We start from the raw sequence: 144,179 nt of genomic DNA on the forward strand, positions 1-144,179 counted from the left end.
GGAAATTCGAACATCATAGGATGGGGTAAAGAGTAAATATACTAATGGATTGGGGTGGAAGAACAGCGTGCGCAACTGTGCTGGCCTCAGACGGTTTGGTGCTGCAATGAGCTGATAGTAGTAGCAGCAGTAGTATTTCTAAGAAACTTTAGAGGTTTTATGCTCTAAAATTTAATTTAATTTTTTTCGATTATGCTTCAAATAATTTGCTAGAAAATTAACTTTAAAGAATGGAACTCTGCAGACAAAGTTGCGGTTAATGAGTTTACAAAGTAATCTGATAATGCTGAAATTGTTCGACAGGATGGAATTAAGGATAGTGTCAAATTCAGACAGCTTATTGCTGTAACAAGCTTATAGCAAAAATAGTAAATGCCTTGATATGGGTCTAAATACAAAACACTTGAAAAAATTATTTAAAAATTCATTATTCAAAAAAAATTACACGATACAATTGCTACAAAACTACCAAGATCAAAATAGTAAGATTTCAAGTTTCATTTGCCATCTGTGGTCAGAGGCGCCAATTATAAGGGGTAGTTCCTTCCTCTAGATTTCAAACGATACATTTTTTTTTTAAGAAAAAGGTGTTTTCTTTTAAAATTTCTTTCTTTTTTGCTCCCCTTCTCCCATACACTCTGGTACATTAGTTGTCAATTTTTCCAATTAACAAAGTAGCCGCTACATCGTGTTTATGTATATTTATTCAATGTTTTTTTTTGTTTTGTTTTTTTATATCTCCACTTACAATCACAACGAAATGAAAATGTAGAAAAAAGGTATAATTTTTGAATATGACAATTGATAATTAAAAAAAAAATCTCACTGACAATAGCAAGACCAGAATATTTCAGTTTCACGTCCGGAATCCTCTTATCATAACGACAAGCTAATTAGCACAACATATTGTCCTTGCTGGTTTACGTGGTTCTAATAAATAAATACTGAAGTTTTTTTAGATATGAATTTTTCTTTTCTTTTAGTTCTTGAATCTCTTTTATCCTTTTCTTTGTACGTTTCGTTTCATTTAGACTAGTTAGTTTTGTCTCCTTGTCCTTTTTTCCCTGTAATAAAGGCTTCCGGACGTGAAGCCAAAACATTTCTGACTTTTATTATTATTAGTGAAAAAATGTTTTTAGGGCTTTAATTACGCCTTATCTTACAAAAAAAGTATAACAGCTTTTCAAAATTTTCATTGGAAAGACAGTATGGTTAGAGAAATTTTGTATCTTCACTAAAAATTGAAAAAAAATTGTCCCCTCCACCCCTCTATATTTTTGTGAATGGGTACTACTGCCCTCACATTCAAACAAAGGACTGACAAAAAATTGAGGAAGAGTAGGATTAAAGCTTAAACTTTGTCGCATGCTGACCAAGGATCCGCGTAGCGGAGGTACTCATCTCCTGATTCTCAACTTTCGGCCGGGAGTGACATGCGTGGTTGGCGGCATATCATTTGACGCTTCCCGTGTTTTTCCTCCAGGTTTCTGTAGGTACCCATTTGGAGCCGTGTCGACTATGGCTGAGCTTACAGAGACATATCGCTGACCCCAGTTTCAAATCAAATCATCATTGACCAGTGACAACAGGGGTTGAACCTCTACCCTTACTGACAAGCCTGTCTTTGAGGGTTTGTTTCACTAGATCTTTAAACTAGAAAAACTCATTAAAACTAGACCTTCAATTTATTGTTAAAGATACAATGAGGACACAGCGCCACCCATTTGCGAAGATTTTATGTATCTGGATTTTTATTCCAAATAATTAGCTAATCAATGTCAAATCTTCGAGTTTGCTTGATAATAAGCCTTCTTCTTTGGATTGAAAAAAGAACAGATGAACGCCTCGCTACTGTAAGGCACCACTTTACTTACGAAATTTTGTAGCAGCTACATATGTACCGAAGAAATGGAAGATTTCTCTTCAAATTCATGTAGTGAAATGCAAAGAAGCTCTGGTGAAAATAAATAATGACTGGGCGCCAATTTCAATTGAACGTTCAACGGTTTGAACTCAACTTTCTTGGTCTGAATTTGAACTTTGGTTGCAAAAGCTTGAAAGGAGTTGAAAACTCCTGAAAAGGGAGTTTCTTTCAAGTTTGCTCAAAAGTTGATTTTGGATTAACTTTAGATCGACATCGAGTCAGAATGTGTTTTCAATAGATCGCAAACGCACTTCAAATCACAAATATTAAGGGAATGAAAGGAAGACATTCTCATCGTGTTTTTGTATAATTTGAATATAGTCTTAAGCAGCTAAGTGGAAACCCTCGCTAAATGTCTGCTGGCTTTCTTTTCCACAATTTCTTTTTTTGAGTAGCTTATTTAGGACACTGCAGATTAGCACTTTCTAAAAACATTTACAGTATTTATTAAAATATTTACATACTCCATTTCTTTCCTTTTCGTATATTGTCACTTTAGGAAATTACATGGAAAATTTCGGCACGTCTTGAAGACAATAGTTTATATATATATATATATATATATATATATATATATATATATATATATATATATATATATATATATATATATATATATATATATATATATATACAACAACTTTATTGCATAGAATGTTTGTCAAAATCAGTCTTCCAAAAGCACTTGCTTCACAAATAGGTAACAATTTAGCACACCATGACATTGAGCTGCACATACTGCGAAGTATAGTTGAAGCACATAGCAGTGAAGCACACTTCATATGGAACTGTAGTATAGTCTTGATCTTCCGTGATCCCCCATGATCCTTGCATCCCTTATTCGCTTTCTCTTAAGAAAGTCCTGATCATTACAGATGTTCCGCCATTTTCTTATGCTTTTGCAAAATTCACATTTGCATAGAAGTCTTCGTGAATTTGCCCTTAACCCCACCTTCAGCACAAAATTCTTGAAATAAATCACTATACATGACCCTAATTTTTGACATTTTTTAATAATATAAGTTTGTTTTCTGATTAGGTTCAAAAAATCCAGGTATTTTTTCAACAGGGAGTTTGAAATTCCAAGAAAGTATTCTTAATGCCGCAGTTTTTAGACGAGGCACAAAAAAATAATAGGCAAGTTATATGAAAAATATGACGTTTTAACTAAGATTCGAAGGACACATGCCCAAGGAGCTTATCGATGCAACGATATGGCGTCGTATATTATAAATAATTAGTACACCATCACTTCGCATAACACAGCAAAAAAGAGTCTTGATCTCCTGTGAGGTACACCAACAGCTCTAATATACACATATCGCCCTTTTAAAAAATCTCCGCACTCTACGTGCACTTGCGGGTTAAAGAGTACTCCACTGTGGCGACTAATAGTCGCACACTTTGCCTCGGAAAGAAGGGATGCTGAGTCTAGCTTCGGCTTGTTGCTCACATAAATTGTGAGTTTTTCCAGATTGTGCACATAATCACGGTAAGAAGTAATTTTATCTGTAAAGAGAAAAGACAAAAAAATTATTTGAAATGTTATAAAGTTACAGTTAAACTGATCAGTTACAGTTAAACTGGCTATGATTGAACTGACTGCAGATTTTGGGGAATCTCTCCATATGTAATTCAGCAATCTTAATATAATCATTAATGATTTAATACCAAGTGCGGGCAAGTGATCTCACAAATGAGATTTTTAGTAGGGCCCGATCGATATGGATTTTTGGGGTTCGATAGTGATAGCGACACATCGGTATCGTACCGATAATATATAATCTGCCGGTAAATTCCCCTTCGAGGAAAAACCTTACCTAACGATTAAATCCCCCATTCTCTGCCCATATTCATACTTGCATGTTATCCCTGGTCTATTACACACCAAAGAACAGCCTCAATAATTCACTGTGGATTCTATTATTTAGGCCATTTACAAGAATTGTTTGATTTTCTTTACCTTTTCTGATCAACAGCTTCCCAACACAAAAACGAAAAGGTAAATATTTATGAAAGTGACAAATAAGAAAAAAATTAATCGAAGAAGTCGGTATAGTTACATAAACGAAAATACGTAAAAATATGATTGAAAGAAGCTAAATTATTTATTGAAATTGATTATTCAAGACCCAAATTTCAATAACAGGACTATGAATTTTAACTATTCACACATTAATGTGAAAACTTTACTTTATATTTATGATATCCCTTGCGAACGAATCCATACAGAGTAACTAGATAAAGGGATACAGCTATAGTTACAAGTTTGAAGGAGTGATTTAAAGAACGTGTCGACAAAATCGTCCAGAATGCAGACACACAAGCTATTCTAAGGTAAATAGGTAAATTTTCCGAGGTGTTGACATACGGCGGTGACACCTTGGAACTCTCCCCCTCCACCTTACAACACCCCTCTCTGTTATCTGCGCCCCTGACTATATGTCACGGTTTTATCCGACTGGATCTTGGATCTTTCACCCACGCAAGTGAACATTCATTAAACAGAAATGTATGGTTCATACTATTCTTTTCAGTTGTTTTGGTAGAAGATGTACAGACCAAAACAGTTATTTTGGTCTCGAAGTCACCACACATTTAGAACATTGCTCCACCAGATGTATATTGACAAGTAGTGACAACAAAAATACTTTTACTTTATTTGACTCACCTCTACTGCTCTCTCTACTACGTTCAGACTTAGTTGGTGGCTGTGCCACCATAGACAAGACAAGCCAAAATTATCTGAGGAAATCTGGTTCTATCTTCTGGATAGGTTTCAAAAAAATATATATATAAGCCGATAATCGTTATTCTTTCCCTGGTAACCGATAATGACACTAACCCTAATATCGGTCCGATAATATCGGTCGACCGATATATTGGTGGGGCCCTAATTCTCAGCCACAAAATCTTATTTTCTGGTTGAAGCTCTCACTTTTAGCAGAAGAAGATGATTGTTGATATTAAAACATAAGTTTCTAATCTAAAATTATATATCAAAACAATAGAATTAAGTTATATCGAAAGAAGCTTAATGGTTGGTACTGCTAAAAGTACTTATAAATTATCCAGCTAATACGTCACTTTCTATTTCCTGCCGGGAAAGCTTCTAAGTTTTATATTTTTTAATATCCTTCACTCGTTTCTCTCTCTTTCTGTCTCTCCCTCTCTCTCTCTCTAAAATGGTCTGGGCACGTATCCCGGCCCTACCAAAAACAGTCCTCGCAGACATTTTAAACAAAAAATGTATTTCCACGTAAGGCCAGAAAATTGTTACTAACAATTTTTGTGTAATGTTTAAAATATAAGAAATGAGTGGAATTTCTCCATTAATCACTGTTCTTCAGATTATTTTTTATTAGACAATTTTTTTTAATATATCACAATATTCATTAACAGGCAAAATGATTTAGAATTGTTGCGTGGACTAGAAATTCGATTTATTTGTAAATATTTGGATCTCCAAATAAGACCTATTATTTAACCAACAAGCTAAACCGATCTAATAACCAACAAGCTAAACCAAAAATTTGTCTTATTTTAGAAAATATGGGGGAAACCTCCTTAAAAGTCATAGAATCTTAAAGAAAATCATGTCATCAGGTTCAGCGTATCAGAGAACCCTGCTGTAGAAGTTTCAAGCTCCTATCTACAAAAATGTGGAATTTTGTATTTTTTGCCAGAAGCCAGACCACGGATACGTGTTTGTTGTTGTTTTTTTCTTGTTGTATTAACAAGCTATGCCCATTACCGTTTGCGCTTCGACACGCTAACAAAAATAGTTACTAACGACTTGTAGCAATAAAAGGGGAGGTAAAAGTACGCCTCAAGCTGAAATGATTATCTATAATAAATAGCTGGCCATTATCAGCTGGCTGAAACATAAATTCCAAAGCTGTGAGATCGATTCTGGCAATTGATCATCTACAATTGTTTATCGACCTACAATTGCAATCTACATCTACATTTTCATCTACATCAACAATCTACATTTTCAATCTACTATTGTTTATAAAGTTTAAAAAGCAATGACGCATCAGTAGTGGAAAGTAAACAAAGGTAGCGTCATTTTGGTTTCAAAAAAGCAGACATACGTTCTGCTAATCCTAGCATTTGGCTCTTTCTTGTGCAAAAGAGGCAGATTATTCGCAAATGTTTACTTTGAGTATTTAGTTGGCTTCATAAATGCTCTTTAAGTCTATCCACGACTGGCCGCCTCAACTGTTCATCATTTACCTCTGGTAATTTGGAACAATATTCTGATAGGCATTCCAGGGGCCCAGTAGATTGGAAAATATTTAGTGGTTGGCCTCTGTTGAAGGAAAATTTCAAAGAAATAAAAATAGTACCACCAAATTCCTTTCTTTATGCTATCTCAAAAGATATTGGCTGCTTTTCTGACATTGCACGCCCTCCCCCACCTCTGGTGGTCTGTAGATATAGCCCTCAGAATTTGTAAAAAAAAACACGCTAAAACATTGAAATTCATAGTTTATCCTATGCGGCATGTTTCTATTAATCAGAAAATCATGTTTCCTTCCATAGTTGCCCCCTTTTTAAAATTGTTTCAAGCAATATTTATGCTCACAATTCTAATGTTTCCACTCAGGCGAAAATGAATTTCGTCAGAGCCAAGAAAGTAGAAACCCGTTTTTTAATAACGAATGATGTCATGATGAGATTTAACAGAGCAATGAGATATATTCCGTGGCAATATCTGGGACCATCAGAGGGAGAGTGGGATTGTCAGAAGCCACCATGATCTATGGAAAGAGCGAAAAATAGGGAATCTGATGGTACTACTTTTATCTTACTAGCATGTTTCTTCAGAAGGGCCCAACAACTTAATTTCCATCATTAGCTTATTTTAAAACTTTTAAATGAAGAAATGTTCTTTATAACAGTCTTTGATCTTCTTTTTTTTATAAGAAAGGTTCGATGAGGGAAACAATAGCTTTTAATTTATAATAGAAACAATAATAGTTTAAATTTCTTTTTAGATGAGTGAATAATCGGTTGAAATTCAAAGGGCTGCAATATCTTTTTAAAAAAAGTCAGTAAGTACGTAGTAATATATAATAATATCTGAATGTATGTAATAAGGTACAGCTTACCCTGTCCCTTTCCTTGCCAATTAACAAAATATACTCCTTGAATTGTTTTTTTCTTTTTAAGATCTACCATCCACACAGGGTGATCCACATAATAATTATCCAAAATAGCACATGAAGATAAAACGTCAGATTCAATGCCATCAACTGCAAGCGCTGCTCTCCCTGTTTGCCAGTCTCTCCAACCTTGTCGCTTATCATTTACCCATGTATTCCTTCCGTACGCCAGGTTTTCCACTATAAAAAAATACATAATTATAAGGAGCAGGCTAACTATAAAAACATAATAATTAACAGCTTATTGCGAAGGTTCAATTTTAGTCGATTTTTTCTATCGAATTGCAATTCATTATGAACTGAATAGCATGTATTTTTAACGCATGGTTATAAAATAGCTGGAACTATTTTTTCAGCTTGTCAAAACTCAAAGCTCTTGGAATCGATGCATCAAGTGCCTCCCCCAAAGTCTACAGAAACACAAATGAAATCTATTTTTAGGCAATGATGTTCCTGTTCTTCCAAGGACATATGAGCAAAAGTCAGATGAAGTCCTTCCTTCTGTGTCTTGGTACATTTAGTTATATCTCTCTACTTAAATACATAACCAAACTCTGTCATATAGCAAAGGACCTGACAGAATTTTGGGCTGTGTTTGGCCTCAGGTAGCCTTGTGCTTTGAATAGTTGCTACTGCGTAATCTTGTTCTGCTACTGCGTAACATAATAGTTCTACTACTCCGCTGGGAAAGAATACATTAAAATAAAACCCAGGGATTCATCTTTGAAGTTCCTGCATTATTAGTTTTGGTAGCTGAATTTACCTAGGCTCTGAATAGCTAGACTTTACATCAATTCATATATATTTTTACATAAATACATCTACACAAGAAATACTTCTTATTCTTATTCTTCCATGTACTTCTTAATGAAAATCAGAAGGAGTCCTTCCTTCTGTGTCAAGGTATATTTAGTTATATCTCTTTACTTAAACACATAGCCAAACGGTTTCATATGGCAAAGAACCTTACACAATTTCGGCTGTGTTGGCCCCAGGAACCTTTGTGCTCTGAATAGTAGGTACAATAGTGGACCATTAGTTGCTCGTCTTTTTAATTGCTGAGTGATCAGAATAAATTCTTGTAAACTGTCGAAAACTTTCCCCTCTCTCTCTCTCTATCTTCCTAATTCCACCCCTCCCTATCCCTCATTATCTCGCTCTCTCTTATTTTTTTTTGTTTGTTTTTTATTAGTTCTTTCGTTTATTGTTTAAAAGTTATTGTTGACTAGCATTCGTACTTCCTACCCCTTCACAGGCCTTTTTAGTTATCGGCCATAGAGACCACTTTACAGGCCATAGAACCTTTTTGGGTATCAGTACATTATATTCGTTTGATATTTTTGTTGTTGTTGAAAATTTACCAGCATCTAACTATATAAAAAAACTAATGTATTCAAAGTTAGAAAATAGTTTCGATTCAAAGTGTCTAAAGATAAAAAAGAAAATTGAAAACTAAGAAATTAAACAAGGTGCTTACGACATCCAGAAGCATCATTCAATTTAAGAAATCCAGGGCCACACTCCCCTTTCCTTGGACATCCGACTACAGCAGCTCGTAGGCCAATTCCATGATGCCACGTGACTGGATGAATTCGAATATATCTTGCAATAAATGGACTATTTAAATAATGTGTTCGTTCTGTTATCATGTCCATATTTCCGCCAAATATCTACGAAAAAAGAAAACAACAATGATTGTTACTAAAAGGTAATAATAAAAGTATAAGGATCCCAAAAGCTGTTAATGGCGCATAAGGTGTTGGCACGTTATTGTCGCAGTTTCGGTTAATGGGCGTTTTTTATAGGGACAGGTTGCAAGCCTGTCGCCCAATCTTGCAACAGTTGGAATTTAACCACGGGACCCGTCTTACCAAGCAGAACATCAGTCGACTCTGCAACCATAGGTTAAAAATTTCTACTGCTGGTAGATCGAACCCTGAACTTCTGAGTGAAAGCCAGATGTCCTAGCAACTAGACCACATGAGATTACAATAATGATAAAAAATTAGTGTTTGGGAATTCATAGTGATGCATTGCATTGGTTTAGAAGTTACCTTCCTGGAAGATCCATTCGGTTAGCATTAATTGATGCTACTTCACCCTTGTTTCCATTAAAAGAGGGAGTGTCTCAGGGCTCTGTTCTCGGTGCTTTGCTTTATTTGGTATGTTTCAACTCCATAAGATTTTCTCTTTAAGGTGCTATACTGCTTCTGCTACTTTTGATTATTATACTGCTTTTGCTCAAGGCACAGTATTAGCAACGTGTGTGAAGTCTGTTATTTAGCTTCTGCTAAAGGTTAATGTAGTCTTGAGAAGGCGTGAAGATTTTATGAATTTTATTTTACTCGGCATTAACGTGAATAAGACATTCCTCGTGACCATGTGCAGAGTAAAAACGTCTGTTGATGCTAGTGGTCTTGTTATGCTATCTGGTAAGCCTGTGTACCAAGTGAATTGCCCGTGATTTTCATTGTTTCTCTACTGTCATGGAGGCAACATAATGATGCTATTTCTTCCAAAATTAAGAGAGGAGTCGGAATAGTACGAAGACTGCAGCATCCTTGGACTAAGAAAATTTTACAAATGACATATCTTTCAATTATCCGCCCATATACGAGTATATGTTATGAATGTCTCATACGGAGCAGGAGCTTTTACGGTAATTTCCAAAGAGTATCAAGAGTATCAAAGAGTCTTCAAAACCACCCAATAAGAGTAAGAGGTAAGTATAATCCCGACGCATGATGCATATCGATACGGTAAATATGTGAATGATGCATGTGCACGTTTTATGTTTGCTTAACGTTGGTGCACTACGTGATTATCAAGCTGTGATTTTTGGTTTCCAGTGTATAATTTATATAGTTCCAAGTATTTTTTTTTAAATTTTAACCGTGCTAACAATGATATACATGATTATGAGACTAGCTTTAGTAATAGTTTGGTGGTTGGGCATAGGAACAGCACACAGTCTAGATTTACATTGAATTTTTAAGGAGCTTCTGTGTAAAATTCGCTTCTAATAAATATCAGGACGGATGATAAAGGATAGTAGGGAGGATAGTAATTGAAATGGCAGGGAGGTAGGATGGTAAGAGGGTTTAGACAAGGTGGCGTCATGGAAACGATATTTTTGAAAGACTCTGGTTATGCTGTTCCTCCTTTTCGTTTTTACTATTATTGTATTGTATTTATTATGAAGAAATTGGATAGTATTTCATACTACACGCTAGGAAAAACCTTGATTGTTTCGCAAGTGCACTGTTTGTAAATGAAAAAAATTGTTTTTTGTTTATGAAAAAGAAACCTGAACCTATCAACCCGGATTATTCATGATGCCATCTATTTAAAATATCTAACCTGGATATTTCTATATTATGGAATAATTTCCCATTCAGCAGTCCTATACCCCAAACTTCACCGTTTTTACTTTTAATAAAATGGCTTTATTTAAGCCTAAAATATGGATTTACCTTTGCATCCAGATGATTTCCATCTTTATATGTAAACCATAGGATGCTATCATTGCTGTATGTAGCAGTATAACGTGTGACCCATTGACGTCTACGAATATCCCATCTCCCTTTGGTAGAAATAGCTGTGACCATCTTTGGTGGGCCAAGGTCAATTTGTAACCACTGATTGGCTAACAAAAAAAAAAAATTATATACATACAGGACGATAAGATAAATAGATAACTTTTATTTTCACCAAAATTTTCATGGCATTGCCAAATTTCTTTCGTAAAGTCACATTAATAAGCGGCACAAAAGAAAGAAAAAAGAAAACAAAACACTAATCAATCCCCCTGGCTTTCGTTATACATTTTTACAAAACTAGGTATAAAGTTCTTCGCTAACCACTGGTGGACACAGCATACCGGCTGAGGTTTCTCAACAGGCACTGCAACCCTGCACGGGAGTCGTTTTGTTATGGATTGAGGGGGGGAAAAGGGTTTTGTGGATTGGGTGGATCAGAAATTTTCTTCGGAAATCCATTCAGAGTTTCTCTCTTCTTTTTTCCAGAGTTTGCAGTTTTAACTTTGTCAGCAGCTCTTCATACGACATTTCTGTCTGCTTCGAAACTATCATTAGAGCTCTTTTCTGAACTCTTGCGGGCCTGGCACTTTGCCCAGCCGTCAGTCCAAAATGCCAACCGGGAGCTGCATATTCCAGAATTGGGCAAATAAAAGATGTAAATATTCAAAGGAGGTGATCTGGAGGGGTGCTATGTTTCGAGATAAGCTTGAGCATCTGCAACCCAGCATCACCCTCTTTTTACTAGACTAGATTGTTCGTGCCTTAAAATATGTAAAACAAAGAAAACAAAGTTATAAGCAAAGATACACGCAAAGAAGAGGTTTGTGTACCCTGGTCAGTCTTCTTTGGGCTCTAAAGTCGAGACAGCAATCCGGTGATTGTGCTACCAAGAAATTAAAAGGTACTTAAAAACGAAGATGCCGATTACTAATTTTGTGACTGATGCAGATGGCAGAATAGTAATTATAGGGTACGAAAGTGGGAATATTAATTTCTAAAATCACAATACTAAGAAAATAGGAGTAAGCTGAAAGCAAGTGGAAAAAGTCAATTGAAGTGTTACGTTCACATCCCTCCCCGAAGAGCCGAAAATATGAATACATAAGAAATGAGAATCCATTTTTGGCACCAAGTATCTATGGCTCCTCTGCTTTATATACAACAAAACACTATTGTTTCATTAAACGATTTTCAAAGATTACCAGAATTAGCAACCTGCTATTCCGATTTTAGATGCCTATGTATGGGCTTAAAAATTGGCAAGCTACTAACCCGGGTTAGTTCCAAAGAAATCGAACCAATTTTTGGCCCAATTTTAGTAACAACCACGAAGAAGTGCACATAATCACATTTAAGATCATCAATGAAGTATCTTTTTGCCGTTGGGAGTTTAATTTGTCAGGTTGGGTATACGACAAATCCATAAAAAGGCTGGGAATTATTTTACATAGTTTAGGAGAGTTATGGTATCAGATTTTTTTTTCTTGAGTTTCATCTGTGTTTCCTTACTCAAGATTCTGCGAACTTTTAAAGAATTCCTAGTAAGTAACCTGTTGAACTAAACAGTAGTTTAAGCGGATTGTAAAGGTAAGCAATGTAAATAAATTATTATTGAAGCCTAGATGCTGAAATAGAAACTTGGGAATGGCATACCCCAGCTCAATAAACTCAGACTTAGACTCCACCTTGCATAAGCATCAAATCAAAAGAATATCTCCAAGCTTTTGAAACTGAACAACTGCAAAGTTACTTATAGGCTAAACAGTTTTTGGCCTGATAAAATTTGCAGAATTTTAGAACTGGAAAAGAGCCCCGTAAAAGTGGTGTGATCTTGATAAAAATAGCATAATCAAGTTCAGCGAGTCCAAGAACCACACTCAAACTCACCCTTGGAAGAAAAAGAAAACAAACAAAAGGAAACAGAAAAAAACACAAGAACTAAGAAGAATAACAATGTGTATATTTTTTTTGACTGCCAGAATTCTAGAAAGCTTGATAAAGTAAACAAATGCAACATAGATTTAAGTAAATATCAAAAGTAATAAAAAATATCAGTGTAAATAGCGATAAATATTTAAAAAGAAAAGATCAAAAAATATTATCTTACGATTGCTTTTCTTGGGGCACCATCCAGCAAAACTGTTGAAATAAGCATTTTCCGGTGCACAGTTCGGTCTTTTTGAAAACGCTGCAACACTACTAGCTGCCATTTTAGTAAAGGGTGGCTCACTGATAATATTGTTACATTCTGAAATAAATAAAGTCTGAAACAGGTAAACATATCTGTTTCTAACACGTTTTAATTAATAGGTTCATAGTTATTCCAAAATCTATAATTTATTTATTAACAAGTGAAAAACCCGCAGATATTGTCCTAAAAGTGAGGAAGAGCTACCGTAACTGTCAATATCCTATCCTTGTTTAAGAAAGCTTGTTTTTAAGAAAAACTTGTTTTTTTTAAGGAAGCTTACTGATGAACAACTTTTGGCAAGAACATTTGATTTTCTGGAAGTTTATTAGAATACAATAAATAGAGATTATTTGTAATTGTTAGTGCTTTACGTATCCAAAGTGGTTTTTTTTTAATTTCAGGCAAAAAATTATTGTTTCCTATGTAACTGAAACCCTAAATCGTAAAGCAAATATACTTGAACAATGGATAGTGCAGAATGTATAGAGTTTACTTTAACGCATAAGTTAAACTAAAGTGCAAAAATCAGGGATTCCAGAGGGCTGCAGCCCAGAAATTGTCCACGTTGGATAATTTCTACTCGCTCTAAATTCCATCGTCAATTCTCGCCTGCAGTTGATTTTTTTTTTTAGATATTTAATTACCACAGAGAAAATAAACATATAAAAATTGAGGAATCTCAAGAGGAAGCATTAATACAATTTTTACGTAATATGTGTGTAAAATGTATTAATTTTTACAAAAACTTTACCATTTTAATATAATATTATGTACAAAAGGATGAAAAAGAAATTTTTGCTATGGAGGGCAAAACAAGGTTAGTTCCCCCTCATCCAAAATAATATTTTGCAATGTTAGAATGATTATCTGACAACGACGTATTTTCGACATTATAGCTTAAATTAGGTATTTTTCCCAAGACCACACTGCTTTTCTAAGACGAACTAATAATTCACTAATAATTTCACTAATAGACAGTGAAAAAATACCTAATTTGAGGTATTACATCAAAGATACGTCGTATACATGGGGAGATGTGACCAATCAACTAAATAACTATAAACTCACCAATATTTCCTTTGCAATTAGAAGACGAAGAAGATTTTTCACCTTCATTAGAAATTCGCATTACATTTAGGCAATATTAAAGAAGAAAATTTACAGCTCAAGACTTTGGAGGGGCCCAGGTATTAAACTTTCTTAGACAAATCGAGTGAATGAACCGAACGTATTTTTAATGAAATATTATTTAAGTTATATATTCTAATATTTCAAATATGTAAATATTTGAAATATTATAAGATATATCATTTATTATTGGTATATCATAATATACGAAAACATTTTAAGTTATTATCTTAGTGCTTTAGTGTATCTGCTGATGACGATCACTGTATATGTGGTCGAAATATCTAGACTTTTGTATCTGTTTTCACTGTCTAATAAATGGGCTTATCCCCCCCCCATTTGAAGGTTTATTTGTTTATCTGACAATCTCATGTTTTTTTAATTGTGTTCTCTTCCTTTAAATACAATATTCGCAAAAACTCCGTGGGCGTATTTGTTACAAAATAAGAGATTGATGATACCTTGGCAGCCAACGAGCTCAAGTTTAAGAGCTGGCCTTCCTTCCCAAGTTAAAATGTGAAGACGGATAAAACGGGCCTCGATTGGAGGATCTATGGCTATAAATCGTGTGGAATATGAGTCATTATTCCCTCGGTAGACCTGGAAAAAAAAGTGTTAACATGAAGACCATTTACACAAGGCTCCATATACCTCGGAATTGACGCGATATTTCGGAATTTCAAGCGCCTTCTAATAACTGTGTTGTCTGGTTTGGCAGTTTTGGGAGGTTTTGACGATTTTACCATGAATTACCGAATACAAAAGAGTAGAAATTCTAAAGAATAGCCATGTGAAAATTGTAATGAACAGATATCCATGAAAGAGATTAAGGTTACTGCCTACTTCAACCCCCCTAAAAGCCTAAAATTTTAATTGCGATTCAATGAGAGTGATGTTTTGAGTCATATGCTTTTTTTGACATAGCGGAAAAAAATTTCCCTGGTAAGGCTTGTACGCATGAATTTGTTCTTGGAGGGGGTTTAACAATCAATGTATTTTTTTTACAATTTGAACAAGGAATGAGCTCCCTTGTGTAAGTATGAGCCCCTGGTGGCTATCTTTTGAACTTAATACCTTTATTCGTAAAGTAAGTCTCAAATAATTTTGATTCGATGCTCCAAAAAACTTCGAGGGCGCTGAAGGGGGGAGTAGGGCACGAAAAAGGGCCGGTCATCCTCCTACCTTTTTCATCTTGACTTTCAATCTCTGAAAAGAATGTTAGAATAGTCATTTTTTATTAGGTGTCTCCCCTTTAACTTTTTGATGACCACTCACTCAATACGAAGTGGCAATAAATAAAAACAATGCAATAGAGAAGCATAATTCTTGCGTATGTAAACAATATTGCATTAACTCCAAAAATATGAAATTTGACCTTACTTGAAATCTACTTAAGGGTTATCAAGAATATAATTAGGGTATAACTTTCATTAGAATTAAATCCATAGTCTCCTTTTATATCTTTTTCCTTTTCTTTAAATTACGGCAATTTTCTTAAATAAGTTTTTTTTAAAAAGCCGGTTCAAACCTTATGAAGTTTACATATTTGGAATCAAAATAAACAACAGATTATTCGAATTGTGCAAATATTCTTTTGGGGGTGTTTTGTGGCTTTTAGTTGCATGGTCCATTTTACTAATTGTTTGTTACAACGAACGGTTTTGAAAGACGGTGTCACCTTTCACGAGGAATAAAAGATACAATGAAACCTTATCTATAGAAAACAAAGAACTTCTATGCCAATACTTTTAGAGAAAACCAAAAAGTGAATAATACATATGCACGGGTTTCTCATGAGGATTTTATTCCTATATTTTCTATTCCCAGATTCCCCTGCTGTCTGGAGATTTCAATCAGAGCTAATATGAACTGTTTTGATTAGTATATGTTTATATTATCCTCCATGCAGTGGCAAAAAACCTTCCTCGAATTAAATTTAGATTTATCTTTTCTGATTTATTAAGATATAGGTTTTGGGTAGACCCGTAGTAAAATTTAACATAAGACACATTTCCTCCAGGAACTATGAATCTTTGCTTAGGAAGCCCAGGGCTCCCCAGACATGTTCAAAAATGCCCAGGGAGACCGTTTTTTATATGCCACACTGAAAAAACTTACTTTAACATATCCATGTTTTCACCCACACGCAGCAATGAAGCTCTTGAAAAGAATGAGTTTAAATTCGAAAGTAACTTGCCTTTACAGTAGAGCGAAGCACTGGTAAACGATCAATTTCTGAAAAAGACTTTATTTAATATTTTTTAATTATTAAAACTGTCATAGGTATTTCGGATTACGATATTTGAGCTGATGCCTGAAAGTTTCATTCTCTGGCTCAGCTATTTTCTGCAAAATATCAAAGACTTTTTATGATGATAGCGATTGCATCCCACGCGAGTGGAATTTGTGCATATGTACTAGGTAAGTTTTATCATTTTTATTAATTTTTTTAGTTACTCCAGTGCACTAAGATGTATGTGACATTCGAGCCTTTATCCCCGCCACTATCATTATTAGATTTTACTTATTTACCTTCAGTGAGTGTAATGCATCATGATTCGGTATTAGTGTAAATAGGTGAATATATTTTTGGATTAGTTTTAATTAGTTAATTAAGTTTTTTAATTAGAGAAATCCAATAAGTGACACAAGCAGGAATGACAAAAACCACTAAAAACGTTTTTTTATTTTGTTTACTTTCAACAGGGTAATTCCTAGAGTCAAAAAGATTTACCATTATTTGGGTGTTTGCCATTTTCTGTTCGTTCGACTGTGGTTTTGCTACAAATGTACTAACTTATTTCTATTATAAATCGGAATGAGCTGAAAAACTGAATGGAATAAAACTTAACATAGGACCATTACATGTGCGACAGTGGAAACAAAGCACAAGTTAAAATATTTTTTTCTGCTGTTTATTTTGTCTTTTTTTCCTGTGTCCCTCTACATTTTTTACATGTATAGAGAGTTCCAAGTAAATCGTTGGTATTATTAAAGAGTCTAAAATGTACTAGAGCATTATGACTCAGAAATGCTTTGTTTCTTGCCTTTTAAACTTAGTTATTATAATATGGACAAATTTGATTTTTTAATTATTACAGCACAACGGTTTAGTCCATAAAAACATATCTCAACCAATTGGCGATTTTGGCCATTTGCCCACTTTTTAAAATAGTAGAAATATTTGGTCTACCACTGAAAGGTAAATAGTTGATAGTTATATAATTAAAATTAGATGGAAAAATTGAATTTAAGAGAGAGTTCCCCGGAAAATCTTGTGTTTGAATGTCTTTGGGTAATTTAGCGACCTACCTTCTATATTTTTCTTGAATGTATAACTAATGTATTATATCTAGTGTTTTATTACATTTAATAGTTATGATTTTAAAATAGTTGATTAATATTAATGTTATACTTAATTTTATTAATGTATGTAATGTTTCTAATGTAATTTTCCGATTAAAAATAATTTTCCAATGTTTAAATGATGCTTAATTTAAGGATGACTGGCTGAGTTGTGTGTTCACCCACCAAGACGCATCAAAGGTCAATCACAGGCGCACAGAAGATGACTAAGAGCAAGCTGCACTAAAACGCAGTAAGCATACTGACAACTCAAACTTGACCTGAGATCTGTTGATCAATCACCAAAGCCTAGTGAGCATTCACACGATGGTCATCCGATCAGTGTGAGGTCTTCTCAAATAAAGACCAGAACTAAACAAGCAGCAGCCACTTCCTCTCTGTCAACTAGAAGCCTTTCAGGGAAAAAGCTTCAAATTGAAAATGAAGACGCAATTGCTAGAATGCCTGCCAAGAGTACCTTAGAGTCCTATCGTCGAGAAAGGCGAAAAACGATTATAATCTTCGAGAACTCCCTGCTGATGGCTTTTGAAGTCCCAGATGTGTATCAAGATCTTTTTCACAGATATTTTCCAGCATCTTGAGAGATCAGACCTATTTTTTGGTGATGGAACATTCAAGGTTTTGTTCCAGCTTTTTCCAGCTATACACAATACATGCTAAGGACGGTGGTTCACATCCACCATGCATTTATCTTTTTGTGCTTCATGATACAGAAAAAACATATCGAGGCATACTACAACCGCTTAAAGATTTGAGTCAACAGCCAATCCCACTAGAATTTTGACATATTTCGAAAAGTCTGCTATAAATATTTTTCGAGTTAAATTTCCCAATTCTACGTTATCAGGATCTTTCTCTGTCTAAAACACAGTCTATAAAAAGAAAATTTAAATCGCTGGGCCTCAAGCAAGAGTTGAAAAATAACCCCAATATTAATATCCTCGTCAAAAGAATCTCAGCCGTTTTGCTCAAACAGTATGAAAACTATAGGTCTGCCCGTTCGCCTGCAAGTCAAAGGGAATTGTCAGTCATGTGTCAATCTTAAAACTTGGTCATCCGCCTGAGATTCTAGGCTGTGGGACCTATTAGGCTTAGGTCACTTGTTCACATGTGAGTCTAAGCAACTTCAGTTCCCAATTCTGCATACAAGTTCAGTGGCCGTTGTCTGTCATGAGTCAGCCCAAAAATCTCGGTCATCCCCAATGCAATTCCAGTGGGCTTTCCCAGTAGGCAAAGCTCATATCATGTGAACAATCTCGGTTGCCCTATTGGCTGCAAGTCCGGCGGACATGGCAAATCTTTGAAAACCTTTTATTTGGGGTCTCCTAGTGCCTTCAAATGGCTAAGAGAGCTTATAGACTATTTGAATTGACCTTAATCCATGCCTATGGATTAAGTTCTTATGTTCTAAAGTTCTTTAGTTCTGCCATAGGATGGATGATAGACTATCTATCAACAAGTGAAATGACATCCTTTTATACAATTCTAAAAAAAGGTTATGCCAACTTGTCAAACAGTTGGTGGTAACGAACTGTACTAAGGAGCGACCCGGCTCAATAGTGACCAAAACTCTAAGAAACGGAATTTGATATCAATATTTATATCAAAAGAATTGCATTTTAATGCTGATTTATACTTGCTCAGTGACTTTGAAGACACGTTCAAATATAACCTCAGGAAGAAAACAAAATGAGATAACTGATTTTTGTTGGGGGGAGGGAAGAGGCACTTAAAACAATTTGCCTGTCTTTCCAAGCAAATCAACGGTCTTGTGTCAATGCTAAATTTTTGGTTAAACCTGTCAAAACCATAGGTAGGCATGTCTTGTTTACCTCAAGTTCCAGGCAATCTACCGGTTCTATGTCAATTTTAAGTTCTTGGTCAACTTGCGCGAGACTCTAGGCGGGCGTACCTTTCTAAAAGATAACAAGCAAGTATTGGTCAAGGAGGCACACTCGTGCCTCTATAAAGAGGCGAACCACGACAATGTTAAGCGATCTTCGGTTCCAGTGGTCGCAGAGGGATGGGGAGGGATGCATTTCGTAGTCCGAGCTCCAACTAAGAAACCTGCCAAATTTCATCTCCCTCCAACGTTTCCTTCATGAGGAAAATCTGGCCGAAAGTTTCGACCCGTCAACCCCAACCCCCCTTTAACGTTGTCCGATCGGGCTGAAATTCACAAGTTAAGGTCCTCTAGGGCCCAGCTCGATCCGATAACTCCTTCCCTGTTTTCCAGAAACCACGCATTAGCTACTTAATTAACGCATTTCTCTCCATAAGAGCCCATGTTAATTTGAAATTTTTTAAATTTATTTAGAAGTTATATTTACACACATGCAAGTGGTTAGCTCAGTCGGTAGAGCGTGGTACTTTTAATCCCCGGGTCAAGGGTTCAAGTCCCTTACGGGCGGTTTTTTTCACAACATCAAAATAAAAGTGTAAATTTTGATAACACCTGGACAGCTTGCCATTTGAGAGATAACAGAATATTAGCTTCTTATGAGCAAAAGAAACATTTAAGCCATTCTATCTATTTTTTTTCTATTTTATACAATGATTTAAAAGCGGGGGGTTTAGGGGGCGGCAGCCACCCAACTTCCTCTCCTAATTCCTGTACGAGGAGTACAGGAATTATTAAATTACATCCACCATGGATTGTAGAAAAACGTACAGAAATAATATGAAAAAAACTTCGTTTTCTTAAAAAGTTAAAGAGGCTGCGTCCCAAAGTCGAACCTTAAAACGTACAGGAATTAGAAGAGGCAGTGGGGGGGCAGCCGCCCCCCAAACCCCCCGCTTTTAAAAACTCTTTTGTACAGGTTTTTTGTTTTTTTGCTAACCCCCCGCTCTTGGCTTCGGAAAGGCCTTCTTTTAATTAACAAAAAATTGAAATGAATGAATAATGGAATAACTTCGAAAAATGTTAAACACAAGAGGACAGCAGAACCATTGCGCCGAAACTAGTAATTAGTAACAATGAAGTCCCCCCACAAAAAAAAAACCTGTACAAAAGAGTCTTTAAAAGCGGGGGGTTTGGGGGGCGGTAGCCCCCCAACTGCCTCTTCTAATTCCTGTACGTTTTAAGGTTCGACTTTGGGACGCAGCCTCTTTAACTCTTTAAGAAAACGAAGTTTTTTTTTTCATATTATCCAATAAGAGAGTCATACTTACTCCGGCCGTTTACCCGTGCCATTTTACCAAACACTCGGAAAACTATAGATTCTGTGACTATTTTAGTTCTAGGAATATCTACCTTAGTCCTTCTGGCCTAGGAATGACGTAAGGACGGATAATAGGTAGAATTGTCTATTAACAAATGAACTAACATCATTTTTATACCATCCTAATAAGGGGATTAATGCCAAATTTGCCTCTCACTCAATCGGACTATCTGTCTTGGCTTTTTCTGCAATTAGCAATTGCTTGATGCCCACAATTAATCGATTTTAATTAAAAACTTTAAATAATACATCAAAAAATTTATTTATATACATTTCTGTTATGTTTTACAAGTTGGAAAAATATTTTGGGGGAGGAGAACCAATAGATAACACTTAGATAAGAATTAACCAATGAATAAAGGAAATCTCATCCGAGTCAAATTTATCACTTTCGATAAAACGGGCTGAGTTAATTTTCTAGTATATAGTGTTAATTTAAGGAGGGTTGATTTGAATGGGTGTTGAATAGCAAAGGAATTGAGTGGGGTGGGGGTTGGGTTGAACGGGGGCTGAGTTAGATGGGGTCGAGTTAAATATGGATTAAATTGCACGGGGATTGAGCTGAATGAGGGTTGAGATGCATGGGGTTGAGTTTCATGGAGTTTGTGTTTCATGAAGATTGAGTTAAACAGTTTTTTTCGACGGTTGAGGTAAACAAAGATACAGCTACACAGTATCCGGAACGCAAGTTTAACTCTCCACTGCCCTCACCTACATACTTACAGTTTCATCAATATAAAATATGGCAACGATTAAACGAAATAAAAATCACAAATTAATTTTAAACCTTAGAATAAAGAAACTGAAGAGTAAGTTAACAACATCTTTCTGCATCAGTATTACCACTTAAGAAAAAACCGCAAACAAAATAAGCGCATGACTACATTTAAGCCGCAGCGGAATTATTATTTATATTTTTTTGAATTAGACATGTTAGCTTGATAGCCCAGTCTTAATAAGGCCCGAACTGACGCGATAAGGAATCAAAAATACTAAATACAAGGCAAATCAGAATTGCAAATTATAGCTTGGTTATTATTTTAAAATTTGCATACTAGTATACCTTTTTGTTGTTGCTCAAATCCGTGACATGATTCCAACGAAATGCATCAACACTGAAGGCAAGAGAAAATGAAGAGGTCCATTCAGGGACTTCGCCTCTGCCCTGCATCATGATTCCAGATACCTAAAAAGTGATCTATGGGTTAATCAGAGGGTTGTGTTGTCCTGTCCAAACCAGTGGTTTGGACGGATTTTTCTTGTATTTTCAACGCTATTAACCTGGTAATTACCATACAGATTTTTAGAGGATTTTTTTAAAATTCCTCAATCAAAGGCTTCTAGCCCAATGGCACTATTTTCGTCGCTATTTTTCTGGTAATTAACATACAGATTTTTAGATTTTTTTTTTGATTCCTCAGTCATGGGCTTCTAGCACAACAGCGCTATTTTTAACGCTGTAATCACCATACAGATTTTTAATGATTTTTCTTTTAAATTCCAAAATCAAAGACTTCTAGCACAACGGCGCTCAAGTTTGAATCTAGTATTCTTTTTGAGTTGTATGTCGATTCAATTACATCGAAGGCCAATTTATCAAAGATTAAACTAGGGCTGATTTGACCCAATCAGAATTTTTTTACAGAATTTTGAACCAATCAGAAAATTGTATGGCAAATTTGATTGGACCAAATTAGCACTAGCAAAATCTTGGCATTAGTAAAATCATTTTGTGAATGCATAAGCTTTTTGATTCCATGGCAATTCCAATGGTGTACTTTCTGTTTCTGTCCATTATTTTGTAGGGGCTTCCGGCTACTTTTTGAGGTTCCCATAAATTTGTTTTTGAAATAACAATTTACAGTTAAGACTAATGCAGATAATAGTTACAATTTCTGAATCAGCTACAAATGGCAACTTTTTCTCACCAGACAGTTTTTAATAAGACACGTTTTTTTTCCTATGGGCCGTGGTTCGTTCTTTGCTATGTCGAAGCTACCGCTGCAACCGCAATTTGCAATTTTAAGCATTATATGATGGCACGTCGAACTCTACCTAAAATAATTTTTAGGGGAAATGCTATTTCCTAGGACCAAATATTAAGGCTTATGGCCCCTGCAAAATGTTTTGGTATGTTGTATTTCTTCAATCGTTCAGTAGCTGAGATTCAGGTTCACCGCATTACCGAACTAAATTTTTTTTTAATTTTCTGTGATTTTATTGTCCAAAAATACGTAAATTTCTAACTTCTTTGACTCCAGGTGAGACCATAGAGAAACAGAGAGTTTACTTGTGAAAATGTTATGCCTAAAAAATTCTCTTTTTTTTACTGGCTTAATTTTACTCACAATGCAACCAATCAGGTTTTATAAGGTAGAATTATTTGTCTCTTCACACATTGTGTTTACTCGTCTGTCTAGATGTGCAGTTTAGTATTAATTAGCCCGAAATACTAGTTAGTCGTTCGTGGTAAGGTAGGAGCGACTCGGCCCAATACTAACTGAGTCTAAAAAACAACACTTTGATAATAATAGATACATCTAAAGGATTGGATTTTATATTCATTCCAAGTATAAAAAATTCATTAAGTTTAGTATTACCCATAGAACTACGAGCCTCAAGCTAAAAGCTTGAAGCTCATTTTAAAATAGATATTAAATGTCTCCACTTTTATAACTTTAACATTAAACTTTAATAATAAATCAAAATTATTAAGATTTTAAGGAATGACTATAACCATGTGTATATTAAACTGACAACGCACATTCATTTGTGTTTTCTCAGTAAAGTGGAAGTTATGTCCTTGAGAAGGGGCCTTGAGAAGGGATACGGGTTGTCAGCCCTAATCATATTAATTTTTTCTCTTTTTGATTTTGACTGGGTCGTTTATTGTGTTTTCTTTCCTCTTGGGTTTCATTTGTTTATTGATACCCTTTTGGGGTAATTTTACGCTTGATAGATTATTGGATGCTATTTTTCTCATTTTTAGTTTAATGGAGTCCTTTACTTTTCTTAGAAAAAACTTATTTTCTGGAAAAAGTTGTTTTAATTAATTTCTTTTCGTTTTACAATGACATAATCTCTTTCAAGGAAAAAAGAAAATCATAGTTAAAATCTTTTCGTGTTTTCTTTAAGAAATTATAGTTCGGCCTGCTATTTGTATGCTTGAAAAACTTTTTCAACATTTTTTAACAACATAAACCCTGTTGAAAATTGTGACACAAATAGTAGCATTTAATTTAGTTTTTTACGTCCTCTAGTTGACCTAAAAAACAAACTTAATGCCATTCCCAAAAAGATCTATCTATACTCTCTGACACCATGGACACGCTTAAACTCTTTTGATACAATTAAATTTTAAGAGCAGAAGTAGTCCGAGAAGTTTGAACTTTATACCCTTAGTCGTTCTTGGGATATTGCTGAGATGTCTTATTGGCAACCAGTGCATTTTGATTTAATTTTAAAGCAACATTTAGTTTTCAGGCATAATGAGCAAATTGCACAACTGCTGGGGGTTGACCTACCCAATAACCCTAGAGATATGGTTACCAGACCGTTCAGCTATGCGGAAAAAACGGCTATCTTAAAACAGTGATTGGAAGTGTTTGAAAAATTATGGGCCGAAGAGGAGGGCTGATTGCCCTCCAATTACTTTTGAACAGGAAGTCCGTGAACCAGCGTCAGAATATTAGAAGATACGGTGACGACAGTGGTCAAGTATTGTTCTGAAATGTGGGTGCTTCGGAAAGCAAGGGAAGATATGTTAGATGTTTCCAGAGGCATTGTCTACGGATAGTTTTGGGTATCCCTTTGACTGACTGTATTACAAACACTAAGCTCTATGGAGAAAATGGTTCTATACCGCTATTTAGGGCTATAATGAAAGAGGGGTTGAGTGGCCAGTTTACATTTTGCAAATAAAGGGTGACTGATTGTCATAAATGTTCATTTTTGGCATTCTACCTAAAGCCAAATGTAAACTAGGTCGTCCTCGAATTAGATGGGAAGAGTTCACAAAAAATGTAATGAAAATCGGAGCTTCTTGGAGGGTGAAAAGAGGGAAGTTTTGAACAGTGTGGCATGGAGGAGTGTATGCAGCTTCGTTAGCATCAGGTGGCTAGGTACTAAAGCGAGTCATTAGCAGTAGTAGCAGTGATTTCACTCTTCTGAGGGAGATAACCCTATCACAAGCGTTATTTTCCAGATGCATATACTAAAACTCTTAATCACATTTTTTCCAACAACTTTTTTGAGACCTAAGCTCTCTTCTCCTTCTTTCTGTTAACGACCCAACGAAACAAGAATTAGAGTCAACATCTAAAACCAGAGTATGGCGAAAGAGGATGAATATCTAATATTTAATATTTAATACGTTAACATTAAAAGTTAATTGCGAAAACAAACATAAGGTAATTTTGAAAAAGAGCGTCAAGATCCTCGAAAATGGCGTCAGATCAAAAAAATCGCACCATTGGATTGACTATGATCAAAAAATTGAATAGAATAATTAGAGACCCCCAACTTGAACAACAAGGAAATCACTTTTTTACATGGGTAGCACTGACATACCAGTAGTAGAGGTACAATTAATTAAGCCACTGCCCTCCATAGCAATCAGTTCTAAGGCCCAAGCGACCACCAGATGCTATTGACTATGTACACAAGGCAGTAACGTAATAGTTGATTGTTTACCTATGCAAAATTATTGAGGATGACGTTATTTTGTGTGACTTCTTTTGATAGAGCTTACGGGATGCTGCTCAAGTGTAACCTCTGAATGTAAATGAAGATGATATATTGCGCACACGTGGATGTTACGTAATAGTTTTGAAAATTTAAATGCACGTGTTAGTGTTTTTTCTTCAACGCGTTTTTTTCGAGATATCTTCTTTTTTCAAGATTTTTTTTCGATTTCAAGATTTTTTTCGTCAAAAAATTTTTTTCGAGATATTGTTTTCTTCAAAATTTTTTTTCTACAAGGCTTTTTTTCTTCGAGATGAATTCTCAAAGCATTCCCCAGGCCGCTTACACAAGACATGATTTGATTCAGGGAATCTTTATAATCCCTCATCAAAGGTTTTTGTCTGATGTAGGAATCAAACCTAAGACCAGAGATTTTCCGATGGAGTGACGCCTTAGTCACGTGAACCAACAGGCAATTATTATTATTTCGTTCTTGGGAGTAGATTCTATGCAGTTGACCGGCGCACCTTAGAAAAAAACAACTGCTATTGATTATCGATCTATTGCACACACATGGTTGCTACGTAATAGTTAATTTTTTACCTATGCAAAGCCCTAGCAACCAGTTCCAGCCACAGCACCTTAGAAGCGGACAATCTTATTGATTATTGATCTTTTGTGCGCACATGGTTATTGATCTATTACGCGCACATGCTTGCTATGTAATAGTTTAGGGGATATTATTAATTGCTTATGTAAAGTCCATGCAACCAATTATGTTTTGAGCAAAACCTTTCATAGATTCGCACATTTTTACTGTATTTCCAGCAACAAGGCATATTGAAGGACATTTACATTGTATTTCAAGCAAGAATCCATTTTTTATTACAAACATCTATATTTTAAGCCAACGCAACTCATTTTGAAGCATGTATTTGATTATTTTCATCTCGTTTCGAGCAAAACCACACTTTGAAGCGTTGATTCGTATATTTTTTCGATCTTCGAATATCAACAAGGTTCGTGGCAACATGGCACAATAAGGCTGGTCCGTGGTACCCTGTGGCACACATTATTATTCCTAAAATGTCTTCAGCCCGTTTTCTACATAAATAACTCTATAAACTATAATCGACCGTTGTTTTTACATGATATTGAAAGGCAGTTTACGCCACCGTAAAACTTTGTGGCTTGCTCTTGGCAACCTGTAGCATCCCTTATCATTCCTAGGGCATTTTCCGCTATTTTCCTATAAAAATAATCGTATAAACTAAAATTGACAGATATTTTGATTTGAACAGCGGGATTTCATTGTTAGGTCGTGATGAACCATGGCAATTCAGGCCAGCGTGGCACTATATGACCACCCAGTGGCACCATGTGACCCCTATCATCATAAATTAAGCGTGTTCCGACATTTGAATATCCTAACAGATGTTTTTTAGTTAAAGAGTGGGAAATTACCATTTCATTATTAGATCATACTCCATGGCATTTCTTGGCCTGTGACACTATGTGGCTGACTCATGGCACACTGTGGCGCACAATTCCGTTCCAAGTTCCCCTGGTTCCGGTCCTGCCACTTCTGCCTCCGATTCCACCAAATCCACTCCGAGTTCAGCGGTTCCAGCAATTTTTTTTATGCAGGTGCCCCAGTCGTACTCTGTAGCTGGTCATCGACGCTATTTGATTAATTATATTTCTTTGATCACTATTAATTGTACACCAGAAGGATAAACACTTACATCGTATTTCAAAAGGTAAAGATGAAATATTTCAAGAAAGTGTGTGTTCATGATATACTTATCGCACATTTCTGGTTCAAATTCCACAGTTCTGGTTCCCCAATCCCGCTACGAGTTCCCCTGGTTCCATTTCCACCACTTCTGCCTCCGATTCCACCAAATCCATTCCGAGCTCACTGGTTCCAGCAATTTTTTTCATGCAGCTGCCCCAGTCGTACTCTGTGGCTGGTCATCGACGCTATTTGGTTTATTGTTTTTGATCAATAATAATTGTACATTAGAAGGATAAACACTTACATCTTATTTAAAAGGTAAAGATGAGATATTACAAGAAAGTGTGTGTTCATGATATAGTTATCGCAACATTGAATGCTAACAAAAACATATTTGAACTATGAAGCAAGCCATAGTGGGGATCTTATTGGAAATATGTGTGTGTTTTCATAAAATTGAGGAGTTTCATTCCTTTCGATTACCAAAAAATTCGTCATTTCTGATGGTTGATATGTGAGAGTAGCATTTCCAAAGAAAATAGTGCTCAAAGATACTGCAAACATATAACTTTTAGTTTCGGTGTTGAGTCTCTGTGTCTGTGTATCTTTTAGTCTTTCTGTGTGTCTTTTTGTCTTTCTGTATGCGTCCTTATGTCTTTTTGTCTGTCTCTACGTGTGTGTGTGTTTTGTTCGTCCGTCTGTGTGTCTTTTTGTCAGTGTATATGTGTGTGCTTGCACGTGTGTGTGTCTGTACGTGTGTTTGTTCGTATGTGTCTTTTCGTCTGTCTATGTGTCTGTGCGTGTGCGTCTTTGTATGTGTGTCTTTTTGTCTGTCTATCTGTATCTGAGTATGTGTGTGTGCGTCTTTTTGTCTGTCTGTGTGTCTTTTGTCTGTCTGTCTGCACGTCTTTGAGTCTGTACGTGGGTCTATGTGTGTCTGCAAGTATGCGTCAGTGTGTCTCTACGTGTGTGTCTTTGTGCCATTTTTTCTGTCTTTCTGTGTGTCTCTTCGTCTCTGCATGAGCGTGTGTTGGTATATCTGTTGTTTGTCTCTCTGTGTGTCTGCGTGTCTTATTATCTGTCTGTCCGTCTGTGTGTCCTTTTGTCCGTCTGTATGTATCTTTTCCCGTCTGTCTCTGTTTCTGTGTGTCATTTTGTCTGTTGTCTGTGTGTTTTGTCTGTTTGTCTGTGTGTCTGTATGTTTGTGGCTTTTGTCTGTCTGTGTGTCTTTTTTGCCTTTCTGGTTGTCTGCGTGTCTTTGTGTCTGTATGTGTGTATTTGGTATTTGTACGTGTACGTTTGTGTGTCTTTACGTGTACGTCTGTGTGTCTGTAAGTGTGCGTCTGTATGTCTTTTTGTTTGTGTGTCTGTGTGTGTATGTTTGTCTTTACGCGTGTGTCTGTATATTTTTTTGTCTGTCTCTTTGTCTGTGTGTCTTTTTGTCTGCCTGTATTTTTGTCAGAGTGTCATTTTGTCTGTCTTTTTATTTGTCCGTCTGATGTTTTTGCGTCTGTACGTGTGTATCTGTGCGTTTGTACGTGTGCATCTGTGTGTCTGTGCGTGTGTGTCTGTGTTTCTTTTTGGCTGTCTGTTTGTGTGTATCTGCGTGTATTGTTATCTTTCTGTCGGTCTGGTTATCTTTGTGTCTGTAGGTTTTATTGTGCATGTGTTTTTTTGTCTGTCTGTGTGTCATTTTGTCTGTCTATGTCTGTGTGTCATTTTGTCTGTCTATGTCTGTGTGGCTTTTTGTCAATCTGCCTTTTTGTCTGTCTGTTTGTTTGTCTGTAAGTGCATTTGTCCGTTAGTGCATTTTTGTCTGTATCTGAGTCTGTATGTGTGTGTCTGTGTATGTGTGTCTTTTTGTATGTCTATCTGTATGTGCGTGTCTGAGTGTTTGTACGGGTGCTTCGATGTATCTGTACGTAAGTGTCTGTGTGTCTTTTTGTCTGTCTGTGTTTTGCCTAGGCATGTGCGTGTGCCTGTGTGTCTACGTGCCTTTGTTATCTTTCTGTCTGTCTGTACGCGTGTATCTGTCTTTTTGTCTATTCTGTGTTTCTTTTTGTCTGCCTGGTGTGTAATTTTGCCTCTTTGTGTCTTTTCGTCTGTCTGCCTGTCTTTGTGTATGTATGTGTGTGTCTGTCTATGTGTGCGTTTGTGTGTGTGTGTGTGTGTGTGTGTGTGTTTGTGTGTGTGTCTGTGTCTGTATGTGTGTCTGTGAGTGTGCGTATCTTTTTTTCAGACCGTGTGTGTCTGTGCGTGTGCGTCTGTGTGTCTGTAATTGGGTGTCTGTGCGTTCTTTTATTTGTCTGTGTGTGTTTTTACGTGTGTTTCAGTGTGTCCTTTGTCTGTCTCTAGGTGTTTGGCTGTAGGTGTGGGTCTGTGTGTGTATGTGTGTCTTATTGTCTGTCTGTCTGTGTGTCTGTACGTGTATATCTGAGCGTCTTTTTGTCTGTCTGTTTTTGTTTCCAATCGTCTGCTGTCTGTGTTTCTTTTTTGTCTTTCTGTTTGTGTGTCTTTCTGTCTGTGCATGTTCGTGTTTCTGTGTGTCTTTTGTGTTTCTGTCTGTGTGTCTCTGAAAAATTCTGTTTTGCATGCTTTTTTTAAATTGAAAAAATTAACCCTATCTTATTTTTCTAACTTAAAAAATAAGTTCCATTCATGTGTCTCTGACCATTGAAAAAAATTCTGCCCATCTCTCTCAGACTTTGGTAAAAACTCTTTTAACCTTTTTCAGACTCTAGTAGACTCCCTGTTTGCCCGGTAGTAGTACCTATGTCTCTAAGAATTCCTATTCCTGCAATTCCGAGTTCTGAATAAGCATTCTGAACGTTGAAGCTGCTAGCGTACCCTAAAAATAATGGTAATATAGCAAAGTAATGTGATAAAATATTTTTATTGAAATAATAGCATGTAAGATATCATCATAAAAGAAATGAATGCTTTGTAATCATTCCATGAAATATTTCATCATGTTTTCTCTTGAGATTGCACGTATTCCATTTCGGTGTCATAGACGAATTTTAGCATTATTTCAGCTACAGCATCATCATACATTTCATAATTGGTATTATTGGGTTTATTGACTGTATATGTTGGTAAATTGCCGATGGTAGTAGTATCGTTAGCAGGTGCTTAATTTTTTACCAACTCATCTTTATGTCCTTTTTATTTTTCTTGCGATTCCACTGTCTATTACAACATTACTTTACATAGACTGCAGTTTCGGCGCATAGATGAGATATGGCTTATAATAAAGATGCTGTAGTAGGCTTGTCTTCTTCTTGTCTTCTTTCGAATGCTAATACCAGAAAGATGGTGATAGGATCTATCAAAGAGTAACATATTACCACCGGAAGTAGCAAGCAGTTGGCCTTCGTCATCAACCAAACGTTTGACGTTTGCTTTCTCTTTGAGCACTATCACCCCTGGAAATTTTAATCTCACATATCCACCATATGTAATGATGGATTTTTTCGGTATTACAAAGGAATTTAAATCCTCACTTTTATGACAACGCGTGCATATATTTCCAATAAGACCCCCATTATTGCTTGTTTCATAGTTCAATTTTTTTTTGTCAGCATTTAATGCTACGACAAATTTATCATGAACACACTCTTTCTTGAAACATTTCATCTTTGCCTATTAAAGTAAGATGTAAGTGTTTATCCTTCCAACATACAATTAATATTGATCAAAAACATACAATAAACCAACTAGTATCGATAACCAGCCACAGAGTTCCACGAGGGACGCCACAAAAAAAATGCTAGAACCAGTGGAACTCAGAGTTGAATTGGTGGAATCAGAACTGTGCAATCGGGGGCAGAAGTAGTAGAACCGGAACCAGGGGAACTCTGAGTGGAATTGGTGGAACCGGAACTTTGGATTCGAGAGCAGAAATGACGGGACCAGAACCATGGAAAATCAGAGCGGAATTGGTAGAAACAGAACCGGTTGAAACTGGGGCAGAAGTGGCGGAACTGGAAACAGAGAAACTTTGATCGGAATTGTTGGAACCCGAACCGATGGACACGGGGGCAAAAGTGGCGAAAAAGGCACCAGAACAGGAACCAGAACTGGAACTGAAGGAACCAGGAACAGAATGGAACCTGGGTCAGAGCCGCAGAATTGTAACTGAAACCGCTGTAACCGGGGCCAGAAGCGTGGAGACTGGAATGGGACATTTTATCAAAAAATACGAAAATAGGTAGGGGTAATATGACGTGCTTGTAAAAGCACAAAGCAATGGATTCAAAGCATAATTTCTTTATCAAGAAAATGTCTGAAAATGCTTTTATACTGATAATCTGTGCCACAGGGTACCATGAGCAAGCCACAGAGTTTCAAAGGCTGGAGATTGCCATGGAGTATCACGATCTAATAATGAAATGGTAAGTTCCCACAGTTCAAATGAAAAACATCGGTCAGAATATTTAAACGTCAGAAAACACGTAAGTGATGATGACGGAATTAACAGGATGCGACCGGGCAAATAGTGCCAGGTCGGTGTGAACTGCCATAGCGCATCACGACCTAACACTGAAATGGAAAGTCCCACTGTTCAAATAAAAATATTTGCCAATTTTAGTTAATACGATTTTTTGTATAAAAATGACTGAAAATTCTTAAGGGATGATGAAGGGTGCTACAGGTTGCCAAGGGCCAGCCACAGAGCGTGACTGTGGTGTGAACTGCCTTGAAGTATCACGATCTAACAACGAAATGGAAAGTCCTGTTTTTCAAATAAATACAACGGTCAATTTTAGTTTATACAGTTATTGCTGTAGGAAAATGGCTTTTGGAATGATAATGTGTGGCAAAGGGTGCCAAAGACCAGCCACATATAACCAAGGTGGTGTGAACTGTATTGACGTTCGAAAATTGAAGAAAATATGCAAATCAACGCGTTAAACTGTGGTTTTGCTTGAAACGAGATGGAAATAATTAAATGCATGCTTCAAAATGAGTTGCGTTTGCTTAAAATATGAATATTTGCGATAAAAATGGATTCTTGTTCGAAATGCAATGATCCTTCAATATGTCCTTCAATATACCTTGTTGCTTGAAAAAAGTGAAAATATGTTAGTCTATGCAGGATTTTGGTCAAAAGATAATTAGTTTTAGGGCTTTGCATAAGTAAATACTAACATCCCCTAAACCATTACATAGCGACCATGTGCGCACAAAAGATCAATAATCAATAAGATTGTCCGTTTCTAAGGTGCTGCGGCTGGAACTGGTTGCTAGGGCTTTGCATAGGTAAACAATTAACTATTACGTAGCAACCATGTGTGTGGAATAGATAAATAATCAATAACAGCTGTAGGTTCCCAAAGCTCACCGGCTTATTACATTGAATCTATTCCCAAGAATTTAATAACAACAATTTCTTGTTGGCTAAGGGGACAAAGGTGTCACTTCATTGGAAAACCTCTGGTCTTACATTCCATTCCGACACCAGACAAAAACTTATGATGGCAGATTATAAGGGTTCCCTAGTCAAAGCATGTCTTGCGTATGCAGCTTGGGGAATGCCTCAAGGAATCAAATCGAATAAAAAAACACATTGAAGAAAAAATCTCGAAAAAAAATGTATTGAAGAAAAAAAATCTCGAGGAAAAAAATATCTTGAAAAAAAAAACTTGAGGAAAATATTTGAAACAAAAGAAATCTCGGAAAAAAGCATTGAAGGAAAAAAATATTTCGAAGAAAAAGACTTGAAGAAAAAGAAATCTCGAAGAGAATAAAATGCGTTGAAGAAAAAACAATAAAACGTGCGTTCTTATTTACTACTTCGTGGCACCCCACGCGTCTGTAATATGTCATCCTCATTTATATCCGTGGGTTCTCCACTTGAGTAGTGCCGGTAAGCTCTATCAAAACAAGTCACGAGAAATTACGTCATCGTCAATAAATTTGCATATGTAAACAATCTCTTATTATGTAACGACCCGTTGTGTATAATCAATAATCATTAATACCTGGTGGTTGTTAAGGCTCTAGAACCGGTTGCTAGAGAGGGCAGCAGCTGGACGTAGAGATAGGGGCAGCGGCTTAAGCCACTATGCCTCCACTACTTGTTTCTCCTTTTTTTCTTTTTTTGTACCAGGATAGCGGGTTACCAGAACATCATAAAGAGAAGTTTAATGGCTCATTCGAGCGGAAATTAAGATAATTAGTGCCCCTTTAAAGTGACTAAAGAGATTGGAGGGCAGCTAGCCCGTCGCTCGAGGGCAAAACGCTCCTTCCCCTAAAATCTTCCGATCAAAATTTTGACATAGCCAGTCTTTTCAGCATAATTGAAAGATCCAGTGACTACACTTTTGGTGATGACATAACCCTCCATGTTTCATAGGTAAAAAGGCTGTAAGCTATGCAATTATGATCCTAAGAAAGACAATAGATTAATTTGGATTACCAGAACTCGTAGTTTTGACTCTGAATCAGGATTTCAAGGGTTCATTTCCTTATCAGATATTTTTCTTAAATCATGGCTTTTGTGCCTTCTATATGCTTATGTGGATAACCTGTATTTGTTAAGACTGGTTACGGTAATTCTTAACCGATGCTGATTTTCTTACTTCGCCAAAAAATTACGGCTAACCACCAAAATTTGAGTGATTTTGAGTTTGAAATTTTTTCTGATAATTTCTGGATAAAAAAGAGCTTTACTATAGTTTTAAATTTTCCTTTAGTATTTCGGAAAAAATTAATCAAGTTATTCGAATTTGTCAATTCATTGTTTTTTTTTGGTTCCCATAGTCTCCGAATTAGGTATTCTTTTCTTAGATCAGACTGCCATTCTATGACGAACCAATAAATTTTCAAACGGGATATAGTCTCCAAAGAAAGGGTTTTACATATAGCTTAGTATTTATTATTGGGAAATATTCAGACATTTTTTATAGTAGGATTTTTGCACGGGAGATAGGGTATTTTTAACTGGAAGTTTTGCATGGGTAGAGAGTTTCTGGGGTAAATTTCCAGGAGAAATTTTTTTAAGAAGGGGAGGAGATTTTTCGGTATTATTTGAAAACTGTCAAAATTTAATAAAAAAAAAATCAACCGATGGTGAGGAGTAACATTAAAACTTAAAACGAACAAAAATTATTTTTGTGTATGGGGGGCTACCCCCCCCCCCCCCGAGATAAAAATGATCGTTGCATTATTGTTTTCATGTTACAGTTAAGGTATAAACGGGCAAAGATTAGTTTAAAAAACAAAGTTTTTCCGAGGGAAGTAAAGAGCAAAGTTGAAACTTAAGACGAACAAAAATTATTGCTTCACAGTCTAGCATATCTAACATATATTGATAAAACTATTGCAAATAAAACCAACTGATGATGTTTCCCTATTTTTGTGTGATTATTTTGTATGATTTTTTATGATATTTTGTATGATTAAACTGCAACTGAAAACAGTTAATAGAACTTGATTTTGATGAAAATGTCAAACTCTATAATAATACTACTGTATATTAATGTTCAGGACCACAGAGGGCAAGAGAAAACAATCGCCTAGGATTTTCTTTATTTTGAATGAGTGATTTATGCTTGCCTTACACAGATAAAAAAGGAAGTGAATTACTAAAAAAAATCTGGTTAGTCTAAAATATAAAGGGAACTTTCCATTCCCTGAAATATTTTGGCCACTTGTGTATCTGTCTGAGATACATCTTCTCTGATATCAACTAGCTTGAATTTCCCTATCCGATAAACGACGCTAATTTATGATTTAGATAAAAATTTTTAGTTTTCCTATACTAAGGAATAGGACCCTAGAGCTCAAATGAGAACCTCATTGAGCTCTCTGAGAGCTCAATGAGAAAAATTTCTCATTGGCCCGTCATAAGTGTAATTTTCCATGAGAATACATCTGATCACATTCATATCAAAAAAATTTTCTGCAGCTTCCTTGGTGCTTAAGCCCATTCCTCTAATCTTCCCTCTGTGTACGATTATACTAAACAAAAATTGGATGCAGTAATTAAAACTTGAGTATGATGAAGAATGTCAAATTCTATGTAAAATCAGTTAATAGTAATATCCATCATAAGACGGGACGATCAATCATAAGCGAAGACTAGGATACACCGACCGCAATACGGGAAGATGGAGAAGGACTAATTCATCTATTTCTCACCTTTTTTAAGACAGCACGTACCTAAAATAGAATTTGAAAAACCCACTACTAGAGTTACATTTGTTTAAAAATTATTTGTTCATTTCCATGTTTTTCTTTAAATTTCTTAAGGATTTAATACGGGTCTATTGTCGATAATAAAAAAGCTGGATGTAGAGAGAGAGCAGCGCTGACATAATGCAACATTTTGTGGTTAGAGTTTGAAATGCGTTAAATCTAACTTCATAATTCCTCTTTAAATTTAAGTTACAAAAAAAAAAAACAGGTACTTTGTTTCGTGAACTTTATTAATTACAAAACCATCGAAACAAATATTCTTCAAGAAGCAATAATGAGGAACGGGTACATTTTCCGCACTTTTTTCAAGGCATTAGTGTGAATTTTCGCACGAGATGGTCGCTTTTTTGCTTCATCTTACAATGAAAATCCTCAGAATACAGAATAAATGAAATTCTTGATTATTATTTTTAAATAAGATAATTTTTGAATTTAAATTGTCATTTATTGTTACTTTCTATTATTTATTAATTTTTGTATACATTATTGTAACATGGTATTAATGTTTTATAGGTTTATTATTATTTAATTTATTATTTATGCTTTTACTAAATAATTATTTCATTGTTTTATAACGTTTAATAAAAAGTGGGTTCATGTTTAAGACAGAAAAATTAAGTTGAAAAAACATTATAGCCTTAGTGTATTTCCAAGCTTTTTAAGTTAGGACTCAGTAATATTTAAGAATCTTTGCTAATACTACACAAGTCTACCTGATACATAATAAGTTTCTTTGTTTTACGCACTAAGTCAAAGTTTTTGCTTTTATTTTGTGGTTTCGAAATCCCATCATTATCTTTTTATTTGTTTAGTTATTCTATTATTACCATTGTTCCGAAAAATCTTAGAACCAATCTTCTGAATATTACCTCGACAAAAACGGAGACTAAAAAATAATTAAAGTTCTTAGGAGCATCATTTTTACAACTTATGCGGCTTTTTAGGTGTACTACCACAACTATTATCGCTATGTTATTAGCAAAATTCACAATTCTTACACCAGGTAGATAAAACCTGAAAATATCAAATGCAAAAGAAACAATAATAATCCCAAGTAGGTCCCTGTTGAACCCCACAATTTGATTGGGATTCCACACCAACAGTATCATAAACTAGAGCTAGTTCTTCGTTGACCGGATGGGGCCTCTTTAGATCTAAAGTCAAAGCAGCAGTTTCCTGATGTTGGTACCCAAAGATTAAAATTTATCTATAAACGGGGATGTTGATTGAGAAACGGGATGCCTAGGAAAATTAATAGAGCAATACAGATGGCATGGTAGAACTTCCAAGCATAGAGGGTGCTTATACTCGGTAGAAATTTTACACAAGGAAAACAAAAATCAATGAGATGAACTGAGGGAAATAGGAGGGGGGGCAAATCTTTCTGGATCTATTAACAGATCCTTCACCCCCCAAAAAGAATCAAGACTCAAAAGGTAATTGCAATCAAAGGTAATCATATTTTTACAAGGGGAAATCAAAGCCTGGTCTATATTATATACAGGACTATATTATAAAATCAAATATTATATTTATTGAATTTCAGAGGGTACCGAATTTAGCAAGATGCTATCCTAATTTATAGGCTACTGGGTCTAAAAACTAGTAAGCTGTTATCTCGAATTACATACAAAGGAGCACTGGCTCAGGTGCCATAAATCCCGTTCTAGTGAGAAACCTAATTTTGGTAGCAACAGAAGGGTTCACGGACATGGACCCTTCTGTTTGGTTGACAGTTGGGTTATACTGTTTCGTCCTAGATCATTGAATAGGTGAGTAAGGTCAAGACATTGTTCAAGTACTTAATTGTCTCAATTACTACAGTAGGAAAACAGTTTTTTTCGCTCTCTTCTCACCGAATAACACATTATAATATACATTATTACCTTTAACACATTATAATAGAAATTCGATGCATGCAGGGTTCCAATACTTGCCAATTTTGACGATATGTATTGCCAATTTGCCATTTATATTTGACGATACTTGCCAATCTGTATTGACATTACTTGTAAATATCTTACTCCTCTAGAGAACTCTAAATGTTATAGACCACTAAATCTCTAATATCCCTAAGTAACTCCCTAAGTATGCATAAATGTAATTCAAAATCGACAGTGTCTGACAGCTTCTTAAGATCAATAATAATTATCCTCGGAATCCCCCCCCACTTTCTAGGGCATTTTCAATAATGTCAACTAAGTGATAAAAAGCATGACTTGTTGCGTGGACTTTCCCAGAGCCTTATCTGATTACCCAATAGTGTACCCATGGGTTGAAAGTATCCATGCTGTCTTTTATCCTTGCTGTCATATGTTCTCAAATATTTTTGAAAATAATTGGAGGATTGATGTTGGTCTTCAATTAGTAATTTTTTGCTTATTTCAGCTCTCCGGAAAACTATCCAAAACGTGAGGTGGGGTGCTCCTTTCTGCAGAAGTTTTTAAGGTTAGAATTTGGCGATACCTACTTATCTAAATTGTTTTCATTATTTACCCCTCATATACATTTACATTTAAAATGAGTAATTCAGAATTTTCAACAGAAATTTACTTACTAATGTCACCCCTAAGAAAATTGTACCCCACGAAATTGTGAAGTGGGGAAGAGGGAGCTTGAAAGCCAAAACTTAATTTGAGGTTATAGTTTCCTAATTCTCGAAAATCGATGACTCTTCAGGCATTTTTTTTCTTTGAGGATACCTTCCTCCCTCATCTATATTGATCTGAAGTACCTAATACGAAGAGTATAATTTGCGCACAAAATGTACTTGATGATGCTACAGCCCCCCCCCTCCACCTAGACAGATCAACAGACCTTCACCCTTAACTCTCGGTGTGCAGCGATTCAAAACATACAATGCGTGAAATAAAGTTTCAAGTGAATTTATCTAGTGAAATGAAGGCCAAACTTTACTGATTGTAATAATCCTTTGTTGTTTATGAGCCTTGTGCATGTCTAAGGACTAATTGTGGACTAATTGTGGACTCAATCTACTGTGTGACGACGTGTCAAACCAAACTAAGAGCTTACGAAGACAGAAACTAAAAAAAAATTATGCGTTGTTTTCTAGCAATTATGTTCAGATCTAAGAATTATACAGATCTAAGAAAGAACTATCTAAGAATTACCATTTAATGATATTTTGGCTTTAATTGAGTCAGAATTGTTGTTTTGTGGCATAAAATATCCAAAAACTGGCACTTTATTGCTTCCCTTACAAAGGGCACAAGAACTTCCACCATTACGTGAAACAAGTTCTCTCCCGATATTCTAAGATCACGAGGTTGATGCAGTCATCATCGGAGCTAAATTCTGTATTTTGTCAATAAAGGACTGGCAGCTTAGAATCTCAGTCCTATTGATCTATATCAGTGGTTCCAAGCCGATTTTGCGCCATGTTCCACCTAGGAATTTCTTACATCCTGATGCCCCCTCCTGATGCTTAGGTTTTCTTACCCAAAATTAACCCATATTTACCTGAGGGAGGGTTAAAAGGCCATTAACTTGGTATCCTTTTTCGAATTGTCCTTCGGGTGTATTTTACGCGAGTGAAAAGTTTTTTGTGTGCAACACCTTTGATACAATGCATAGCATCGTTGCAATACTGTCGCGTATCTGTATTGCTCTATAAATGTATGTGAATGTGACGTCATTACAGGAAAATGCTTTTGTTTAAAGTGTGGCTCTAGAGTATTATTAAATAAAAAAACAAGTTTTTTTAAACTGAAAGTAAGGAGCAACATTAAAACTTAAAACGAACAGAAATTCCCCCGTATATGAAAGGGGCTGTTCCCTCTTCAACGCCCTGCTCTTTACGCTAAAGATTTTACTGTTTTAAAAATTAGAGTTGAGAGAAAGAGTACAACTTTAGCGCAAAAAGCAGGGCGTTGAGGAGGGAACAGTCCCTTTTTTTGCCGTAGCAAAAAACAGCAAATTTGCAGTCTCCGGTATTCGTCGTCATTACCTCTAGGGATTCGAATTGGCCAGAGGGGATAGCCCGCAAATTTGGCTAGGAATAAATCACCGATTTTAATGTTCGCAGGATTAATGCCTAGTAAATGAAAGATTATAAAGTGAAAGAAACTTATCTTTCCGTGAGGGCCGAGCCTCACTAATGTATCCAAGTGAACAATCAGTCCAAACTGTGCGAGGTCGGCCCAACTGCTAATCCTTCTCTACACTAAAAAGTGTAATTAACGCGCAGGCAAATTATATCCAATTTTTTCTATACAGCACACTTGGTTATCGTATCTAATTTTCTCAATTCAAAACGCCAAGAATCTGATTGTGTGATAAATTCAAGTATCAGATTCCACAATTTCTGTAGTCACTGAATTAATTCATGGCTAAGGAATCAAGTTCAAACAATTCAAAAGTTCAAACAGGTGTAATCCCTTTGATAGCTAGTTCAATACTGGAGTATATCAGTATACTGCAGGCATCTTCTTTGAATTAAATTCATTTTTTCGGTAATCTCGGTTATAACGTTTTTTTCTGATATTATGAGAAATAGAAATATTCAGATCGAAATAAAGATTTTTAATTTTATGAATGGCTTAAGAATATTAAGTGGAAACTTTCAGGGCATGATGAGGGGGATGTACAACTGACGAAAAGGCAATATGCACATACTTCCTCATATGAAATTACTCCGTAAATGAAAGGGGCTTTTCCTCTTCAACGCACCGCTCTTTACGCTAAAGTTTGACTCTTTCTCTTAACTCTACCTCTTAAAACAGCAAAACCTTTAGTGTAAAGAGCGGGGTGTTGAAGAGGGAAAGCCCCTTAAATATACGGAGTAATTTCATATAAGGAAGTATGCGCATATTGCCTTTTCGTCACTTGTACATCCCTCTCATCATGCCCTGAAAGTTTCTCTGAAAAATTCTAGGACCAATGGGTCGATACGATCACCCCTGGGAAAAAAACAAACAAACAAATTAACACGCATCCGTGATTGGTCTTCTGGCAAAAAATACAAATTTCCACTTGTGGATAGGAGCTTGGAACTTGTACAGTAGGGTTCGCTGATACGCTGAATCTGATGGTGTGATTTTCGTTAAGATTCTATGACTTTTAGGGGGTGTTTCCCCCTATTTTCTAAAATAGGGCAAATTTTCTCAAGCTCGTAACTTCTGATGGGTAGGATTAAACTCGATAAAACTTATATATTTGAAATCAGCTTTAAAATTCTATTCTTTTTATGTAACTATTCGTTTCAAAATTCCGTTTTTTAGAGTTTTGGTTACTATTGAGCCGGGTCGCTCCTTACTACAGTTCGTTACCACGAACCGTTTGATATTATTATGAAAACTTCTTTCCTAACATTTTTGGTTCATATTCCCCTTAATACACTAGGCCTCTTTGAAGACGCAGGATCAAACAAGTCCCTTTGCCCAATAAGAAAGGTTATATGTAAACAATGGGTAACATGCATAACTCCCAGCCCTTACCACAGGGGCTGTGGAGGGTCATGTGATCCCTCAAGGCATAGTTATTTGACCTTTAGACTAATTTGAACATAGTGGCAGTTTCAAAATTTTGATCAGATGTCTTTTGTGACAGGGTAGCTAAAAAAAGGCATGGGAGCGATAATGACTGCCCTCCGACAGCTTTGAACATCCCCCTGAACGTGCCCCGAAAGTATCAACTTAATTTCTGCAGCCGTTCTTTGAATATTGCAAACAAGCCTTTTGATAAACTTGATGCACGAACTGCTTGATCAGTCGAAGGGTGTGCGTCCTGCCTATAACCGACCAAACTATTCCCACACCTTACAGTGGGGCGTGTGCCCCACGTTGGAAATCACGGCTCTAGATGATGAGTCCGTCAATACTTAAGGTCTTATTTCCATTTTTCTATAATTAAGCTAACTCTCGTGTTCTTAAGTTTCATTAGGTATCCTAACCGTAGGTATCCTGGCGTCATTAGGTGTCCTGGCTGTAGGATTCATTATGAATATATATATATATATATATATATATATATATATATATATATATATATATATATATATATATATATATGTATATATATATTTACATATATATAAATATATACATATATGTATATATACACATATATATATATATATATATATATATATATATATATATATATATATATATATATATATATATATATATATATATATATATATATATATATATATATATATATATATATATATATATATATATATATATATATATATATATATATATATATATATATATATATATATATATATATATATATATATATATATATATATATATATATATACTCCTATAATCACTATAGTGCAATTAAGTCAGTTTGTTATAGAAGGAAATACAACAACCATTTCTTATAAGCTGGTTGCCAGTTGTTGGTTTTGTCTAACTTCAATTCACCCTTTGTTAAAACCTAATTTTCGTATCATAATTTGAACATTGATCATACTTTTATCTAGTTGAATATACAAGAGAAGAAATTAATTGAAAAAGATACTATGAGAGATACATCGGGCCATTTTCTGTTTATTAATTCTGATCACGCGGGAAAAAGCATTGAGGATTCTCTGGACTTAAGAATGGGACTTTATCGAATCACATATCAAGAAGAAATAAGCGAAGGAAAAGAAAGGAATACTTGGATTAGTTTTAGTTAGAAAAGGCCTTCTAGGAATATTTATTTATCTATTTTTGTGAAAATGACTTAATAGCATTTCTTGATACAAGAATGGAAGAAAAAAAAATTCTAAGTGATTAGGATATCTAGCAGAATAAATTAAATTTTTTTCTACTAGGAAAACACATGAAGTAACAAAATATGTTAAACAATATGACTTATGTAAGCTCTCGCTAAAATCAATGGCCAAAGAAGACCACCTCTGGTTGAGCCACCAATCCTTGGTTTTTAAGATTGAGATCGCAGTTTACTAGCCTTGGGACCCGAAGGCATCAAAATTCAGGATAAGAGCGTGCTAATCCCAGTACCCTAAGAACCCCAATAAATTGGATTCAAGTTCTGATAATGTTTTTACCTGGGCTCAATTAGGTTAATTTAAGTGGACCTTTCGGGAAACATAAAATAATGTAAGTTTTCGGAATGTACATCATTTCCTGATTAAAAAGAAAATATAAAACCTGATTTTTAAACTAAAATTTATTTAAGAGTATCAAAATGATTTTTATTAAATTAATTTAATATTAATTTAATCTCTAACCAAAGTAATTAGGAATAATTCAATTCAACAGATATATATAAAAAATTAATTTGAAAATTTATATCATCTTTAATAGTTAATATTAGAAATAAAAAAGAGACATACCAACTGAACAGTTTTTTCTGAACTGAACTAAACAGTATTTTTCCAACTGAACAGCATTTCAGGATTCTTATAGATGCAACCTATGCCTTTAATTGAACCATTACGCCCACGCAACTCCAAATTTCAATTCCCCCTTCTTGTTTGGGGTATACAAATAATTAAAACTATGTTAATTTACATAACACATTCGTATTTGTAGGTTGTCCAAGTTCGCTTGGGTTAAGTACAGGTGTAGTCCGGGACTGGTAAATTACAGCCAGCTTGACACATTAGAGTCTTGGAAAACTATGAAAAAAAAAGGGTCAACCTCAAACAAATTGCTGCACAAATGATTCTTTCACTACCTGAAAAAATATTTGCTGATTCTGAATCCAAAAAATGTGTCGCTCTAGCTCTTTCACAAATTTGAGTTTTTGAGGTTGGATTTGAGGTTGAGACAAAAAATGTTGATTGAGCAAATACCAGCAAATGTGATTAGATACGTCATTTACTCACTCTTTTTTTTGCTGAGGAAGATGAAACTAAATGTTTAAATTCAAAAGAATTGTTCGGGGCTTAGAGCTTTGAGAGAGAGAGAGAGAGAGAGAGATTGGGGAAAGGTTCAGCCGACAGGTGTATATTAAACTTGGCCTATGGCAAAACATTTGCTGCCTCAAACCTTGGTAACAACCAAGACTGAGTTCAGGTAAAGTCAAGTATGCCTGAAACCTTAGTTTTGTGAAAGTGAGTAAGAATGATGAGGAAGAGGGAAAGGTAAAACGCATATTTGGCAACAACAAAAAACATTCTGTCAAAGAGCTTTCCTTAGCTGAGATGAAATATGAGTTCCAAATAAGAGATCAATATATCCAGATATGATGAAACACATAGATCAATTACATAAGGCTAAGGAAAATTACAGTAATACAGAGATTCATTGAATAGGGGCACAGCTTTTCAAAAATTTGGTCTGCTTCTTCGCTATCATCGTCTTCAAGGTTTTCGGTATCAACTGTTTCACTTCCTCTCAAGTTCAGGTACATTTTAAGTCATGATTTTCGCAAGAACACCGCAGCGTCGAACGCTCGCTCAAGCAATTACAGTGAAACACTGAGAGAAGGGAAGGCGGTACCCATGATCTATATGAATGCACAGGTCTTAATTCGCCTTTCCGTAAAATTAAGGAAAACTCCAAAGGATCCAGTCAACACTCACTATTTTTCACGCTTGTACTTGGAAGTACGCTCGAAGCGAATGATACTTGCAAACATCACTAGTGTGTAGAATTTTTTGGGCCTGCACACACTTCCCAAACCTCCAACTCCTACTCGAACCTCCAATTTTTGCGAGGAATTTCTCGCAGCAGAACTTGTCAAGACTTATTTCATTTTCTGCAGCCTTAAGTAATATAAGCATGGCCTCCTCTCCAGCTTTTCTAATGTCGTCTTTTGTAGTAGCTGAATCTGGAATAGTCCGGCGATATCCTGGAAGTTTTTCTTCTTTTTTGCGTTGCTCAGTGGTGTTCATTTTTTTTATGCCATTAATTCGCGAAATCAAATCACATCCAAGAAAGGCAAGGAGGAAAAGACTTTGGTCACAAAGGGTGTCACCAAGTTTTAGTTTAGCAGCCAATGTATCCCACAGACTACCTCCATTTTTCCGTGACTCGGAATGGAAAAATATCGGTTTACAATATCGTTTCATGTGGTATAGTAAAAGGACTAGTAAGTTCGTATCTTCTCCTATTAAGACTGTAGGTTGGCGTACTGCCGACTCGATCACAGTCATCACAATTCACAAGGCGCATCGGCTGGTGACTGGTACACTTTATAGCCTGCATCATTAAGGTTGCCGGACAATATGCTGATAATTGTCTGCTTGTTTTCTGCGTTGCTAACGAAATTACCTTTTCGTTTTTTTCACTAAACAAGGCATCAGCAGCTCAATGATGATCTTAGGAAACCCTTAGACTTATTCCTCCTCTCAGTGGTTACGTCTTTGATTGAAGATCCAGATAAATACCCACCAAACGCTATGAAAGCTCATCCATATCCTCGTTTCACATAGTCAACTTATTTGGTGCAGGCATCCGAGTACTGTATTTCTCCGAACGCGAAAGATGTAGAAGGGCCCTGCAATCTCATACAAAATAAAGTTCATCCAAGCTCTTAAGTAAGCAATCTGTCTTTGGTTCAGGCCTTCAATTTCGTGCCAGATCGTATTGGCAAGCACTGGTTTGTCCACCGACCAAAGACAACCATACGGCTCAAATATCGAAGGTGGTGGGAATCAGAGTTCGTATTTGAAAAAGTCTGGAATTCTTCATCTGAACTCTTTGCAACAGTGAACAGCCTTTGAAACATCAAAGCAGGGTCAACAGTTCTGCTGCCGACTTCAGGTTACTTTGCACTCTCATAGTAATAGCAGTTGCTTTCTTCTTGAAAGCGTAAATGTTTGTGTCTTTTCCAGTCGTATCATTCAGGATTTCCCAACCTATTGGTATAGCCTCGTCTACGTCAACCTGCTCACGCGGAATCTCGGCAATTACTATATTCCTGAGAAATGGCTCCTCTGTGAAAGGTGAAGAATCCAGGAGAAACTGGACAACCTTTAGAACATCTTTAAAGTCACGTTTGCTTAACTCATTTTGCCTGGGACTTAACCCGGATGCATGCTTATTTGTTTGTTTTTTGTTTTTATTTTCCAGGGGGTGATCGTTCCGACCAATTGGTCCTAGAACATCGTAAAAAAGGCTCATTCGAACGGAAATTAAAAATTCTAGCACTCTTTCTAAGTAACCAAAAGATTGGAGGGCAGCTAATCCCCCTCCCCCGCCCCCCTTTTCCCCAAATCATCCGATCAAAATTTACAGATAGCAATTTTGTTAATCATAAATGAAAGACCAAATTACTCTTCCGTTGGATATAGCATGACCAGCCCACCTCCCCCCACCCCAGGGAAAAGATCTTTGGTTTATAAAATTAATAGTAAATACAATAAAAATTAATAATATATAATTTATAAAACGCATAGTATTTGTTGATAACTTCGAAGACCACACTGCCTTTCCATGACGAAAGTAAAACAGTTCAAAATAGGGATGATACCTTTTTGTTGACAGTGAAATATAAAATTATTTAACTGGATATTTCGAACACATATACAGTGTTCATCATGGTTTTACTGCTGATGATGAACACTGTATATGTGTTCGAAATATCCAGTTAAATAATTTTATATTTCACTGTCAATAAAAAGGTATCATCCCTATTTTGAACTGTTTTACTATAGTATTTGTTATTGGGAAGTATGCATACAGTTTTGGGCAGGGAGTGGGGACGAATTTTAGGCTGGGGGTTTATCAACGGGAGAATTTTCCATTAGGAGGAAAGTTTCCAGGGGGTGAACTTGTCAAGAGAAATTATACACTGAGGGATTTTGCCAGAATTCTTAGACAAAATTCGTTTTATATGTCTTGCTTTCTCTTTTCCGTATTAATTTTATAAGTGGAGTTGCTAAGGATAATTGTACGGGGTAAATTTTCACCGGGATTGAGCTGTCTAGAGGATATTCCCATGGAAAGGTGGATTCCTCCATGGAGGCGGGGCCATATTTCCTGGCGTTATTTTAAAAACGATCAGAAATTAAATATAAAAATATTTTTATAGCTGAAAGTAAAAAGTAACAGTAAAACTTAAAACAAACAGAAATTATTACGTATATGAAGGGGGTTTTCCCCTCCTCAACAACTCACTCTTTACGCTAAAGTTTGAATTTTGTCCCAGTTTTTTTAGAACGACTCCTGAAACACAAGGGTCGTTTAATTAGAACAATTAAAAGCTTTTTTTTAAAGTGTTAAAAAAATTATTGTAAAGACTGAGGTGTTGAGAAGGGGGCAACCCCCTTCATGTATAATGAAAAGAGAAATCACCAATGCAACAGCACAAACACATAAAAAAGAAGACAGAAGGAGAAAAGGAAGACTGTTTTCCTACATTAGTGATTAATATAGATCAGTACTTGAATGAGGCCTTAACCCTACTCATCCATACAATCACACAGGCCAAACAGCATAGCCATACACAATAAACCATAAAGAATAATCCATGGACAGGCAGTCTGTTCAAACAGAATTGGTTCAGATAGAAGTATAGCTAGTCCTGTAGTAATAACTAAAACATAGAATAATATTTGTTTTTAACGCTTGAAACAATGGTGTTTAGTTATTTGCAGTTCTGGATATTATAATCTTAACAAGTCTTTTTTTTTTACTTATTATGGCAGAAATCCCTGTTATACTAAAATTAAACATAGAATAATAGTAGTTTTCACACTTGGAAGACAATAGCATTTGATTATTTGCATTTCTTAATGTTCAGAGACTTAGGAGCAGCTTTTTTACTCACTATTGCAGGTATTCCAGCAGTGAAAATGATTTGTCGAGGGAGAGGACAAGGATGTATTTGAACCTTACCCTAGATTTTGGTTCCGCCGCCTGGATTTTGACAATTCTATTTTGGGGAATAATCATTCGAAAACGCCTTTTTTCTGAAATTTTCTTTGAAAAATTCAAGAACATGACAAATCCCCCCCCAAAAAGGAATAGAAAAATTGACTCTTCTCCCTATATTTTTGTGAATTGACGCTACTGAGCTAGTCATGTAACAATATTTAGTTACATTAGTATTTATTTAGTTATTATTACTTGATTATATTATTATACTTATTACATTATTGCTTAGTATTTATTTATTTTCATTTCTCCATATTCGAAGACGCAACTAGAGGTTTTTTTTCCTACTTACTATAGCCGGCACACCAAGATCGACCAGAATCCACTCGTTTTGGCTTCTATGTCTGGCACACCATGCTTTACTACCAGGCATGTAGAGCCTTGCCCACTTCGTCGAACAGCCATAACTGTCAGCAGTGTGATGAGTCGAGCTGGCTGCAATTTGCCAGTCTTGGACTGCACCCGTACTTAATCCCAGCAAACCTGGACAACCTACATTAAAAGGAAGTTTTATGAAAATTTTGCAACTTCGATTGCTTTTGTGAACAAATCAAGAAGGATAAACCAGGAAGCTGGAGTTAAATGTTACGTTATAGTTCATTTAAAAACAAAACATAGGCCCCTTTGGATTGGATTTGGCCAGTATTGAAGGTAATGTAAGACCTGACTTTGGCTAAATTTGAATCATGCTTGTAGAAGTGGGCAGCGAGAATTCATCTTATGATACGGATTTAAACACATCTTAGGAGAATTTCGGCTTATTAATGTACTTTTTCTATTTTCAAGTTAAACCCGACTGGAAAAACTCTCTAAAAAATTTAGTCACTGAACCCTAAAGGATTGAGTCTTGGTTAATAAATCTAAGAGAGTGGAGCAAATCATTAAAAAAAACTTATATTACTGTTTTCAGGTTCCCCACGAGGGGTGGGATTCTTCAGATATATCATTGGAATGAAATAGCCAGCCTATCCACTTCTCCGCATAGGCATGACTTCTAGTCCACCTGATTCGAATCTCAAGTAGCCTATTTCTATCATTTTGAAATTCGAGGTATTTAGGCAAGCAGATTAATTGAAAAACCTCTTTAAGGGAATAATTATTACACCGAACTACTAGTTTCTTTTCACTTTATGAAAAAATTGTTGTCACTCCTTAGTTTGTCAAACAATAACCTTCGTGTCGGCCAATGTACATAAGCAATGTTTACATATTGTCGAAGGAGCAATTACTACAAGAAATTACTAAACAGCTTTGTGTTTTCCGCCTACATTAGTTTTTAAAATAACACCTGAAAACTTACCAGTGCATACTGAAACTAAATAGCTAGATTTAAGGTGACAAAATTTTAACTGTTGTATGGTTGCACAGAGACCGTGCCCTAAAAATAGTTCCACTAAACGTCCCAGAAGAGGGTAAGCAAGCCCACAATAAAGTGGAAAAATTCTAAATGAAAACGTAACTATTTGAGTATCTCTTGGAAGATAGCCAATGCAGAAATTTAAATACGGTGGGATAACCAAGAGGAATGTTCATCAGTATATGATCCTCAAGTGATTTAGCGCTTGTTGTGGCATGAGTGGTAGTGATAGAAATGACTTTTGAAAATGCCACCGCCTTTATTTGGAAATTTCTAATTTGAATATCATTCTATTACAATTTGTTTGATACACTACCCTATTTTTAGGGTAGTGTATTAGGGTAGTCGGGAGATAATATTGACCAGAGCTCAAAGTTGTATTTATGTTTGGGAGTTGTGAAGGCAGCAACAAACTAAAAATAGAATGTCACCAGTTAAAATCAGATATGAAAATGAATAGATGCCTACCTTAAAATCACTTAGCCATAAACCGCTCCCAGACAGTGATGTCAATTGAAGGGACAATACCCCCCCCCCCTAGATTTTCCATCTCCCTTAGACTTTGAAAAATATATTTCTTGTGGGTATTTTCAGTGAAAAATTTCTTCCCTTGGTATCTTTATTGAAAATACTGGAAATAGACAAGTTCTCTCCTAGATTCTGAAAAATATATTTTGCCCTCTCTCTCCCTAAGCTTTCCGGAATTGGCGCCACTACTATCAGAACATTTAGATGCTGCTTTTCTCTCCCTTAGATGCTGCTTTTTCTCTTCCTTTAGATGCTGCCCTCTCTCTCCCTAAGCTTTCCGGAATTGGCGCCACTACTATCAGAATATTTAGATGCTGCTTTTGGTCTGACATTAAAATATTTTAAGGTTTGATACTTTCAAATAATTCAAGTTAAAAGTCAATTCCACTATCATAACATAAAGAATGACTCTGTTTATATTTTATACTTCTCCAGTTAACATTTTTAAGCATCACTCTTGTAGCTGACTTCAACCACGAAAATAAACACACAACATTCAAATAACATTCTAAACCTAGAGAGGTGATAATCAAGACCATTAACCAAGGAAAATAATAAAGTAAAAATAGAAGAAAATAATCAAGGAAAATAAGGAAAATAATCAATAATCAGATAACCAAAGAAATAAAGTCTTGTGAATATGTGTCTCAGAAACCAATAAAATTTTGTCTATTTTTTTCTATTTAGAGACCTTAGCTCTAAAATTCTTGATACGCTCTTTAAATACTTTTGCCCACATAGATACTCTCTAAAAACTATATTAAGTGGAATTTTTTTTTTGTATTAAACCCCAAAGAGCTATTTTAGAAGGCGACATGACTTATCCATAGCAACATGCATTTAAAAGCCTTCTTCAAGCTTACAAATATAAGTAAAACATAATAATCCAAGATTATTATAATTCCTGCGTCAAAATTGCAACAGACATGGTATTTTCTTTTTTATTTCTATATTAATATGTTTTGGGTATTCGTTCAATTTTCATTTTGTATTATGAAAGATACTTACAGAGAGCCCCTCGTGCAGCTAAGGCTTTGCATATGTTTACCTCCTTTTTCATAACTATATTTATGCATTTACGATATTTTATTTAAGACAGTTATTGTATATAATATGATCTATAATGATCTATAATAATGCAAAGTTCTCTCAGCTCCTTGCCAAGAACAAAATGGTTCGGCAAAATGAAACATTAAAATATGTATTAGTAAAACGAATCTATAGTTTCTTCCTTTTACGGCTCTTAACACTGGTTTTTTCTACTTTGCCAATTTCTTTGCATTATCTCTTCAATAAATCATAATTTCATTTGTGATCATTTACAATTGCATGTTTCAAAGAACAAGAAGAAGAACTAACCTATAATAAAAATCCATGAGTTCTAACAGTAACAACGACAACGTTTATTTAAATCAAGGAAACAAAAACAATAACTGCCAGAAGTCATGACTTGTTAATGCTACACACCCTTTTGAATTTCATCTTATATTTACATTTATTCTCAGCAAAAAAAGCAAAACATGAAATGCAGAACTTAAGAGATGACCAATAAATAAGTAAACCTAATAATAATTATCATAGTTTCCGCGGTAGCTATCAAAATAAAGAGCAAAAGAAATAGCTGCAAGTAAAGAGCAAACCATGGCCCAGAGTAGCCCAAAGTTTAAAAATTCTTTTTCAAGAAAAACTGATTAATAGGAAAAAAATTCCTAGCAGCTGATTAAGAAATTATTCAGAAACTATCGTTCCGATTAATCTTCATACTGAATGTTATTTTGAAAAAATATTTACAGGAATTTTGATAAAAAGCCGGAAAACCCTTGAAAATGGTATCGGATCGGAACGAAAAGTAAACCACTGGGATCTCAATTGTCTAAAGCCAATACATGATAATTACAGCCCCAATCTTGAAAAATGGCGAAAATCACGTTTTTGCATGGTAGTACTGAGGTGTCATCTTTTTTCTGTTTTTTTTTCCTTCACTGTTAGTGGGCAGGGTTACCACCTGGAGAACGAAAGCGCTATTTTTGCACTATATCATCATGTTTGACACTGTAACACGTGCTATATTGAATGTACCACTTTTTCTCTTATATGACCAAATTGAACATATAAACATGTAAAATGCGATTACATAATGTGTCTCACAACAAAATACACGTAAGAACATTTTTATGCATGACAATAAGCAAAATATATTTAAATAAGGGATATGTGTGCGTGCGTACATTTTCCCGTTCAAAGCTCTGATCGGATCCTTTACATTAAAAAAGAGTAGAAAATTACCTAAGAAATAATCTAAGTACGCATAGACGGACTATGCCTGTGTCACGGCGCAAGCCGCGACACGCACGAATTTTTATTTATTTTTTGATTGTAGCATCGAAAATCGCTGTTTAGCACGCAAATGCGGGAAATTGTAGCACTCTAGGAAATGAATGTGGTGGCAACGCTGTTAGTGGGGTACTGGAACACCATAAAGAGCTGTTTGAGGGCTCATTTAAAAGCTAAACCAAAAACTGATCTTAATATTGGCTTTGATAGAATTGAAATTGTATTTCTCTAAATCACTAAGGAACAAGCTTTTCAAAATTCTACAAAGTTAGGGACAATTACGAGTCACCTTATTTGAACTTCACCTGCCTTTGTAGTATCAAATAATTCGTACTAACGAACTGTAATAAGAAGCGACCCAGCTTAAAAGTAACTGAAACTAAAAAACAGAATTTTGATACCAATAGTTACATCAAAAGAATTGTATTTTAATGCTGATTTTAAATATATAAGTTTCATCAAGTTTAGTCTTACCTATCAAAAGTTACGAGCCTGAGAATATTTGCTTTGTTTCAAAAATAGGGAAAATACTTCCTAAAAGTCAGAGAATTTTAACGAAAATCACACCATCAAATTCAGTGTATCAGAGAGCCCTACTGTAGAAGTTTCAAGCTCCTATCTACAAAAATGTGGAATTTTGTATTTTTTTGTCAGAAGACAGATCATGGATAAGTGTTTATTTGAATTTTTTTCCCACGGGTGATCGTATCGACCCAGCAGTCCTAAAATATCACAATAGGGTTCATTCTAACGGAAATCAAACGTTCTAGTGCCCTTTTAAGTGACCAAAAACTGGAGGGCACCGATGCCACCTCCCACGCTTGTTTTTCTCCAAAGTCACCGGATCAAAATTTTGAGATACCCATTTTTTCAGCATAGTCAAAAAATCTAATAATTACATCTTTGGGGATGACTTTATCCCCTAAAGTCCCCGGGGGAGGGGCTGCAAGTTACAAACTTTGACCATTGTTTACATATAGTAATGGTTATTAGGAGGTATACAGACGTTTTCAGGGGGACTTTTCACTTTTTTTGGGGGGGAGGGAGGTGGGGATGGAGAGAAGGTTACGTGGGAGTATCTTTCCATGGACGAATTTATCATGACGGAAGAGAATTTCCATGAAGGGGGGGGGGGTTACTAGTGTTATTAAAAAAGAGAAAATAAATAAAAAAAGCTTTGTCAACTATAAGTAAGGAGCAGCATTAAAACTGAAAACGAACAGAAATTATTACGTATATAAAGGGGTTCGTCTCTTCCTCAATACCTGACTGTCTACACTAAAGTATCTTTAGTAATGTCAACTATTTATTCTACGGCCTGTGTGGTTCAGGGGTGATTCTTAAGGATTTGGGAAAAAATACAAGCTTTAGTGTAAAGAGCGAGGTATTGAGGAGGGGGTAAACCCCTTCATATACGTAATAAAATATACAAATATAGAAGTTCGTTACGTCAGTTAATTCGTATGTTACGTATATTTATTACTAATAAAAACGTTCGTAAAAAAAAGTTCTAGTCGCCTTTTCAAGTAACAAAAAATTGAAGGGCAACTAGGCCTCCTCCTCCGCCTCTTTTTTCAAAATTGTCCGATCTAAATTACGAGAAATCTATTTAGCAAAAAAAATAATTAATTTGCAAATTTTGTCTTAATTATTCATGCACAGTAAGTCAAAATAAAAAAAAACTGTTTTTTTTCAAGTGAAAGTAAGGAGCGACATTAAAACTTAAAACGAACAGAAATTTTTCTGTATATGAAAGGGGTTGTGCCCTCCTCGACGCCTCTATCTTTACGCCAATGTTTTTATTGTTTTAAAAATTAGAGTTGTGAGAAAGAGTCAAACTTCAGCGTAAAGAGCGGGGTGTCGAGGAGGGGACAGTCCCTTTCATATACGGAATAATTTTGGTTCATTTCGAGTTTTAATGTCGCTCCTTACTTTCAGTTAAATTTTTTTTTTAATTATTAATAAAGATGGTGGGTGCTATAAAGATATTAAAAGTAGAATAGCCATGGCCCACTGTGAGTTTCACAGCTGAAGAATAGGAATGAAAGTCTGTGAACCAAGATTAGACTTAGAAGCTACAGTGATGACAGTGGTAAAAGTAAGGTTTTAAAGCATGGGCACTCAAAAAAAAAAAGAATAAGGATTTGCTAGAGGTTTTCCAGAGAAATTGCTTAAGGACTGTTTTAGGTTCCCGACTGACTGACCGTATTTCAAATAGTAAGGCCTACCTGTTTAATTCTATCCCGTACAATCCCCCTACTTGTAATAATAATTCTAGGCCTACCCGTTTTCTAGGCCCATAATGAGAGAAAGGATGAGATGGCTCAGCAGGACGTTCTCAAATGGGATGGGAAAGCGTCGTGGGCAAACATTTGAAGGAAATGCGAGCTTCATGGGAGGGTGTGAAAACGGAGGCTTTGAATATATTGGGATGGAGGAGGATCGTGCGTAGTTGTGCTGGCCTCAGGCAGCTTGTTGATGAAGTAAGTTGTTAGCAGTAGTAAGTTTACTTGAACCAATATTGCAAATATATGTTGCATAATGTGCGAACCAATAATTTTGGCTCGTTTTAAGTTTCATTTTCGCTCTTTACTTCCACCAGAAGAAATTATTTTATAATTAATTTACATCAAAGAACATAAAATAACCCAACCTCCCCCAAGCTAGCACAAATTAGATAATCTGTGTTTTCTCACCAAAATCGCCGTTCTAAACTGGGGAAACTCTTAGAATTTTGAGTGATTTTTATCATTAACTGGTAAAGAAGTAAACCCTGCATCCCATTATGCAGTCCGAGTGGACCCATTTCCCATTAGCCCGAGACGGCCCATATCCCATCACTTTAACAAAACACATAATCTTATGGGCTACTGGAGACATTGGGTCTGTCGAGCATTTGGTATTACGTAATCATTCCCGATTGATAAGGAAATTTCTGGAAGTATTATTATCTGAGTTTCGTTTGCCAAGTATGTTGTTCAATAACTGAAGTGAGCTTGAAGTGACATGATATCTAATAAACGAAGTTTTGATATGGATTCTAATATACAATTGGAAGAGATCTTTTTGTACTTTAATGGTATCGAGCCGATTATTCATTACTGTTTATTGATAACTGATTATCACTACAATCGGACAGGTATTATTTTTGTAATTTAATCGCGTTAAACACATCTGTTTTCCATTATCAGGGCTTGCTCATGAATTTGGGTCCCCACATTCCCGTCCACGATCCAATGGTGCCTACCAGGGCCCCGAGTCCCCATCCAGGGCTCCATGTCTACCTCTAGGGTTCCAAATCTCCCTCCAAGGCTTCATCTCTCTCTCCAGAGACCCCGAGTCCCCCTCCTTCCCATTTTATTTACTTAGATTTTTTTAACTGAAAATCTTTCAAATGTTTTCCTTTTCTTAGAATCACATTAATTATACTTTTAAGAAAATCACTTGTGATATTTAAAAAAATAAAAATGACGACGATATAACTAATTCAGTCGTAACTTTTCCATCAGAAGAATATTGTCTTTAGTGATTTTTTATATAGGTTTTTTAAGCTTTTTTTCATATCTGAAAATCAAATTAAATATACTATATAAAAATAAGTCACCAGTGGAATGAGTAATTGAATCAATTTGTTCAGTTAAAGCACCAAGAATAATGAAAATGAAATGGAGTTGAAATATATTGTCCGTTTTGATCTGTAAAACCACCAAGAACAGTGAAAATGAAACGGGGTTTGAATTGATTTTATCGGTAAAATTACCAAGAACCCTGAAAATGAAAGTAGATTTTAATCAATTTGATCAGTAAGAGTACCAAGGACCATAATAATAAAATAAGTTTTAATAGTTTGATCTGTACAAGTATCAAGAACAGAGACAATGAAATATGATTTGAATCATTTACATTACTAGAACTGCCAATAGCTGAGACAATGAAATTAATATATAAATCCATTTCATCAGTTAAAGTACTAAGAATAACGAAACTGAATGGGGTTGAAACAGATTGTCGGTTTTGATCAGTAAAAGCACCAAGAACAGTGAAAATCAAACGGTGTTTGAATTGGTTTTATGGGTAAGAGTACCAAGAACTCTGAAAATGAAAGTGGATTTTAATTAATTTTACCAATTTAATCAATTTTGAATCAGATTAATCAGTAAAATATAAAAAACAGAGACAGTGAAATAAGATTTGAATTGGCTTGACCACTAAGAGTACAAACAGCCGAGACAATGAAAAGAGTATATGAATTAATTTGATCAGTTACAGTACCAAGAACAATGAAAAAGAAATGGGGTTAAACAAATCGTCGGTTTTGATCTACAAAAGCACAACGAACATTGAAAATGAAACGGGGTTTGAATTGGATTTATCGGTAAAAGTACCAATAACCCTGAAAAAGAAAAGGGATTTCAATCCATTTGATAAGTAAAAGTGTCAAGAACGAATAATTTAAATCAGGTTGAATCAGTTTATCTGTAAAATTATCAAAAACAGACACAATGAAATACGATTTGAATCGATTTGACCACTAAAAGTTCCGACAGCAGAGTCAATGAAATGAATATTTGAATCAATTTTATCAGTTAAAGTACTAAGAACAATGAAAATGAAATGATTTTGAAATAGATTGATTATTAAAAGAAGCAAGAAGAATGAAAATGAAATGATTTTGCAATAGATTGATTATTAAAAGTAGCAAGAAGAATGAAAATGAAAGAGTGATATGAATCGATTTGTTCAGTAAAAGTACCAAGAGCCATAAAAATGAAAGGGGGTTACAATCTGTTTGATCTTTAAAGGTACCAAAAACAAAACAAGAAAAAATGTAATTTGAATCGATCTGACCACTAAAAATACCAAAAACACAGACAATGAAATGAACCTCAGAATCGATCATTAAAAGAAGCAAGAAGAATTAAAATAAAAGGGTGATTAGAATCGATTTGACCAGTAATCGCACCAAGAACCATGAAAATAAAAGGGAATTTAATCAGTTTAATCTATATAAGCATCAAGAACGGACACAATGAAATGAGATTAGAATCGATTGGACCCCTCCAAGTATAAAAAAATACAATAAAATGATTGTGTTTGACCACTAAAAGTATCAAGAACAGTGAAAAAGAAACAAGATTTGAATTGGTTTTATATATAAAGTGTCAAGAACCATGAAAATGAAATAGAATTTTAATCAATTTGATCTGTAAAAGTACCATGAACCCTGAAAGTGAAAGGGATTATTAATCGATTTGATATGTGGAAGTACCAAGAACAATGAGAACGAAACTGGATCTGAATAGGCCTGACCAGTAAAAGTCTTAAGAACAGAGACAAAGGTACCTAGGTACCTACAGCCAACCGACAACTGTCGTGGGTACCGGCAGCCAGCCTGCCACACTGAAGGTACCTGCAGCCGGCCAAAAGTTATCTGATTTTGAGCTAGGTTCGTTTGGCATTTCAAGTTAGGTTCAAATAGCCTTATTCAAGTTAGGTTCATTTAGGTATCCCGTACAGTTGTAGGTTGGCTGTAGGTACCTAGGCTACAGGTACCTGGGCTATGAAAGGTACTTTTACTGGTCAAATTGATTCAAATACTCGTTTCATTTTCTCGATTGTTGCCACTTTTATTGTTCAAATCAATTCAAAAACTAATTTCATTGTCTCTGTTCTTGAAACTTTTACAGATCAAACTAATTAAAACCCTCTTTTATTTTCTTGATGCATTTACTGGTCAAATCAATTCACTCTTTGATTTTCATTCTTTCTGCAGCCTTTCATTTTCATTCTACTTGCTAATTTTAATGATGACTCTGTTTCAACCCAATTTCACTTTCATTGTTCTTCATACTTTAACTGATGAAATTGATTCAAATATTCCTTTCATTGTCTCTGCTATTGGTACTTTTAGCGGTCAAATCAAATCAAATCTCATAGAAATGTCTGTGTTCTTAATACTTTTACTGGTTGATCCCATTCAAATCCCGTTTCATTTTCATTCTTCTTACTACTTTGAATGATCAATCTGGGCAAAGCCCAAGTAGTTTACATTGGTCATGGTACTTTAACTGATCAAATTGGTGCAAATACACATTTTATTGTCTCTGCTGTCGGTACTTCTAGTGTGTAAATCGATTAAAATCTAATTTAATTGTTTCTGTTCTTGATGCTTTTACTGGTCAAACCGTTTCAAGTCCTGTTTCATTTTTATTGTTTTTGGCACTTTTCCAGATAAAATTGATTAAAATCCTCTTTCATTTTCAAGGCTATGGGCACTTTTCTATATATAACTAATTCAAATTCTGTTTCATTTTTACTATTTGATTAAAACGCCTTTTATTATTAACCGCCTTTTAAATAGATTAAAATGCCTTTTATTTTTATAGTTCTTAGAAATTTTAATAGTCAAATAGATCCAAGTATAAATATCACTGTCTCTGTTGTTGATACTTCTAGTTGGTCAAATCCGTTCAAATACTACTTCAATGTCTCTGTTCCTTATACTTTTACAAATCAAACTGATTAAACCCCCTTTTATTTTCATGGTACCTGATATTTTTACGGGTTAAATCTATTCAAATCACCCTTTCATTTTCATTTTACTTTGCTACTTTTAATGATCGATCTGTTTCAACCCCATTTTATTTTCATTCTTCTTGATACTTTAACTTATCAAACTGATTCAAATACTCATTGTTGGCACTTTTAGTGGTCAAATCTATTCAAATCTCATTTTATTGTCTGTGTTTTCGATAATTTTAAAGATAAACTGATTGAAACCCCCTCTTATTTTGATGTTTCTTGGTACTTTTACTGGTCAAATCGATTCAAACAACCCTTTCATCTTCATTCTTAATTCTACTTTTAATGGTTAATCTGTTTCAGACCCATTTCATTTCCATCGTTCTTGATACATAAACTGATCAAATTGATTCAAATTATTGTCTCAGCTGTTGGTACTTTTAGTGGTAAAATCAATTCATACTTCATTTCATTGTTTCTGTTTTCGATACTTTTCCAAATGAAACTGATTAAAAACTCTTTTAGTAGTAGTGTTCTTGGTACTTTTACTGAACAAATTGATTCATATCAACCTTTCATTTTCATTTACAATCTCATTTCATTGACTCTGTTCTTAATACTTTTACAGGTCAGACTGATTCGAATCCCATTTCATTCTTCTTGTTTTTGATACTTTTACAGATCAAATCGATTAAAACACCTTTTCATTTTCAGGGTTCTTGGTACTTTTACATATAAAACTGATTCAAATCCTTTTACCGATTAAGATCATATCCTATTATGACTCTTTTCGTTTCCACGATTCTTGGTATTTTTACTAGTCAAGTTGATTCAGGTATTCATTTTATTGTCTCTGTTGTTTATACTTTTAGTGGTCAAGTCGACTCAGATCTCATTTCATTGTCACTGTTTCTGATACTTTTACAGTTCGAAAGGATTAAAACTTCGTTCTTGGTACTTTACTGGTCAAATCGATTCCAGTCACCCTTTTATTTTCATTCTTCTTGCTACTTTTAATGATTGATTAAAATACTTTTTTAATTGTCTCGGCTGTTGGTACTTTTAGCGGTCAAACCGATTGAAATTTGATTTCATTGTCTGTGTTCTCGAAACTTTTACAGATCAAACTGATTAAAACTTCTTTTATTTTCATGGTGTTTTACTGATTAAATCAATTAAAACTCCCCTTCATTTTCAGGGTTCTTGGTACTTTTACGGGTAAACCAATTCAAACCCCGTTTCATTTTCGCTGTTCTTGGTGTTTTTACAGATAAAAACTGACAATCTGTTTCAACCCATTTCATTTTCATCGTTCTTGGTACTTTTACTGAAGAAATTTAATATACTCATTTCAATGTCTCGGCTGTTGGTACTTTTAGTGATCAAATCAATTCAAATATCATTTCAAATCGTTTCAAATATCTCTGTGCTTGATACTTTTTAGGATCGAACCGTTAAAAACTTCTTCTAATTTCATGGTTCTTGGTGCTTTTACCGATCAAATTGCTTAACATCCCCCTTTCATTTTCAGAGTTCTTGGTAGTTTTATCCATAAAACTAACTCAAACCCCATTTTATTTTCACTGTTCGTGGTGCTTTTGCAGATCAAAACCGACAATCTGATTCAACTCCATTTCATTTTCATTGTTCTAGGTACTTTAACTGATCAAATTGATTCATATACTAATATCATTGTCTCGGCTGTTGGTACTTCTTGTGTCAGTTCAATTCACATCTCATTTCATTGTCTTCGTTCTTTATACTTTTACAGATCAAACTGATTAAACCTTTTTTCTTTCATGGTTCTAAAAAATTTTTAAGTTAAAAAATAAGAAAAAGCGTCCCAAAAATATTATTTTCTAATAGATAAATAACGACTGAAATATTTATATCATTCTCATTTGATATTCTTTAAAATATCACAAATGATTTTCTTAGAAGTATGTTTTTATGTGATTTTAAGACAAGAAAAAAAATTGAAAGATTTTCAGTTAAAAAAATCTAAGTAAAAAAAGAGGGTGCCAATAGCCCTGGATGGGGAATAGGGGCTCTAGAGGGGGAATAAGGGCCCAAGAGGGTTACTAGGGGCCCTCGAGGAGGCAATGGAGCCCTGGATGGGGAGTTGTGTCCTGGTAGGGAACATTGGATCCTGGATGGGAATGTGGGAACCCAAACTTATCTGCAAGCCCCGTAAAGGAAAACAGATGTGCTCAGGACGATTAAATTACAAAAATTGATACCTGGCCGGTTATAATCATAATTAGTTATCAATAATCAAGTCGATACCATTAAAGTACAAAAAGATCTCTTCCAGTTGTATATTAGATCAATATCAAAACTTCGTTTATTCGACCTCATGTCACTTCAAGCTCACTTCAATTATTGAACAACATACTTGGCAAACAAAACTCAGATAATAATACTTCCAGGAATGTAATTATCAAACGGTAATGATTACGTAATACCAGATGCTCGACAGACCCGATGTCTCCAATAGCTCATTAGGCTATGTGTCGTTAAAGTAATGAGATTTCCACCCGCTCGGACTAATGGGATATGTGCCCGCTTGAACTGCATAATAGGATACTACTCATGTTTAAAAATTGTCTTTCTTTGCTTAAAATAAAATTTCTAGCTACGGCTTTGAATGCTTTAAGCCGAAAAATTCTTTCAGCTGAATTGTTAAGTCAGCTGATATCTAAAGATTGAATAAAAAATTCTTATAGTTTGAATGATCAGCAATTTCCAGAAAAAAAGAGAAGACGAATCTATAAGCCCATTGGAAGTCCAGCGATAAAGTACTTTAATCTTCTCTCTAGCGGTATAATTTCTAATAATGGCAATACTTAATGCAAGCTTAGATTTTGAGCCCTCTTTTCTTTCAAGTAGCCCAAAGAGGAGAGCCAGAGCCATTTGTAATGTTCTGGTATTGCCTGAAGTAAAGAACTATATTCCTGTTATACTTAATTTATTTTATAGACCCCTCCCAAGTCCAATAAATATGGATATATTTGACAATATGACCCCCTCAGTCCCTGGGGCAGAGGCCAGAAATTACACAAATTGCTTATTGTTAATAGTTGTATTTTGTAATAAAAAAAAGTGGCATCCTTGATCATGGGTATGCGACCAGGACAAATAACTACTTGAACGAGACCTTTACCTAACTCCTCTATCCAAACGTGTAGAGCGAAGCAATAGAACCAAACAATCAACCAAAAAAAGGGCCTCTAAATATAGGGCCCAGAAATGGTCCAAAATTATTTTTACGAATCAACTTGAAACTTTTAAGATTCATTGTTTGATTAATGGGACCAAAAATCATCGGCGAAGAAGAAGGGGGTTTGGGCCAGAAAAAGGCCAAAAGTATATGTTGTCTCCAGTCAGTTTGAAACTTACGGCGTAGGTGTCACACCCAACGAGAATATGATGTCAAAGAACATTATGAAGATAAGATCCTTAAAAAAAAGATCGTAGAGTTTTTTTTCCGAGTAGCTAAAAACTCACATCTCCTTGAATCAAGTGGACCCCAATGCATAAGAGAAAAAGAGAAAAACTGATGCCCCACAAGAAAGGGCTACAAACTTCGTCTCCAAAGTGTTTGAAATCTACATTCATAAGCTCCTGGATGCCTCAGTAGTTACAAAACGTATGTTAGGGGCACGAACCCACAAAAATTACATAAGAAAAATAATCTTTTTCGATTGCCATAAAAGTAATATTTGACAATCCACGGGTCAGAAAGAGCCCCGACTTGTAAAAAACGAAATAAAACAATGGCTTGACTGAAAAAGGGGGCCATAAAAAGAAAAACAAACTTCATTTTCTGAACGTTTTAAAACTCAAGACTGCAAGTCCTTGACCAACTGAGCCCTTATTTATGATAATAGTTTGTTTTGAGACAAATAATTTCTGAGACCACACGGGCTAATTATGACAAAACGAAAATGAAAAAACAAAACATGAAAACAAAAAATCACAAAGAAGAGAGAAAGTTCCCCTTTCATCGTTGCTCGAAAATAGTCCTATTTTAGTTTCAGCGTTTGTTTTGAGGTTTGGTTTTTGTATTGTCCTTTACACTTAAAATATTTGCATTTCTTTCTTCGTTTTTTCACTGGCTACTCATCCTAATTTCTCTCTTTATTGTGATTTTTTATTTTGTCATTTTGGGGGCTTGGGCTCCCATCAAAACCGGTGCTAAAAAGCATTTTTTTTTCAAATTGGCTTGAAACTTTTAAAGATCACGGGCTAATGGAAACCCCAAAGTATTGTTTAAAGGGAAGTAAAATTAGGGGCTCCAGTAAAGGGCCTAAAACCTTGTATTGCCCTGATCAGTTTGAAATTTCTAGCCTAAATCCATGAGAAAAGAGGAGCCTAAAATAAAATTAATGGCTCTGGGTATGGTCTGTCAAAGACAGGCCCGAAAAGGACCTTAAAAAATGTCTTAGAATCAAGACACTTCCATTCTTAAGCCCTTTGGCAAAGAGGGCTTAAATGCACAAAAAAGGTATATGAAAGGAATGTTTTTTTTTTACCATATTAGAACTTACAACCGTAGATCATGAACTAAGTCAACCCTAATGCACAAGATAAATTTTAGTTTGAAGGCACAATCCTCACTCAAAAAAGGGACCATAAAAGCGCAACATATATTTTTATCGGCTTGAAAATTTCAAGAATTGCTGCCTCGGCAAAAAGAAGCCTAATATAAAATAAATAGCTTAGGGGCATGGTCTGTAAAATAAATGGGGCAATAATAAGAGTAAGTTGTTGTTTTTCTGAATCTAGGGGGCTACAAATTTGTCATTTAAAAAAAAAATATGGGAAATAAGGTATTTTTTAATGAAAATACCCCAAAAACAGACATTTTTTAAAATCTAGAGCAGGGAAAAATCTAGATGGGCGAATTCCCCGAATTGACGCCATTGTCTATCGTTAGAAAATAATACATGAAAAGAGAGGAAAAGAGAAGGAAAAGAGATGTGCCAAGGACCGGTCTAGAGCAAACCCTTGGGGCTCTAATATGACAAGGGCGCGAATAAGCAAATTCTGGGGGGAGAAATGTGAAAAGGGTGCCAATAATTCACCAAATTGACAAATTTATTTAGGAAAAGAGTGAAAACAGAAAAAAAACAAGGAATGAAGGAACCAGAAGAATTATCGTGGAAGGGAAGGGACGGAGATCTCCAGCGCCCTGGATCCGCCAGTGAGATTTGCCTTCCACGTCCATCGATTAGCTTTTCAGCCAGTGACAATGATGGGTGATAAAGTTTCCTTGGATGATTATCCTTGATTTCGAGAATTTTCTTCCAAAAATTCCAAGCAATCTTCCAGATGATTGGATAAAAATCCAAGCAGCCCGGTAATGTGTATCTTTGGTGGGTTACCAACAACAAAAGACGTGTTTGATAGGTTATTAAAATTTGGCTCTCCAATCGGTATTTTTTAGCTTTCCGACACAGTAATTAGTGCAATTTTCGACCTTCTGGGAGGCAGATGCCCTTAAAACCACCCCCTGGATTGCTCTTGTACCCAATGATGTTTATTACATATCATCGGCGAAAAAAAAAGAATTCAAAAGGAAAAGAGCTGTGCCTTCCAAATTTGTTGTGGCTATAGATGGCTTTTCAGCCAGTGATTAAAGTTGATTTTAAAGTCTCCTTAAATAATTATCCCTGATTTGGAGAGTTATCTCTTCAAATACACCAAGCAATCTATAGGCCTACACTATGCCAATAACGAAAGACGTGTTTGGTAGGTTATTAAAACTAGGCTCAACAGTCAGTATTTTTCAGCCCTCCATCCCTGTAAATAGCGCAATTTTCGACTTTCTGGGGGTACCTACCCCTAAAAATACCCCCTTGATCGCCGGTGTAGCCAATGGTCTTTATTATTAGGTGTCATGTTACCGGCAGAAAAGAAGAAACAAAAAGAATAAACTGAAGACGAAAGGGAAGTCTTAGAAAATATAGTCTTTTTTTTCGATATGTTAGGTCTAAAATTGGACAGAAAATTTATTTCCTTTGATCGGCTTTGACTTGCAGAGAAACTAGACATGGACAAGGGGACTTCAATGAACACAAAAGTTTTGAAAACTTTTTTGTTAATTTTTTGTTCAATTGTTGATATATGTCTTTTGTTGATTCACGCTGATTTCAAACACCTAATTATACTTATACTTTATAATTATAATTGTGTCAATTTAATGTCAATGTCATTTATTTTAATGCCAATTTTAATGTCAACTTTATGTTGTCAATTTAATGTGCAAAACAAACATAAGGAAGAGAATAGTTCGAAAAGTCGGCTGTATCGATTCGTGACACCACAAAATGAGGCAAACTTCTTTTTTTGTGATCAGCATGAAACTTTTATTGTAAGTAGACAAGACCAAAAGGACCTTAATGAGTAGAAAATTTGTGAACCGTTTGACTGTATCTATTCGCAGGGCGAAAAAGCCTTTTTATCTACTAGACAATATTAAGAAATGTACGCAAGACCAACTGAGATTCCGTCGAGGCAAAAATATTTATGAAACCAAATTGGTTGCATTGATTTGTGATGTCTGATTTTTTTTTAATCCATTTTTTCGATTATCTGCTCAAATATATAAATGGCACATAAATAGAGTTAATGAGCCTGTGTACGGCCAATTGGGCCAGTTTACGGCCTATCATGAAAAATAGCCGGGGAACCAATCTGGTTGCTTTGATTTGTAATGTCTAATTCTTTTTTGTTAGTTTATTTTTTCAATTATCTGCTCAAAAATATAGGGGCACGTAAAAAAGGCTAATCGGCCGATGCACGGCCCATTGAGCCGTTTACAGCCCATCAAGAAAAATAGTCGGGAACCAATCTGGTTGCGTTCATTTGTACAGTAAGATTTCTTTCTTTCCATATAAGTACACTTTTATAAAAGTTTCTTTAAACTTTTCTAAACTCTGGTAATATTCCTAAAGTTTTCAGGAGCTGTATTGCAGTTCCCATATAGAACAACGACTTACAAGACGTTTTATATTGATATCTCTACACGTAAATAGAAAACCCCTGGTACTATCTAACTAGCCCATGACTATATAGTTTAATTTGCTTGGGGTTTGAAATTTCAGTTTTCTGCTGATTCATCCTAGGGCCTTAGATCTTTGCTAATTATGTTCGAGCTTTATTGCAGATCTGCTCCAAATTGTTGCAAATTACGTTTTAATCTTCTTGATTACTCTCTTTTGATATCTCTATGCTATCCTTAAATTACTTTGGTGTTTCTAATATTCCAAGTTACTTAACATCCACCGTTAAAATAAAATATTATATAATATATAGTTGGTGTGATGGAATTCATTTTCATATTTTTTATTTAAACCTTTTGATCCTTGATGCAAATTACGACCGGAAAAGTAGGCCCTTCTCTGGCAACGTCTTTCTTTTTCATTTCCTTTTTTGTAAATCTTAGTCTTCTCTAGCAAAATTCCCTCAGGAAAAACAGTTTCTATGGTCCTTGTGTTTCATTCACAGTTTTATAAGCTTCGTCGTTTTTCAAACGTTTTTTTTTTACTTCCATAAAAATAAGGCTAATAAGCAAAAAAGACTTACTCCTCGTCTGAGACCAAACCAAATTTTGTAGGGAGAGTAGAACAGCAATTATTTTCAAGACTACCTAAAAGAGATACAAATTTGAGAGTATAATAATAAGATTTTATCAAAAAATTGAAATATAAAAGCTCTAGGTTTAGCTGCAGCTGTTTTAAGAAGAAATTTAAGCACAATAACCGTAATTGGTTTAAACAAGATTTTATTTTTGGTATAGCCTCAATACCAACGAACTGTTCAGGGCTTCCTCGAATTTTCCTGAAAGAAATTTAGATTGGAAGTCTCTCCATAAAATTATGTCAAAGAACTTATATTTTGTCTTAATGTCTGCTTCAGAGAACACAATTTGGGAAACTCGGGGATACTGAGAAAACTGATCAATTGCAAGATACAATGGATATGAAGTGGGTTGCTCCGGCAGCCCACTCAGGGGTTGCATCCTTACCCACAGAGCGTGAGGGTGATAAGTTTCCTAATGTGCAAACTCCTGCCCTCTTTGGGTTCACTTGCTGATGTTAAGTATGAGGTTTGTCTGCTGCATGGGCTAACTACATATACAACTGGTAATTGCCCAGTTTTCAAACCAAAAAAACTTTGATTGGGCTTTCTTTATGTAGACGACCAAATTCAAGCCCCAAGACTATTCTCACGGATGACTATTCTGACTGTGGCCCACAGCAATGTGTTTGGTCTCTGATTCAGATTGGATCACTTTCGGCATATGATGAATGAAGTCTCTTCTCCTGTCGTTTGTGTATCTGAGACCGACCTCAACTCTAACGTCATTGACAGTGAGGTGAATATTTTTGGATACACTGTGCTAAGACCAGATAAAAAAAAAATCAAAGAGGCTCAATTTTGGTGGAGGTGGAATTTAACTAAATAACAATATTCCCTTTATGGCATTTCAGATTCATAGCTATGAAGAGGTAGTTTGGGTGAAAGCAAACCTACCAACCAAATCTTTTGTTATTGGTACAATTTATAACCCAATAAAGATTAAAATCACAGATTATCTGTAAGATTGCTTGGAATTTCAAAGAGAAAATTCCCAAAATCAAGAATGATCATCCAAGGTGACTATCATCACATCATTGAAATCCATCAATGTCACTGGCTAAAAAATTCTACAACGGATGTGGAAGGCGCAGCTCTGCTATACTTAAGCCTTACTTATGGTCTAGGCGAGCTTGTTGAATTTGACAATTATATTGGCCCTCTTGGATCATCCCAGATTCACTTTTATTAACCGGTCATTCGAGTTGTTTTATTATTGAAAGCTATCCCGTTGCCAGTGACCATGCGGCAGTCCCAGCTCGTAGAAATCCGAAAATAATCCATCTGTAAAGCACAAGTAGATCTGAAGTCAGTATGACCGAGCAGACTGGGATTGACTGCGAAACTGTTTATCGGCAAAGCCATGGAGTAAATATACAAAAGAAGACCCAATTAAACCAGTGTCATTATACGAAATTGCGATTACAGAAACAATTGAACTACTTGTCCTTTCGAAGACAACTCAAGTCTCTTCTTCACAGCTAGGGACAGTAAGAAGGCCCGTAAGAAAAGGCGCTCGATCAAATCAGACGAGGATCGGGATGCTTTTATTAGAGCTCAGAACGCGCCTGTTTAAGCCACACGCAAAGCTAGAGATGCCTACAAATGCAAGTTTGAAGAAAAGCTAAAGGTCCCCTGCAAAGCAAGGATAGAGGATTGTCAAAGAAGAAACCTACCTCAATTCCATCACTTCATGTTTAAGGGGTGATGATACATTCTGACCAAGAAAAAGCAGATGCTCTTGCAAAAGCTTTTGAAAAGGTCTCTCAACTTTATAACGTGGGAATCTCCCCTATCCCTTTCCACAATGAACAGATGCAAAAATCACTAGTGTAAATATAACTAGTAGCAAGGTTTTTAGAAGGCCTAATACGATATTCAATTATCCTCAATTAAGATGTGCCCCTGAACTTGCTGGTCCTCTTGTCTCTCTGTTCCGGAAATGTTTTGAGTCAGGAACATTTTCAAAAGCCTAGAAAATTACTTTTGCAGTACCTGTCTCAAAGGCAGATACTGACCATGTTAATGTAGGATCTTAACGGCAAATCAGTCTCTTCTTCTGCGTAGAAAAGCTTATGAGAGTGTCATCAACAAAACTCTTTTCTAAAACTCTTACCAATACGTTGAGGCACACCGCTTATTGGCAAAACATCAACTATTTTCGAAGAATACGGTCTATGTTAGACTGTCTAATTGCACATCACTAAGAGTAGGTTGAGCACCTACATCAGTGACATGACATTCACCTTCTCTCCTCTGATATCACAAAAGTCTTTGATCACGTATGGCGTGCACACTCTATGCACACTAAAAGCCTATGGAGTTGATGGTCGACTATTTGAGGTGTTTGCTGACTTCATCCGTCAGCTTTTAATATGTGTTGCCCTTGACGGATTCAGTTCAATTCCAAAATAATACCAGATTTAAGCCAAAATATCACAAGGAAATATTCTTGGTCAACTATTTTCTTGGAGTTCATAAACATCCTAAGGGATAGCCTTATGAAAAAAACCTCGCCACTTTGCTGATGACATGACGACAAAGATCTCTATCAAGAAAGACGTAGATCCCAGCAATCCGAATAAGGAACTCCAGTCTGATTTGGAGAAAATTGAGGTGTGGGCGAATGAGTGGGTTTTTACTTTCAATACATCAAAAACAAAGCCGTGTTAGTCATAATAAAATATACCTAAGTATGATAAAAATATAATATTTTAGAAACAAATTTGGGCTATATATTTGCACATTAGGGGGGGGGTAGGGGTAATGCACAGCGGGTCTGCATGCAAAATGTGTTAGCTACAATTGTTCTGATATTATAAAGTGAGAATTGTTTTCTGACTTAACATAGTCCAAATACTTTACCCTCCCCCTAATGTGCGAAATATATTACCCAAATTATATATTTCCCATATATTCTCTCACTTCTCTTTGTCTTTTCTCACGCTAAGTTGAAAGAAGCTAGCGAAAGAAACCGGTTTACAGCGCGTCAATGCATGAACAACTTGAGCAGTAGGGGTATAAAATACAAATTACTGATCTTCTTGTGGGTGGGAGGGGGATTTGTGTGTAAATATTCTTTAATAGCATAAGTATGCATTACGGCTGGAATATGTCAAAACTAAGATATGTAAAGAAAATATCGAAATGGGCGCAAAATACCCAAAGGCTAACTATGTAATGTGTGGACAGCATGGGTTAGTAATAAAGTCTAAGAACTTTGAACGCCATAGTCTTAATACAAACTGAAGGTATGCTCCTATTGCGTACTATTATTTTAGTCAATTATAAAATGAATATTTCTTTCCGGTCAAGCTCCTCCCCAACTATAAAAAAAGAAAAAAAAATTTGTTCTTCTTTCGTACTTGCCAAATAAGTAAGTGGTTACAGCAAATAATGCTTTTCTAGTTTTTACACTATTTTTACTTTTTTTTTTCCCGTTGTCTTCTAAGAACTTTGAACGCCATAGTCTTAATACAAACTGAAGGTATGCTCCTATTGCGTACTATTATTTTAGTCAATTATAAAATGAATATTTCTTTCCGGTCAAGCTCCTCCCCAACTATAAAAAAAGAAAAAAAAAACTTTGTTCTTCTTTCGTACTTGCCAAATCAGTAAGTGGTTACAGCAAATAATGCTTTTCTAGTTTTTACACTATTTTTACTTTTTTTCCCGTTGTTTTTCATATAATTTAAGCGCCCAAAATGCACCTTTTCCCATCTACCTGAAAATTTGACTTTGGTATTGAAACAGCAAGGGGTCTCGAAGGCGTTAATTATCCCCCTGAGAACAGCTTCAGCTCTTTTTGAACGATTTCTCTAATCATAGTTTTGACCTTACTAATATGCAAATTCACCCAGTTAGAAACCTATACTACTTATAGTGCTTCCACTATCCCGAGTTTTTGGGGCTTCTGATTTTCCCCCATAGAAAATTCCATTCTCTGAGATCCCCGCAGAAATTAGTACTAACAAAAAGTAACGAGGTATACTTAGTACTACCTTTTGGTTAATTTGGAACGTTAATCTATGGGGAAATTTCAAAGAACCTAACTTCCTTGGGCAACGTTTGGTAAAATCTAGAAAAATTCAGGGTTATTCGAAGCACTGATCGGTTAAAAAACCTCTAGTTGAAGATAGGGTAAGTGGAAAGTTGCCTAACTTTTTTTTCTGGTTCCATTTATGGTACTTGTGTATTATTCACAATTTGTTCAGCATAGTTGAAAGGTCCGGAAATTATTTTGGTACTTGTGTATTATTCAGAACATACTCAATAAGTGAAGTTAGGCTCTTCCGTTAAACAAACTACGATGCAGGTATATTTTAATTATGTATTTTATATATAGAGGTGGTTAGGTTAGGTTTAGTTAGGTATCTGATATAATGCACACACCCCCTTCTAATATGCAAATAATATAGCCCAAACTTTTGATAAAGCTAACGAAATAAAACGATATGATGAAAATGCAATACTTTATTAGAAAAATTGTAAAATTACAAATTAGAATTATATACCCAGAACGCAGAAATGTCGTTAATAATTGCGTTGAAAAGATGTCTTCCTTCTTCCTTTACTGCCACCCGCCACATGTACTTTATTAAGTATGATTGTAAATAATGGTGGATGGAACCCCTTATCCTGGAAAAATATAATTGCCTCTTTTCAGTTTTTGGCAATCCCAAATCTTCATTTCAAAATCCATGTTCAGACACTATCTTCTATCACTAAGCGTTGCAAACTAAATTGAGTTTTGTCTTTGTGGCTATGAAACCGGATTTTTTCAGCAAAATTCTTGAGTGCATTCTGAATTGAATTGAATCAATTGAATAATGAACAAGTACCAAATATTTAATTAAAATGTACCTGCATCGTAGTTTGTTTCACGAAAGAACCTAACGTCACTTATTGAGTGTGTTCTGAATAATACACAAATACCCTGTTTACTTCCGGTTGTCATAGAATATCTCCCGCACGGCCTATTGTTTTAATTCTCCCTAACCACTCTTTGACAAGAATAAAAGAATACTTATTTCATAATTGTGGATAGGATGACATTTCTTAGTCAAGTACTAATACCTCAATAGGCTTACTCTTTTCAACAAGCTGGTTTTAAACAAGAGCATTCAATTTCACATTTGTAAAGCAAATATGCATAAACAACGGCCTAAAATTCAAATATTTGTCATTTTTAACAACCATAGGTTGCATTGATCAAACAGACCACTGTGAAAGGTCTTAATTGCATGCTAAGTCTGTTATCCTGCTGTCAGTTAAATACCTGAGGAGTAAATGAGATTAAAGGCACGGTTCAGAAGTGTAGTAAAATGGTTTTTGTTTTTTGTTATTTTACGATGCTGATTAATTGAAAAGCAATAGGGGTGCTATTTTATGGCTAGGAGTGTGTACAATGTTTGTGTATCTTTGACTTATTTAATTGTTTCTATGACACACGTGTTGTCTTACGAAATTACGTCACAGAAAAAAATAACATTAAAACAGACGCTTTACCACAGAACTCTAGGAAAGTTACTCTCTTGTTCCCTTTGGTAAAAGTCAACTTATTGAAGTTCTGCTTGTTTACCTTTCCCAAAAACCCAAAGAAAAAAGGCGGTATGGATAAGTTTTTTTTTTTAACAATTAACAACCGCTCAAATCTCAGCTTACAGTTGGTTTCTTTCCCATTACTACGACGGATTTGAGGGTCGTTCTAGCCGAATGGTTGCCACGCTAGATTTGAATTCCTTTGTCCGTGAGGACAGGGGGTTTGATTTCTAGTGTCACTGATTATTTGATTTAGAACGGGAGTCAGTGCCGTGACTTTGTAAGCTCAGCTAGAATCAACCCACTTCTAAATGGATACCTGGAGAAATCTAGGGAAGGTAAACAGGAGAGATATACGAAAGCAAAGGATGGCTGGCCCCCACCCCCCTACTGCAGTTCCTGGCTGAAGGGCCACGAAACGGAGATCAGCACCGCCGGTAGGGACTGTAAAGTCCAATGCCATTTTTTTTATGATATATTTAGGTGGTGAAAAGCTGTAGGCCTATTGCAAGGTACTTTTCATTAACTACCCCAACCTACGGTCGCATAAATGTGCTAAGCATGTTGGTGCAAGCGCGGATCTCTCTTGTCGTGTGCGCGAAATTACATTGCAAGTGTCCGCGTACTTAAAAAAAGTCCATGCCTCGGGTTGAATAACAACCCCTAAAAGTGAGCTGGGGTGCTGAACCCAACAGTCCGTAATACCATTCAAGTTTTACCTTGTAAAAAGATTTTTCTCTTCGCTCACATAAAACCAGATGGTGGATGCATGCAATGGTGCTGCGATTTAATTCCCATTAACTAACTCAAACTAAAACACACATAGATGCGTCACATAGATGCGCTCAGGATGTTGATATACGCGCTTGTTCCGCAAGTCGTGAGCGTAAAATTGCGGGGAGGGGGGGGGTAAGGATCAGCTTTAAAAAATGCATGCGTCAAAATGGAACGATACCATTCAAAAGAGAGCAATAATACTGAACAAAACTAGAAATAACCTGTTTTCTTTAACATGTAGGGGTTTTTGCAGGGAAGTTGCAATGACCAGGATGATCAGTCCTTTATTGATGATTGACTAGCAATAGCTATTATTATTTTCTCAAATAATTTTCACATTTTTGATCGTTTTTTTTATGCTTTTATCATATCTTATTTGCTACACGAAACAAGCTAGTTTTATCAGGCCAAGATTTTGTGCTGTCTATCTTCCATAGACAGAGTTAAATATTTCGAAGCAAAAACCTGACCTGAGGGTCAATTAAGTTTATATGATACCCTGGAGTTTGGGAAGGCCTAATTTTCCTTATCTACTTTCAATTGAATCAAAAAACATTTTTAATAAAAAATGAAAACCAACAGATCTGCTTACTAATTTCATCTGAAATCTGATACCGGTGCAAAAAAAGAAGGTTGGTCTCAAATCTAATTTAGCAAACTATTAGGTGTGTCTGACTTTACACAATACAAAAAAATAAATGTAAATAGAAATCAAAGAGACAAGTGCTTCAAGATTTTAATAATCTGATCAAACATGACTATCGTATTGGCATTTTGACTGACGAATTCAGACTATTCTAACTGGACTTAATAACAGTTTCAGAAACTCATATTCCAGGGGTAGGAAGCATGAAATTAGGCGATATAGAATTTCAGGCAGGGAGGATGGGGTACATAGGCTGGGAGTTGGGCTCATGATGAGTAAGGAAGCTGCTAAGTCTTGTTTAGGCTCGGAAGTTATTAATTATAGAATACTAATTGCCCATTTTATAACTAAAAAGTTCAGAATATCAGTTATGTTGAACCGACTAACGGAGATACTACTAACTCAAATGAAATATAGTTACAGTTACAGAAGCAAATAGACAGGGTCCCAGGTAGAAATATGGTGTTTTTGGTAGATTTCAACGCCCAAGTCGGTAGAAATAGGGATAGATCGTATCCTAGCATAGGTAAACTTGGTTTTAGGAAAAAAGAACAGTACTGGCTACAGACTTTTGGAATTTTGTAGGTATAACAATTATAACCAATACATTGTTTGGTCATAAAATGGCCCATAAATTGAAATAGTACTCACATGATGGTAAGACAGGAAACCCTATTGATTATGTTACAGTAAAACGAAGACTGGCAGGATCAGTACAAGAACCTAGAGTATATAGAAGTGTTGCTATTGACGTTAAAAGTAAAGATCACCATCTGGTAGTGTCTAGGGTTAATTTAAAGTTGAACTTTCGGAACGGTAACTACCTCCCGGGAATTTATGATTTTGGTAGATTCCAGGACGAGAATTTGAGAGAAACTTTTCAGGAATTGTTGAATACTACGCTTGAGAGTCTAAAATTTGACAGTGTGGAAGATGGTTGGAATAATTTTAAGAAAAACAATTTGTGAAGTTGCTGATGGTGTCTTAGGGAAAAAAGTTAAGACTGCAGCAAGGAATATTAGTGAAAAAACTTATTTTTAATGGAAAGGAGAAGGGGTTTGTACAAAAATTATCTGAGTAATCTATATATATAAAAATAAGTTGTCTGTGTGTGGATCTGTGGATCTGTGGATCAGGTGACGTCATGTTTCGGCTGACGTCATGAAATTAGTTGCCATCATTTTTGCTTTGAAGGTGACGTCATTAACGGTATTTGAACGCAAAACCGCGCAGTTAGATGAAAATCCACCTGGACAGCGAGAGTCAAAACATATCAAAACTGAAAATGATAGCGATGATGATTGGGTTTGGGATTTTGACTTGGATAAGGTCATCAATGCCTACCAGATTTAAGTTAAAAAAACAAAGGTTCGTCGATATGTACTTCATAGTGACGCTGAAAAATAAAGAAGAAAAAGAAAACTGAAAAAAGAAAAAAGGTAAAAAACTAAAAAAAAAACTAAAAAGAAAAAACACTCAAAGAGAAATTACAGACCGGGACACAAATGACGACCGAGACAGAGGGAATATAAGTGACGACCGGGAACCTCAAAGAGAAATTACAGACTGGGACACCCGGACACAAATCACGACCGGGACACAGGGAATATAAATGACGACCGGGACACAGGGACACAACTACAACGGGGACGCCGGGGGCACAGGCGGGATATATAAATGACGACCGGGACACAGGGATTGTTCGAATAGAAATTACAGACCGGGACACCGGGACACAAATGACGACCGGGACACCGGGACACAGGGAATATAAATGACGACCGGGACACTCAAAGAGAAATTACAAACTGGGACACCGGGACACAAATGACGACCGGCACACAGGGAATATAAATGACGACCGGGACACAGGGACACATCATTAGAATAATGAGGTATAGATCTGAATACGGATTGTTTTTCCCATGGACAATTACATGTTGCATGTTCAAGAGTCAGTAAACCTGACAATCTATTTATATGCACAGACAATGGGACAGCGAAGAATGTTGTATATTCGCATGTTTTACGTAGTTAAAAACATATATTTATATCTATCTCTATTCACAGGTGGGACACAGGGACACAACTACAATGGCGCGTAACTAATATGGCGCGTAACGACTTACGCGCGCGGGGGGGCTTGGGGGGCGCGAAGCGCCCCACCAACTAGGTGTTGGGGTGGCGCGAAGCGCCACCCCAACAGCTAGTAGATCATATTAATTCAAAAGGAAAGTAAAGAAAGTGGAGAAAGCATTAAAGTATGAATTGAGGAGGCGTCAAGTGGAGGCCATGGATAAAATTGCCGAGGATCTGGAAGATGCAGCTAGACGGCATAATAATAAAATATTGTACTGGCATGTTAATAAATTGAGGAGAGTAGTCAATCCAGACTTTTCCCAGTTAAAGATAGGAACGGGGCTACAATTAGAGATAAAAAAGGTTAAAGAGAGATGGGTGGAACTTTTCGAGAATTTGCTAAACCGATATACAGTTGCAGGATGTTAATAAATTGAGGAGAATAGTCAATCCAGACTTTTCCCAGTTAAAGATAGGAACAGGGCTACAATTAATGATAAGAAAGGTTAAAGAGAGATGGGTGGAACTTTTCGAGAATTTGCTAAACCGATATACAGTTGCAGGAAAAGATATAGAGGAAAATGAAAAAGTTTATGATACCTTGGATGTGAAGCAAGATTTGTTTCGTGAGAAAGAATTGGCGACAGCAATAAAAGTATTAGACACTAATAAGGCTCCAGGTACTGATACTGTGGCAAAAGAATGTCTTAAATATGGTGGCTCCGAGGCTAGAAATAAGTTGCTAAAGATCATGAATACGAAAATATTGATCGGGTGGGCAGCTTGACTTACCTTGGTAGTATTATTAGGTAAGACGGTGGGAGCAGTAAAGATGTTAAAAGCAGAATAGCCAAGGTCCAAGGTGTTTTTTCAAAATTAAAACAAAATTGGAAGAATAAGAAGATAAGTCTGCAAACCAAGATTAGAATATTGGAAGGTACAGTGATGACTCTGAAAAGCGGATGAGGATTTTCTAGATGTTTGCCAGAGAAATTGCCTATGGATTGTTCTGGGTACCCGGCCGACTGATCGTATTTCAAACAGTAGGGTCTTACAAAAAGTTTGGCTCAATCCCGCTTTCTAGGGCTATAATGAAAGAAAGATTGAAATGGTTAGGGCACGTTCTGCGGATGAAGGATGACAGATTGCTGAAGATTGTCCTTTTTGGCCAACCGTCTAGGGCTAAACAGAAAGCAGATCGTCCTTGTCTGGGATGGGATGATGTCATAAAGAAAGATTTGAAGGAAGTGGGAACTTTTTGGAGGAGTGTAAAGAGGGAGGCTTTGAATAGATTGGGATGGAGCAGAAGCGTGCGTAGCTGTGTTGGCCCCAGGCGGGTTGGTGCTGCGGTGAGTTGTTAGTAGTTGTTTTTTAGCAGATCAGAACATGAAAAAGGGGACATTGAGCCATTTTCCCATCAACATACCAAGGACATTACAGTAAAATCATTCTTTGCTTCCCGTCCCAATCTTGGGTCTGTTCATACTTGAAAACTGCAATTTTCCTAGATCTTTTGGTTGTTTTTAATTATGGAGTTTTTAGGGCTGCATAACATATTCTTCAGTGCTGCAGCGTTGAACCACAAAAACAAACAAGAAAATATACATTTGGCTAAATCTAACACGGATTTTACTTCTGCAAAAATTCAAAGATTAAAAACAAATTGATTCTTAGAGACAATAGCATGTTCAAAGTAAAGCTGTGTCTTCTTAAGCTGTTTAGTGCTATTTGTTTTTACCTGTTTTTACTGGTATTTGACACCCAATATTTTTAAACATTAATTATTTGATTTGCCGTATTTTTAGGATATTTAGGTTTTATTTATTTATTATTTATTATTTAGGTTTATTTATTATTATTATTATTTATTATTTAGGTTTCCATTTAACCGATTCAAACAACCAGATTTCATTTCACTCCCCATGATATTATAAATAAACACACGATTTAACATTTCTAATGCTGGGATGAATCTTCGTGATGAAGAGTAAGGCATAAGACCTATGGAAGAGAGCTCAACTGACTATCTGACTATCACTATACTCAACTGACTACATAGTTACGTTTTGTAACTGTTAAGCATCCCTATTATGGGTGGGAAGATAGGCAAACCCGTTCTAGAAAAAGCCTAAGTTAATAGAAACATCAATTTAATGTGAGAGGATTTGTCTTGTTTAGGGGGGGGGGCTGGAATCCGGCATATTAAATGGATGAAGTAAACTAGGGCTCTCATCTCCCTCAAAATATAGAGATGTTTAGGAATTTTCTAATAGTTCATTCTTCGTGCGTTTTTGCCTTTTTTTAAACCTAAAGTCACATTTTTAATGCGACAATGTGGAATTAAATTTTAATGCGACAATGTGGAATTTAATGCGAAAATGTGGAATTTAAACACTGTGCATTTTATTTTATGGATGATTCAACATAAGAATATAGGCTGCCTTTGAAAAAATACATATGAGCTTATCATTTTGTTTATTAAATCTTTGCACCATTATCGTGTTTATTGTTATTATTTTCGTGAATATTTGCAGAGCCACATCTACAATGTTTGAATATTCCCTCTATGAAGTGCCCAAGATTTTTAATCAATAAAAAAGAAAGAGGATGATTAAGAATAAAATAAAATCGTTGACACTTCCATTGAAAAGTCCTTTTTTGAGTCTCTTCTCCATCCTCCATTGTAATAATTACTAAGTAAAAATTATCTTGATGGTATCAGAGAGGGGTATCAGAGAGAACTACTGTAGAAGTTTCAGGATCATATCAGCAAAATGTCGAATTTTGAATTATTTGTAAAGAGAAAAGTCACAGGTGTGTGTTTATTTTCTGTTATTTTTTTTTTGTCCTAGGGATGACAATATCAAACCAATCGTCCTAGAAGACCGGGAGATGACTCATTTGGAAGGAAATCAAAACTTCTAGTGCCCTTTTTACGTGACCAAAAAGATTGGAGGGCATCTGGCTTCCAATCTGGTTTTTTATTGTGAAATTACAGAATCTTTCAGAGAGAAATTTTCTGCGGAGTGAGGGAGAATTTTCGACGGGTAGAGTTTTTCACAAGAAGGAAAATTTCAGGGTTAGTTTTCCGGAGTAACCGTTACACAGGGGGTTTTGTTTTTCTTGCATTCTTTTTGGCTACTCAGTTGTACATAAGGAGAGAATGATCAAGGGAATTGTCCGAGAAAATATTTCAGCGGGGAGGAACTGTCTGGAGGAATTTCCTGTCGTAGGAATTTTCTATGGGAGAATTTTCCACAGAATGAACTTTGCATAGGTGGGGGATTTACGGCACGACTTAAAAAAGGTCAGAAATTTAATAAAAAAAAAAACAATTTTTTTTTAATGAAAGTAAGAAGAATTCTCCAGGGGGAATTATCCGTGGAAGAAATTCTGAGGGAATTTTTAGCAATGAGAGAATTGTCCGAGGGGGAATTTTATGCGGGTGGAATTCTCCATGAGAGAATTTTCCGCTGGAAGAATTTTTCATAGTGGGGATTTTTAGGGTGAAGATTTTAGAAACATAGTGACAGGTTAATTAGAACAAAAATCTTTTTCACTGCACTAAAAACCATTGGTAGAACATGCAAGGGACTGAGGAGGGGATAGCCTCCTTATATACAGAATAATTTCTGTTCGTTTTAAGCTTTAGTATGGCTCCTTAATTTCAGTCGAAAAGGCTTGTTTTGTTTATTTAATATATACAATGAATGAGATCAGAATTGAATAGACTCATGGAATAAAGCTCAACTGACAATTATGTTTTGTAAATACCCAAGAGCGACTAAGTTTATAAAATATTAAAGATGCTGCTGTAACCGATCAAAAGTGAAAAAACTGTACTACATTCCAAATACATAAGGACACACAGCATTGAAAAAAAACAAAACATGCTTTACAAGGACATTTGTATTTTTTTAACAGCCATTTTGGTATTTTTTTATAAATGCATTTAGGTTTTAGTCCATTTTTGTTATAAAGAATTGATTTTTTGTTTTTTTAAGAAGACATTAATCACTTGATGTCATTTTCAATAAAAAACTAGGAAATATTTTGCAGAGCAATATACAAAAAACAGAACAAAAAAATCACATTAGGCTACTACTACTGCTACTAATAATTATATGCAGCACCAAGCTGCCTGAGGACAACACAGCTACGCACGCTCCTCTTCCAACCTTATCTATTCAAGGCCTCCCTCTTTACACCCTCCCAGGAAGTTCCCATTTCCATTAAATCTTTATTTATAAAATCCTCCCAACTCAGACAAGGACGATTTGCTCTTCGCGTAGCCCCAGTTGGTTGGCCAAAAAGGACAATCTTCGGCAATCTGTCATTCTTCATCCGCAGAACATGGCCTAGCCATCTCAACCTTTCTTTCATTATAGTCCTAGAAAGCTGGATTGAACCACATTTTCGTACAACCTACTGTTTGAAATACGGTCAGTCAGCCGGGTACCCAGAACAATCCGTAGGCAATATCTGCTTTTCGGAGTGCCCATGCTTCAGAGCCATATTTGACCACTGTCATCACTGTAGCTTCCAATATTCTAGCCTTGGTTTGCAGACTTATCTTTCTATTCTTCCGAACTATTTTTAACTGTGAAAAAACACCCTGAGCCTTAGCTATTCTACTTTTAACATCTTTACTGCTCCCATCGTCTTTACTTATAATACTACCAAGGTAAGTGAATCTGCCAACCTGATCAATCTTTTCGTTACCCAACGTCACCTTTTGATCTTCACTTATTCCTACCCTTAGTGACTTAGTCTTCTTCACAATAATTTTCAAGCCTATTCTAGCACCCTGAACTCGCAAAACCTCTAAAAATTCATTCATTTTGCTCAAACTTTAATCTAATATGCTTAAATCATCAGCATAATCCAAGTCCAGGAGCGTTTTTCCTCCCCATTTGATTCCGTGGTCTCCAATTGCCCTTCCTGTGCTCCTTAAGACGAAGTCCATCAAAATGATCCATATAAAGGGGGATAGAACACAACCCTGCTTTACTCCTGGTTTAATACAAAACCAATTGCTAACCTCATTTCCTACCTTAACCGCAGCAGTATTATTCTTGTACATAGCACAAATCATTTTAATGTATTTTTCTGGTATACCATATAAGGATAAGACCTTTGCTAACGCTCTTCTATCAACAGAATCTTCTATCAACAGACTTGCTCATGATCGATAAAACTGAGGACCAAAGGTGTTTGACAACTAAGGGACTTCTCTATTATTAACCTAGGAGTGAAAACTTGGTCAACACATCCTCTACCATTTCTAAAACCACACTGTTCTTCCCTTAAAACTTTGTCTATAGCATCTCTCAGTCTAAAAAGTATCATATTACTTAGTAATTTGCTACCTACAGAAACCATACTAATCCCTCGATAATTACTGCACTCAATCTTGTCACCTTTCTTATGCAGTGGTTTAATTAAGGTTTTCCTAAAATCATTCGGTACTTCCCCTTTTTCAAAAATCATGCTCGCAATCTTCAGTAGCTTATTCCTAACCTCAGAGACACCATATTTAAGAAACTCATTTATCACACTATCACTACCTGGGGTCTTATTATTTTTTTATCCTTAAGTTTACATAAAGTCATTATCCAACAATTAGAACATATCAGCCTCAAATATCGTAAACTGACTGTTCAGTCGTGTATGAAACTTTATGAGAAAATTGGATAAATAATTGCAGATAAAACATACACAAGGAAATTTTTCCCGGACAGTTTTTCCGTTTTCTCAGTTTTTGGTTTTCTTTTTTTTACACCTTCCTCTTACGCTGACGGCTTACCAAAATACTTACAATTTTCTAGTTTACTCACTGGTTTTTTTTTATTCTTTACTATCAATAACAGAATGTCTAGCCAGAATGTCTTCTCAGTCCATAAATGTAAATCAGTGCTGAAAGTGATAAATGCTCAAATATCCTGTCACTTCAATTACTTGATCAAACACTACGTCAATGCAAAAAACACTTGGCTAAATTTTTTCTTCTGGTTTTTACTTCGGTCTTTGATGAAGCATCTACCAAACACATATTTGGTTCTTCCCCCTGCTGAGCTGAAGTCACGCCCTATACGTGTCCCTATAATGATATTGAATTACGAGTATACTAAACTTGACAAAACTTGTGACAGTTTATACAAGCCAGCAGATTTATTTCAACATTTCCGTCAAACAGATATTTTGATGGACGTGAGAACAGTATCATTGAATTTATAGTTGAAATTATGGCAAGCGAACGCTGACAGAATTATTATCTGATTCTAATTCTACCTTTACTAGAAAACATTAATGTCAGTTTGAATGCTAACTATAGGAAAATTTTGTGTCTTTTCTTTCTATTGTTAATGACCAAGCAAAAAAAAAGGCAACACGAGTAGCTTTACTTCTGCTCATTTATCTTTAAATCCTTTTTTGTGTGTGTTTGCAACTACAAAATAAGATTTAACTTCAAGCTCTTGAACTGATTTCGTTTTTCCTTTTTGAAGGTCTAGTAACAGAGAGCTTATTTTGAGACATAAAGAGAGTACTTCAATGAGGCTTTCCATCAGTCCTGATGATATATTGGGACAATTGCTGTTACGAAGGGATAGTGATGAAAACCTTCCTGTGGTGCCCCTGAGAGTTGCACACAAAAATAAGGGCTACTAATGATAATTTCAGTCACTGGCCAACCACTGGTCGTTTTGTATAGAAACTGACCATGGGGCAGGGTATTATGCCCAATACTATGCCAAGATTGGATGTTGTGAAGCTATTAGCGGCTGCCAAATGTCCAGGGTGCAATCCTCTGGACATGCGAAGCCTCCACCGTAGTGTGAGAAAAAATCTCTTGAGGAGTAATCCGAGGTAGGAAAAAGGGGTTTTCATGCTAGTATTTTCATTTTATTGCATTTTCATAAAAAAAATGAAAAAAATCCTCCTAAGCACCAATGGCTATACATTATTTTCAGCATTTCACTGAGAGAAATTATGGTAATTTTTCGATTCACTGATTATCTAGATAAGTAAACAATAGACACATCTTTAGAATCTGAATTTCATGCTGAATCCAAATATAAAATTCATTTCCATCACATAGTTACTTTACAGCCACCCCCTTCCCCTAACTGTAAAATATATACACCCTGAATCGTATATATCCAATGAATTTTCCATCATTATACGAACAGTTAAATCAGTTTGACAAAAAGAATGGTATATAGAAAATTTAGTGTACATATACAAATACGGGTAAATATTTGACCTCTGCAAGGAAGGAAGTAGATTAGCTGAGGAAGTCAATGGTGTATTATCACAATAAATTGTGATTTCAAAAGTCTGTCAATTTCTTAGCTATCTCAGTAATAAATTAATCAAAAAATATACCAAAATTAAATAGTCTTACGTAGAACCGTACATACAGAAGAGGAAGAGGGGAACCTCAAAGCAAAATCGCCTCCCTCAGAATTGAAAATGTCCAAGGTTTTTCAAATACTTTCTCATATTTCTTCGTATTTAACCCAGTGGTTTAATTTGGTCAAAATCCTGTGCAAGGGGGGGGGGTGGAGGCGATTTTCCCAAGCTAAGGGAAAATGAAAGCCATATAATACCATAAAGGCAAATGAAAACTGATCTTTTTCTGTGGATGCTTCAATTGTTTAGGTCTACAGTTTTGACAAGATTTTTGAAGACACTAATTTTCAGCTAGGGGTGGTGGTAGCTGCCCCCCTTGCTCCATAGTAAAATACACCACTGATTTGACCCCTTTCAAGTCTACAACAAAAATAAATTTCCGCAAACGGGTCAGAATAATCACCTGATATGATGCCCTATAACTGGATTAAATAAAAAAAAAAAAGTTCTTTTTAACTGAACGTAAAGAGCGACATTAAAACTTAAAACGAATAGAAATTATTCCGTATATGAAAGGGGCTGTCTCCTGCTCAACACCCCGCTCTTTACGTTAAGTTTTCTTTTTAGTGCTTTAAAAAGTAGAGTTGCGAGAAAGAGTCAAACTTTAGCTTAAAGAGCGGGGTGTAGAGGGGGGAGAGCCCCTTTCATAAATGAAATAATTTCTGTTTGTTTTTAAGTTTTAATGTCGCTCCTTACTTTCGGTTAAAAAAAACATGTTTCTTTATTTAATTTCTGGACGTTTTGAATTTATGCAGGTTTTGAATTTGGCTCACCGCCTATGAATAATCAAAACAAAATTTGCTTATTGATTTTACCTTTTTTTAACTATCAATAACCTTATAATAACAAAAGTTTGATTTTTGTTTCAGTTATTTAAAAATGACTCCTGAATCACAAAGGCTGTTTAATTAAAATAATAGCCTCATATAGGTAAAAAAGAAACTTTAGCGAAAGAACTATTGAGGAGAGGCAAGAGGCAAGTTTTTTTTATTGTTTTAAAAAACAGAGGTGTGAGAAACAGTCAAACTTTAGCGTAAAGAGCGAGGTGTTGAGGAGGAGAGAGCCCCTTTCATGTACGAAATAATTTTTGTTCGTTTTAAGTTTTAATGTCAGTCCTTTAATTTCAATAAAATAAAACTTGTGTTTTTTATTTAATTTGTGATCGTTTTTTAAAATAATACCAGGAAATCTGACCCCACCTCCATGGAGAAACCCCCTCACCTATCTACCACAGGCAATTTAAGAATTTAGAATTTAAGAATTTTGGCAAATTCCTGCAGTGTATAATTTCCCCTGACAAGTTTACTCCTTGGAAACTTCCTTCAACGCGTATAATTCCCCCGTGGAAAACCCCCCCGCAAAAAATCCCCCCACCCGAAAATGTATGCATGCATCCCAAGAACAAATACTAGGCGTAAACAATGGGCAAATTTTACAACTTAAAGACCTTTCCCCATGGGCTGCGGGGGGGGGGGTCCACGGTATACCCAAAGGCATAGTTATTGGGCCTTTCAACTACGATGAACAAAATCGCTGTCTCAAAATTTTGATCGGACGATTTTGGGGAAAAAAGTTGCGGGACAGGTGGCCTTGTTGCACTTCAATTTTTGGTCACTTAAAAAGGGCACTATAACTTTAATTTCCGTTCGAATGAGCCCTCTTCTGATGTTCTAGGACCACTGGGTTGACACAATCACCCCCGGGGGAAAAAACAAATAAAGACGCATCCGTGATCTTTCTTCTAAAAGAAAATACGAAATTCCACATTTTGCAGATAGGAGCTTGAAACCTAAACAGTAGGGTTCTCTGATACGCTGAATCTGATAGTATGATTTTTATTAAGATCACTTGACCTTTAGGGGGTGTTTTTCCTTTTCTTTCTAAAGCCAGGAAAATTTCCTCAGGCTCTTAACCTTTGATGGGTAAGATAAACTTAATGACATTTAAATAATTGAAATCAGCATTAATAGCCAATTTTTTAATGCATCTATTGGTATCAAAATCCTTTTTTAAAATGATTTTTAGAGTTTTGGTTACTATTGAGCCGAGTCGCTCCTTACTTACAGTTCGTTACCACGAACTGTTTGAACCGCAATTTTCTCAGACTTTTTTTTGGTTCTTATTACGTATTTGAGGGAGTTTCCTCCTCCTCGCTCTTTACGCTAAAATTTTTATGAATTTGTAAAAAGCTTATTATTCTAATTAAACGGTCCTTGTATTTCAGGAGTCATTATTAAATAATTAGAACAAAGAGTCACACAGTAGCGTAAACAGTGAGGTACTGAGAAGGGGGCAACCCCTCATATACGTAATAATTTCTGTTCGTTTGAATTTTTAATGTTGTTCCTTGCTTTCAGTTGAAAAAAACTTGTTTTTTTTAAATTTAATAACAACCACAAGTCAAAAAAATACAAAATCTTTGGTTTATTATCACATAAAAATCATACTTGAGAAGCTGCTTAAGATAATATTAGATGCTAAGATTGGCCGAAAAATACCACAAACAAATTATTATTTACAACGGGAATTATTTAACAAAATTCTAACTTTAGCGTAAAGAGCGAGATATTGACGAGGGAAGAAACTCCCTCATATACATAATATGAGGGGATTGGCCCCCTCGTCAATACCTCGCTCTTTCCGCTAAAGTTCGATTTTTTTGCAATTCTTTAGGAATGCCCATAATCCCAAAAGCCGTTTAGTTAGAATAAATAGCACTTTTGAAATTACTAAAAATACTTAGCGTAAAGAGCAAGATATTGACAAGGGAGCAGACCCCCTCATATACATAATAAGTTCTAATCGTTTTATGTTTTAATGTTGCTGCTTACTTTCGGTTTAAAAAACTTTTTTTATTTAATTTCTGATTTATTTTTCAAATAATGCTGGGAAATCCAGCGCCCCCCTTCATGGAAACTCTCTCTCCCCATGAAATGTTCCTCCATGGTAAGATTATCAAACGTAACCCTCTCACCCGACCTCCCCCCACCATAAAAAATCTTCCCTAAAAAGGTCTGTATACTTCCCAATAATCAATACTATATGTAAACAATCGGCAAAGTTCATAACTTAAAGCCCTTTCCCCCGGGACTGTGGGGGATTAAGTCGTCGTCAAAGATATAGTTATTAGATTTTTTGGCTATCTTAAAATTGGCTATCAACAAAATGGCTATCTTAAAATTTTGATCTGGTGACTTTGGGATAAAATGAGCGTGGGAGGGGGCCTAGTTGTCCTCCAATTTTTGTGGTCACTAAAAAGGGCACTAAAACTTTTAATTTCCGTTCGAATGAGCCCTGTCGCAACATTTTATGACCACTGGATCGATACGATTACCCCTGGGAAAAAACAACATAAAAAACAAATAAACAGGCATCTATTCTTCCGGCAAAAAATACATAATTCCACAATTTTGCAGATAGGACCTTGAAATTTCTACAAATTTCAATTCGTTACCACGAACTGTTTGATATATGTTATATTAATTAAAAAATTGTCAGATATTAAAAATCTCTATAATTAAAAATTGTCAGATGCCCGACCTCCCTGTATCAAAGCAGGATCCCTGAAGACGAAAAAAGGATTCTGTCAAGCACTTGGACAATGGCAAAATTCATTTTAAATCTAACTAACCTTTCCCACCAAAAGATAAATTACAATTCAAGAGATATACAATCAGTTGATAGATGATGAATGTCGACTGAAAATACATTTATCTAAACAGAAAGCCCCGACAACTATCTAAGAAGTCAATCGAAAAAGCAACACAAGGCTTACTAACCGTCATCTCTAGCTTTTTAATTGGTTATCGTTAAACTGAACTTCATCGCCACGAATCCATCAACTCAAATAATTGTTTCGGCGCGGGCTTACATCGTATTTGAAATTTGCTGAAGTGAAGTTTTAACAGCTCATCTGAAAAATGATATAGTGGTACCTTAATGCTTATCGCTTTCATTACTTCTTTTAAAAATATATTTAATTAACGGTATATACTGCTGCTGCCATAAATTATGCAGTTGGAACAGTTACAATAAAAATAACACTCAGGGCCAAGATAGCAGTGATGGTCTTACTGATGGATACTGTTCCTTTTATAACAGAAAGTAATTTTTTTTTGTCAGATCCAAGTCACTTGGAACCTCTCACTTCCTCTCTCGTTGGTTTTGGAGTAACACGAGCGTGGCCATCTCGGAGAAAGGGGACTCGTAATGATGATATTTAAATTTTTTTAACTGAATCACAGCTTAGATACCAATCCAGTTATGAAAACTCGATTTATTTTTGGGATACAGTGCGCGGTAGCGATACTAGCGGCTGGAAGCAGGAAACTGGCAGCATAGCTTAGATACCAATATATTGGTATCTAAGCTGTGTATGTAACAAAAAAAAAAAAAAAAAAAAATAGCGTTCCCGCCTATGGTGTTGTAGTACGATCTATGTGTCGGAGCGCGGGCTTGGAGGAGGCGCCAAGTTCAGAGCTCTGTACCAAAAGTTTCTCATGGGCAAGATCAGAGTTTTCATAACTGTACTAGTATCTAAGCTGCAAACTGAATGTAACGAATAAGACTGTTTAGAAATGGGCAAGTTACATAATTCGGTATCTTTGTCCCTGGGGCAAATTCTTTTAACTTCCCGCAACTCGGGTTAAAATGAGGATCGTGAATTGTCTATCCCACGTACTGTTGGACTGTGGGAGCGGTCAAGGCCCACGGGGCCAAAAGAGCGGCTGGGAGCTCTTCGATTCACATGGCCACTAAAAAAGGTATTAGAGCTCAAAATCAAATATTAAATGATCACCCATATCCTACCATTTTAACATGAGCTGTTCAGTATGATGACACACAAAAAAATAATCATAAAAAAACTTTCAAGACACATCCTTTTTACTAAGCTTAACAAGCTCCTTTATCGAGGATAAGAAAAGGCCCTTGGACCTCACTAAAGGCAACGATGTTATTTCCATTTTACAGAAAAAGGCATATTTTGAATATTTTGTTTCTCCTATCCCAACTCCCCGAAGCAGGAAAAGCAAAAAAAAAGATTTGTATTTAGTAGACTAAGATGCAGCTAAGTTGTAGAAATGTATCCTCCCTCGTAAATCCATTCCTCAAAACATACAAATCAATTTTAAGTTCTTCTTCATTGTTCATTGCAATCTTTGTTTGTTATGGATTTAGTTTCTTCTTTCATAGGCAATCGCTGTTCGTTTTAAGCTTTATCAAACAATTTGTTACCACGAACTGTAAGGAGCTAATCTGCCCAAAAGTAATCAAAACTCTAAAATACGGAATCATGATAACAATAGATCAAACAGTTCGTGGTAACGAACTGTAGTAAGGAGCAACCCGGTTCAATAGTAACCGAAACTCTAAAATTCGGACTCATGATAACAATAGACAAACAAAAAGAATTACCTAAAAATTTAACTCAAAAAGTCTTGACAAAAATCATACCATCAAATTCAGCATGTCAAAGAGCTAAGTTTCAAGCTCCTATCTACAGAAACATGGAATTTCGTTATTTTGTTGTTTTTTTTCCAGTGGTGATTGTATCAAACCAATGATCCTGGAGATTCGGAAAAGAGCTTATTCGAACGGAAATAAAAGTTCCAGTGCCCCTTTTAAGTGGCCAAAAGTATTAGAGGGCACCTAGCCCCCTCCCACACCCATGTTTCCCCAACAGCATTTGACCAAAATTTTAAATAGCTATTTAATTCAGCATAGATTGAAAGGCACAATTGCTATGCCTTTGGTGATTATATGCCCACCCATAGTCTCTGGGGGTAGGGTGCGAATTTACACAATTTGCCCATATTGTTCATATATATTTTTTGTTATTGGGGTAAAAAATATGGAAATTTGTCGGAGCCATTTTTTTGACCCTACTTCTTCTTCCTCGACCTTTTACTGTAAATTTTGAGTTTTTGTCCCATTTTTGGGGGAAAGATCGCTGAAGCACTAGGGCCGTTGATTTTGAATCAGAAGTGTTTTAATAGAGGCTTTAAGACTTTAGCATAAAGAGCATAGAAAGGGACAGTCCCCTTCACATACAGAGTATTTCTGTTCGTTTTAAGTTTCAATGTTGCTCCTTACTTTCAGTAAATAAAATATGTTTTTTGTTGAATTTCTGAAAATTTTTCCAATCATTCCATTAAATCCTCCCACCCGTGTAAAGTTTCCATGAAAAACTCTCCTCGAAAATTTATTCCCAAAGGTCTATTCTCTCTGTGGAAAATCTCCCCTCCCCGAGAAAAATTCTTCCCGAAAACTTTCCGTATATTTCCCAATAACAACAACTGTATGTAAACAATGGACTAATTCTCTAGCTTACAGTCCTCTTTCCAGGAGTTATAAGGGTCCGGAGAGGGGGTTCTGGTCATCCCCAAGGGCATAGTTATTGGCCCATTCAACTATGCTGGATCAAATGGCTACCTCAAAATCTCGATCGTATGTCTTTAGGGAAAAGTGAGGGGCACACATGAGGGGGGGGGGCTAAGTACCCTCCAATGTTTTTGGCCACTTAAAAAAGGACTAGAACTTTTAATTTTCATTCCAATTAGCTTCCTCCCGGTCTTCTAGGACCATTGTTTGTATACGATCCCCCCTGGAAACAAAACAACCACAAATAAACCCGCATCCATGATCTTCCATCTTGCAAAAAATACAAAATTGTGCATGTTTTTAGATAGGAGCTTGAAATCTCTACATCAGGGCTCTCTGATATGCTGAGTCTGATGGTAATCTTTCAATTTGGATCGCTTGACTTTTTGGGATGTTTCGCCACGTTTTCAAGAATCAGGCCAGGCTTGGTAAACTAAAAAGCTATAACCATGAACTAAAAGGCTAACTAAGTCAAAAATACGAATAGCAAACTTAAAAATTTATGTGACGAAAATTCAAATTGGTGGGTTGAGAAAAATGAATTAAAAAAGAAGGAATATTAACTTCTCAATAGCTGCCCAACCCTTTTGCCGTGGATTAACCATTAGACATTCCGTCTACATGTAAGAATGGCACCTTGAAATGTTGCTATTATGGCTATCAATCAGAGTCAAGATAATTTTCTTCTGCTAAACAAGATCAATATGCTTGTTCTTCTGCTTGATAGTTTCTTCTTAATTTGAGATAGAGTCGTCATGGTATTTAATTTGACGGAAAAGGGAGAAAGCATCCATCCCATACGAGCTTTAAAACCATGAAATTAGGTCTAAATTGTCTGAATTGAGATTTAAAGATTTTTTAATAATGTTAAAAAATATTTTAAAAAAAGTCGAAAAACTCTTTTTGGCTACTGCATTACTGTTATTATTGTTCTATATTTTGTTTTTTACACAAAATTAAGATTAGTAAAAAAGAAAAGGTTGAATTCTTTCTATAGGAATAAGATTATTTTTCTAAAGTTATGTTGGCGCTATCCATTGTCCTGGCCAGGAAAACAGAACAGAGTATTGGTTAAGATAAAAGGGAAAGAGGAAAATACATCATCAGTAGGGAAGTTAAAGATGAAGGTGAGGAGATAAACCTGCATAAGCCATACCTAATAGTTCCTCAAAATTTGTTATTCAGGAAAAAATCCAGGGGTGGAGTATCAAATTATTTACTCCTCCCGATACATCTGTGGTCATTCTTGATTCGCCTTGGCTAATCCAATACTAAAACATTAAACTTTTAATGTTTCAACTTTTTTTTAAACTTTTTATTTAGTCCTTTTTCAGATAGTAAATAATTTCTTAGATCACAGTGTCTGTCCATCTTCCATGAAAATTAAATGAAGGCATAGAAAAAATTAAAATTTTCACTAATATAATGTGAAAATTACAAAATAATCACCGTTTTCACTAGTAATAAAAAAGAACATTCCGGTTTAACATCTAGAAGTCTTTATCAAGGGAAGCAAAAATGCAAAATGAACTAATTGAAAATAAACAAAATTTATAAAGAATTTTTTTATTTGCTTTTGCGTATAATTTTTTGATATGGGTTTTGTCAATTATCATCAAATAATTTTGTAGATAACTTCGAAGACCATACAGCCTTTCCATGACGAAAGTAAAACAGTTCAAAAGAGGGATGAAACCTTTTAATTGACAGTGAACATATAGTATATATATATATATATATATATATATATATATATATATATATATATATATATATATATATATATATATATATATATATATATATATATACATATATATAATATATATATGTATATTATATATATATATATATATATATATATATATATATATATATATATATATATATATATATATATATATATATATATATATATATATATATATATATATATATATATATATATATATATATATATATATATATATATATATATATATATATATATATATATACATACATATAATATGTATAATATATATATATATATATATATATATATATATATATATATATATATATATATATATATATATATATATATATATATATATATATATATATATATATATATATATATATATATATATATATATATATATATATATATATATATATATATATATATATATATATATATATATATATATATATATATATATATATATATATATATATATATATATATATATATATATATATATATATATATATATATATATATATATATATATATATATATATATATATATATATATATATATATATATATATATATATATATATATATATATATATATATATATATATATATATATATATATATATATATATATATATATATATATATATATATATATATATATATATATATACTATATCTATATATCGCACCACCCCAACACCTATTTAGTTATTAGTGGAATTATTAGTGGAATTATGGATTTTGTTTTTTTGATTGGCCTAAGCCACACTGGCTCGCGAAGGAGGCGAGTTAACTATTTGTGTGTATTAAATAAAAGAAACAAGTTTTCTTATTTGAAAGTAAGGAGCGACATTAAAACTTAAAACGAACAGAAATTACTCCGCATATGAAAGGGGCTTTTCCTCCTCAACGCCCCACACTTAACGCTAAAGTTTGACTCTTTCTCTTAACTCTACTTTTTAAAAATACTAAAAACAGTCCCCCTTACCCGGACTCTGGATCACAGAATTATGGTTCGAGTCCTACGCATGACTATTTTATCTGTTCGCCAAAGATACGAATATAGAAAATATATTCTCTATTGGTAAAAGTTGAATCTGTCTGATAAAAATTGGTTTTAGGCCTAAAATATTCTATACATGCATATGGATAAAGGATTCTATCAAAAGTGGGGGCTGAGGTCTTTTCTCTTTGCAAATGAGCATTTCAAAAGTTAACGAAAAATTAAGCAAAGAGAAAATGGGTTTTAGTTTCGACAAAGCAGTGAACAAAAAATAAAATATAAAAACTACACTTTAACTAAAAAATAAAAATACTCCGAATAGTTCGGCCCCACGTCAGGGAGCTTTTTTCAGCGGAAAAAAAGTTACAAACGACAAAACAAAAATTTTTTTTAAGGCTTAACACACAAAAAACACGACAACTAAAACACAACGAAAAAAATATATAAACAATAAATAAATAAGAACAACTCACATTATATAACAAAACTCCCAGCACTGATGGTAATAACTTTAGAACAAAACCAAAGCAAATGTTAAGCAAATGTTTATAAGGAAACCATGGGTTCCTTTCCCCTGCAACAATCGGTTTATAAATGGGAATCTATTAAAAGTGAAAATTATATTTACATGAACAAAACAAAAGAAGGTTACCCAGATCCCAAATAATCTCACAGGTTAATGAAACAAGTTTATGAATTGTAAACTGAATGAATTTTTTCATTTGCTAGTTTAGCTGTAGTCCATTTACTTCTTACAGTATTGACCTTGCTTTGACTTTCGTTCGCGAGGTTATCACCAGCTCCGCGACAAAGTGAAAAAAATTCTTCTTTTTTGTCGTTTGTAATTTTTTTCCGTTGAGAAAGGCTCCCGGACGTGGGGCCAAAATATTCGGAGTATTTTTATTTTTTTTAGTTAAAGTGCAGTTTTTATATTTTTTTTTTGTTCACTGCTTTGTTGAAATTAAAACCCGTTTTCTCTTTGCTTAATTTTTCGTAAATGGAAAAGCAGTGTGGTCCAAGAAATTATTTATTTCAAAAGTTAGTTTTGAAAATATTTTTCCATTTATTATTATTTTATTATCATTTCATATCTTATCGTTATTAATTAGACGCTCCTTCATCACTTAACTCCAGTATACTTTTCTTCAGTTTATCTTGTAGAGAAAATATATTTACACTGTATTTTCAATAAGCTTAAATTAAGTGAAATAATGTGAAAAGCTAAAGTTATCTTTTTTGTTATACAAATGTTGGTGTGATCATGCCCTATTTAATTTGTTGAAATAAAAGCTGTATTTCATTTTTCTGGAGACCTGGAGTTCTGGAGAACTGTTTTTTATTTTAAGGTAAACCGTCTTCTATACTATATAAACTACTTTCTATTTGTTTTGTATTTTTAGGCATATTTTGAATTATTTTTCAAAGATATTTAAGTGAATTATGCAAATACTTTCCATATAAGAAATTACAACTAGTTCAATCATTTCTGGAAAGCTCATCTACTAACGATCTTGAGTAGGCGTTAGTAAAGCTTTCTTGAAGCCTAAGCTATTTTAGAAACCTCATTGCTATTATTAATAATTACGTCACACCAGTTGACGTAGCGCACTTCAGGCAAATCTAGCAAGAGTGTATGCAGAATATTTGTGGTATAAATTTTTATTTTAGTGTCTAAAAAATTCCCTATAAACATGTCATAGGGCACGAAGATTTATTAGCTGTAAATCTTGAGTCTCTATTGCACGCAATCCTTTCTCATTTTCTGTTCACACCTTCCCTTTTACAGAAGAAATCATTTGAGTAGATTGGTCTGTTAGTCGCCTCTACATAACTTCATTTAAATTTTACTATTTAATGACAAAACAAACCATTTCCATTTAAAGGCATGTCAAACTCTGCCTATTCTAAACTAACAATGAAATTGCATTGGTACTTCGTGTTGAACATTTTTGTATTCAAATGATCTTCACGACAATTACATCTGAAAGACCTAAAACAGAGCTGGCCAGCTATGGAAAAAACTATAAGAAAAAGAAATCTGAAGACGAAAAAAACAAAGGGGACTACGGGCAGTAGAAGGAAAAGACAAACTAAAACCACGCGGATATTTCGCTTGTATAAAACAAGGGGTCTTCAACACTAATAACAAAGAAGAAATCCAATCTAAATCCAAGATAAACTCTATTTAGCTTCTATGGTGCTCAATCATAGTATTAACGATTATATTGTTGTTGTTTTTTTCTCGGTTTTAGATTTATTTGGTTTTAACTAGCTTGAATTTTTTCTTTGTTTTTAGAGTTGTTTTATACAGGCGAAACATTCGCATCGTTTTAGTTTGTCTTTTTTTTCTACGGGCCGTAGTCCCGTTTGTTTTCTTCAACTTGAGATTTCTTTTTCTCTTTGTTTTAGACAATTATTATTATTAAACTGAATGTTGTGGCGACTCTTTTCATGGTTACAGCAGTAGCTGCAATCTAGTAAAGAGCATACCACGACCCCTAGTAGCTGAAATCAAACAGTTCGTGGTAACGAAATGTAGTAAGGAGCAATCCGGCTAAATAGTAACCGAAACTCTAAAAAGCACATGTATATATATCAAAAGAATTGGATTTTTATGCTGATTTTAAATATATAAGTTACTCATCAAAAGTTACGAGCCTAAAAAATTTACCTTATTTTCTAAAAATGGGGAAACACCCCCTAAAAGTAATAAAATCTTAATGAAAATCACACCCTCAGATTCAGCGTGTCAGAGAACCCTACTGTAGAGGCTTTCAGCTCCTATCTGCAAAAATGTGGAATTTTGTATTTTTTGCCAGAAGAAAGATCACGGATGCGTGTTAATTTTTTCTTCCCATGGGTGATCGTATCGACCCAGTGGTCTTAGAATATAGCGAGAGGGCTTATTTTAATAAAAATTAAGATTTCTAGTGCCTTTTTTAAGTGACCAAAAAATTGGAAGGCAACTAGGCCCCCTCCCGCGCTAATTTGTTTTCCAAGGCCACCGGATCAAAATTTTGAGATAGCCATTTTATTCAGCATAGTCGTAAAATTTAATAAGTCTTGAAGTCGAATTGATCTCCCACAGTCCCCAGGGGATGGGCTGCAAGTTATGAACTTTGCCCATTGTTTACGTATTGTATTGGTTATTGGGAGGTATACTGACGTTTTCTAGGGAGATTTTTTTCTGGTGGTAGGGGGCCAGGGGGAGGGGGTTATCTGGGAGGACCTTTTCATGGAGGAATTTATCGTGGGGAAGATAATTTCCATGAAGGGGGCGCTGGATTTTCCAGCGTTATTAAAAAAAAACAATGAGAAATTGCATAATTTTTTTTCAACTGAAAGTAAGGAGCAACATTAAACTTAAAATGCACAAAAATTGTAATGTATATGAGGGGGTTCTTCTCCTCCTCAATACCTTGCTCTTTACGCTAAAGTATTTTTTAGTAATTTCAAAAGAACTAATTATTCTAATTAAACGGTCTTTGTGATTCAGGGGTCATTCTTGAAGAATCGGAACAAAGTTTGAACTTTAGTGTAAAGAGCGAGGTATTTACGAGGGGACGAACCCCCTCATATACGTAATAAAAATATACGAATATAGAAGTTCGTTACGTAATTTAATTTCTAAGTTATGTATTAATAATAACAAAAACGTTCTCAAATAAAATCTAAAGTTCTAGTGTCCTTTTTAAGTGACAAAAAAATGGAGGACAACTAGGCCCCCTTTCCTGTCCCTTTTTCTCAAAATTGTCCGATCAGAACTTAGAGAAAGCCATTTAGCCAAATAAAGGAAAATTAATATGCAAATTTCGTTTCAATTATTCATGTACGGTGAGCGAAAAACCAAACCTGCATTAATACGAGAACGCTCAGAAATTAAATAAAAAACTATTTTTTTTACTGAAAGTAAGGAACGACAATAAAACTTAAAACAATCGGAAATTAGTACGTATATGAAAGGGGCTGTCCCCTCCTCAACGCCCTGCTCTTTACGCTCAAGTATGACTGTTTCTCACAGCTCTACTTTTCAAAACAATAAAAACTGTGGAGGGTCATTTTACCCTTAAAAACAAAATTATTTGATTTTTCAACTATAGGCCTACTGAACAAAATTACTATCTCAAAATGTTGATCACATAACTCTGGGAAAAAAGAGACATGGAAGGGGGGCCAGTTGTCCTCCAGTATCTTGGGTCACTTAGAAAGGGCAATAGAACTTTTAGTTTCCACTTGAATGCATTCTCTTCCGATTTTCTTGGATCATAATTCCAATACGATCGCCCCTGGGGAGAAAACCCCCCAGAAAAGCAATAAAACACGCATCCGTGATCTTTCTTCTTGCAAAAATAGCAAACTTCCAAATTTTCCTACAATAGCTTGAAACTTATACAGTAGGGTTTTCTGGTGCGCTGGATCTGATGGTGTGATCGTTAAGATTCCTTGAATTTTAGGAGATAAAAACGTAAAAAAAGGTAAAGGATACGGCATTAGACTTTACAGTCCGTACCGGCGGTGCTGATCTCCGTTTCTTGGCCCTTCAGCCAGGAAGTGAAATGGGGGGTTGGGAGCCAGCCATCCTGTGCATTCACAAACCCTTCCTGTTTACCTTCCCCAGATTTCTCCAGGTACCCATTTAGAGCTGGGTCGACTCTGGCTAAGCTTACAGAGTCAGGCCACTGACCCCCGTCCCAAACTGAAGAATTGGATACGCCGGGATTCGAACCCGCGTCCTCTCAGACAAGGGATCTCAAATCCAGCGCACCAACCCACTCGGCCAGGAGTTTCCCCTATTTAAGAAATCAGGAAAAAATTCCTCAGGCTTATAACTTCTGATTTGTGACACTAAACTTGTTAAATTTTAAATGCTTGGAATCAGCATAATAATACAATTCTTTTGATGCATCTATTGATATTGAAATCCCATATTTTAAAGCTCCGATTACTATTGAGCTGAGTTGCTCCCTTACAGTTTGATACCACGAATTTTTTGAAAATGTACATTTTCGTTTCAATTTATGAAAAAATACTTTCTAATTGCAAGATGGATTTTTTGAAATTTTGAGTCAAGAACGCTTGAGCTTCTACCTTACAAAAACACGGACAATCGCATTGTCTACCCTTTTTAGACCTAAGTCTTTCAGAATATCCTAGTAGCCTAAATACTTTTGTTCAGGTGGAACTTTCAGGAAGAAAAAATATATCCTCAAGTTATGTAATTTAAAGTCAACAGGCATAATAATAACAAATAATCTATACACGGATGAATCCAGGGGGATAGTGGGTCTATACCCGCATCACCCATCAGGAGTAGTTATACTATTTTCTGAGAAAACTATCATCCAGTTACCGCTCTGATTCAACCACATTTAAGTGTTTCTTATTTCAATTTTAAAGTTTTGTTTTGTAAAATTTCTAAAGTGCATTTTTAAAGGCCCAGATAGTAGGCCATCAATGTACTTTTCCTTCCAAATTATACCCTGGTAAGATAATCTATAGTTTAATTTCAGATTAAATCTGAGCCACGATTACCCTGAATTCAGTTCGATAAACCTGACAGTAACTAAACAACTTAGTGGCAGCGGCATTGGAAAAGGAAAAATAAATCATTTTGACTCTGACCTCTATACTAACAAGTACCAAAGAAACTGCTGACCTTTTGCCATGCTTAATTCCAAAGCACAAGCGAGACCTATAAAGCTAAACAATAAAAATCCTTGATCTATTTTTGACTGAACAATACTTTTTATATCGCTGCAAGTAGGCTATATACCAAAAGTGTAGCTTTTTTAAATTTACCTTCCCCATTAATATTTGCATAAGCCAACGGCGTATCCAGGATTTTTGTCCGGCGGGGCGGGGCAAAAACTTCAGAAAAACATCAAAAATTCGTTTATATGCTTTTTTGATACGTTTTTACGAGTCAGACAACATATCCAGGAGGGGCCTCCTGGATACGGCCGTGGTAGAAATCCATAAATACGACTGATTTAAGGGATTCCTTAAAATAATAATAAAAAAAAAAACAATTTGCTGTCTCAATAGGCAAATAATGAAAGTCGAAAGTAGCCTACACGTATTAAAAAAAAGAAAAGAAAAAAAAGAGCAAATTTTGGCATTTATCAGTTTTGTACCGAGCCAGTTTAAAAAGGTACAGTTAAAATTATGCGGAAACATGGAAGCGCGAAAAGGCAGTTCCAACCTCATTGGTCTTTTCACTTGCTCATAGGGTTAGAACAAAATATAACATAAATAGAATTGTTTTAAAAAATGGTTGATTGAGATACGTGCATATTCGAAAGTGCCTATGGCCAGGATGGCTTCAGCCCAATAGAAGACCATAGCTTACGCAAATTGCCACTTCGAATAAATAATAGCCCCTCTCCCCACCCACATTGTGCAATTTGTTGCACTAGACTACTGTGATAGAAAATTTTATCACAAAAAATTGTGATAGAAATATTTGAATATTTTCCAAAATTTAAATTAGAATCCAGCATTTCAATTCTTAAGTAGAAAAACTGAAAAAAAACTACAACTATCCTAAAAACAACAAACAACAAAGATAAAACTAAAAAATAAATAAAAAAAAAATAAAAAAACTCGAACGAGACTGCGGCCAGTAGAGAGAAAAGAGATAAAAGACTAAAATAACGTGGATATTTCGTTTTGTCTAAACTAGGTATCCCCAGCACCAGATAAAAAGAAAACAACGCTAAACTAAAGACAAATAAAACCGCCATCAATAATAATAAATACAATTGTCACTACTGATCCACGTAGGTTGCTTTGATGTTCTCATTGAAGTAACTCGAATAGCTTCTTTTCCCTATGTGGATCAGTAGTGACAAGAGCGACAGTAGCGACAAACCGACGTGGGTCAGTAGCGACACTAAGCTAAAAACAAATAAAACCACCACCAACAATAATAAAAACAATTGTCGCTACTGATCCACGTAGGTTGCTTTGATGTTCTCACTGAAGTAACTCGAATAGCTTCTTTTCCCTATGTGGATCAGTAGTGACAAGAGCGACAGTAGCGACAAACCGACGTGGGTCAGTAGCGACACTAAGCTAAAAACAAATAAAACCACCACCAACAATAATAAAAACAATTGTCGCTACTGATCCACGTAGGTTGCTTTGATGTTCTCACTGAAGTAACTCGAATAGCTTCTTTTCCCTATGTGGATCAGTAGTGACAAGAGCGACAGTAGCGACAAACCGACGTGGGTCAGTAGCGACACTAAGCTAAAAACAAATAAAACCACCACCAACAATAATAAAAACAATTGTCGCTACTGATCCACGTAGGTTGCTTTGATGTTCTCACTGAAGTAACTCGAATAGCTTCTTTTCCCAACGTGGATCAGAAGCGACAATTGTATTTATTATTATTGGTGGTGGTTTTATTTATTTTTCTTTTTATCTTGTGCTGAGGACGCCTAGTTTAGATACAGGTGAAATATCCGCGTTAATTTTGTCTTTCATCTCATTTCTCTCTTCTGGCTGCAGTCTCGTTTCAGGATGTTTTTTTTGTCGAGTTTTATCTTTCGTTGTTGCTTGTTGTCATGTCCGGCCAGTTCGGCTTAAGAACTTTCATCCTAAAAACAAATCACTAATAAAACTACGCCAGTGGAAAAAACGACGAAGGTTAATTAAAAAAAAAATTCAACAAAAGATATATAAAAAACAAGTAAAGAGCAACATTAAAACCCAGGGCGGACATAAAAAAAGTCAAATAATTATAAAAATTTTAAATAAAAATTACCATCCGTTGAGAAATAAAACCCAAAATGAACAGAAATTCAAATGAATAATCAGACAAAACGTAATGATGCCAGATAAAGTGATAGATGAATAAATGAATCAAACAGTTCGTGGTAACGAACTGTAGTAAGGAGCGACCCGGCTCAATAGTAAACGAAACTCTAAAAAACGGAATTTTGATGCTAAAAGATACATCAAAAGAATTGAACTTTCACGTTGATTCTAAATATATAAGTTTCAATTAATTTAGTCTTTGTCATCAAAAGTTACGAGCCTGAGAAAATTTGCCTTATTTTGGAAAATAGGAGGAAACATCCCCTAAAAGTCATAGAATCTTAACGAAAATCACACCATCGCATTCGGCGTATCAGAAAACCCTATAGCAAAAATTTTAAGCTCCTACCTAAAAAAATGTGGAATTTCGTATTTTTTGCCAGAAGACAAATCACGGGTGCGTGTTTATTTGTTTGTTTGTTTTCTTTTTTTCTTTTCCCAAGGGGTCATCGTATCGACCAAGTGGTCCTAGAGTGTCGCAAGAGGGCTCATTCTTACGGAAATGAAAAGTTCTAGTGCCCTTTTTAAGTGATCAAAAAATTGGAGGGCACCTAGGCCCCCTCCCACGCTCATTTTTTTCAAAATTCAATGGATTAAAATTTTGAGATAGCCATTTTGTTCCGCATAGTAGAAAACCATAATAACTATGTGTTTGGGAATGACTTACTCCCCCACAATCCCTGGGGGAGGGGCTGCAAGTTACAAACTTTGATCAGCGTTTACATATAGTAATGGTTATTGGGAAATGTACAGGCGTTTTCAGGTTGTTTTTTTTTGGTTTGGGCGGTGGGGTTGATGGGAGGGGGCTATGTGGGAGGATTTTTCCTTGGAGGAATATGTCAAGGGGGAAGAAAAATTCAATGAAAAGGGCGCAGGATTTTCTAGCATTACTATAAAAAAACAATGAAAAAATAAACATGAAAACGTTTTTTCAATTGAAAGTAAGGAAAAGCATTGAAATTAAAAACGAACAGAGATTATTACGCATATGAGGGGTTCTAAAAATAACATGCATTAATTCAAAAACGTTCAGAAATTAAATAAAAAAAACTAGTTTTTTTTAACTGTAAATAAGGAGCGACATTAAAACTTAAAACGAACAGAAATTACTCCGTATATGAAATGGGTTGTCCCCTCCGCAGTCCCTCACTCTTTACGCTAAAGTTTGACTCTTTGCCACAATTCTACTTTTTAAAACAATTAAAAGCTTTAGCGTAATGAGCGAGGGATTGCGGAGGGGACAACCCATTTCATATACGGAGTAATTTCTGTTCGTTTTAAGTTTTAATGTCGCTCCTTACTTTCAGTTAAAAAAACTAGTTTTTTTATTTAATTTTAGAACAAACCCAGATTAAAATGAACAATCAGGTCTGTTTCAAAACAAACGGATATTAACACTGACTGGAGTGGGACTAAAACTCCCAAAACCTCCTAAAGGCCATAGTATTGTTTGCGGTTTACTGAAATAAGAATATATCATAAAAATTTCCTCTTTTATAATTGTAACAATGAAAATTGAAAAATTGCCGAGTCTTAGCAAAATTTAGATTGTTACATGCTAAACAATCTTGCTACTAAACTCTACTTGCATTCAAGTAATCATGGTTGTTAGAGTGAATTTGTGTTTTATTTGATTTGTTTTTCATGGCTTGACGAAAAAGTCGCACTGTTCCAAATATACATCATTTTCAAAAAAATACATATAAAATCCAATCCTTATAAAAGGGTTTAATTGATAGCAGGAGGGGAAGGCAGTAAAGCTCTTATTTTTCTTATTATTTATTATTATATATTTATCTTATTTATTTTTGATCGATCAAGATTGATCTTAATTGTGTTGCTGTTGCTTTTACGACAGAAACATGCAACTCAATGAAATATACGTAGTTTTTAGTAAAACACAGATGACGCTCCTACCTTCGGAGTTTTTGGGTCGTTAGCCCTGCTCATTTTTGTAGGAATTGACTTTTAATTAAGATTAAGTGGACTGTTTTATTTAATTTACGTTTATTTATGGCTCATTTGTTCATCTATGGCATTATCTATCATGTTTATGTCCGAAGTGATTATTCATCTTTGTTTCAATGCGTTTTGGGTTCCACTTATTCATTTATATCAATTTCTGTTCGTTTTAATTAAATCCGAAAAAATTGAATTGAAAGTAAGAAGCAACATTAAAACTTAAAATGAACAGAAATTATTCAATATATGAGAGGGGATACCCGTTCCTCAACCCTCGCTCTTTGCACTAAAGTCTTAAATTTCTTTTAATAAATTTAAAAGAACTTCTCGTTCAATTTCCACGGCTCTTGTATTTGAGCAGTCTTTCTTCAAGAATTGTGACAAAAAGTCAAATTTTACCATGAAGAGCGATTAATAACGGAAGAGGTAGCTACTCTCATATATGGAATAATTTCTGTTCGTTTTAAGTTTTAATGCTGCTCTTTACTTTGAGTTGAAAATACTCGTTTATTTAATTTCTGACCTTTTTTTAAATCAATGCCAAGAATACCTCTTCTTTCCATATAAAACTTTCCTTAGAACAGAAAACTTCTCTTCTCATGGAAGATTCTCCACATGGAAAACACTTCCCATAGAAAATCCCTCTCCTCAGAAAATGTCCAAACATTACCCAATAACAAACACTATATGTAACAATGAGCAAATTGTATAGCTTGGATCCCTTTTAACAGGGTCTAGTGTGGGTAATTTCATCCATAAGGGCATAGTTACTGGATATCTCAACCATTCTGAATCAAATGATCATATCAATTTTAGTCAGATTTCTTTGGGGAAAAGAGCGTGTGAGTGGGACTAGCTGTCTTCCAGTCATTTTGGTCACTTAAAAAGGGCACCAGAACTTTTGACTTCCGTTCGAATGAGCCCTCTCTCAATATTCTAGGATCATTGGTTTGATATGATCACTTTTTCGAAAAAAAAACATATATATGTGATTTTTCTTCTGGGGAAAGAAAATACGCTCTCTAACAAGCCGAATCTGATCAATGTGATTTTCATTAAGATTGCTTCGCTTTTTGGGAGCGGTTTCTCCTTTTTTCACAAACAAGAAAATTTTTTCAGTTTCATATCTGTGAATATGTAACGTTAAACTAAAGGAATTTTATATATTCGAAATAAGCATGAAAAGCCAATTCTTTCAATGCATCGATTGTTATGTAAGATCTGCTATTTAGAGTTTCTTTTGGGCCGAGTCGCTCTTAACTTAGAGTTAACTAACAACAGGTATTTGATTATTATTTGACTTTATTTCTACTCTTCAGTAGTGACCGGTTAATCTATTGAAACCGGCCCAAAAGGGATAAACTATTGGAGCTACTAACCCCTCAAGACGTGATTAGGCACGCATGGTTCTGATGCTAAACTATAGCGCACGTGTATTGTTCACCTGTGTCATAGGGAATGTTTTCTTCAAGATGTATATGTCTGCTACAAAACGGGTAGGGCTTACTTTGGTTGTTATATAATAAGATTTTGGGTGTTATATAATAGGACTTTTTAGAGACCGTTAGTCAAATGAGAAAGTCCAGGTTGTAACTGGGGTAGGGACCCATACGTGGATATTACATAATGACTCTGCACACGTGGGATGTGATGGAATCTTGCAATCCTTTCTAGATTTAATGAGGATGGGGTAATCTTACATGACTTGGTAAATTTCTTGGAAATGACGTAGCAGCGCAAACGTGGATGTTACGGGTGTTACAATGTACACGTGGGATGTCAACTAATACTTTAAGAGATATTTTTCTCAAAGAATCTTTATGCTCCAAGGATTTCTTGTCTATACCAGGATTTGAAAGGTATTCCTCCTCAGTGGAATGAAGCGCTAACCAGTTGGACTATGAAAGTCTTTCTAACGTTTTTGATTCGGCTAATACACTTTACATGATAACCTATTGTACCCAAGGAGAATCCCCTGTTCGTGCGCACTAGAATGAATAAATGAATTTTGTGTTCCCATATGGCTGCAATAACAGACACGCAGAGGGGAAAATCGATTACTACATATTGCTTAAATTTGGTATGTACATGCATGTTGAGTAATGCTTTAGAGAGTGTTATCAGATAACATTGCGGGTTTCCAGTGCATTTTCTTACTAATAGATTCTTCTACTCTTTTGGAACCTGAATTTGCTATCGGAGATAAAATAAAATCAAGAGTATCATTATGGGTAGAAGACGGTACCCTATCACATATAATCAAAAGTCTTTCTTTTCCTCTTCACTAAGCATAATTTTACACTTAAATTAAGGGCAGTGTTGAACGATCAAACAAATGTACATGAACTACAAGATGCTTAAATTGAACTAGTGAAATATACTAAAGTTTTATCCCGGAAAAAGAAATCTAAAGGACACAGACTTTCGAACATACACATTCTATTAATAAAAAATGTTATAAAATCTTGAACTCACTGAAAAATCTGTCAAAATACAACAAAAAAATGTGGAAAAAACATATAGAGGATAAAATATAAGCAAAAGAACCGTGAATTAAAGAAAGGTGGGAACCCTAGCAACCCATTCCAACGGGCCTAGAAACCAATTCCAACAGGGCTCCTAGCAACAAATTCCAACAGGACCCTTGCAACCTTTTCCATCGGGACGGGGGGGCAATCAATTCCAGGGAGTAGGGGTTTAGGCAAGACATCCTAAACGAAACACGCCATGACGATCACGCCACCATTTCACACTATGACTGCCCCTTCATGCACCCTCTGACACCACCTCATCATTCTTAAGACACTTTCCAGATATTTTCCTGTTAAAAATCATACATTAAATCCATTGGTTCACATTTTCACAAGCCATCCCTCCGTGATATACAATGTCAAGTCACACCACCGTATCAAACTGTGACTACCCTATCGCCTCCCCTCATCATTCCGAAGACATTTTTAGATACTTTAATTTTATAAATCATGCATTACATCCAATCGTTCATATTTTTGCAGGCACCTGCCCTCCCCTCAACGTGATTCACCATGTCAATTCCCGCCACCGTGTCATACTATGACTGCTTCTTGGAACCCTCTGACACCCCCTCATCATTTCTAAGAAATTTTCCCAAAATTTTTTGTTTAAAACAATGCATTAAGTTGTTTAGTTTTTTACGCAAGACATTCCTCCTTGTTACACCATGTCCACTAACGTCACTCTGCCATACTATGAATACCTCTCTGGCACCCTCTACTACCTCCTCATCATTCCTAAGACGTTTTTCATATATTTTCTTGTTAAAAATCATGCACGAAATCCGATGGGTCATATTTTCACAGCCTAACCCTTTCTGACACACCATGCCATTTCACGCCAATGTGCCACACTATGAATGCCCCTCTGGCACCCTCTAGCCGCCCCCCATTAATTTTAAGATGATTTTGAGATATTTTCTTGTTAAGAACCATGCATTAAATCCATTGCTTAATGTTTTCACAACTAAAACCACCGTGATACACCATGTCAATTCAAACCACCATGCGACACCATGAATGACCCCCTGGCACCCTCTAGTGTCATGTCATCATTCCTCAGGTCTTTTTCGGGTAGCTTTTAGCTAGAAATCATGCTTTAAATTCAATGTTTCGTGTGTGTTTGCAAGCCAGCTCATTGTGATACACCAGGTCAAATCACGCCACTGTGCCACACTATGACGACCCCTCTGGCACCCTCTCATCATTCCTAAGATATTTTTCAGATATCTCTTTATTAAAAATCATGCTTTAAATCCAATACTTCATGTTTATGCAAGCCAACTAACCGTGATACACTATGTCAATTCTCGCCATTGTGCTACACTACGGCCCTCTGGCAACCCCTCATAATTCTTAAGACATTTTGCATATATTGTCTTCTTAAAAATCATACATTAAATCCATTGGTTCATGTTTTTGCAATCAAACCCTCCTTGACACACCATGTCAATTCACACCATCTTGCCACAGTATTAATGGCCCCCTGGCACCCTCTAGCACTCCTTACCTTTCCTAAGACATTTTCCAGATAGTTTTTGTTACAAATCATGTATTAAGTCTATTGGTTCATGTTTTTGCAAGCTAAGTCTCAGAGATACACCATCTCAATTCACACTACCGTGCCACACTAATACTGGCCCTTCGGCAACCTCTAGCACACCCCTCATCATCCCTGCGACATCATCTAGATTTTTTAATAGAGTGACAACCAATCGCACTTCCCCTGATTCTGCCCCCCCCCCCCAGACCGCTTACGGAGGTTCCAGCTTGCGATTCTGCTGTTTCTCGCTCTGGTTCCAGTTCCATTCTCGGTTCCACCGATTCCAATTCCAGACCCACCGGTCTCGATTCCGATTCTGGTTCCATTTCTAGCACTTCTGCCCCCCCCCCCTCCTCAAATTTCAAAGTTCCGATTCCACCAGTTTTCGGGCATTACCTAAATCTTGCAAGTTATTATCAATATCTAGAACAATTCTAGCAAAATCTTGTCAGATATGATCAAACATGTTGCACTACACTATCAAAATATCTCCTGATAAAACAAAAATCTTCTATTGCATTATCAAAACCAAACTCGATACTATCAGAATCATGCAAGTTATTACAAAAGTCTTACATGGTATTATCGTAGTCTCGTAAGTTCTTAGTGAAATATCTTCAGTAACAATCAAAACCTGACTGATATTATCAAAATCAAATATGATGCTATCAAAATCATACTACCTATTAACGAAACTTAGCATACGGCGATCAAATTATGTCCGTCATTATCAAGATTAACAACTTCCAGCCATCTAAGTCTTCCATGATATTACCAAAGTCTGTTAAATTCTAGACAATCTTGTCTTCTATATATATATAAATAAGTTGTTTGTCTGTCTGTTGACTGACATCATGTTTGTGTGTCGACTGACGTCATCATAAGGATTGAGCATTATGCCGTCATGAAGTTGTTTGTCGACTCACGTCATGTTTGTCGACTGACGAAATTACAGACCGGGACACCGGGACACAAATAACGACCGGGACACAGGGAATGTAAATGACGGCCGGGACACTCAAAGAGAAATTACAGACTGGGACACCGGGACACAAACAACGACTGGGACACAGAGAATATAAATGACGACCGGGACACAGGGACACAACTACAACGGGGACACCGGGGGGGCACAAGGGGATATATAAATGACGACAGAGACACAAAGAATGTTCGATTAGAAATAATGAGGAATCATTAGAATAATGAAGTATAGATCTGAATACGGATTGTTTTTCCCATGGACAATTATATGTTGCATGTTCAAGAGTCGGTAAACCTGACAATCTATTCATATGCACAGACAAAGGGACAGCGAAGAATGTTGTATATTCGCAAGTTTTACGTAGTTAAAAACACACACACACACACATATATATATATATATATATATATATATATATATATATATATATATATATATATATATATATATATATATATATATATATATATATATATATATATATATATATATATATATATATATATATATATATATATATATATATATATATATATATATATATATATATATTCACAGGTGGGACACAGAGACGCAACTACTATGGCGCGTAACTAATATGGCGGGGGGCTTGGTGGGTGGTTGGAATTGTCTGCTAGGGTTCCCACCTTTATTTAATTCATGGTTCTTCTTGCATATTTTATCCTTTATAAGTTTTTTTCACGTTTGTTATTCGTTTCGTTGTGTTTTAACTGCTTTCTCAGTGATTTCATGATTTTATAATATTTTTGTATTAATAAAATTTGCATGTACAAAAGTCTGTATCCTTTAGATTTCTTGTTCTAGGATAAAACTTCAATAGATTTCACTAATGCAATTTAAGCATCTTGTTGCCCATGTACATTGGTATGCTCGTTCAAGAATGCCCTTAATATAATAGTAAAATTCTGTGTAGTGAAGATGAAAAGAAAGACTTTCGATCTTGTATGATGGTGTACCATATCCTAGCCTTAATGATACTCTCGCTTTTATTTAATATCTGATGGCACACTCAAGTTCCAATAGAGCAGAAAACCTTATTACTAAACATGTGCTAAGAGCAGCCCACAATAATGTCTGATAACTAATATGTCTGATCTCAGACATATAACAATAACTAAAGACATAGACAATAACTAAAATGTCTGATCTCTAAAGCAATACCTAGCATGCAGTTGCATACAAAATTTAAGCAATTTCTAGTAATCGATTTTCCTTTCTTGGTGTCAGTTATTGCAGCCATATTGGAACACGGAATGCATTTAATCATTCTAGTATGCGCGATCAGGGTATTCACCTTGCCTGCAATAGGTTATCATGTAAAATATATTTGCCGAATCGAAATGTTAGAAAGCTTCTCAGAGTCCAATTGGTTAGCACTTCATTCCATTGAGGAATCTTTGGATTATAAATCTTTGGATTATAAAGATTCCCTGAGAAAGAAGCATCATGAAAAAAGCGCAATCTCTTAAAGGATTATGTAACATCCCAAGTGTAAATCGTTATTACGTAACACCCACGTGTGTACTGACATTAAGTCGTTCCTAATAAATCTACCAAGTCACTTAAGATCCCCTCACTCCCAACTCACTCCCAAGCAAGGGATGCAAGATTCTGTCGCATCTCACGTCTGCAATATCATTACGTAACACCCGCGTGTGTGTCCTCCTCAGTTAAAACCGGAACTTCCCTGCTTGACTAACGGTCTCTAAAAAGTCCTGTTGTGTATCACCCCAAAACCCTTTACATAACAACCAATTTAAACCCTCCCTATTATGTAACAGACATCTGCATCTTGAATAAAACATTCCCTATGACATAGGTTAACTATGCACATGCGCTGTTGTGTTACGTCAGACCCAGCTGTGCGTAATAACAGCTTGAAGGGCTAGTAGCTCCCATAGTTTGCCCTCTATGGGTTGGTTTAAATAGACTGAACCGTCACTACTCTCTTTTGGGCTTTAATATGGCTCCAAAGTTTTATTTGAAAAACTGCTTTTGTGAAAAACTTTTTTAACTTAACATGCATGAAAATACAACTACATTTGTTTTAACAGGTGCAGTTAAACAAAGCAAATTTGCTTGATTCATTAGTTAATTTGTTAATTGGTTAATTTAATTTGACTAGTTTATTGACAAGAATTAGAGTGGGCTAAACTTTGCAACACCCAGATATCTTACCAAAGTCTAATCAATATTTTGTAGTATTTATCTATGATGTGCAGTAGCTGGAAATATTCAAAATTAAAGTTGCAAACCTACAAAAATTTCTGATGAAAGCCTGAAAACAGACTTTTCTAGCGAAAAACTGATATTTTTGTCTTGCTTGGGGTATTCAAAATTTAAAACGCACTCTTATCAGAAGAAAAAGAGCAAACAGCCCTGATACAGCCCTTTTAGCCCTATTATTTTCGAGATTTTCTTATGGTCATTTAAAAAATGTTAGCCTAATATTTCGATAAGTTTTAATTCTTAGGGCAACAGTTTGGTTACAAATCCTAGATTTACAACATTTCAATATAAATTAATCAAAATACTTGCAACCAGATCAAGAAATTACAAGATCCAGATCAACAGATGCACTTGGATAAAACACCCAAAAATAAAGTAATTCCATTGATAGTAGTAATGAAATTTTGATAGAATATTTTAGATAATTTTATAAATATATTTCCAGTATCTCGTCCTTCAATCAGTCAATCAATCAATCAATTTATTAATACTAAAAGAAAAACTATTCAAAAGTAAATCAGTTAACAGGCCCAAGAAGCTTTGCTTGTAATGGACCACAGAGAACAAGAATAAAACACTTTTATAATATATATATATATATATATATATATATATATATATATATATATATATATATATATATATATATATATAAACAAAAAAAAGCACTGGAACAAGACGAGGACATTTAACAGATAGAAGATTTAGAAGGAGATTTAAAATATAGCTGAAAATGATTTTAAAAGAAGAGAAGTGACATACAAATTGGGATAGAATTAAAAAGAGAGACAAAAATTATTGAACTGGAAAGAACAATTCTATGAAAATAACCATAAAAGTTATAACATTTATTTACAAGTGCCCTAGCTATTTTCTTTCACAATTACAATGGCAAACCACTAGAGAGTACAACGTATGTAAACCTGTTTTCAGAAAAAAAGCTATAAAAACGAATTCAGACAACGCGATAGAATAATTATTCTTTCGATAAAAATCGACTTTTCACCACCCTGATTAAAAGGTGTGACATTCCAGAGTTCCAGCCCATCTTTGATAACAGAAGAACAAGATTTGGAGTTCCCGCTATTCACCAGTCTGTCCAATTAATTATTCCGGGCAACTTATCTTGAATTGCCAAACTGATATTAAAGTACGGATTGAAAAGTGGTTTCAAATCAGGCGAAATGATGTAAAACCACATAAACAAGGATAATTTCAACAACGCAGACAGAATCCTAAACAAGATTCTTAGTAAATCATACCAGGTCTATAGGCTGTATTGTCAAAGGACGAAATTCCAGTGACAGCAGCGTCAGCAGTATAATTAGTCTCCTGAGCATAGAGATAAAAAAGGTACTTGTGTATCATTCAGAACACACTCAATAAGTGAAGTTAGGCAAGGTATCTTCTATCACTATGCGTCCCTTCTCGTAATGTTCCTTCTAGTAAGAGTATAAAGTCATGTTGTGTCCATTGACACACTTATCCAGGAAAAATATGGTTGTCTCTTTTTCAGTCTTTGGCAAATCCCAGATCTTCATTTCAAAATCCATGCTCAGGCACTTTCTTCTATCACTATGTGTAGCAAACAAAAGTGAGTTTTGTCTTTGTGGCTATGAAATCTTTTTTTCTCATAAAGTGCACCCGCATAGTAGTTTGTTTCACGAAAGAACCTAACTTCACTTATTGAGTGTGTTCTGAATAATACACGTGCCAAAAAAAAACACCTGACACCACTAATTTTTAACGTTAACTTGGAACCACGCCATTTTTTTCATTTTGAAACTATGATCCCAGCGGAGGTTTCAATTTGCTGAATATTTGAAAATAGTGAAATCTTCCTATTCGGCTCAGAGTATGGACATCGTCTGTCACTAAATCTCTTTAAACCTTGATAGGAAATTTTCAAAATGCAGTCCGTTAACAAAGTGATAAATGTGGTAGTCCTTTCCAAGCACTGCCAAATGTGGACTGGAAAGAGGAAACAGATGAGGCAGCAAAGATCCTACTGCCAAGGAAGTCATTGTCTGCCAATTTTCTAGAACTCTGCCGGTACACTAGCCACACATAGAACTTTGTGGAAAAATCAAAACTTTTAGAGGCTTTGCAGTGTTGCCAATTCACGTAGTCAGGCCCTATGGCATAGCAGCTCCAATACGAGTGACAAGGCCAAAGAAATGTTGTTGAAGCAGTTGGTCACACCAAAAAGTAAACACTCTAATTTGACTTACGATGTTGTTCAGAGATTGACCAACGTAAAATACAAGACGTGAGCATTGTGCAATGAGCTTAGGGTAGGCAATGAGCTTAGGGTAGGGTAGGCTGAAGTCGGTTCAAATCAAGTAACTCATTCTAGTTACCAAGTTTATTGTAAGGTGCTAATCAAACTTTGTTTTGTCTAGGGCATGTTTCGAGCCAAAGGAAGGGGATATGGCCCTCACTAGATCCACCAACGGCCTCGCTTACATAAGTACTGTAGATTAACTATTTAGCTTTAATATGACATAACAAAAGACTTTTGCAGATGCCAAAAAAAATGATTTTAGTCCTCCGCATTTCTAGGATTATCTTTTTTGGAGAAAAGGAGGGAGCTGAGTTTTTTATATTCTTTACATTCAGTTCTCGTTTTAGCTGTCTTGGCATAAGTAGCTTCGCTTTCTAAGAAAATTGTCCTCCATATTCCTCATAAATTGCACAAATTCTTCTTGAGAACTGGGAATGATCCGTCGAATTCGGCTTGAGTGCCAAGACCTGAATTGGGAAAAAGGCTGCGAGGACTTCCCCCTTGAACAATTTGTTCGATAGTTTTGCGTACATGTGCATATTACGAAGTGAAATTTAAGAATCATGAAATAACTTCCCTGTCTCCTTCTGTTTTCACAGCCTCCCAGTCTCTTTTTCTGATTCTTCATAATAGAATTTCAGCCGATAGCTAACCCCCAATGACATAAGAAATTGTAAGAAAAATTAGGGTACCAGGTGATCTGTTACCTTGCATTGCACATTTTGTTCTTTTCATAGGATCATGACTTTCTTTGTCAATAAGCAATAATTCCATTTGCAAGATGATTTGTTTGATGTGATTGAAAGAGAGTGGATACTCATTAACAGTCCCTGCCTGTTGTAGTATATACCTGTAAACTTACCGTATGAAGCTAGGTTATATTACTTCACTTAAAAAAATGAACTTTAAATTTCAGTCTCTTCCGTTCCTTAGATGTTTTTTTCGTATATTTTTCTACAGCACCAAAGGGATAAAGGCCTGCTTTGTTGCATACACCTATTTTTATAATGAAACAGCTTTGCTTGTTTTACCTGGCTGCGTGTTTTGATAGTCTGAGATACTATGTAATGTTGACATAGCATAGTTTAATTTTCATTGAAAATAAACTCAGCTAAATTTAAAGCGGTGGTCAATAATCACAGTTCACCATTAATAGAAAAAATGATTATGTTTGTATCAGCAATGATTTATTTACATAACATGATCCGTATGATTACCATTATGCTGGAAACAAAATCTGCTCAATTAAAAAATTCTGAGGTTGAGCTTTTTGTAGCTTTTGAAAAAAAATACTTTCAAAGGAAGTAGTGGAGAACATGCAACTCAAGAAACAAAAAGCAACCGATTTTGTACGAACAGGACTAAGTGGCTTTTATGAAGATTGTTTCATTAAAATCTAACGGAATCGCTGCGTCTATGTTATAATTAATGAGTCCACTGGCGCATCTTCTAAAAAGCTTCTAGCAGTTGGTGCAATATTTTGTAACAATGACCTCTCAGCGGGAGCTGATATACCCGATGTTGTTGAGTGCCCAACTCTTCAGCCAAGGCGATATTTGAGGAGCTAAAGAAGTGCATAGTAGAAAGACACAAGCCTCCCCTGCAAATAACATTGGCTTTTGCTCTGACACTTCAAACTCTACTATGGGAGCTAACAAAAGCGTTTCGTTCATGATAAAACTTTGATTGAGTTGTATGAATTAAGATTGTTTAATTGAATCGCTGCTTCTCTGTTATAGTTGTTGAGTCCACTGATGTATCTTCTAAAAAGCATCTAGCAGTTGGAGTAATATTTTGCAATGATGATCTCTCAGTTGAAGCTGATATACTTGATGTTGTCGAGTGTCCCAACTCTTCAACCAAGGCAATATTGAAATCCTCCTGCCAACTGGCCCATCTTGTTGCTTCATAAGCATGCAATAAATTGCCAAACTCAATGGAAGACATCTGTCGCCCATATATTGTCACTTCACATATAGCTAAAAGATACAACATGCTTCTCTTGAATTTCAAACGTTCTACTAAGTTCACATGCATAGGATTCTGCAGGCTGAGCAGACTTGACGACTTTCAGTCAAAGTTGCTGTGGACAGAATTTTTGAATAATGGGTGCTCTAAGTGCCTACTACAGACTTCTGCTAGTTGAGGATCCCACAAAGCTCACTGAACTCGCATGCACAAATCTGAACCAAGTCATGAAGTGTATGTTTATTTTTGTTGCCTTTACATTGGGATTACTTACTTAATTTAATGTAGCTTTTCAAGCTGACAAACCATTGTTTTATGACCTGAAACTAGAAACTGGACCTCTTATCAAGGAACTGCCTTTAAGCTTCATGAAGAAGGACTATGTGAAGACAACAAATGCATTCCAACTTGATGTGAATAACCCAAGTGTTTACCTTCTTTACCTTCCCCTCAAAGTGTTTATTTGGGTCAAAATGGGCAGGACTCAATTTTAACACTAACATTAGATCCTGGTGTGCCCCATGATGCAGTTGGAAAGATCCTCAGAGCTGCGCCATTTTTTTAGGTAGAAGCTGTACAACAGATCCAAACGCAATTTTTTTTTTCGATGATGACATTTACAAATATATAGAAACGGTTGACCCTGTAACGGCTCTGTTATATTTTGCCAGATCTGTCGACAGACAACTTATCCCTTTTTTTGAAAACATTCAAACAATGTTTCAAACAATAGGCTTTCCCCACGAACTCTGCGGGTGCATTTTCCCCTAAAGAAATAGTTATTTGATCTTTCAACTATACTGAACAAAATGGTTGTCTCAAAATTTCGATCAGATAATTTTGGGAAATAAATGGACGGGAGAGGGGGGCCAGTTGCCCTTCAATTTTTCGTCACTTAAAAAGGGCATTATAATTTTTAATTCCCGTTCAAATGCGCCCTCTCCCAATGTTCTAGGACCATTATTTCCGTACAATCACCCCTTGAAAAAAATTGGCAAAAATATAAAAATTCCACATTTTCGTATATAGGAGCTTGAAACTTTTACGATAGGGTTCTCGGGTACGCTGAATCTAATGGTGTGATTCTCATCATGATTCCTTGAATTTTAGCAGGTATTTCACCCCTAATTCAAAGATAAGGCAGATTTTCTGAGGTTCAAAGCTTTTGATAGTGTTTGATGAAATGTTTGACAATGCAACTGATAAAAAAAATCTCCTAATTTTCGAGATTTCAAGATGGACGCGTTTTAGTTAAAAATGACTCATTTTTGGATGCTCAGGGGACACATTTATGGACTAAAAAGTTGACACCCCTGCTTTAAAATCGTCAGCGTCAGTTGAAACACTTTTGTTTTATATAGAAGTGGCTTTTTCAATGTGAAAACGAAAATACTAAGTGACAAAACTTCTGAAAAATTGCTGTATAAATAAAAAGAGGTAAATATATAGTGGTTGACCGCTTCTGAAGGAAAGATACTAAACAAATCAAAGTAGTACCATTCGATTCCTTATTTTATCCTATAGCCAAATATACGGCTGCTTTTACGAAAATGCACCTCCTCTCCCCCCCCCCTGGATGATCCTGGTTTAGCAGAAAGAATATACATAAAAAAGGCACTTGTATGATAAATGAATGCCCTACCGCTCAAGTTGTGCATTATTTTACGCAGTATAGAAACTGTTTTTTTTTCGTTAGTTTCTTTCAGATTAGCGTAAGACAAGACAAAGAGAATAGGTGGAAAATACATTAATTAAGCTATATATTTGCACATTAGGGGGGGGGGGTAGAGTATTTGGACAGTGAGAAGTTAGAAAACAATTCTTGCTACATAATATGCAGAATGCAAGGCACAAAGACCCACTATACTTTATTCCGACCCCCCCCCCACTGGGTGATCCTGGTATTGCAGAAAGAATATACATAAAATAGGCACTTGTAAGATAAATGCCCTACCGCTCAAGTTGTGCATTCATTGACGCACTATAGAAACTGTTTTTTTTTTTTTTTATAGTTTCTTTCAGGTTAGCGTGAGACAAGACAGAGAGAATAGGTGGAAAATATATTAATTAGACTATACATTTGCATATTGGGGGGGGGGGTAAGTATTTGGACAGTGTGAAGTTAGAAAACAATTCTTACTACATAATATGCAGGAATGCTAGGCACCCAGTCCCGCTATACTTTACCCCGACCCCCCCCCCCTAATGTGCAAATATATAGCCAAAGTTTTTTTTCTAAAGTATTATATTTTATCTTGCTTTGGTATATTTCATTAGGATTGAGTGTCAAAGAAATATATTAGAAGAACATTAGGTAGGGCGTATATCATACTAGAACCATAAAAATAGATTACAAAACACTAAACCAATGAAATTTGTATTCGTCAAATAAACCAATTGAATTTGTATTCGTCAAATGGAATTTGTACTCGTCAATACATCGCTCTTTGCCCTAAGTTCTGTTTTGTTTCAATTCTTTAAGAATTACCCCTGAATTACAAAAGCCGTTTAATTAGAATAATGTCTGGTTTTAAAGTACTAAAAAAACTTTAGCGTAAAGAGCAAGATATTGACAAGGGAGCGAACCCCCCTCATGTACGTAATAATTTCTTTTTGTTTTAAGTTTTAATGTTGCTCCTTACTTTCAGTTGAAAAAACTTGTTTTTTTTAAATTTAATTTCTAATTGTTTTTTAAGTAATACTGGGAAATCCTACTCCTCTTCATGGAAAATTCCCTTTCCCTTTGAAAAATTTCTCCACAGAAAGATCCTCCCACGTAAATATTCGCAAAATATCTAATATTCTAATATTCTTCTAAAATGTTTCTTTGACGCTCAATCCTAATGAAATATACCAAAGTAAGATAAAAAATATAATACTTTAAAAACAAATTCGGGCTATATATTTGCAAATTAGGGGAGGTAGGGATAAAACATAGCGGGTCTGCATGCCTAATGCGATAGGTACAATTATTCTGCATATTTGGTAAGAATTGTTTTCTAACTTGACATTGTCCAGGTACTTTCCCCCTTCCCACCCTCCACCCTTAATGTGCAAATATATAGCCTAAATTACATATTTTCCATCTATTGTGTCACTATTATTTGTCTTGTCTCACGCTAAGCTGAAAGAAACTAGAGAAAAAATGGTTCTATAGTGTGTCAATGAATTAACAACTTGAACGGTAAGGGTTTATCATACAAGTACCATACAATTTTCAATAGTGTTAAATCGATTAGATAAAGTATTTTCAATCAATAGATTTTTTCCCTCTTTGGTACAAAACGGCAGAAAACGCCACTTAGATGTGGCACAATTTTTTTTGGCACAATAATTTATAACTTTTTTTAAATGAGCCTTTTCCTGGTTTTCTAGGACCATCAAGTCAATACCACCCCCCCCCCCCCCAAAAAAAAAGACACAATTAAACACGGCTCGGTGAACTGGAGGAAAAAAAAATTAAATTTTTCGCATTTTTCTAGATAGGGGCTTGAAACCTTTGTAATAGGTTTCTCTGATATTCTAAATTTGGTCCTCTAGTTTTTATCAAGATACTTTCTTTCATTTGACTTGATTATTTTCTTTCTTTCCTTGTTGATGTTACGATAAATAAAAACTAAATTGTTTTCAGTAAAGCGCAAATGACATTTCAATCTTTACTAGGTATAGGGATGTTAGCCCTACTCTTTTTATTGTAGTTTCTGTTGTTTTTACGTCATGCCTGATTATTTAATATAATTTCTGTACGTTTTGGGTTTCACTTACTTAGTAACGGTGATTTATGTTCGTTTTAAACTTGAATTATTATTTGACTATATTTCCGCGGGGGAAAATAAAGGTTCAATGTAGGATTAAGGCTTAAAGAGGCTCTTTACTTTTCTTTGAAAAATTTCTTTTGTGAAAAACGATTTTTAGCTTAATCACCATAAAAAGTCAATTCTTTTCAGTAGATATTATTATTGAAACTCCTTTTTGTATAGTTTCGGTTACTATTAGGACGAGTAGCTTCTTACTTAGTATTCGAGGTGGACCAATAAAACTTTAAAAAACGCAACAAAATTTGTTTATATGCATTTTTGTTTTATTTTTTTTTGAGCTGGATAAAAATTTCGGGAAGGGTTCAAATCTCCTAATCTCCCCTTACCCCTGAATACGGCCTTGGTGTCAACGTTCAGTTTTAAAAAAGAATGAAGAAAGTGTAAAAATACAAATACCAAAAACTTTTACGACCCGGTTTGCCAATATCTGGAATAGCACAAAAAAAAAAAAAAAAAACTGACCACAAAGATAAACCAATAAATGTTTAGAAAGAATTTAAAATATTTTCCTGGCGACAGTTCAAAATTTACAAGAATACGTGCAAGGGTTAAATAATAACTCGTGCGAACAAATATAAAAGTTGATGACGGGAATAGACTTCATTTGCAGTTGTCCGACTATCTACAATCTTTGATTACCATACAAACCTTGTAGGGGTGCAATCAAGCAAATCAGAAACTTTAAGCAAATTTATTTCCTACACAACAAATTACAAGTTACCAGATGATGAATTATCTGAACGGGTATAGTTATGATTTACTACCGTGACTGAAGTGTTTACCCCAATTGAAAATGTGGCAATTAAGTATAATTAACACGCCAATGATACCCCTTTTGCAGGTTGTTATTTAGATCAGCATTTGTCCATATTTATGTTCAAAAGGTGGAGCACGAATATTACCCAAGGCCCGCCTATGACTTTATAATGGAGGGGGGTTGACAAACACATTGGAATAGCAAAAACTGTTTCTTGACGTCTAATGTTAATAAAAAGCAAAAAGTAATGTCAATTTTTCCTCCAATTAAATTGGGAGACCCCACCCCAAATGTTACACCTCTCGGAAATAAAATCTTACCTATTCCACTGGCCCAAAAACTTTTGGAATAGCAAAAACTGTTTCTTGACGTCTAATGTTAATAAAAAGCAAAAAGTAATGTCAATTTTTCCTCCAATTAAATTGGGAAACCCCACCCCAAATGTTACACCTCTCGGAAATAAAATCTTACCTATTCCACTGGTCCAAAAACTTTTGGAATAGCAAAAACTGTTTCTTGACGTCTAATGCTAATGAAAAGCAAAAAGTAATGTCGATTTTTCCTCCAATTAAATTGGGAAACCCCACCCCAAATATTACCCCTCTCGGAAATAAAATCTTACCTATTCCACTGGTCCAAAAACCTATCTTTCCAACACCCTTTGCACCATCCCAATGCATAAATTGCACCCCCAATTCATAATTTGCACCCCCAATGCATAAATAAATTCAAACTTAAAATACATTATTTTCATTATTTTAATACATAATTTTAATACGAAAACTTTCCATGGTCTTAAGAAGAGCTTTTTTCTATTGTTTCTTGCTAAAACACTTGAAATATACAAATAAGGGGATGAGACATAAGACGAGATGTAAATTCTACATAGGCCACTCTAAATAATCGCCAAAGTCATTCTGAGATATTGCAGATATACTATTTTGATAAAAATAGCAGCATAGTGCGTTTTGGTTTGCATCGTTACTTAATCGTGAATAGATTCTAGATAAAACGTTAAGTCACAGTTAAAACGAAATTCATAGATAAAAGTTAAGTACAAAAGTGTTTAGGTCGGTCAGAAACAAAAATGTCACACACCCCCCCCCCCACCATAAAATTTGAAGTCCCCTTGCCAAATCTTTCTTCTCCCAACTCTACCTCAAAGTTATAACTTCATCCTCAAAACCATTCCCAAAATAATGTAGATAATCTATTGCGATATCCTGGATACACGTAGTGCCTTATAATGTACGTCTGCCCCCTCTCCTCAAGCCAAAATCTGAGGTTCACTTGGTCTCTCTGGCGCTCCCTGAGAATCTAAGCTCGATTCAAAGATGTGGTTGGCTTTTCTACATTCGAATCCCCCGCGGATAAAGAATAAACAAGAAAACACATTTATATAAATCACAACCAGCACATACTGCACTCAGGGACAAGTATACCCCTTGCCCGTTTGGCTACGCTAATATGTTACCCCTCATTCCTTATCAACCCCTTTGAAAACATCTTCATTTATTACTCCTACTACCCAGTTATTAAAATTATTGAATAATTTCAATAACTATATTATTAAAAAATTTATTATTTGATAAATTATTGTAAAGAAAAATAGATGGGACTACTCCATACTAAATAATCGGATAAATATAAAATATATGACTATCAAGCAATATCATAATATACTATTGCTTATCAAAAAACAACTTATGCCCCGTGACAAAAATAATAAAAGTACAGTTTATTAAGTAATAAAAAACTTTCTTACCAGTACCGTAAAGTTAAATCACCAGAAATATCTAAAGTATTCCAACTTAAATCTAGAGAGCAACTATTTCAGAGCTTCACGATTTCAGCGGTATCAGCATAGTGAAATCCAACAAGAGCCGACCAGCAGCCCAATCACATCACTTATCGATATATAACCGTGCTCGAATGGATCGGAAAGACAAATAGGCGGGCTGGATAAGTTCGACAGCTTCTGAAGATGTGATTTATCCATGTTCCAGAGCTTTACTTGCGCGTTTAACGTGGAAAAAAAAAATCACTTTTTCAGTTAAAGATATTAATTCTAGAAACATCTTGCTTAATGAGGTAGGATTCTAAAAATCTATGGTATTCCCGTACAATCCAGAACAAGCTCGAGAAGTGAAGTTAGGTTGATAATAAAGAAATATACAAAAACATGATGAAAATATAATAGTTTATATAATAATATATTTTGGAATATATATTTGCACATTAGAGAGGGAGGTAAAGTAACTTTACCCCCACCCCACTCCTATTATGCAAGTATATAGCCCAAATTATACAAGTCCAATGCATTCTATTCCCAGTCATTTGTCTTTGTGGGTATGAAACCGGTTATCATAGATCTTACATTAAGTAAACTTCTCGTGTGTTCTGGATTGTATGAAAGTACCATATTTATCTACGTTTGAATTACTGACTTTAATTTTGTGAGTCAGCATTTTGGTTAAGTAATTAACCAAAAACTTAAATCATTAAGAACCAAGGACATCAAAATAAAACTTTGCTGTCCCGATGACCTATCTTAGGAATAATCATATATGAAAACTTAGCTTGTCTACGATTTTTTGTTGTTGTTCATTTCAAAATTATGTTTTAAGCGCTGAACCGCATTTTTGTCAATGTTGCCACATTGGGCTATGAAAGTAAATAAGCGAAACTAATCAGTTAAATTTGACAGCGCTTTTCGTCCGTAGAATTTCACCCTTAACAATTTGTTGACAACTAAAACAATCAGGTTTAATTTTCGATGGTCATGGTAGCTTAAAAAAGTGCCTTTGGTCACTGGAATAGAAAGGCGTATCAGCTATTGATCCTTCAAAAAAGGAGACAGGTAATAAGCAATATATAATTGGAAGATTCAGCATTGAAAAGGACGGTAATTTAGTGCATAATTTCCTTTCTAAACTGGGTACAATAATAACACAATTCTGCCTTCATTCTCAAATGATAAATCATATCTAACTAATGTTTACATTCTTTTTCAGTTTAACTGAATCTGAGCCACCCCTCCCTTTTTCCCAAAATACTTGGCTGGGTTCCTAGGGTAAATAACAGTAAAGTGCTGTTTTTTTTAATTTTACATCGCAAACAGTTCGTGGTAACGAACTAATTCAGGAGCGGCTTGGCACAATAGCAATTTACTGAAACTGTAAAATTCAGAATTTTGATAAAAATATATACATCAAAGGAATTGAATTTTTTTTGCTGATTTCAAATACGCAAAATTCATGAAGCAGTTTTATGTTAGCAGTGAGAAAATTTCTGTGATTTTTGAAAAAAGAAAAACACCCCCCAAAAGTCAAGAAATCTTAAAGAAAATTGAACCATCCCAATTTGTCCTACCTTCTCTTTGGGGAACCGATTTTACATATGGAGATGTCCTGGGGGAATAGTCCCAGAGAATTTTTAAGTAGGGTTGGATTGGTCGGTGTATTTATCCATGGGGGAATTTTCTGTGGGAGAAATCTTCCAAGGGAGATTTTAACACGGAAAAATTTAACAGGGGTGAATTTACTCTGGAATAAATTTCCATTAGTGGCAAAAATTTCTAAGGAGGGTGTTTTCTGGCATGAATTGAACAAGAATCAGATATTAAATAAAAAAAGTTCTTTTTTCGAAAAAAAGTAAGCCAAGAAGAGTTTTCCAGGCGGAGTTTCCGCAATAAATTTTCTGTGGGAATTTTCAGTGAGGATAGAATTGTCATTTTACACGGTAGGAACTTCCCATCCAGGAATTTTTTGTGCGGCTTTTTTCCATGCAATGGGAAGCGGATTTCTCTGCATTATTTGTAAAACGATCAGTAATTAAATTTTAAAAAAATTAGATTTTAACGACTGAAAGTAAGGAGTAACATTGAAACTCAAAACGAACAGAAAGAATTCCATATATGAGGGGACTGCCCCAACCTCAATAGTTTACCTTGCTCTTTACCCTAAAGTTTGACAGTTTGCTCCAATAGAAGCACAAATCATTCCATTAGAATAAGAAGATTTTTTAAATTAAAAAAAAAAAATTAGCGCGAAGACCTAGGGATTGAAGAAGGGGCAGCCACATCAAATACAGAATAATTTCAGTTCGGTTTAAGCTTACTTTCCATCGATTTTTTTTTCGACCGTCAAGTTGTTTTTTCAAAGTTAAGACATTCGACTGTGCTTAGCCTTGAGATATCGCTGACTCGAAGCTAGACAAATACCATTTTATTCCTAGCGAAATTTCTAAAGGTTTCTCTACTTCACTTTTTTGCTCTCTGTAATCTATTGTTCTCTATTATATAATTTCTTTGAAAACTGCTTTTGGAAACATATCTTAAAAAGTAATTTTTATAAAATGAACGAAAGCAACTAATTTATTACATTATAACTAATTCATTTATAACTAATTTATTTATAATAATTAATAATTAATTATAACTAATTTATTTATAACTAATTTATTACAAGGACAAAGCTCCTTTTCAACCTGTGTCTTTGAAATGTTATGGCATAAGTGAGGGGCAGAGGGCTCAGTCAACCCCCTTAATGTCGAAAGTTATTTTTCCTATAAAGTCTAATTATTATTTTTTTTCTATTTTGACAGTATTATCAGATTTATTTATTATCTTTATACATACATTATATTAAAAAAAATTATCCTTTAACAAATTATATAATGACAATATTGTTAAAAGTGATCCCCTCATATATTTAATAAAAATATACGAATATAGATGTTCGTTACGTAAGTTAATTTGTGAGTTACGTATATTCATTACTAATAAAAACGTTCGTAAATAAAATTGAAAGTTCTAGTGTCCTTTTTAAGTAACCGAATAAATTTGAGGGCAACTAGGCCCCCTCATCCGCCCCTTTTTCTCAAAATCGTCCTATCAAAACTTTGAGAAAGCGAGAAAGCCATTTAGCCAAAAAAGTGAAATTCATATGCAAATTTCGTTTTAATTATTCACGCACGGTGAGCCAATATCAAAACCTGAATTAATTCAAAAACTTTCAGAAATTAAATAAAAAAAACAAGTTTTCTCAACTGAAAGTAAAGAGCTACATTAAAACTTAAAGCTAACAGAAATTATTGCGTATATTAGTGAGTTTGTCCTCTCCTTAATACCACGCTCTTTACGCTAAAGTATTTTTAGTAACTTCAAAAGAGTTATTTTTTCTAATTAAACGGCCTTTGTGATTCAGGGGTCATTCTTATAAAATTGGAACAAAATTCCAACTTTAGCGGAGAGAGCGAGGTATGGATGAGAGGACAGACCCCTTATATACGTAATCTATATATATAAAAATAAGTTGTCTGTGTGTGGATCTGTGGATGGATCAGGTGACGTCATGTTTCGGCTGACGTCATGAAATTAGTTGCCATCATTTTTGCTTTGACGATGCTTAGTATATTGTAAAACACATTAATTTGGTTAATAATATACCATTTAAAACACCAAAATGAACATGCTGGAGTAGTCACTCGGTGAGAGAGGGTGTCAGAACGGAGAATGAAGGTCCCAGGTTCAAATCCTGGTTGGGCTAAAAAAGGTAAAAAACTAAAAACTAAAAAAAAACTGAAAAAACTAAAAAAAGGCAAAAACTACAAAAAAAACTAAAAACTAATAAAAAAAATAAAAAAGCTAAAAAACTAAAAAAACTAAAAAAAAAAAAGTAAGAAGAAAAAACGAAAAAAAATTAAAAAAGCTAAAAAAAAAGAGAAAAACCAATAAAAAACTAAAAAGAAAAAAAGGAAAAACCGCGCAGTTAGATGAAGATCCACCTGGACAGCGAGAGTCAAAATATATCAAAACTGAAAATGATAGCGATGATGATTGGGTTTGGGATCTTGACTTGGATAAGGTCATCAATGCCTACTAGATTTTAGTTAAAAAAACAAAGGTTCGGCGATATGTATTTCATAGTGAAGCTGAAAAATAAAGAAGAAAAAGAAAACTGAAAAAAGAAAAAATGTAAAAAACTAAAATATACTAAAAAGAAAAAACACTCAAAGAGAAATTACAGACCGGGACACAAATGACGACCGGGACAGAGGGAATATAAATAACGACCGGGACACTCAAAGAGAAATTACAGACTGGGATACCGGGACACAAATGACGACCGGGACACAGGGAATATAAATGACGACCAGGACACAGGTATTTAAGAATATCGTTCAAAGACAAATTTTTAATTGTAAGAAGACCGTTGAAAGAGAAATTTCTAATTGTAAAATGACTGAAGAGCCTACAATGGCAACGGTACCAACTGCATCAATGACGCGTGCGAAACGTCAACCCCAAGTCAAATTCGTGCATTGTTTGGCATCATTTTAACTACTTGCTCTCCATCAGCTCCTACAGAGTTATGGGAAAAATATAAGTCAAAAATGTCCGAAGATATACTCCATCGAAAACAGTTAGAGACGTCAGATATGACTTTTGATTTTACATCAGAAATTTATAACTACACTTTAGTTATTATAGAAGATTTGTGCGTACGTATGGCAAACAAACCTCTTCAGGATTTGGGAATGCCTTCACCTAACCGTATCGCTGCTGTTTCGACATGTGTAGAATTGGATCGTGAACAAAGTTACAGTACGAGTGATCTATTGTCGTATGTACAAAATAACATTTCCAAGTTAACGTCGGAACAAAAAGACATTTATGATACGATAGACTCAATTTCAGGACGTATACAATTATCTGCTGATTTCTGTAATTTAGTGACGTCCAAAAATGAATTGATTGAAAAAGTATTTCCGTATATTCTAAAAAATTATAAAAATAATAAATGGCTAAGTGAAAGAGCGATTCTCGCACCCAAAAATATAGACGTCCACGAAATCAACAATATTGTTTTGACCAAGATTCGAGACCAGGCAGTCCTTTACAAGTCAGTCGACACAGTTTTGGAACCAAATGAAGCGGTTAATTATCCATCTGAATTTTTAAATTCCATAGATCTTTCAGGGTTTCCACCACACGTGCTACAACTAAAAATAGGCGTACCAATAATACTTATAAGAAATATCAACCCACCAAAGCTTTGCAATGGCACGCGACTTGCCGTAAAAAAAACAATGGAAAACCTAATAGAGTCATTATTAGTACATACGGCTTTGTATATGCACAGACAATGGGAAAGCCAAGAATGTTGTATATTCGCAATTTTTACGTAGTTTAACTCCTGCAGACGAAATGAATGCTTGCCTGAAAAATTCTAATTTATGGGCACACGTAAAAATATTAAAATTAACTACAAATATGCGTGTCCGATTGCAAAACGATGACTCTGGTCAAACATTTTCAGATCAATTGCTGGTAATTGGAAACGGAAAGCTCCCAGTAGTGGGAAAGCCAAAAATGTTGTATATTCGCAATTTTTACGTAGTTTGAAACACATATATAAATCTATCTATATTCACAGGTGGGACACAGGGACACAACTACAATGGCGCGTAACTAATATGGCGCGTAACGACTTACGCGCGCGGGGGGGCTTGGGGGGGCGCGAAGCGCCCCACCAACTAGGTGTTGGGGTGGCGCGAAGCGCCACCCCAACAGCTAGTAAAAATATATGAATATAGAAGTTCGTTACGTAAGTTGATTTGTAAGTTATGTATATTTATTACTGATAAAACCGTTTATAAATAAAATTATATGTTCTAGTGGCCTTTTCAAGTAACAAAAAAATGGAGGGCAACTAGGCCAACTCCCCGCCTGTATTTTCCAAATCTTCTGATCAAAACTTTGAGAAAGCCATTCAGTCAAAAAAAAAGTAAAATGTTCGTTTCAATTTTTAATGTCGCTCCTAACTTTCACTTAATTTTTTTTTTTTTTTTATTTAATTCAAACTGTGTCCTTTAAAAATATTTGATTATTGAAGCTATTCCGATTTCTAAGAACAATATGTACTAAACTAGAAACTTTTGGCCTTCCTTCTTAAGGTTTATGAATTGTTGTAATCCCTTGTCAAAAAAGCGAATCGTCATTTGTAAGAAATTGCAAATATTCGTTTTTTCGGCTTTCCTACTGATATTATATAATTGGTTGTGTTCAAACCTGTAAGCTTAATCACGTAGCGAGTGGATTTTATCTAACAAAAAACAAACTAGTTTTTTTAAATTTTCAGGTATTTTTCGAGTTTTAAATAACACATTAAAATTATTGATCAGGTACCCTAAATATTTTTACAGTTTAATTAATAAATTCAGCGATTCTGAACTGAGCTTAAAACATTTTTCAACTTTTTTTCATGTTTAAACAGAAGCAACCTAGTAAGAGGGGATCACGGTCCATAGTAAAAAAAAAAAAAATAGCCCATAACTACTTAAAATACAGTCAGATAAAAAAAAAGTACACTATTAGAGCCGCCTTGTCCGAAACTCCTATATAGGAGACTTACAGTCTCTTGGCTCACAACATGCTTCTAAGAAAAGAAATTCGGCAACGATGTTTTCTAACAACGAGATCTACTGAGCTTCAAACTGTTTAATTAATAAATTCAGCGATTCTGAACTGAGCTTAAAACATTTTTCAACTTTTTTTCATGTTTAAACAGAAGCAACCTAGTAAGAGGGGATCACGGTCCATAGTAAAAAAAAAAAAAATAGCCCATAACTACTTAAAATACAGTCAGATAAAAAAAAAAGTACACTATTAGAGCCGCCTTGTCCGAAACTCCTATATAGGAGACTTACAGTCTCTTGGCTCACAACATGCTTCTAAGAAAAGAAATTCGGCAACGATGTTTTCTAACAACGAGATCTACTGAGCTTCAAACTTTTGGTTTTCTTTCTCAAGGTTTATGAATTGTCTCAAATTTTTGTTAAGATATATAGAAATATTTTTGCAATTACCAGTTTTTGGTGTTTACGCAATTTAATCTTTTCATACTCAGGTCTATTCAAAAATATTTGATTATTACCGCAAGTCTGATTTCGAACAACGATTTCTACTATGCTTCAAACTTTTGTTTTTCATTTATGAAGTTTTTGAATCGTTCTAACCCCTAGTAAAAATATGTAAACATTTTTTCAATTAACAGTTTTTGCTCTTTAAGCAATTTAATATAAACTTCTCCATACTTGAAAATCTTCAATTTGTCCACATAAATGTGACATTGCAATAGTGATGTATGAAAAATTGATGTCAGTCACATATTTTCTTTTTCTTAAATTAAGGCTCTTAACAAATTTTCTCAAATTTCTGACCCATCTAGATGGTTTTTTTAAGCCAGAATATCCCAGGATGACAATTTTCCTGAAAAAATATGGAGCCGTTTTCGAGAAAAAAATATATACATACACAATTATTCCTCACTTATAAAAATTATATATATATATATATATATATATATATATATATATATATATATATATATATATATATATATATATATATATATATATATATATATATATATATATATATATATATACATATATATATATAAGGCTTCTTTTTTCATAAATGTATTTTATGCATGCTTCTATCAACCAACAAAAGAAGAAAAAAATTTGTGTCTTCTCATAAATTAAGGTTCTATCATATCTAAAAACACGTTAGTAAGCCTTATAAGTTATTAGAAACTGTCGTGTTTGATATGACAGGGAGTTTGTCCACGGTTCCTTTAGAGCTTGTAAGGGATGGGATAATTTCTTGCTAATTCATCTATTTCGGAAAACCAGATAAGACAGAGGGCTAAGAAATAGTCTCATATTAGCGCATTGTCACGGGAACCTTATTATCCGACTCAGCAGGAATTCCGATAGAAACTGATCAACTAATCAACCATAGTATAACGTTGCTTTCGGATTAGTTGACAGAATTAGACCATCTTTGGAATTTCGTTACAAATAAATAAGGGTGGGAGGGCGGCAAATGCAAATATCTTGAAATATATGCCTAAAACAAATTGATTTGCTTGCATAAATAGGCATCATTACAGGCACAATTCAAAAATTAAATAATATAAAAATTAAAGGTTATTCCGAAAGAACCTTCTCGTAGTTTTTTTTGAGAGAAGGTATAATAAACATTTTAAAATGAAAAAAAAAAATAGCTGCCAGGACTAGTGGCATATCATCTGATGAAAGCAAAGAAAGGCTCGATTAGAAAAAAAATGATTCACCAGGGAAAACGAATGTAGCTCAAACCTTAAGAGAATATTAACCGACTATAAATCTGTTTCATTTTTTTACTAAACTACATATTTAAAAATGTATACAGGTCTATAATAATATCAAGATACGATTCGAATGAAAAGAATATAGGTATCTTAATGATAAAGCTGGGAAACTACCTAAAAATAGAAAAAAAAATATTTAAGTAAAAGGCCAAGTACGAAAAAATAAAATAAAATCAAGATCAATTGCCTGACACCATAGCAAATCCTCTTTGGAACTAAATTAACGATTCATATTACTAATATTGGGACTTCGTGGTTTATTTTTTGAAGAAAATAATATTAAAATAAAGTATTTATTCATTTCCTTTCGGCCCTATTAATTCCATAAATTTAAGTTTCCATTTAGCTAATTATTTTTTGAAGAAAATAATATTAAAATAAAGTATTTATTCATTTCCTTTCGGCCCTATTAATTCCATAAATTTAAGTTTCCATTTAGCTAATTAAATAATAGTTTTTCAAAAAAAGATATAGAGCAATATCAAAGCCAAAGACCCGTGCAAATTCTGTCACATAATAGGCCAAAGCTTAAAATGGACAGGCATTGTTATGAATGAATAAATACAACTTACAATAACTACATATGAAAATTATTAACGTAGTCTAACTTAAAACAGAAAGAACTCACCACAAATAAAGTGAGGCAACCTGACACCATAGCAAATCCTCTTTGGAACTAAATTAACGATTCACCTTGCTATTATTGTGACTTCGTGGTTTATTTTTTTGAAGAAAATAATATTAAAATTAAGTATTTATTCATTCCCTCTCGGTCCTGCTTCCTTACAAAAAAAAGGTCCACCACCAGTAGCAGAGAGGTTTAAACTGCTGTGAGGCTACCCCCTTCCCGGGGAACTTGCCAAGCACGCTGTTAGCGAAGGTACTAAAGCTGCAACAAAATACAAAAGCTCCAAATAAGGGGTTTTCCCCCGTCTATTACCGCCCAATTAGCCGAGCCTCAACAAATTAACTTCCTTAAACTTAAACTTCCAAAGACTCTTTTTGATCTGGGCTAAAACATTTCAAGTCCGGAAACTTCTTTCGATCTGGGCCGATCAAAAATACTCGAAGCTTGACAACTCGTATTGTTCTTGGCTAACCATAAAGATCCGATGATATACTTGCAGGATACCGGTTCAAGCAAGGAAAGTCCCTACATGTTTGCTTTATAAAACAAGAACTAAGAGCTCATATGGCACATGTGACGAGGTCGGAAGAGCCAAGAGCCAAGAGCTCATATGTTATGAGCTCTAGCAGAATTCTAAGAATCAAAAGATTGCTTTAAAAGGAAAATCAGAGGCTTAATGCCGGTCAGGATTTCAAATAAGAGCTCTGAGTCACGAGGTCCTTCTAAATATCAAAATTCATTAAGATCCGATTACCCACTCGTAAGTTAAAAATACCTCACTTTTTCGAATTTTTCCTCTCCCTTCAGCCCCCCAGATGGTCAAATCGGGGAAAACGACTTTATCAAGTCAATTTGTAGAGCTCCCTGACATGCCTACTGATTTTCATCGTCCTAGCACGTCCAGAAGCCCCAAACTCACCAAAGCACTGAGCCCCACCACCTAACTCCACCAAAGAGAGCGGATACGGTCCAGTTACATCCATCACGTATCTACGACATTTATGAGCGTTTTTCAAGATTTCCGGACTCCCCCTCCAACTCCCCCAATATCAAAAGATCTGGTCGGGATTTGAAATAAGAGCTCTGAGACATGAGCTCCTTTTAAATATCAAGATCCGGTCACCCGTTCTTAAGTTAAAAATACCTCAATTTTTCTGATTTTTTCCAAATTAACAACCCCCAACTCCCTCAAAGATAACAGATCCGTATCAATTATGTCAATCTCGTATCTATAATTTTTGCTTATTCTTCCCATCAAGTTTCATCCCGATCCCTCCACTCTAAGGGTTTTCCAAGATTACTGGTTTCCGAGATTTCTGTTTCCCCCTCCAACCCTCTATGTCCCCGGATCCGATCACCCATTCGTAAGATACCTCGATTTTCACGCTTTCCAAGAATTCCAGTTTCCCCCTCCAACTCCCTTCAATGTCACCGGATTTGGTCGAGATTCAAAATAATAGCTCTAAAGCACAGGATCCTTCTAGATATCAAATTTCATTAAGATCTGATCTCCCGTTCGTAAGTTACAAAAAAAACTCATTTTTTCTGATTTTTCTGAATTACTCCCCCACCCCAATTCCACCAAAAAAAGCGGTTCCGGTCCGGTTATGTCAGTCACCTATCTTGGACTTGTGCTCATTCTTTCCACCAAGTTTCATCCTGATCTCTCCGCTTTAAGCGTTTCCCAAGATTTTCTTCTAAATATGAAATTTCATTAAGATACGATCACTCTTTCGTAAGTCAAAAACACCTCATTTTTTCTAGTTTTTAGAATTAACCCTCCCTCCCCCCAACTCCCCCAAAGAGAGCAGATCCTTTGAGGTTATGTCAATCCCGTATCTAGACTTGTGCTTATTTTTCTCACCAAGTTTCATCCCCATCCCTCAACCCTAAGCGTTTTCCAAGATTTTAGGTTCCGCCCCCCCAACTTCTCCTTTACCGGATCCGGTCGGGATTTAAAATAAGAGCTCTGAGACACGATATACTTCTAAACATTAAATTTCATTAAGATCTGATCACTTTTTCGTAAGTTAGAAATACCTCATTTTGTTAATTTTTCAGAATTGATCCTCCTCCCCCAAAGAGAGCGGATCCGTTCCGGTTATTTCAATCACGTATCGAGGACTTATTATAGTTTTTACCACCAAGTTTCATCCCGATCCCTCCACTCTAAGCGTTTTCCAAGATTTTAGGTCCCACCTCCCAACTCCCCGAATGTCGCCGGATATAGTCGGGAATTGAAAAAAATAGCTCTGAGACACGATATCCTTCCAAAAATCAAATTTCATTAAGATCCGACTACTCCTTCGTAAATTAAAAATACCTCATTTTTATATGTCAATCCCGTATCTAGGACTTGTGCTTATTTTTCTCACCAAGTTTCATCCCCATCCCTCAACCCTAAGCGTTTTCCAAGATTTTAGGTTCCGCTCCCCCCAACTTCTCCTTCGCCGGATCCGGTCGGGATTTAAAATAAGAGCTCTGAGACACGATATACTTCTAAACATTAAATTTCATTAAAATCTGATCACTCCTTCGTAAGTTAAAAATACCTCATTTTTTCTAATTTTCAGAATTAGCCCTCCCCCCACCCCCAACTCCCACAAAGAGACAGGATCCGTTCCGTTTATGTCAATCACGTATCTAGGACTTGTGCTTATTTTTTCCACCAAGTTTCATCCTGATCCCTCAACTCTAAGCGTTTTCCGAGATTGTGGGTTCCCCCCTCAATTCCCCCCAATGTCACCGGATCCAGTCGGGATTTAAAATAAGAGCTCTGAAATACGATTTTCTTCTAAACTTCAAATTTCATTAAGATCCGATTACTCCTTCGTAAATTAAAACTACCTCATTTTTATAATTTTCAGAATTAACCCCCCCCCCAATTCCCCCAAACAGAGCAGATCCATTCCGGTTATGTTAATCAAGTATCTAGGACTTTTGCTTATTTTCCCCACCAAGTTTCATCCCGGTCCCTCCATTCTAAGCGTTTCCCAAGATTTTAGGTTCCCCCCCCCCCCAACTCCCCCAATCTCACCGGATCTGGTCGGGGTTTAAAATAAGACCTCTGAGACACGATATCCTTCCAAACATCAAATTTCATTAAGATCCCATCACCCGTTCGTAAGTTAAAAATACTTCATTTTTTTCCTAATTGACCGACCCCCCACTACCCCCCCCCCAGATGGTCAAATCGCAAAAACCACTATTTCTAATTTATCTGGTCCGGTCCTTGATACGCCTGCCAATATTTCATCGTCCTAGCTTACCTGGAAGTGCCTAAAGTAGCAAAACCGGGACCGACAGACAGACCGACAGACAGACAGACAGACAGAATTTGCGATCGCTGTATGTCACTTGAATAATACCAAGTGCCATAAAAAAATGGTTTTCTTTTAACTTAGTATGGGTGAGACCGGGGTTAAGATCTCCTAAGCAAAAAAAAATAAATAAGAAAAAAAAACTGTAGCCTACCTCTCAATACAAAAGGCTTAGTTCAATGAATGGAAAAGGTCTCATTTTCTTAAAAAATGCCTGATACTAACTTCTGATTTGCTGCAACCGATTTGAATAGCAGAATTAATCAGTCACTTATTGCTTCATATGGTTTGGCAATGTGGCTTCAATTCAGATGCTCTATTACCACTGCTGCTGTTACCAAATTAAATTTTTTAACTACCCTTTCAAATAATCGTTTCACTCAGTAATTGAGTTTAATGAAAAAATAAGAAATTTGGAAATATATTGCTAATACTAAATCTCGTAAAATAGCTTCTGAAGTCTTAAATGGATGTAACATAAAAATTCCAACAGATAATACTGCTTTTAACTCTCTGATAGAATTTCAACCATAACTCTTTTTAAAGTTGTTGAAATACCATACTTAAAACGTCCGTTTCTATAGGGGATTAATAAAAAAAACTAATTTTTTTAGCTGAAAGTAAGGAGCGACATTAAAACTTAAAACGAACAGAAATTACTCCGTATATGAAATGAGTTGTGCCCTCCGCAATCCCTCGCTCTTTACGCTAAAGCTTTAAATTGTTTTAAAAAGTAGAATTGTGGCAAAGAGTCAAACTTTAGCGTAAAGAGCGAGGGATTGCGGAGGGGACAACTCATTTCATATACGGAGTAATTTCTGTTCGTTTTAAGTTTTAATGTCGCTCCTTACTTTCAGCTAAAAAAATTAGTTTTTTTTATTAATTTCTGAACGTTTTTGAATTAATGCATGTTTGGTGTTGGCTCTCCGCACATAAATTATTAAAATGAAATTTGTATATTAATTCTTTTTTTGGCTAAATGGCTTTCTCTTAGTTTTGATCAGACAATTTTGAAAAATAAGGGGTGGAGAAGGAGGCCTAGTTGCCCTCCAATTTTTCGGTTACTTAAAAAGGCAACTAGAACTTTTAATTTTTAACGAACGTTTTTATTAGTAAAAAATATACGTAACTTAAGAATTAACTTACGTAACAAACTTTCAGAACCTTATATTTTTATTATGTATACGAGGGGATTTGTACCCTCGTTAATACCTTGCTCTTTACACTAAATCGTAAGTTTTGTCCCAATTCTTTAAGAATGACCCCTTAAAGAATAAATAGTTGAAATTACTAAAAATACTTTAGCATAAAGAGCAAGGTATTTATCTCCTCCTAAATACCTCGCTCTTTATGCTAAAGTATTTTTAGAACCCCTCATATGCGTAACAATCTCTGTTCGTTTTAAGTTTCAATGCTACTTCTTCCTTTCATTTGAAAAAACGTTTTCATGTTTATTTTTCATTGTTTTCTTATAGTAATGCTAGAGAATCCTGCACCCTTGTCATTGAATTTTTCTTCCCCATGACAGATCCCTCCAAGGAAAGATCCTCCAACATAGCCCCCTCTCCTCAGCCCCACCCCCAAACAAAATAAAATCCCCCTGAAAACGTCTGTACACTTCCCAATAACCATTACTATATGTAAACACTGGTCAAAGTTTGTAACTTGCAGCCCCTCCCCCAGGGATTGTGGGGGAATAAGTCATCCCCGAAGACATAGTTATTATGGTTTTCGACTATGCTGAACAAAATGGCTATCTCAAAATTTTGATCCGTTGACTTTGGGGAAAAAATGAGCGTGGGAGGGGGCCTAGATGCCCTCCAATTTTTTCGGTCACTTAAAAAGGGCACTAGAACTTTTCATTTCCGTTAGAATGAGCCCTCTTGCGACATTCTAGGACCACTTGGTCGATACGATGACCCCTGGGGAAAAAAAAAAAAAAAAAAACAAACAAAGAAATAAACACGCACCCGTGATTTGTCTTCTGGCAAAAAAAATACAAAATTCCACATTTTTGTAGATAGGAGCTTGAAACTTCTACAGTAGGGTTCTCTGATACGCTGAATCTGATGGTGTCATTTTCGTTAAGATCCTACGACTTTTAGGGGGTGTTTCCCCCTATTTTCCTAAATAAGGCAAATTTTCTCAGGCTCGTAACTTTTGATGGGTAAGACTAAACTTGATGAAACTTGTATATTCAAAATCAGCATTAAAATGCGATTCTTTTGATGTAGCTATTGATATCAAAATTCAATTTTTTAGAGTTTTGGTTACTATTGAGCCGGGTCGCTCCTTATATACAGTTCGTTACCACGAACTGTTTGATAAGGACATTACTGACTTTGGTCATAAGAAAAGCAACAAAAACAGAGAGTTTACAAACAAAACAAGGCAAATTGGCTTTCTGATTTGACTAACAATCTTTTAAATCTCAGATGAACATGTTATAAACACAAGAAAACATCGAAATAATTAGATTAAACAGCTCAATAATTAAACAGGTCAATAACTAAATTACAATTAAATTAAACATTAATATAATAAATAAAATAATAATTAAAGAATTGAGTTGTAGAACCATATGTATCGGTAGTTGTATGATAAACCCAACCCCTTACCGCTCAAGTTGTTCATTCATTGACGCACTACAGATCCCGTTTTTTTGTTAGTTTCTTTCGTAAATGCGTGAGACAAGATAAAGAGAAGTGACAAAATAGATGGAGAATATATAATTTGGGCTATATATTTGCACACTAGGGGGTGGGGGTGGGTGCTGGTAAAGTATTCGGACAGTCTGAAGTTAGAAAACAATTCTTGCTACATAAAATGCAGAGTAATTGTATCTAAAAATTAGGCATGTAGACCTGCTATACTTTACCAACACCCCCCCCCCCCCCCGCCACTGTGCAAATTTATGGTCCAAATTTGTTTCTAAGGTATTATGTTTCTATGTTGCTTTGGTATATTTCATTAGAATTGCGTGTCAGAGAAATATATTAAAAGAATATAAGGTAGGGGGTATATCATACAAGTACCTATGTTTCTGCTCATTAGTAACATCTTATTGGTTAAAGTTTAATTTTTAACTTGTTAAATTTTTTAGCTAATCAATCCAATTTTGTTTTCTAAACTTGGCCAACAGCTTTCTGTATGACTCATTTTACGCTAGTATATCATTAAGCAAAATATCATTTTACCTAGAGGCCTTAGGGACCTTTAGTTTTTTAATTATTTTTAAAAACATTTCATTACCTTTACTCCTAATAATTGTATTTAGCCTACAATATTACAAATTCTAAGTCAAACTGTTCATCGAAAACCTGTGATCCCCCCTCCCTACGTTTCCTAAACCTTCTAAAATTTTGTTGCATTAAAAAGCTGAAAAAACAGGCACGTACCCAGGAAGTTATTTTGGTGGAAGGGAGAGAACTTGAGAAGGTAGAAAAGAGACGAATGACATAGAGAGTTTTAGAAATTAAAATTATAAGATTCTTTCAGGTTCTCTTTGGGGAGAGGTCAAGACCCTCAGAAGCTCCCACTTCAAGTTTATAACTAACACACCACCCTCCCTTACCCCAAAAAACTTAATCTTCAGTTTAGGAAGATAATTCAGCGAACCAAGATTAGAAATGACAGTGATGACAGTGGCCAAGTATAGTTCTGAAGCGTGGACGCTCAGAAAAACGGAGGAAAATTTGTTAGATGTTTTCCAGAGAAATTGCCTACGGAGGGTTTTGGGTACCCGTCTGACTGGCCGCATTCCAAAAGTAAGCTATACGAGAAATGTGATTTAATTCTGCTTTCTAGAGCTGTAATGAGAGAAAGGTTGAGATGGCTAGGACACGTTCTGTGGCTCTTGGGAGGCTGTAAAGATGGAGGCTTCTAATAAATTAGGATGGAGGAGGAGTGTGTGCTGCTGTGTTGGTGTTCAAATCCCTCTGGAGTTTATCAGTCGGGGTCAATAAGAAAAAAGTTCCATAGGCATAAAGGCCAAAATTATTTTGATCTTTTAGGCAAGATTCTGCAGCCTACATGGTCATTTAGGACTACCTCAATATTAATCTGCGGCAAAAAATGACAAACTGAGCTCAGTTTTGCTGCACAAGCAATAGGTATCACTCCAAATCTAAATGTCATGATTCCAGGGTTAAGTGCAATATTGAAAGATATCAAACAGTTCGTGGTAACGAACTGTATTAAGGAGCGACCCGGCTCAATAGTAACCAAAACTCTAAAAAATGGAATTTTGATGTCAATAGTTACATCAAAAGAATCGAATTTTAATGCTGATTTTAAATATGTAAATTTCATCAAGATTAGTCTTACCCGTCAAAACCTAACCTAACCTGAGAAAATTTGCCTCATTTTAGAAAATAGGGGGAAATACCCCCTAAAAGTCATACGATCTTAACGAAAATCACACCATCAGATTCAGCGTATGGGAACCTTATTGTAGAAGTTTCAATCGACAAAAATGTGGAATTTCGCATTTTTTGCCAGAAGACAAATCATGGACGCGTGTTTATTTGTTTGTTTTTTTTCCCAGGGGTGATCGTATCGACTCAGTGGTCGTAGAATGTCGCGAAAGGGCTCATTCTAACGGAAATTAAAACTTCTAGTGCCCTTTTTAAGTGACCAAAAAAATTGGAGGGTACCTAGGCCCCCTCCCACGCTCATTTTCCCCCAAATTCACCGGATAAAAACTCTGAGATAACCATTTTATTCACCATAGTCGAAAAACCTAAAAACTATGTCTTTGGGGACGACTTACTCCCCCGCAGTCCCCATGGAGGGGCTGCAAGTTACAAACTTTGACCTGTGTTTACATACAGTAATGGTTACTGGGAAGTGTACAGACATTTTCAGGGGGATTTTTTTTATTTGGTGGGAGGGTTGAGGGGGGAGGTTTACGTGGGAGGATCTTTCCATGGAGGAACTTCTCATGGGGGAAGAGACTTTCAATGGATTTTCTTGGTTTATTTTTTTCTAGGATTTTCTAGGATTATTTAAAAAAACAATGTAAAAATAAATATGAAAAGTTTTTTCTACTGAAAGTGAGGAGCAGCATCAATACTTAAAACAAACAGAAATTATTATGCATATGAGAGGCTTACCTCCTCGTAATACCTCACTCTTTACACTAAATTATTTTTAGTAATTTCTATTTATTCTACGGCTTTTGTGATTCAGGGGTCATTCTTAAGGAATTGGGACAAAATTTAAGCTTTAGTATAAAGAGCGAGGTATCAACGAGGGGTGAGCCCTCTCATATACGCAATAAAACATACGAATATAGAAGTTCGCTACGTAAGTTAATTCGTAAGTTACGTATATTTTTTACTTATGAAACGTTAGTAAAAAACTAAAAGTTATAGTTGCCTTTTTATGTAATCAAAAAATTGGAGGGCAACTAGGCCTCCTCTCTCGCTCCTTTTTTCTCAAAATCTTCTAATTATAACTATGAAAAACCCATTTAGCCCAAAAAAATAATATGCAAATTTCGTTTTAATTATTTATGCACGGAGAGCCAAGATAAAAAAAATGCATTAATTTAAAAACGTCCAGAAATTAAACAAAAAAACAAGTTTTTTCAAACGAAAGTAAGGAGCGACATTAAAACTTAAAACGAACAGAAATTACTCCGTATATGAAAGGGGCTTTTCGTCCTCAACGCCTCGCTCTTTACGCTAAAGGTTTTTAAATTTTTAAGAAGTCGAGTTAAGAGAAAGAGTCAAACTTAAGCGTAAAGAGCGAGGCGTTGAGGACGAAAAGCCCCTTTCATATACGGAGTAATTTCTGTTCGTTTTAAGTTTTAATGTCACTCCTTACTTTCATTTCAAAAAATTGTTTTTTTTTGTTTAATATCACCAAACTTGTACCACAAATCTCCTTTTTCGATCGCTCTTAAAGAGCCTTCTGACGCAGAAGAATATGATTTTGTCAAGAGTAAGGACTATATAATATACTAGCATTTTTCTACTAATTTAAAAGAAAGTCACGGTTTACCCTTACATTATCTAAAACAAATATTTTCTGAAACAGAAATTTTACAGTATAAAGTAAAGAGCCACATCAAAACCTAAACGAACAGAAATAAAATCATACAAAATTCCAAATTGAGATAAACAGAAATTACTACAAATGAAACCCTAAAGAAACAGGGATAATTGAATAACAACGTTGAACATAAAGATGGTAACTTGTTTCAAGGGTTCATGATTCATCTATGGTTGAATAGATGAATCGTAAAACGATCAGGAATTAAATGAATAATCCAGTCAAACTCAAAATGAAAGGATATTATCATAAAAAAGAATGGGGTATACTGCTCCTCTAGACTCTTATAAAGGCTTTGGAAATTTTCTAGATTTATTCCTGTTCGTTTTTATTGAAATAGTTTTATCGTTGGTTAATTGTAGGAATATTTATAGGATTTTTTCTGCATCTAAAGTTCATGGTTGAACTGCTAGGGCACTAAAAGAATCACAACTTAATTTTCGGCAGCAGGCTATTGATAAAAATGCAGAACTTTCCTTAATCACAGGAGTCACTGTGAGAGATATCACAATGTTCCAAAGAAACATTAAGGCAGCATGTCCCATGGGACTGGCTACAAGCCATAGTGCGAAAAATGTCATTGTTTTTGCATAAGCTACTGCACATAAGAGAAGAGCTACTTCCCCGCTAGACCCTTATAAAACAATGAAGTAATTTTCTTTTATTAATTTATTGTAGAAATACCTATAAAATGTTTTTCTGTATCACAAGTTTTAATCGATTACCCTGGTACTAAAACAATCACAGATTCATTTTTATACATGGGTTATTGATAAAAATGCAGAATTTCCCTTAACCACATGGGTCATCTTCAGAGAGGCTGCACCATTCCAAATATGTGTTAAGGCTGCTTGTCCCATGGCAGTGACTACTTAGAGCAGAGAGGTTACGGTTTTGAGTAGCATCAGAACTTCCCTTATTCACATGGGTCATCTTCAGAAAGGCTGCACCATTCCATATATGTGTTAAGGGTGCGTCCCATGGCAGTGACTACTTAGAGCAGAAAGGTCACTGTTTTTGAGTAGCATCAGAACTTCCCTTATTCACATGGGTCATCTTCAAAAAGGCTGCACCATTCCAAATATGTGTTAGGCTGCTTGTCCCATGGCAGTGACTACTTAGAGCAGAAAGGTCACTGTTTTTGAGTAGCATCAGAACTTCTGTTGTTCACATGGGTCATCTTCAGAAAGGCTGCACCATTCCAAATATGTATTAAGGCTGCGTCCCATGGCAGTGACTACTTAGAGCAGAAAGGTCACTGTTTTTGAGTAGCATCAGAACTTCCCTTATTCACATGGGTCATCTTCAAAAAGGCTGCACCATTCCAAATATGTGTTAGGCTGCTTGTCCCATGGCAGTGACTACTTGGAGCAGAAAGGTCACTGTTTTTGAGTAGCATCAGAACTTCCCTTATTCACATGGGTCATCTTCAAAAAGGCTGCACCATTCCAAATATGTGTTAGGCTGCTTGTCCCATGGCAGTGACTACTTAGAGCAGAAAGGTCACTGTTTTTGAGTAGCATCAGAACTTCCCTTATTCACATGGGTCATCTTCAAAAAGGCTGCACCATTCCAAATATGTGTTAGGCTGCTTGTCCCATGGCAGTGACTACTTAGAGCAGAAAGGTCACTGTTTTTGAGTAGCATCAGAACTTCCCTTATTCACATGGGTCATCTTCAGAAAGGCTGCACCATTCCAAATTTGTATTAAGGCTGCGTCCCATGGCAGTGACTACTTAGAGCAGAAAGGTCACTGTTTTCAAGTATTATCAGAAGCCGTCACAGTCATCTTTACAGTTACAGTGAATAAGCTTGAGAAGTCTTTCAGGAGAATTAAATAAATAAAAACAAGTTTTATTAACTGCAAGTAAGGAGCGATATTAAAACTTAAAACGAACAGAAATTATTCCGTATATGAAAGAAGTTGTCCCTTTCCGCAACGCCTCGCTCTTTACGCTAAAGATCGACTCTGTCACAACTCTACTTTTTAAATCAATAAAAAAAACTTTAACGTAAAGAGCGAGGCGTTGCGGAGGGGACAACCCGTTTCACATACGGAGTAATTTCTGTTCGTTTTAAGTCTTAATGTCGCTCCTTACTTGCAGTTAAAAAACTTTTTTTTATTTAATTTCTGAACGTTTTTGAATCAATGCATGTTTTGATTTTGGCTCTCCGCAGAGGAATAATTAAAACGAAATTGCATATTTTTTTTGGCTAAATGGCTTTTTCATAATTTTGATCGAATGATTTTGAGAAAAAAAGAGCTGGGGAGGAAGCCTAGTTGCCCTCCAATTTTTTGGTTAATTAAAAAGGCAACTAGAACTTTTAATTTTTACGAATCTTTTTATTTGTAATAGATATACGTAACTTATAAATTAGCTTACATAAAGAACTTTTATATTCTCATATACAAGGGGGTTAGCCCCCTCATCAGTACTTCGCTCTTTACACTAAAGCTTAAATTTTGTCCCAATTCATTAACAATGATCCCTGAATCACAAAAGCCGTAGAATAAATAGTTGAAATTACTAAAAATACTTTAGCGTAAAGAGCGAGGTATTAGGAGGAGATGAGCTCCTCATACTGGTAATAATTTCTGTTCGTTTTAACCTTTAATGCTGCTCCTTACTTCCAGCTGAAAAAACTTTTTCATATTTATTTTTTCTTTGTTTTTTTTTTAAATAATGCTAGTAAATCCTGCGCTCCCTTCATGGAAATTTTCTTCCCCCATGACAAATTCCTCGATGGGAAGTTTCACCAGCATACCCCCCTCTTCTCAACCCCTCCCCCCAACCAACAAATCCTCCTGAAAACGCCTGTACACTTCCCAATAACCATTACTATATGTAAGCACTGGCCAAAGTTTGTAACTTGTAGCCCCTCCCACGGGGACTGTGGGGGAGTAAGTCGTCCCTAAATGCATAGTTATATGTTTTTTCGACTACGCTGAATAAAATGGCTATCTCAGAAATTTGATCCGTCGACTTTGGGAAAATAATTAGCGTGGGAGGGGCCTAGGTTCCCTCCAATTTTTTTGGTCACTTAAAAAGGGCACTAGAACTTTTCATTTCCGTTAAGATGAGCCCTCTCGCAACATTCTAGGACAACTGGGCCGATACGATCACCCCTGGGAAAAAAAAACAAATAAACACGCATACGTGATCTGCCTTCTGGCAAAAAATACAAAATTCCACATTTTTGTAGATAGGAGCTTGAAACTTCTACAGTAGGGTTCTCTGATACGCTGAATCTGATGGTGTGATTAAGATTCTTCGTTAAGATTCAATGACTTTTAGGGGGTGTTTCCCCCTATTTTTTAAAATAACGCAAATTTTCTCAGGCTCGTAACTTTTGATGGGTAAGACTAAACTTAATCAAACTTATGTATTTAAAATCAGCATTAAAATGCGATTCTTTGGATGTAGCTATTGGTATCAAAATTCCATTTTTTAGAGTTTTGGTTACTATTGAGCCGGGTCGCTCCTTACTACAGTTCGTAACCATGAACTGTTTGATATCTGAACGTTTTTGAATTAATGCATGTTTTGATTTTGGCTCACCGCACGTGAATAATTAAAATGAAATTTACATATTAAGTTTTTCTTTGCTAAATGACTTTTTCATAGTTTTCATCGGACGATTTTGATAAGAAAAAGAGGTGGGGGAGGAGGCCTAGTTGCCCTCCAATTTTTGGTTCCTTAAAATGTAGCTAGATTTTTTTATTTTTTGTACGAACATTTTTGTTTGTAATAGACATACGCACCTTGCGAATTAACCTACGTGACGAACTTCTATATTTGTGTATTTTTGTTCCGTATGTGAGGGGGTTTTCCCCCTCGTCAATACCTCGCTCTTTACAGTAAAGCTTAAATTTTATCCCAAATCTTTAAGAATGACCCCTTAATCAAAAGGCCGCAGAATAAATAGTTAGAATTACTAAAAAAAACTTTAGCGTAAAGAGCAAGGTATTGTGGAGGAGACGAACCCACTTATATTCGTAATATTTTATGTTCGTTTTAAGTTTTAATGCTATTCATTACTTCCAGGTGAAATTTTTTTTATTTATTTTCTCATTGTTTTTTTTAAAGAATGCTAGAAAATCCTGCGCCTCCTTCATGGAAATTCTCTTCCCTCGTGATAAATTCCTCCATGGAAAGATCCTCCCACGTAGCCCCTTCCCCCAACCCACTCCCACCCCAAAGCGAAGAAGTCCCCCTGAAAACGTCTGTACACTTCATAATAACCATTACTATATGTAAACAATGTCAAAGTTAACAATGTAAATAATGTAACTTAGCCCCTCCCCCTGATTAAGATGAACAGAATGGCTATCTCAAAATTTTGATCCGTTGACTTTGGGGAAAAAGTGCGTGGGAGGGGGCCTAGGTCCACTCCAATTTTTTCGGTTGGTTAAAAAGGGCACTAGAATTTTTAATTTTTGTTATAATGAGCCCTCTCACAACATCCTAGGACCACTGGGTTAATACGGTCACCCCTGAGAAGAAAAAAACAAACAAATAAACACGCATTCGTGATCTTTCTTCTGGCAAAAAAAAAAACAACAACAAAATTCCACATTTTTTTTTAGATAGGAGCTTGAAACTTTTACACCAGAGTTCTCTGATACGCTGAGTCTGATGGTGTGACTTTCCTTAAGATTCTATGATTTTTAGGGGGTGTTTCCGCCTATTTTCTAAAATGAAGCAAATTTTCTCAGGCTCGTAACTTTCGATGGGTAAGACTAAACTTGATGAAACTTATATATTTAAAATCAGCATTAAAATATGATTCTTTTCACGTAACTATTGGTGTCAAAATTCTGTTTTTTTAGAGTTTCTGTTACTACTGAGCCGGGTCGCTCCTTACACAGTTCGTTACCACGAACTGTTTGATACGCAATATCAGTCATAATGGGTAGTTATCCGTTTGACAGAAGCCTCCATCGTCAGTCTCGGAGTGCCCACTAGAGCTGTTAACTGAATTTGAAAATAAACACAGGCAGTAAGACTTGCATTAGCAGACATGGGTGGTGAACACTTGGCTTGAAGCAAACTAGCTACACTGGCTAGCGTTGATATGAACAGACAGTGACAAAGTTAAGTCAATGATTTATCAGATATAGCTATATACAAGCTAAGAAGAACTTCGTCGCTTGCCGTAATGAATTGTTCCTCACTTATTGAAGATATTTCAGATGGCATTTATATAGCCGCCAAAATAACGTTACCTATACTGAAACACTTTTGTACTAATACTACGCAAGAAGTGGCAACTTCTCTGTAAGTGGATAAAGCGCCCAATCCCCCGACATGAAGTAGTCAACCAAAACAAACAGAAATAAAAAAAAAAATCGATCATAGAAAACATAAGAATAACAGGTACTAATATAGAAAAATCTTAAGACGAGTAAAATTGAATACTCAAGTCAAACTTCAAAGAAGCAAAATTACTATAAACATGATAAATACTATGGGACATTATACACCGTACATTTTGTCTATATTTTGAAATATAGGTAGATCTTTCCAAAGTTACTACAAACATGATAAATACTACGGGAAATTACACACTGTACATTCTGTCTATAATTTTGAATATATGTACGTTCCAAAATTTCGTCGTTTTTTCATTATTCTCATTTGTCACACTTTCTCTTTGACTGTTCAATGTTGCATACGGGCAAATTTTTCCACGGGGATTTTCTGTGAAGAGTTTTACACGAGGGAGGTGATTTTCCAAGAGGGGGGAATTTTACCAATGGAAAATTTTCCACGGGGGAGATACACCTAGCAACATTTGCGACTTGATTCTTTTTCCACTTCTCATAGTTTTCCAGAGACTGCCCTTCACCCGTTTTACCAACCCAAAAAAGGTGCCTGAACCATTCTTGTCTTGGTAAGATGGTTGAAGCATAATTGCTAGAGAAAATTTTTCAAAATTTCCAATTTTCATTTATAATTAAAAACACCACTATTTCAAATGCAAATGCAATGAAGGCAACATACAGAATTTACATAAGTTTTAGTTGACACAAAGGGCATGTCTTAGTAACTTATAATGGTTATACTTTATTTTAAGTTTACTTCGAATTAAAAAAAAAAAAAAAATCCTAAGTCTGACAACCAAACTGAGGTTAAAATTCCTTTTTGTCAATCCATACATCCTGTTTCTACTGGTAACCCTGTAGAAACAGGGTTTCTACTGGTTCTAGTAGAACCAGTGAACAGGGGGTAAACAGGGGGCTCTCTACCCCTGTTTCTACTGGTAACACATGCATGAGTTTATGCAACAAGCTTTCAAACGTTGTAGACGTTGTAGACGATGCTGATAAAAAGTACTCGAGAATGTATCTTTTTTTTAGTTAGAGTACTTCGAATTTTTTTTTTGATTATTCACAAAAAGGTAGAACAACGTAAATACAACAATCCATAGGCTCAAGAAGCTTGTACTATTAATTTGCATGGATTATCGGTAATTGTTCTTTAATTAGTTAATCTACCTAGTAAGAGTACCACACTTCGTGGCAAAGAAAATCTAAAATTTGACCCTCTATATCCCATCGTGCTTACCTAGTATTAAATATAAAATATTTGGTGTCCACCCAAAAATGTTTCCTTGCTGGAAATAGTGAATATTCACCTGGTCAAATTCAGAAGAAATTGAAACAAAAATCTCTGCTGTGTGAATCCCGAATTAGTCATAAAAAATATCGATTGATTGGCTAACTAATACCCTCCTTCAAAAATGCGATATCTGGGGCAAATGTTTCAAAAACGGGGTGTCACCACATTCTGTGTCTCACTATGTCATTTAATTACTGTCGTTTCATTTTAAATAATTACGTGTAAAAAGATCACTAAAACGCCTTTTCTGATTGTTCGAAAAACTGGAAAAAGGAGAGAATCGTTCAAATAAAATTAATTAGCTTGTTTGGATCGGCTTGTCCTTTAAATTCTGTTATTTTCGTCTTGACGGTATCGACTAAAAAATTTTTCTTCCCAAAAGCGAGGTTTTTCAAAGAAAAATAAAAAGCCTAAAGAAAAACCAGAGCCCAAAGAAGAAAATTAAACCAAAAGCCCAAAGAGATCCAAAAGGAGCAGAAATT

General features: G+C 35.3%; 1 protein-coding gene across 3 annotated transcripts; it reads right to left on the reverse strand.

Moving 5' to 3' along the window:
- Positions 1-410: 410 nt before the first annotated feature.
- LOC136033239 (EGF-like repeat and discoidin I-like domain-containing protein 3) lies at positions 411-118,819 on the reverse strand. Of its 3 annotated transcripts, none has more exons than XM_065713953.1 (11): positions 118,633-118,819; positions 85,594-85,727; positions 65,305-65,368; positions 47,266-47,465; positions 21,604-21,726; positions 14,415-14,553; positions 12,742-12,882; positions 10,569-10,741; positions 8,573-8,765; positions 7,042-7,275; positions 411-3,433 (listed from the first exon to the last, which is right to left on the reverse strand). In XM_065713953.1, exons 2-11 carry the CDS (start codon positions 85,597-85,599, stop codon positions 3,162-3,164), a joined length of 1,545 nt encoding a protein of 514 aa, XP_065570025.1. In that variant the 5' UTR covers positions 85,600-85,727; positions 118,633-118,819; the 3' UTR covers positions 411-3,161. The 3 variants fall into 3 exon arrangements, with proteins under 3 accessions (XP_065570025.1, XP_065570026.1, XP_065570027.1); XM_065713954.1 differs by having other exon boundaries at positions 118,639-118,792; XM_065713955.1 differs by lacking the exon at positions 118,633-118,819 and adding an exon at positions 89,352-89,370.
- Positions 118,820-144,179: the final 25,360 nt, after the last annotated feature.

This window comes from Artemia franciscana, chromosome 11 (genome assembly GCF_032884065.1).
Source record: "Artemia franciscana chromosome 11, ASM3288406v1, whole genome shotgun sequence".
Lineage (NCBI taxonomy): Eukaryota > Metazoa > Arthropoda > Branchiopoda > Anostraca > Artemiidae > Artemia > Artemia franciscana.

Coding starts and splice junctions, on each gene's coding strand:
- LOC136033239 (XM_065713953.1), bottom strand. Junction 14,554..21,603: donor ATTTGAGCAACAACAAAAAG/GTATACTAGTAT, acceptor TTTTTTTTCCAG/GTCTACCGAGGGAATAATGA. Junction 12,883..14,414: donor TGAGCTCGTTGGCTGCCAAG/GTATCATCAATC, acceptor TATTTATTTCAG/AATGTAACAATATTATCAGT.